Genomic DNA, 144,179 nt, shown 5'->3' with positions numbered 1-144,179 from the left:
CACCTGGGAACCCTAACCCTGTACCGGGGAACCCTAACCCTGCACCTGGGAACCCTAACCTGTACCGGGGAACCCTAACCCTGCACCTGGGAACCCTAACCCTGTACCGGGGAACCCTAACCCTGTACTGGGGAACCCTAACCCTGTACCGGGGAACCCTAACCATGTACCGGGGAACCCTAACCCTGCACCTGGGAACCCTAACCTGTACCGGGGAACCCTAACCCTGCACCTGGGAACCCTAACCCTGTACCGGGGAACCCTAACCCTGTACTGGGGAACCCTAACCCTGCACCGGGGAACCCTAACCCTGCACCTGGGAACCCTAACCCTGCACCTGGGAACCCTAACCCTGTACCTGGGAACCCTAACCCTGCACCTGGGAACCCTAACCCTGTACTGGGGAACCCTAACCCTGCACCGGGGAACCCTAACCCTGCACCTGGGAACCCTAACCCTGCACCTGGGAACCCTAACCCTGTACCTGGGAACCCTAACCCTGCACCTGGGAACCCTAACCCTGCACCTGGGAACCCTAACCCTGCACCTGGGAACCCTAACCCTGCACCTGGGAACCCTAACCCTGCACCTGGGAACCCTAACCCTGCACCTGTGCACCATAAACACACATGAGATTCCTTTTATCCCCTCCTTTTCACTCATCTTTTTACAGTTCAATATGCCATGTTCTATTTCCCCTCTCTCTCTATAAAAAGGCAGGTGTATAGTGAAGTATGGTTAGAGGTTTAGAAGTACATCCAGTAACTGTTGTTGAATGCTCCCACAGTTTTATTGTGCAAGTATGGTGGGTGGGTCAGACAGGAAAGAGTTAATAAAAATGACTATTTCTGGGTCAGGGTTGATGATGTCATTAGCGTATGACTTCATCGTGCCCATGACTTCATCGTACCCATGAGGGTATCATAAGCCAGCTAGCCACCCTGCGGCCAGGACAGTTTTATTTCCGAAAGGGGCATCTGGGCTCGCTTGCTCTCGATTAATCCACAGTGCCCAATTTCAGTTTCATCATGCAGGGTTACCTGGAAAGTGTTTAGTTGGCTTTAACTAGAAACAGTCTGTCTGGAGATGGGGGAGAGGGAGGGAGGGAGATATGGGAAAAGATGGAGGGAGAGGGAGAAACAGAGAGGGAGAAAGAGAGAGGGAGAAACAGAGAGGGAGAAAGAGGGAGAGAGAGGGAGAGAGGGAGAAAGAGAGAGAGGGAGACAGAGGGAGAAAGAGTGTGCCAGATCCTTTCATCCTCTTCACATCTCATCAGAAGGTTTTTATTTGATAGAATCAAGTCAGCCCCCTATGCAATAACAAAAGAGTAGAGAAGAAAGTGGAGAAAATGCAGCTACTTCACCGTAGCACAGGCTTTAATCTCACTGGCCACTTCCCTTCACTCTGTATTATGCCCTGAGTCTATTTCTAACTATTGCCTCTAAGACAGTTACACGTATCAATGGAAGTTTTCATGGTATGCAGAGATGGCTGAGACTCCTTATTGGACTTGGTGGACATACGGTATTAAAAGCTAAAAGTTCTTGGGAAAGAATTGCGGTTATTTTCTGTTCTGTTTTTTTAATGAAATCTTAGTGGACTGAGTGAAACATCTGCCTTCCCTGGGGTGGGAATTTTGCAACATTACTGATAGTGTGGAGACTAGAGATTTATATATAGTAGGCCTACTGTAGTCGCCAGAAATGATGGACATTTGAGGTAAAGTTACAGGTTAGCATGGATCGTTTTCACTCATCGTGCACCTCAGGAGGAGTAACTGCTGCTTCTGCAAAAACGAATGAGGATCCTAATAATAAATAAATAAAAGCTTCCATTAAAAGGGAATAGGAGAGCAACAACCAAAGATGGACTGCAACATTGTATTATGAATTCATGGTTCTCTGTTATTCATTTAAAAAGCAGACCTCATTATCACCATAGTCTTTGTCAAAGTTGTCCCACTAGGACATTGTATTTTAACCCAACAACTTCTGTTCTTCTATCAACAGGCGACGGTAGAGGAGACGCCTGCAAAGACGACTTTGACAACGACAACATCCCAGACATCCTTGATGTGTGTCCTGAGAACAACGCCGTCACCGTCACAAACTTCCAGAAGTTTCAGATGGTGCACCTGGACCCCAAGGGAACCACACAGATCGACCCCAACTGGGTGGTTAGGCATCAGGGCAAGGAGCTGGTGCAGACCGTCAACTCTGACCCGGGCATCGCTGTTGGTGAGTAGGTCATAACATCAATATGTAGTCTCTATACTGCCGTAAAATATATCATTATTAGAGATAAATTAGAGATTTAATTCACTACAGTTTAGAGATGTGCAGACTGTCAACTCTGACCTTGCATCACAGTGAATGAGTAGAGCAGGACAACCTTACCTCAGATACTTTTGTATATATAGTGTACATGAAAGTATGTGGACACCACTTCAATGAGTGGATTCTGCTATTTCAGCCATACCTGTTGCTGACAGATGTATAAAATCAAGCACACAGCCGTGCAATCTCCATAGACAAACATTGGCAGTAGAATAGCCTTACTGAGCTCAGTTACTTTCAACGTGGCACCGTTATAGGATGCCACCTTTCTAACAAGTCAGTTAGTCAAATTTCTGCCCCGGTCAACTGTAAGTGCTGTTATTGTAAGTGGAAATGTCTTGGAGCAACAACAGCTCAGCCGCGAAGTGGTTGGTCACATAAGCCCACAGAACGAGAACGCCGAGTGCTGAAGCGCGAAGCACGTGAAAATCATCTGTCCTCGGTTGCAACACTCACTACCAAGTTCCAAACTGCCGCTGGAAGCAACGTCAGCACAATAACTGTTTGCCTGCACTTAACCCTGACCTCAACCCCATCCAACACCTTTGGGATTAATTAGAATGCCGACTGAGATTCAGGCCTAATCACCAAACATCAGTGCCCAACCTCACTAATGCTCTTGTGGCTGAATGGAAGCAAGTCCCTGCGGCAATGTTCCAACATCTAGTGGAAAGGCTTCCCAGAAGAGTGGAGGCTGTTATAGCAGCAAAGGGAGGACATATTAATGCCCATGATTTTGGAATGAGATGTTCAACGAGCAGGTGTCCACATTCTTTTGGCCATGTAGTGTACAGTATATGCATTTTAATTCTGAATCCCTGATTCATTTTTAATAACCAACCATCCTTAGTATTCACATGTTCTGTCCCACCATCCATCCTTAGTATTCACATGTCTGTCCCACCATCCATCCTTAGCATTCACATATTCTGTCCCACCATCCATCCTTAGTATTCACATGTCCTGTCCCAACATCCATCCTTAGTATTCACATGTTCTGTCCCACCATCCATCCTTAGTATTCACATGTTCTGTCCCACCATCCATCCTTAGTATTCACATGTTCTGTCCCACCATCCATCCTTAGTATTCACATGTTCTGTCCCACCATCCATCCTTAGTATTCACATGTTCTGTCCCACCATCCATCCTTAGTATTCACATGTTCTGTCCCACCATCCATCCTTAGTATTCACATGTTCTGTCCCACCATCCATCCTTAGTATTCACATGTTCTGTCCTACCATCCATCCTTAGTATTCACATGTTCTGTCCCACCATCTATCCTTAGTATTCACATGTTCTGTCCCACCATCCATCCTTAGTATTCACATGTTCTGTCCCACCATCCATCCTTAGTATTCACATGTTCTGTCCCACCATCCATCCTTAGTATTCACATGTTCTGTCCCACCATCCATCCTTAGTATTCACATGTTCTGTCCCACCATCCATCCTTAGCATTCACATGTTCTGTCCTACCATTCTAGGCTTTGATGAGTTCAACGCGGTGGACTTCAGTGGTACGTTCTATGTGAACACGGACCGGGATGACGACTACGCTGGTTTCGTGTTCGGCTACCAGTCGAGCGGCCGCTTCTACGTGGTGATGTGGAAGCAGATCACTCAGACCTACTGGGAAGACAAACCCTCCAAGGCCTTCGGTATCTCTGGTGTCTCCCTGAAGGTGGTCAATTCAACCACAGGCACAGGGGAGAACCTGAGAAACGCCCTGTGGCACACAGGCAACACTAAAGATCAGGTATGCTAAGATCCAAGTTCCATCCAAAGTGGACACTCACCCTGACTCAGCTAAGTCATCCAAAGTGGCACGACACAGCTAAGTCATATAAGCCAACATATCATACCAGTGTCTCTGGTGTGGTCATACCCTCTATTGAGCAATCTTTCAGTCAATCAATCAAATGTATAAAGTAATCATAGATCATAGCTCTTTAGTAATTCATTTTTCTCCTTCTCTGTTGTCCACAGGTGCGCACTCTTTGGCACGATCCCAAAAACATTGGCTGGAAGGATTACACAGCCTACAGGTGGCACCTCATCCACAGACCCAAGACTGGTTTCATCAGGTGATCAAGTCCAGCCTAATACCTAGAATTTAGCTCAGTGGCCTAAAACAGTCTTGTGGCATGTAGGAGACCTGGGATCGAATCCAGTCGATCACACCCATCACTCTTTCCTCAGTAACAGTCTGAAAATTCTTTGTATAGTAGAAGCACAAATGATATACAATAGGCTAAGTTGTTATCCAGGGTGTTTTGTCCACAGTGTGTTTTATCTAAGTGTTCAGCACACCAAGCGATCATTTTCAATCATTCATGTATTGTCTTGTTGCGTTTTGTAGGGTTGTTGTTTATGAAGGGAAACAGATCTTGGCAGACTCAGGACCAGTGTACGACAAGACGTTTGCTGGAGGACGGTTAGGCCTGTTTGTGTTCTCCCAGGAACTGGTCTTCTTCTCCGATCTCAAATACGAGTGCAGAGGTGAGTCCTGTAGATAGCAGCACCATTCTAGCTTGGTCCCAGATCTGTTTGTGCTGTGTTGAATGGTTGGTTGGTGAGAGATCTCGCCTTTTTGGGAGACAAAATGCAGCTGAAGGGGGGGAAAGTGTTGTTAAAACCTTCTAAATCTTTTCCAATACTCAGATGAGCTGGAGTTTCCAACTGTGTTGTCCATCAGGTAACAATCATAAAGAGGTCTCTGTTTTGTGTCTGCTGTAAAAAAGAAATTAAAAAATCATGCTTTGTTAAAAATGAAAACAGCAGTCATGCTTTTGTTTCTGCTTGTCACCTTGCCTGGTTCCAATGACTCAGACTAGTGTGTGTGTGCGTGTGTGTGTGTGTGTGTGTGTGTGTGTGTGTGTGTGTGTGTGTGTGTGTGTGTGTGTGTGTGTGTGTGTGTGTGTGTGTGTGTGTGTGTGTGTGCGACACTGCGGGAGGTCTGGTGTGTGGTCTTAAATGTTTCAGGTGCTACTTTGATCACAAATATGATAATACTGCTTGTTCACTGTCACAATGAAATAGTTGTTGTCTTGCTTTCCGGAATGATACAGCTAATGCTCCACCTTTTGCTTTATTGAGTGTTCTACATTCCCAGAACCATACTGCCATACTGTATAGGTATACAGCTGTATACTGTATATAGACTTAATCTACATACTGTATGACTCTGGATATGCTGTTATTCCTTAGCTTTGTTGTTATAAATAATCATACTTTTTCTTCTTTTTTATCTAGATAACTGAACAGCGTTGGATGTGAAAACTTTAAATGGCTAAAGACACTAAACCTCATAACCTGTTCACCAGCCTATTGCTGAGTCGCTCATCATTTCAACCAAAAAAATGGAGCTTCAACTTCAGCCCTCCAAAGTCTTTTTGCCTCTAACTTTCCATTGAAGGGGCAGCCATGGCCCTTTACAGTTGTTCTGAGTGCCTTATGTGAAAAGACATTTCCTTGAGAAGTGAAAACAGATGACAAGTGGACAAATGAAAAAAACTAAGTAACTGATGTTGACAACATATTATAGGGATTCTTTGAACAACCACTTTTGTGCTTTTCTCCTAACTTTCTACAGCTTTACATTAACAAAAGTAAATATAAAATGATTGTTACTCGATAAATATTGATATTCTTGCTGGAATAGAGAGCAACTTGGTACAGTAAAGGTGTCTAGGTCGCCCAGCAACTAGAGGTCTTTGTATTGACCTCAGCAGTTTCAGCCATACAGTGAAAAATGTGATCAAATGTAATATTAACTGCCAAATATCTGCCTAACTCTTTATTGATACCAAAGCACACTGATGTATGTTGCTGACTTAAACAAAGTTATATTTTGTATTGTTTCTTATGCCATCCTGAACTAAGGGTCTTCAGTTACCCATTTAAAATGTTTGTCAAACTCTAAGAAGGTTGACCTTGAGACCGTTTTATAGCATTTTAAAGTACTTTGGGATGTTTATACTAAGTTTGTACTATACTTTCTTCTGTAAATTATTATCGTGAGTTTATGTCTTGTTTGTTTTGTTTGTTAGAGATTGTAAATAATTTATTTATTTGTTTACACTGACGAAATTTCACAATTGAAGTACAACAGAAAAATCGTTGGATATCAACATCAAAATGTCTCAAACATCAAGATAAAATAGACTATCACAAGCTTTGTGCACTATGCAGTGTTATGTCATGTATTACTTGATTCATATGTTCACTAATTCCCCAAGAGAGGCCCTATCCTCACTCAAAACTATGCAGTGGTTTCAAGAGGAGCAGTTGTAGTAGTTTGGGTTCGTTGTAACGCTCTATTCCAATACCCCTCTAGCATCCCACTTCGAGAGAATCAAGCAATATATTGTACATGCATTCTAAGTAGTATGCTAGTATGGACATTGGAACATAGCCTTAAGTGTTGATGTAAGAGTGCTACATTGATGTAAGGGCAAATGTCATGTTTGGGGTTAGTTGTAGTAGTAGTATGTGTGAGAGAGCAACAATGATTATTATGTTAACGGTTCACAGCATCCTTCACCACGACAGCTGCTGGTCTGAGGTTTGAGTGTGTATGCCTGGTGTGACGGGGCATTTCAGATGGGACACAATGAAAACACTTGACTTTATGTCAATGTAAATGTGTCGTTCATGTGGGAACAGGTGGTCATGAGAACTTTCTGTTTTGAATGAGTGAAACGTTTAACCAGATGAATCTATTCAAACATTTAACCATTCTAGAATCTATTCAAAAATCAAGTAAAAATGTTTCTTGTAACTCTTGGTTGAATTATATGTATCAAGGATATTTGCAATGTATAGCTTTTTAGTTGTCATCAGTCTGCATAGCATTAATTGTTGTCAAATTTAGTTTTCGTTGTTAATAACTAGCTTTGTTATATTTTGTGAGGGATATTGCAATGCACAAATGTAAAAAATAAAAATAAAAATAAAATGTATTTGTTGTTAAATTTACCATTATTAGTTGTGGAGGAGTCGTCATGTATGTGTTCCACTTAAAAGAGATGATCTTATTTCCTAAATAAATTGTTTGTACACCATGTCTTCTTTATTGTGATAATGGAAATGATGGATTGTTATAAATATGTCATAAAATGGAAATAGATTTATATTTAACATTAAACTGATTGATTAATAAATACATCAGATCCTTTAAATATTGTCAAGTGAAGATCAAATCTATAGTCCCTCTATTTGAATCTATCGTATGCAAAGAGAAATATGGATACAATCATTTCAAAGCTATTTTTTTTATTTAACCTTTATTTAACTAGGCAAGTCAGTTAAGAACAAATTCTTATTTTCAATGACAGCCTACCGCGGAACAGTGCCTTGTTCAGTAGCAGAACGACAGATTTTTAACCTTGTCAGCTCGGAGATTCAATATTGCAATCTTTCGGTTACTAGTCCAACACTCTAACCACTCCACTACCTGCTGCTCGGCTACCTGCCGCTCGTCTACCTGCCACTCGTCTACCTGCCACTCGTCTACCTGCCACTCTCCGCCCCTATTATGTAAAGCATTTCCCAAAGTAGCAGTCGGTGTTGATAGAAAGGCGTTTACCCTGGCTAGATGTTAAATAACATGTTGCTAATGTAACATACCTTTACCCTGGCTAGATGGTAAATAACATGTTGCTAATGTAACATACCTTTACCCTGGCTAGATGGTAAATAACATGTTGCTAATGTAACATACCTTTACCCTGGCTAGATGTTAAATAACATGTTGCTAATGTAACATACCTTTACCCTGGCTAGATGGTAAATAACATGTTGCTAATGTAACATACCTTTACCCTGGCTAGATGGTAAATAACATGTTGCTAATGTAACATACCTTTACCCTGGCTAGATGGTAAATAACATGTTGCTAATGTAACATACCTTTACCCTGGCTAGATGGTAAATAACATGTTGCTAATGTAACATACCTTTACCCTGGCTAGATGGTAAATAACATGTTGCTAATGTAACATACCTTTACCCTGGCTAGATGGTAAATAACATGTTGCTAATGTAACATACCTTTACCCTGGCTAGATGGTAAATAACATGTTGCTAATGTAACATACCTTTACCCTGGCTAGATGGTAAATAACATGTTGCTAATGTAACATACCTTTACCCTGGCTAGATGGTAAATAACATGTTGCTAATGTGACATACCTTTACCCTGGCTAGATGGTAAATAACATGTTGCTAATGTAACATACTTTCACATTCCATGAAATTGCATTGACAATAAACAATATATGTGAGGGACAGATTTCTTCTCTGACCTTGCTGTGAGAATCCGAAGATATGTTTGAGAGGTTTTAGCTCTAAGATCACACACACTCACACACACCCACACACACACACACACACACACACAAATCATTGTCAAATTCAACGCTAATGAAAGCCAACGTAACCATTTACAAGATAATTATACAGTCACAAAATGAAACGTACATCCATTTGCACTGGCAATTCTGTTCCATGGAATGCACTGCAGCAAATAGGATTCAGATGGCTTTCCTTGTCACGTTACTGCTCAGTAGCATGGTAGCAGCACAGGAAACACTAAAGGATGGTGCTGAAGATTCTGCACTCTGTACCACCTGTCCATAAGGTATGTAGAGAGCAAGGACACTAAAGGGTTTTAACTACAGTAATAAAGGGGAGGAGACAAAGGGAAGGACAGGATTGATATGAAGGAGTTTGGGAGATTAAAGGCCTACTCTTTGATACTTACACGTTTTCGATGAGAGTAGTTACATTTCTCCAGGCCCATCCCAGGTAATAAGCTGAGCTGTGGTTGTGTGGCTGGGTGGCTGGGCCCTTAAGGCTGAAGCCCAATGAATAAGCTCACGTGGCATTCACCGCAGCCTGGGTATGGGCCCAGAGAGCGGGCCCAGAGAGCGTTCCTGGTGGTTCACGAGGCAACGCTAGAAGATGGAGCCATGTGGCACAGATAGGATACAACTGCTTTTCTGCTAGATCTAATGTGGGTCATTCAGTATAACCACTAGAACTCTCTGAGACGTTCAGTCGAACGTAGAATTGGAATTAGTCATTCTAATTCTACAAGGTTTGCAGTATGCACAATTTGAAGTCACCCAAATCAGTATTTACTTAAGCATTCAGTTTGAAATATGTTCTCATATCTGCTTGTAATTTAGAGCCCTTTAAGCAAAGTCCATTTGCGTACTGTAACCCTAGCTTCGTGCGCACACACGCGTGTGTGTGTGTGTGTGTCCTGTCTGGTTAGGTTGGCTACAATGAGACGGATATGGACCTTGGCACCACAACGTCAGTCTAACTAAGCCCAGGTCAGGGAGACAGACATGGACCTTGGCACCACAACATCAGTCTAACTAAGCCTAGGTCAGGGAGACAGATATGGACCTTGGCACCACAACGTCAGTCTAAATAAGCCCAGGTCAGGGAGACAGACATGGACCTTGGCACCACAACATCAGTCTAACTAAGCCCAGGTCAGGGAGACAGACATGGACCTTGGCACCACAACATCAGTCTAACTAAGCCCAGGTCAGGGAGACAGATATGGACCTTGGCACCACATCGTCAGTGTAAATATGCCCAGGTCAGGGAGACAGACATGGACCTTGGCACCACAACGTCAGTCTAAATAAGCCCAGGTCAGGGAGACAGACATGGACCTTGGCACCACAACATCAGTCTAAATAAGCCCAGGTCAGGGAAACAGACATGGACCTTGGCACCACAACGTCAGTCTAACTAAACCCAGGTCAGGGAGACAGACATGGACCTTGGCACCACAACGTCAGTCTAACTAAGCCCAGGTCAGGGAGACAGACATGGACCTTGGCACCACAACATCAGTCTAACTAAGCCCAGGTCAGGGAGACAGACATGGACCTTGGCACCACAACGTCAGTCTAAATAAGCCCAGGTCAGGGAGACAGACATGGACCTTGGCACCACAACGTCAGTCTAACTAAGCCCAGGTCAGGGAGACAGACATGGACCTTGGCACCACAACGTCAGTCTAAATATGCCCAGGTCATGGAGACAGACATGGACCTTGGCACCACAACATCAGTCTAAATAAGCCCAGGTCAGGGAGACAGACATGGACCTTGGCACCACAACGTCAGTCTAAATATGCCCAGGTCATGGAGACAGACATGGACCTTGGCACCACCAAGTCAGTCTAAATAAGCCCAGGTCAGGGAGACAGACACAACAGTCAGAGAGAGCAGAGAGCCCTGGGCTGTTTCCCAAATAGAACCCTATTACCTACACAGAGGACTACTTTTGACCAGAGTCGTATGGGTCCTTGTCAAAATGACACTGCATAAGGAATAGGGTGCCATTTTGGATGCATAGAGAGCTCTGGACCCGGACTGGGACTCTTATCCAAACAGGTTTAAAGGGAAAACTGCCCTGTGTGCCGCTTATACCCAGGCTCTCTCTCTCGCTCCACCTCTCTCTGACCACCTCCCTCTCTTTCCACCTCTCTCTCTACACTTCCCTCTCTCTCCACCATTCTATCTCCACCTCTCTCTCTTTCCACCTCTCTCTCTCCACTTCCCTCTCTCTCCACCATTCTCTCTCCATCTCTCTCACCACCTCCCTCTCTTTCCACCTCTCTCTCCACTTCCCTCTCTCTCCACCTCTCTCACCACGTCCCTCTCTTTCCACTTCTCTCTCCACTTCCCTCTCTCTCCACCATTCTCTCTCCACCTCTCTCACTGCTTCCCTCTCTTTCCACCTCTCTCTCTCCACTTCCCTCTCTCTCCACCATTCTCTCTCCATCTCCCTCTCTCCACCACTCTCTCCACCTCCCTCTCTCTCCACCATTCTCTCTCCACCTCCCTCTCTCTCTACCTCCCTCTCTCCACATCTCTCCTTTTCTCGCCATCTTTCTCTTAATCTCTCTTTCTTTCTCGCTTTCTCTTACCTTCCATCGCTTCTCTCTCTTCACCACTCTCCACACACGGCTGCTCTCTTCCTCTTCTCCCATTTTCTCCCTGCTCTGTCTCTTATCTGATCCAGTCAAGATATAATACATTTAGGTGGTGGGTGGTTGATGCTTGACAGCATAACAGGGATGAAACAAGAGGATTCTAAATAGAGGAAAAATGTAATAATCTCAACAGGACATGACTCCTCCACAACCATCTGTGCATGACTCCTCCTCCACAACCATCTGTACATGACTCCTCCTCCACAACCCAACCATCTGTGCATGACACCTCCTGCACAACCATCTGTGCATGACTCCTCCTCCACAACCATCTGTGCATGACTCCTCCTCCACAACCATCTGTGCATGACTCCTCCTCCCTAACCATCTGTGCATGATGACTCCTCCACAACCATCTGTGCATGACTCCTCCTCCCTAACCATCTGTGCATGATGACTCCTCCACAACCATCTGTGCATGACTCCTCCTCCACAACCATCTGTGCATGACTCCTCCTCCACAACCATCTGTGCATGACTCCTCCTCCACAACCCAACCATCTGTGCATGACTCCTCCTCCACAACCATCTGTGCATGACTCCTCCTCCCTAACCATCTGTGCATGACTCCTCCTCCACAACCATCTGTGCATGACGACTCCTCCACAACCATCTGTGCATTGGGGATCCCGAGTGGCGCAGTGGTCTAAGGCACTGCATTTCAATACTAGCAGGAGTCACTACAGACCCTGGTTCAATTCCAGGTTGAATCACAACTGGCCGTGATTGGGAGTCCCATAGCGCGGCACACAATTGGTCCAACGATGTCTGGATTTGGCCAGGGTAGGCCGTCATTGTAAATAAGAATTTGTTCTAACTAACTTGCCTAGTTAAATAAAGGTGTGTATATATATATATATATATATATATATATACAAATCAACAACTCCTCCACACAACCATCTGTACAGACTAGCCAGTACCTTTTTGGGGGTCTTTTTCATTTACTTTATGTAAAAAGTCCCAGGTAACATAATACTTACAGAAAATAAAAGTCTGGGTGAATGGAATATGGATGACAGTCATCCAATGTGCTGTAATAGAAATAAGGCCATGCTCATAAAAAAACATCTTTAAACGGCACCGACCGCCACTGACTCTGTTACACCATGCTAACTCTGCTACACCATGCTAACTCTGCTACACCATGCTAACTCTGTTACACCATGCTAAATATGTTACACCATGCTAACTCTGCTACACCATGCTAACTCTGCTACACCATGCTAACTCTGTTACACCATGCTAAATATGTTACACCATGCTAACTCTGCTACACCATGCTAACTCTGCTACACCATGCTAACTCTGTTACACCATGCTAACTCTGCTACACCATGCTAACTCTGTTACACCATGCTAAATATGTTACACCATGCTGACTCTGTTACACTATGCTAACTCTGCTACACCATACTAACTCTGTTACACCATGCTAACTCTGCTACGCCATGCTAACTCTGCTACACCATGCTAATGAACAAAAACTAACTCTGCTACACCATGCTAACTCTGTTACACCATGCTAACTCTGCTATACCATGTTAACTCTGCTACACCATGCTAATGAACAGAAACTAACTCTGTTATACCATGCTAACTTTGCTACACCATGCTAATGAACAGAACCTACCTCTGCTATACCATGCTAATGAACAGAAATGAACTCTGCTACACCATGCTAATGAACAGAACCTACCTCTGCTATACCATGCTAATGAACAGAAATGAACTCTGCTACACCATGCTAATGAACAGAAACTACCTCTGCTATACCATGCTAATGAACAGAAATGAACTCTGCTACACCATGCTAATGAACAGAACCTACCTCTGCTATACCATGCTAATAAACAAACCCTAACATTAATTGCAGACTCATTGTTTGCAGAGAAGGAAGGCAAGAGAGAGCTTGAGAGAGAGAGAGAGAGAGAGAGAGAGAAAGAGAGAGAGAGAGAGGGGGGGGCAGAGAGCAAGAGAGAGCTTGCTAAGCCAGCAACATTAGATCTCTATTATCTCTCAGCCCAGTCAAAACTGTTCGCTGCTCTGGCACCCCAATGGTGGAACAAGCTCCCTCACGACGCCAGGACAGCGGAGTCAATCACCACCTTCCGGAGACACCTGAAACCCCACCTCTTTAAGGAATACCTGGGATAGGATAAAGTAATCCTTCTAACCCCCCCCCCCCCCCCCCCCCCCCAAAAGATTTAGATGCACTATTGTAAAGTGGTTGTTCCACTGGATATCATAAGGTGAATGCACCAATTTGTAAGTCGCTCTGGATAAGAGCGTCTGCTAAATGACTTAAATGTAAATGTAATGTAAATGCTACACTACAGCTACATTAACTCTTCTCTGTGATGCTGGGTTTGATGTTGGGTTTGGGGTGCTGGGGTAGTCTGGCTGCTAGTAGCAGTGCTGCCACAGTCCAGGTTAGTGCTAACATGTCATGGAGTAGGATTGAGGAGCATGGTAGTAAACAAGCATGCTATTGGACTTCAAAATCCGGGTCTTCTGCACATCATCAAGACTGTGTAAGCCCACTGAGCTAAAGCTGCTGTCCTATAAATCAAGTGACTCACTGCCTTGCTGATAGGTTTGTGTTAATTCTGATGCCATTTTTCATACATAGCTTACATACAATCTTTCATTTAACCCAGCATAATATGTACAAATCACAAAAACAGATATTACAGTCTTGTCTCCTCTGAGGGTCTCTGAGTTTGACAGCTTTGGTGTGAAACTGGGAACAGATGCACGAAGTCAGGCTTCACAGCCCCAGTCCTGGAGGGTTGACCTTACCACAACCTTGCACGGAGTAAAACCAGACATCACAGGTATAGCTAGCGATGTGTTCTATAAAAATGGGATTTAGATTTATCTCTCCCACAACAAAGAATGTAGGCCAAATATCGAACATGGACACAATGAGGAGCCTCATATTGTGTTGGCAAGCCAAGTCAAGGCTCTTATCAAAATCACTTCTCTTCCTCTGTTTTCGTTTATAGGCTTTTTATGCCTTTAATCTGTGTGGTATTAGCGAAATATGCAGCCTTCTTTGCACTCGGAAAATATGTATTGGCTGCAGGCTGCCTCAGATGTGGGAGGGGGTGGAGACCTGACAATGGTAGGAGTGTGTCTGTGGTGGCAAAGCAGAGAGTGTGTGTGTGCGGTGGGGAAGTCACAGTCACAAAGCAGAAGTAGGAATCCTCTGTGCAACAGTGACCACGTTTACATGAGCACAGTATTCTGTATAGTAGCTCATATCCCGCTTAAGGTCTTATTCTGGATATGCTGTTTACATGCACTTTTGATATCCCGCTAACAAGTATCCATGAATACACAGTATTCCTCATTTAAGTTAATGTGGGTTAAATGGAATAGTAACTGAAATCTGGACACTGACTGTAGGCGTACAACCTCTCTATAACCTCTATATATCTCTCTATAACTGCTCTATAACCTCTCTCTATAAACTCTCTATAACCTCTCTATAACCTATTTCTATAACCTCTCTATTACCTTTCTATAACCTCCCTATAACCTCTCTATAACCTCTCTCTATTACCTTTCTATTACCTCTCTATAATCTCTCTATTACCTCTCTAAAAATTCTCTATAACCTCCCTCTATAACCACTCTATAACCTCTCTCCATAACCTCTCTATAACCTCTCTCTATAACTTATTTCTATAACCTCTCTCTATTACCTCGCTATAACCTCCTTATAACCTCTCTATTACCTCTCTATAACCTCTTTATTACCTCTCTAAAACCTCTCTATACCCTACCTCTATAACCTCTCTCCATAATCTCTCTATAACCTCTCTCCATAATCTCTCTATAACCTCTCTCTATAATCTCTCTATTATCTCTCACATGCAGCGTCATATAATAGTAACTCCTGCAGAGTTATGTATTTATTGCAGTACGATACAGCAAATGTAAATCTTGTCTCGGGAAAAGGATTGGAGAAATATTATTTATTTCTTTCAGCATCTCTTTTTTTATTTAACCTTTATTAAACTATGCAAGTCAGTAAAGAACAAATTCTTAATAACAATAACAGCCTACCAGGGAACAGTGGGTTAACTGCCTTGTTCAGCATGACAGATTTTTACCTTGTCAGCTCAGGGATTTGACACAGCAACCTTTCGGTTACTGGCCCAATGCTCTAACCACTAGGCTTTCTGCCACCCTGCTCTTAATGTGTTATCTTTGACACTGTTATGTAAGCAGACAGTATTTCAGCTAATTTAAATTATGCAACCAAGATGAACTGAAGTCTTATCAGAAACGTGTTTAATCATTTTCTCAGCTTTTCATTTCCTTAAAACTGGTCAAAGTGCTGCGTTTGGACATTTTGCACGGGAGCAATCTTTCCACTGTTTTGGAGATATTTCATTTTGTCCCCGGCCCGGTCCCTAAACCTCCTTGCTCCGGGAGGTTAGGGCCTAGCTGAAGTGAAACAGACAACTTTACCGGTGTTGACTATACTGAACAAAAATATAAACGCAACATATACAGTTTTGGCCCATTGTTTCATGAGTTGAAATAAAAGATCCCAGAAATGTTCCAGATGCACAAAAATTGTATTTCTCTAAAATGTTGTACACAAATTTGTTTACATCCCTGTTAGTGAGCATTTCTCCTTGGCCAAGATAATCCATCCACCTGACAGGTGTGGAATATCAAGAAGTTGATTAAACAGCATGATCATTACACAGGTGCACCTTGTGCTGAGGACAATTAAAGGCCACTCTAAAATGTGCAGTTTTGTCTCAAGGTTTGAGGGAGCGTGCAATTGGCATGCTGACGGCAGAGCTGTTGCCAGAGCTGTTGCCAGAGAATTGAAAGTTCATTTCGCCATCGAAAGCCGCCTCCAACATAGTTTTAAAGAATTTGGCAGTACGTCCAACCGGCCTCACAATCGCAGACCACGTGTAACCACGCCACCCAGGACCTCCACATCCGGAATCTTCACTTGCGGGATCGTCTGAAACCAGCCACCCGGACAGCTGATGATTATACAAGATTATACAAGCCATTTATCTCTTATGGAACTCTGCAGCAAGCTGTTAGCAGCTTAAGTAAAACCCAGTTAAACCCAGTTACCATATAGTGCTGTAAAACATAGGACAGACTAGACACATTGACCATTCATTTGGCTACCTCTATCCTGTTTCCTAAATGTTTTCCTTTCCTCTTCAACCATGTTAGTCTGTCAGATGGTCATTTCAGATGCCAGAGATGACAGGTGTTTCAGCCTTGGAATCAATGGCACCAAGGAAGCAAGGAAGTGTAGGACACTTGTGTGACTGATCAGTGTGTGCGTGTGTGTGTGTGTGATGGATGAATCAATGTTGGGCCAGACAGATACGAAAAGGCTGTTAAACGTAACTCTCCCTTGAGCAATCCGACACGGATGGATGAGGGACATTGAGAGATTTAGACGTTTGTTCCATTCAGACACACACACACACACACACACACACACACACACACACACACAAACAAACAGCTGGAGAACAGACAATGGTATAATTGCATTGTTAAGTTTCAGATGAAGAAACAGGACTGTCATGTGTTATCTCCATGTATTTGAATTCTCGTAGCTCATATCAGAGAAAATATCATTGAGGCGATGACTTGAAAAAGACTTGAATGAAAATGTTAATCATGGAGGATTTACAAACTCAATTTATATGCAAGAATAATTTTTAGAACTTCATGATGAATATAGTCAATATAATCTAAGTTACCGTAACTTGTGTTAGTCAAGTGATTTCCAGCTCAGTAACTGGACTGGCTCCATTTTAACATTGTGAATATTGAAATTTACAATCAAGAGTTCTAAAAGGCACTGTAAGTGGATTGTTTCAGACATTCATGCAAGTGTTGAGTTGAGAGAGAGAGAATCATATCTTATTCATATCTAAGAAAGTAAGTAAGAAGCCTTGTACCAGCCAAAACAGCCCATATTTGCAGGAGCCTATAACCTGTTTCTGTAGAGTGAGGCAGCTTGATATACGTACAATCCCTGGACATGAGAAAGTACACTCCAAATCACCATAAAAGTCCACAATGAGACAAGAGACTCTTTTTAGTTCACATGAAACCTCCTTTAGTTGGACGTGCACAGTGAAGGAGCAAGAAAAACCACAAACAGTGCATGCGCCAGGCGTGTGTATGTGAGTGTAGTGTCCTAATTGGATTCAGCTGTGGCTCTGAAAACACTTCCACCAATATCGTGTGTGAGTCCAGACACTTGGAACCCAGGCCTGGAAAAATAAAAAACCTGACACGGAAGTCGGCAGGAGGACTAATTTATGCATGCTGAAGTAACACTAGACTTTTCCTCCCCACTGATAAAATAGCTTCTAGTCCACTTCTGATTTATTCATATAGTATACAGTATATTCTACTGGACCTCAACTGATTTATTCATATAGCATACAGTATATTCTACTGGACCTCCACTGGTAGTGAATCTGATATTGGCTAATAGCTACATGTGAGGCCATGGGGGAAGACTCCAATAGGAGAGAACCACACTTCCAGAATCCAGGACCACACTTCCAGAACCCAGGATCACACTTACTTCCAGAACCCAGGACCACACTTCCAGAACCCAGGACCTTCCAGAACCCAGGACCACACTTCCAGAAACCAAGACCACATTTCCAGAACCCAGGATCACACTTCCTTCCAGAACCCAGGACCACACTTCCTTCCAGAACCCAGGACCACACTTCCTTCCAGAACCCAGGACCACACTTCCTTCCAGAACCCAGGACCACACTTCCTTCCAGAACCCAGGACTACACATCCAAAACCCAGGACCATACTTCCATAATCCAGGACCACACTTCCTTCCAGACCACAGGACTTTCTAAAACCCAGGACCACACTTCCAGAATCCAGGACCACATTTCCATCCCTTGTTCCCCTCTTCTCCCCCCTCCATTCCACAGGCATGGTCTTACAAGCTTTACACTACCTGTGATAGTTTCTGGTATATAAAAACCTCCTTTCCTTCACACTGCCTGTATCACTGTCTGTCTGTGTGTCTCACAGGAGCCCAAGCCAAGACAACGGGATATTTATCACAGCAAACTGACACTTGACAAACACAGTCCTGATGCTGGCTGCTCTGCTCTACTACCCAACAAGAAGGATGTATCTACTAACGTTGTGAGGAGGTTCGTGTCCTCGATTAAATTATGTTTCTGATTCGTTTTTGATTAGAGACTGTTGTTAATCATGTATAATTATTACAATGTTTGTGTGGTGAGAAAGAATCATACGGTTACATTCGGTTTTCATTTGTCATGGTTTCAAAACAAACGATTGAATAGATTAATTAAAAAACTTCTTCAGGCTAGGGTCCTTTTTTCTCAATTTCCGCCTGACTGACATGCCCAATGTAAACTGCCTGTTGCTCAGGCCCTTAAGCCAGGATATGCATATAATTGGTACCATTGGAAAGAAGACAATTTGAAGTTTGTAGAAATGTTAAAATAATGTAGGAGACAATAACACAATAGATATGGTAGGAGGAAATCCAAAGAAAAACCAACTGGATTTTTTTGGGGGAGAGCCCATGCTCTTACAATGGAATGTATAGGGAAATAATATAATCTAGCTCCCAGTATGCAATTCCTATGGCTTCCACTGGGTGTCAGTAGTCTTTGTTTATGGTTTCAGGCTTGTTTCTTCCAAAACGAGTAAGAATAATGAGTTTTAGTACAAGGATACCTGCTTGGAAATTCGTGTGTGTGCGCGCCATGAAGACAACGCGCACCTGCTAAAATCGGATTCCTATTGAACATACTTCTTTCCGTATGAAATATAGTTTGATTACATTTTAGATTACATTAAATAGAAACATATTTTGACTTGTTGAAACAAAGTTTAGGGGTAGATTTTCGGATTCCTATCTTGGCATGTTGAACGAGTGGATTACTCAAATCGATGGCGCCAACTAAACAGACTTTTTGGGATATAAAGAAGGATTTTATCTAACAAAACGACACTACATGTTATAGCTGGGACCCTTTGGATGACACATCAGAGGAAGATTTTCAAAAAGTAAGTGAATATTTAATCGTTGTTTGTGAATGTATGAAACCTGTGCCGGTGGAAAAATATTTTGATGTGGAGCGCCGTCCTCAAACAATCGCATGGCATGTTTTCGCTGTAATAGCTACTGTAAATTGGACAGTGCAGTTAGATTAACAATATTTTAAACTTTCAACCGATATAAGACACTTGTATGTACCTAAATGTTTAATATTCATAATTTTTATGATTATTTATTTGAATTGCCGCCCTCCAGTTTCACCGGAAGTTGTCCCGCTAGCGGGACCCCTATCCCAGAGAGGTTTTAATCATAATCTCATTCTCTGACTCAAGAGTCTGCTGCTCTTCACTAAGGAATGTAAACATACTTACAATATCAGTGAGGAGAAGAAGAACAAGACAGGATCCATGGAAACAGAAGCAATTACATATTTTTTCACACAAAAAAAGAGGATATTCACATGTTTTCAGACATGACTGTGTCTATCTAGGGACCATGCCATTCTGGTCCAGATGGGTTTTTTTTGTACAAAATGAAAAAGACCAGGAGTCTTATAATGCTTTCCATACTGTTCGAATTGAGATGCTGCAGGTGAGCTCAGAACAGCCAAGAACCAGAACCATGGGCCTAGGCTACTGCTCACTGACTGACATCAACGAACTACCATTCTCTCTGTAAACATTACCGCACACAAATTAATGCCGATTTTAGACTCCTTCTTGTATTCCAGTATAAACTGAAACATCCAGCCATGTAACCACGGGGATAAATGGACAACAAGAAACTGGACAAGATCAATCAAGCACAGATAAAGCATTTGAAAGACAACACATACAATTTGGACCCAGGGCTGGCAGAAACAGTGGGACTGCTGTATTTCAAGCTCCATGGAAGCAGAAGTATTTACCAAACAGAAAACAGAGAACCGTTTCCAGTCAACCACGCCACTGCTTCGCAATTCATTAGGGCCATATTCAGATGGGCAACAATCTGTTCTCTCATTGGGCAAGTTTAGGTGTTAGACCTTAGTGAAACCTCCCCATTTCACTTTGTTTAAAAACATTTTTATCTCTACTGAACCAAACCCTGGTAGCAATTCTGAGATAGGGGGATAGGATTGGTTGGGTTCCTCTGTTTGACTCACTGTAGAGAAGTTGGTTTGCGGAGTTCAAATGAGGTCGCTGGAAGACAAGGGAAGGGAAGGGAAGAGTGTTTAACAATAAATATGCTGTGGGGGCACGTCACTGCAGGAACTAGCCCCGCTCCTGTTAATGTCAGTTTTCATAAATGAGTTATATGTTTGGATGAACACAGCCCTGCCAAACCAGACCAGAGGACCCAAATGTAATAAAGTCAGCTGACATGCTACTCTGACTTGTGAGAACATTGGCCATCTGAAATGCCACGACACTATACTGCTCCCTTCTTGTCCCAAATCTCTCACCCTGTTGTCAGTGGAGAATGATTAGTGATGTAGGTCTAATCACTGATGGTTGTTCCCATTACATTACCGGTATGTTATTGAGGGGGGTAAAACAGTGGCTGATGTTTCTCGGTCAGGATTAAATTCAGTTGGTAAAGAATGCAGTGCAAAAGCATGTTTGGGCCAAAAACCCATCAATCATGAAAGAACTCGGGACTGTTGGTCAGGTAATACATAGATGATTTGGATGACAACACTATAAATAACATACATTGGATTAATAAGTGTATTACAGAAAATAATAGACCTGTTTGCTTCAACAGACCATGATCGACTTCCACTCCTCAGACACCCCAATTAGATCTTATTCAGCAACTGTTAGAAAAATGACTTGTGTCATGCGAGTTTTAATGACTCCAACCTGTATCACAATTCCAGTGGATCAGAAGTTTACATACACTAAGTTGACTGTGCCTTTAAACAGCTTGGAAAATTCCAGAAAATGATGTCATGGCTTTATAAGCTTCTGATAGGCTAATTGACATCATTTGAGTCAATTGGAGGTGTACCTGTGGATGTATTTCAAGGCCTACCTTCCAACTCAGTGCCTCTTTGCTTGACATCATGGGAACATCAAAAGAAATCAGCCAAGACCTCAGAAAAAAATCTGGTTCATCCTTGGGAGCAATTTCTAAACACCTGAAGGTACTACGTTCATCTGTACAAACAATAGTACGCAAGTGTAAACACCATGGGACCACGCAGCCATCATACTGCTCAGGAAGGAGACAAGTTCTGTCTCCTAGAGATGAACGTACTTTGGTGCGAAAAGGGGCAAATCGATCCCAGAACAACAGCAAAGGCGCTTGTGAAGATACTGGAGGAAACAGGTACAAAATAATCTATATCCACAGTAAAACAAGTCCTACATCGACATAGCCTGAAAGGCCGCTCAGCAAGGAAGAAGCCACTGCTCCAAAACCACCATTAAAAAAAGCCAGACTACGGTTTGCAACTGCACATGGGGACAAAGATTGTACTTTTTGGAGAAATGTCCTCTGGTCTGATGAAACAAAAATAGAACTGTTTGGCCATAATGACCATCGTTATGTTTGGAGTAAAAAGGGGGAGGCTTGCAAGCAGAATAACACCATCCCAACCATGAAGCACAGGGGTGGCAGCATTATGTTGTGGGGGTGCTTTGCTGCAGGAGGGACTGGTGCACTTCACAAAATAGATGGCATCATGAGGAGGGGAAATGATGTGGATATATTGAAGCAACATCTCAAGACATCAGTCTGGAAGTTAAAGCTTGGTCGCAAATGGGTCTTCCAAATGGACAATGATGCCAAGCATACTTCCAAAGTTGTGGAAAAATGGCTTCAGAACAACAAAGTCAAGGTATTGGAGTGGCCATCATAAAGCCGTAACCTCAATCCTATAGAAAATTTGTGGGCAGAACTGAAAAAGCGTGTACGAGCAAGGAGGCCTACAAACCTGACTCAGTTACACCAGCTCTGTCAGGAGGAATGGGCCAAAATTCACCCAACTTATTGTGGGAAGCTTGTGGAAGGCTACCCGAAACCATTGACCGAAGTTAAAAAATTTAAAGGCAATGCTACCAAGTACTAATTGTGTGTATGTAAACTTCTGACCCACTGGGAATGTGATGAAAGAAATACAAGCTGAAATAAATCATTCTCTCTACTATTATTCTGACATTTCACATTCTTAAAATAAAGTGGTGATCCTAACTGACCCAAGACAGGGAATCTTTATTAGGATTAAATGTCAGGAATTGTGAAAAACTGAGTTTAAATGTATTTGGCTAAGGTGAATGTAAACTTCCGACTTCAACTGTATATAGCCTTGTTGTCATTATTTTATTGTTTTACTAATATTTCCTTTATTATTTAGCAAATATTTTTCTTACCTTTAACTTTTTACAGTTTAGTTAGTAAGTAAGCATTTCACAGTAAAGTCTACACCTGTTGTATTCTGCACATGTGACCAATACAATTGAATTTGTTAATTTTTTTATTTGATGCCTGTACATGACCACATGGAAGTGCTGGTGTGGTAAGACAGCCATTGACCAGTCCAGGCCAGTAATGAGAATCTGATGTAAGGCATGTGAATCTGTGTCTGTGACTACATCAGAGGCCTCGTAACCCACCCTGAGCCAGGGGCCCCCTGACACATCCAGTCTGCAGTACAACAGTGGAAGCCACTAATCCAGGGGATATCCCAGAGTGATATACTACGAAGCAAGCTAGAGCTACTCAAGGTTTTCTAAAGCCAGCTTCAGTTAGCTTCACATTGCAGCTCAGGCTTCATCAGTACAGCCGTACTGGATATTGCTCGTCCGCCTGCCGCTAATGCTAGCAGGCTAGTAGCTGCGCATGCATGTCACACAAGGCTAGTCGAATGCCGAACTCTGCATTGAAACAATGCTGAAACATCAATCCATGTGCGAGTCAGAACTCTGCATTGAGACAAGGCTGAAACATCAATCCATGTGCGAGTCAGAACTCTGCATTGAGACAATGCTGAAACATCAATCCATGTGCGAGTCAGAACTCTGCATTGAGACAATGCTGAAACATCAATCCATGTGCGAGTCAGAACTCTGCATTGAGACAAGGCTGAAACATCAATCCATGTGCGAGTCAGAACTCTGCATTGAGACAATGCTGAAACATCAATCCATGGGCGAGTCAGAACTCTGCATTGAGACAATGCTGAAACATCAATCCATGTGCGAGTCAGAACTCTGCATTGAGACAAGGCTGAAACATCAATCCATGTGCGAGTCAGAACTCTGCATTGAGACAAGGCTGAAACATCAATCCATGGGCGAGTCAGAACTCTGCATTGAGACAAGGCTGAAACATCAATCCATGGGCGAGTCAGAACTCTGCATTGAGACAAGGCTGAAACATCAATCCATGTGCGAGTCAGAACTCTGCATTGAGACAAGGCTGAAACATCAATCCATGGGCGAGTCAGAACTCTGCATTGAGACAAGGCTGAAACATCAATCCATGGGCGAGTCAGAACTCTGCATTGAGACAAGGCTGAAACATCAATCCATGGGCGAGTCAGAACTCTGCATTGAGACAATGCTGAAACATCAATCCATGGGCGAGTCAGTGCCACATATTTATGTGTGCCAAAATTAAAATGAAGTAAAAGTTATCTTGCAAATTCAGCAGGCTGTGGTGTGAAGCAAGCTTTTAGAAGTGACGTTTTTATTTGATTACATATCGATAATTACATCTTAGGTGTGCTTATCAATACACAAGCATTTTTTTACAGAGCGTGAAGTTTCAAAAGCATTCGGTCATTACTAAATGTGTAATGTGATAGGTATTTTAACTTTATTTTTTTACAAGCAAAAAACCTTTGATTAAAAAATATTTACTCAGTTGTCTTCCTCAAATGAAAGGGATGATGATGCAATCTTTGTGAGAGGGAGAGAATCTGATTTCCTTGGTCCTCAACCAGGGGTGGCAGGTAGCCTAGTGGTTAGAGTGTTTGACCTGTGGCTGAAAGGTTGCTGGATCAAATCCCTGAACTGGCAAGGTAAAAATGGGTTGTTCTGTCCCTGAACAAGGCAGTTGTTGGTAGGCTGTCATTGTAAATAAATCTTTGCTCTTAACTGACTTGCCTGGTAAAATAAATAAAAAACCCACAGCTCAGACATGTCATTCAGGATAAATGGAGTTAGCCCTTAGGTAGCCTGCCCTGGAGCAGGTTAGTTCTGAAGGATCCACTGTGCTTCTACACCTGCATTACTTGCTGTTTGGGGTTTTAGGCTGGGTTTCTGTACAGCACTTTGAGATATCAGCTGATGTAAGAAGGGCTATTTGATTTGATTGCCATAGAAATGTACCTGGCTAAAAGGTGAGCCACTTGACCAGTTATCTCAAGTTGAACTCAAGAGTTGACCAAAGTTACCTTGCTAACTTCTCAAAGCTCATTGGTAGGATACCCCTCTGGTACTGTAGCCAGTGCTACAACAACATAGTTAACTTGAGTCAAGAGGTCCTGAACAACAACATAGTCCAGAGGGAGATCAATGACCAGACACACACACGTCCAAAGGTTATCTATATACTCTACCTGATTTCATGATTTAACCACTTATCAGCTCGTTGTGGCCCTCACAACATCTATTCAACCTTCTACCAACAACATTTCTACCATGACAACTTTATTCACGTATTTCTAGAAATCGGATCAATCTCAAAGTGGGTGCCTTGACAACCTACAAAGATAGGCAATTAGAACATTTCAAAGCCTTTTCAACATTGAGGAAGCGTTTTGGTGCATGGCACATGTAGCTGTCAGGATGCTGGTGACATGAAGGTTACAAAGACACATGCACATTAGGTGGCACGTGTAGCTGTGGGAGGTGCAGGGGGCATGGAAGGTAATCTCTACCACATGGTAAAGATCTGCTCTTTAAAGGAGGAGTGTGCCAGTTGGATGAGCAGAGCCAACTACATCTGGACTGACTGGATGCAACATATAGCTTTGTTTTGAAATTACAGAATTCACCATGAAACAAAAACATGGACTAGACTTAGCTCCAACAAAAGCCAGTGAACATTCAGACTGATCCAAGGTGTCTGTAGACTGTAGACTGTCTGTAGATGTTATGTTATTATATTTTACAAAGTCACACTTTTAAGTCTTTTTTTTTAACTTTTCACACCAGCAGTTGTCACAAAGTGCTTTACAGATACCCAGCCTAAAACCCTAAAGAGCAACCAATGTGGTAGAGTGGCGATAAATGAGATGGCTGCCGTTTTACGATCCCCTAACCAATTGTGATATTGTGTATGTTTTTTCGTGTTATTTGTAAGTTATGTTGTACATAATGTTTCTGCCACTGTGTCTTATGACCAAAAATAGCTTTGACTGTAGATATCAGGACAACAATTACTCACCCCATACTGGAGGAATACTTTTTCATTAACAAGTGGGACGGGAAGGATTTCCTTCAGACGCCCAACAAGGCCCTCATCCCCGTCATTCACAGGAAAAAGAGACAGAGATATCGGGGACGAAGGTCCGGGTGCCTTGTAAGGATCTGTCGCCGAGAGGGTAATCTACCTTTACCGTTGGTCCTATTAGCCAACGTACAATCAATCGATAATAAAATAGACGAACTATGACCACACATATCCTACCAACGGGACATTAAAAACTGTAGTATCTTATGTGGCTGAACGATGACATGAATAACACACAGCTGGCGGATTTGAAGCTTTTTCGGCAGGATAGAACAGCAGCCTCTGGTAAGACAAGGGGTGACGGTCTATATATATTTGTAAACAACAACTGGTGCACGAAATCTAAGGAAGTCTCAAGGTTTTGCTCGCCTGAGGTAGAGTATCTCATGATAAGCTGTAGACCACACTATTTACCCAGAGAGTTTTCATCTGTATTTTTCATAGCTGTCTATATACCACCACAAAGTGATGCTGGCACTAAGACTGCACTCAATGAGCTGTATACGGCCATAAGCAAACAGGAAAACGCTCATCCAGAGGCGGCGCTCCTAGTGGCCGGGGACTTTAAAGCAGGGAATCTCAAATTCGTTTTACCTAATTTCTACCAGCATGTTAAATGTGCAACCAGAGGGAAAAAAACTCTAGACCACCTTTACTCCACACACAGAGACACATACAAAGCTCTACCTCACCCTCCACTTCGCAAATCTGACCATAATTCTATCCTTCTGATTCCTGCTTACAAGCAAAAACTAAAGCAGAAAGCACCAGTGACTCGGTCAATAAGAAAGTGGTCAGATGAAGCAGATGCTAAGCTACATGACTGTTTCGCTAGCACAGACTGGAATATGTTCCGGGATTCTTCCGATGACATTGAGGAGTACACCACATCAGTCACTGGCTTCATCAATAAGTGCATGGATGACGTCATCCCCACAGTGACCGTACGTACATACCCCAACCAGAAGCCATGGATTACAGGCAACATCTGCACTGAGCTAAAGAGTAGAGCTGCCACTTTCAAGGAGCGGGGCTCTAACACTATGCCCTCCGACAAACCATCAAACAGGCAAAGCATCAATACAGGACTAAGATTGAATCGTACTACACCGGCTCCGACGCTCGTCGGACGTGGCAGGACTTGCAAACTATTACAGACTACAAAGGGAAGCACAGCCGTGAGCTGCCAAGTGACACAAGCCTACCAGATGAGATAAATTACTTCTATGCTCGCTTTGAGGCAAGTAACACTGAAGCATGCATGAGAGCATCAGCTGTTCTGGACGATTGTGTGATCACACTCTCCATAGCCAATGTGAGTAAGACCTTTAAATAGGTCAACATTCACAAGGCCGCAGGGCCAGATGGATTATGAGAACCTGTACTCTGAGCATGCGCTGACCAATTGGCAAGTGTCTTCACTGACATTTTCAACCTGTCCCTGACTGAGTCTGTAATACCAACATGTTTCAAGCAGACCACCATAGTCACTGTGCCCAAGAACACTAAGGTAACCTGCCTAAATTACTACCAACCCGTAGCACTCACGTATGTAGCCATGAAGTGCGTTGAAAGGCTGGTCATGGCTCACATCAACACCATTATCCCAGAAAACCTAGACCCACTCGAATTTGCATACCGCCCCAACAGATCCACAGATGATGCAATCTCCATTGCACTAATCACTGCCCTTTCCCACCTGGACAAAAGGAACACCTATGTGAGAATGCTATTCATTGACTACAGCTCAGCGTTCAACACCATAGTGCCTCAAAACTCATCACTAAGCTTAGGATCCTGGGACTAAACACCTCCCTCTGCAACTGAATTCTGGACTTCCTGACAGGCCACCCCCAGGTGGTAAGGGTAGGTAACAACACATTTGCCTGCTGATCCTCAACACGGGGGCCCCTCAGGGGTGCATGCTCAGTCCCCTCCTGTACTCCCTGTTCACTCTTGACTGCATGGCTAGGCATAACTCCAACACCATCATCAAGTTTGCCGATGACACAACAGTGGTAGGCCTGATCACCAACAACGATGAGAGGAGGAGGGAGGAGACAGAGACCTGGCGTGTGATGCCAGGACAACAACCACTCCGTCAACCTGCTCAAGACAAAGGAGTTAATTGTGGACCACAGGAAAAGGAGGACCGAGCACGCCCCCATTCTCATCGATGGGGCTGTAGTGGAGCGGGTTGAGAGAGGGCACGACACAGCCTATTCCCCCTCAGGAGACTGAAAAGATTTGGCATGGGTCCTCAGATCCTCAAAAGGTTCTACAGCTGCACCATCGAGAGCATCCTGACTGGTTGCATCACTGCCTGGTATTGCAACTGCTCGGATAATTGCCAGATAATTGAATGAGAATTTGGCAGTACATCTCTCTCTCTCTCTCTCTCCCTCTCCCTCTCCCTTCCTCTCTCCCTCTCCCTCCATCCATCCATCTCTCTCTCTCTCTCTCTATCCCTTCCTCCCTCTCCCTCCTCTCTCTACCTCTCTCTCCCTCTCCTTCCTCTCTCTTTCTCCCTCTCCCTCCCTCTACCTCCCTGTCTATCTCTCTCTCCCTATCTCCCTCTCTCTGTTTCTTTCTCCCTTTCCCCCTCTCTCTCCCTCTTCCTGTATCTCTCGCTCCCTCTCCTCCTCCCTCTTTCTCCCTCTCCTCCTCCCCCTCTCTCCCCTCTTGCTCTCTCTCTCTCTGTCTCTCTCTTTCCCCCCCTCCTCCCCCGCTCTCTCTCCCTCCCTCCCTCTCTCTTCTCCCACCCACCCACCCTCCCTCCCTCCCCCTCGCCAGCGCTCTCTCTTTCTCTCTCTCCTTCTCCCCCTCTCTTTCTCTCTCCCTCTCCTTGTATCTCTCTCCTCACACTATCAGAGACACAGACTATCCTGTAATCATTCATCACCATCCACCCAGCGCAAGCCACTCTTAACCCACTCTTGTTTCAGATGCAGGTTCTGTGCAACATGTGGTGCCTGTCTGGACTGTGTTGAGGGTGTTTGTCGGCCAAAAGCTTCCCTCTCTCCCATATCCTACCTTTCACACACAGCTGCTAGGATTATGAGTAAGTTTCCATACTACAGTATCTATATCTGCATCCCAAATGGCGCCCTATTCCCGTCATAGTGTAAGTTCATATACCCCAATAAAGGTATATTATTCTCTATAGAAGTCCATCAGCTTCAATTAGGTCTTCAAGGGTTACCTCTATAGAGGTCCATCAGCTTCATTAAGGTATTTAAGGGCTACCTCTATAGAGGTCCATCAGCTTCATTCAGGTATTTAAGGGCTACCTCTATAGAGGTCCATCAGCTTGAATGAGGTCTTGGAGGGCTGCTTTTTAAATTGGCCTGAGTCAAAATAACACACATACTGTCACGATCTGACCTGAGAGAGAGGGTTTGTTTCTCTATGTGGTTAGGTCAGGGTGTGGGGTGGGGTGGGCATTCTATGTTTTGTTTTTCTTTGTGTTGGGCCGAGTATGGTTCCTAACCAGAGGCAGCTGTCTATCGTTGTCTCTGATTAGGAACCATACTTAGGCAGCCTTTTTTTCACCTGTGTTTGTGGGATCTTGTTTTTGTATTGCTGTGAGTAGCCTGCAAAACTTTTCGTTTGTTGTGTTGTTTATTGTTTTGGTTTTTGCTGGTTCACCGTTAAATAAAATATGATGAGCCCAACCCACGCTGCGCCTTGGTCTACCTTTAATGACGGACGTTACACATACACATGCTTACACGCATGCCCAGTCACACACACACACACACACACACACACACACACACACACACACACACACACACACACACACACACACACACACACACACACACACACACACACACACACACACACACACAGGCATCAAGGTGAAACAGTCACCAGACTCCTTGACCTATTTAAAGAAGCATATTTGGGTCCATATCCATACAGTGTTTTAGAATAGGAATGCTGATCTAGGATCAGGTTATTCATTATGATTCAAAAGGCAAAACTGATCCTAGAATACAGGCCTTAGTCTCCAAGGCGACGGGGAAACAATAACTCCTGAAGTTGACAACATGTATTTTCTGGAAAGGGGCCCCGTTCAACTAGCATGTGTATCTTTGCTTCCTTTCTTCATTGAAGTGATCATGATTGGACAGGTGAAGTAAAGGAAGAAGGAGGGATGCACTTTTAAAGAATTAGAAAAGGGCTGAGGATACCTCTATGAACCTCTGTGAACTGGGGCTGAGGATACCTCGAGGAACCTCTGTGAACTGGGGCTGAGGATATCTCTATGAACCTCTGTGAACTGGGGCTGAGGATACCTCTAGGAACCTCTGTAAACTGGGGCTGAGGATACCTCTAGGAACCTCTGTAAACTGGGGCTGAGGATACCTCTAGGAACCTCTGTAAACTGGGGCTGAGGATACCTCGAGGAACCTCTGTGAACTGGGGCTGAGGATACCTCTAGGAACCTCTGTGAACTGGGGCTGAGGATACCTCTAGGAACCTCTGTGAACTGGGGCTGAGGACACCTCTAGGAACCTCTGTGAACTGGGGCTGAGGACACCTCTAGGAACCTCTGTGAACTGGGGCTGAGGACACCTCTAGGAACCTCTGTGAACTGGGGCTGAGGACACCTCTAGGAACCTCTGTGAACTGGGGCTGAGGACACCTCTAGGAACCTCTGTGAACTGGGGCTGAGGACACCTCTAGGAACCCCTGTGAACTGGGGCTGAGGACACCTCTAGGAACCTCTGTGAACTGGGGCTGAGGACACCTCTAGGAACCTCTGTGAACTGGGGCTGAGGATACCTCTAGGAACTTCTGTTTAATAAATCTCTAGTACCCTCTACTGGCTCTCATGAGGATGTTTTTTGATTCCAAGGCCAGGGCATCTAGCCTTCTCTCTTCATGCTCTCTCAGATGCCACTATTAGATGCCTTGTATGAGACCGTGGCTTCTACTTTTGGAACAATGAGAGAGAAATAACCTAGGTTCACTAAATGTAGATATCTTCATTCAAGGAAATAACTATGGAGGGAGAGGCTGTAGGCATACCATCACTCTGCTGTCAGCCCCTGTTCTAGAAGGTTTTCTAAATAAGTCCAACGGTAATATAACATGTGAATGCTACATAGAGAAGCAGTCAACTAACACACTATTACTAAATTTCATAGGCAGATCAAATACTGTAGAAGCCTAGCCCTAGTACACACAGCTACGTAGGAAACGCTTCATTAATGCAATACACTTAATCAGACAGTAGAGGAAGCTACAGGCCAAATAATGAAATAGAAAGTTGAGACAGAAAGTTCAGCAGTGGCGCTATATTGTTTGGGTTGTCATTCTCTGGGCAAGTGGCAAAGTTATAAACCCTGCCTATTGTTTTCGCACGAGAAGTTTCTTCTTTCTACACTTTTTACACAGCAGCAGCGAGCAAATACAAGAGGGATTTCCTCACATCAGCTGTAATAAACACGTAGGGTAGGCGAACCCAATGCAACCCCCCCGAATGCGGAGAATCATATTGAATTTTCTCGATTACTCGCGTCCTCTCCTCCGTCCTCTCCTCGTCTCCTTTTGAAACCGGAGAGGCGAACTTTGACCAATTGAGAAAACGCCAAATAAAAGTGGCGTGTTGTCAGGTGGGGTTTCTGGCGGCGGGTGTTCCTATAATTAGATTGAAGGAGTTAGTTTGGGGACATAAGGACATCTCTCAAACACTTTTGGTCCGTTCCTCAATGCTCATTCTGATCAAGCTTGCAGACAGACAGTTTGGAGACAACATTTCCGTCAGTGTCTGGACAGCTTTATCGCTGCCAGAAAGGAACCAAAGCCAGGGACAACGGACAAGGTAGGTACTGTAACAAACTTTGATTATTTATTATTATCTAAATGTGTTTTTTTCCCCCCACTCTGTCATATTAGGCTACTCCTGTATTGTTATTATAATACAACTAGACTATTTGGAAGAGTCCTATTTGGAAGAGTCCTTGGTAAGATTATTGATTACAATTAAAGCCATAGTCTGGAAGACTTTGAAGTATATCATTTATGAGATTAATGTTATCATCACCAAAATAACCTGTGGAGGGGATGAATAATTTTGCCTATAGTTTGAAATGAATTTCATTTTTTAAAAGTAATTTTGCTCTAATGAAATGTCATTGCCCTGCAGATAGAAACCAAGAGCTATTTGACATGAAGATGTCATAGGATGCATTTGCTTAGAATCATCTGTAGAAAAAAAACATTGTAGCTTCAGGTTACAAACTTTAGGAACACCTTTGTAATATTAAGTTGCACCCCCCCTCAATTTGTCAGGGCATGGGCTCTACAAGGTTTCAAGTGTTCCACAGGGATGCTGGCCCATGTTGACTCCAATGCTTCCCACAGTTGGCTGGTTGTCCTTTGGGTGGTGGACCATTCTTGACACACACAGGAAACGTGTGTGTGTGTGTGTGTGTGTGTGTTTGTGTGTGTGTGTGTGGAAAACCCAGCAGCGTTGCAGTTCTTGACACACCTACTACTCTACCCTGTTTTAAGGCACTTCAATATTTTGTCATACCCATTCATCCTCTGAATGGCACAGATGCACAATCCATGTCTCAAGGTTTAAAAATCATTTAACCTGTCTCCTCCCCTTCATCTACACTGATTTGAAGTGAATTTAAAAAGTGACATCAATAAGGGATCATAGCTTTCACCTGGTCAGTCTGTCATGGAAAGAGCTGGTGTTCTTAATGTTTTGTACACTCAGTGTATAACTCCATGAGACTGAATTGTAGACATGTATTGTTTATGAGCACGCAAAACTATTTTCCTCTCCCTTCCTGATGCTTCCTAAAAGCATAGGTGAGATTTGCAGTGGTGATTTTAGCATGTAAATCTTGGTGGGCAAAAAAAAATACATGTGGGATGCATGCCAGCAAAGCCACAATACATTAATTGCACTATAACGGTGACAAACCGTGCCCACAAACTGTTAGGGCCTACATAAAGCTGTCCCAACAGCAGTCCCAACAGCAGTCCCAACATCTTACCACTGCTACACCTGGCTATCAGCGGAGCCTTGTCTGGCAGCGAAACAGTTCATTCATCCTCATTTACTGCCTTTAAAAAAAAACAGCTGATATGGCTGACTTGCTTAAACAAATGTGGTTTCTACTGACAATTGAGATGTACAAACTATGGCATAATGGGACGACTAGCGGATAAGAGGCAATCCGTAACTTCGATTAAGACATTAATGAGCGAGCTAGGACGGACGTAGTAATATAATTATTTGTTCAGCACTTTGAAATGTACAGCGACAGAATTCAGAACATGGGCCGTTCTTACAGTGTTCTCCCTGTACACCAAGTCAGAACCGTAGGATAAATAAAGGGGGCCTATAAGCAGACAATGGAAGGCTCTTACAATATTCGCTAATTACATTTCTCAAAAACCGGTTAAAGGCAACATGTGCACTAGTAAGTCGGAACAGTAGGCGAAATTTAAGAGATGAAAATATGGGCTCCCAAGTGGCGCAGCGGTCTAAGGCACTGCATCTCCGTGCTAGAGGCGTCACTACAGACACTCTGGTTCGAATCCAGGCTGTATCACAACCGGCCGTGATTTGGAGTCCCATAGGGCGGCACACAATTGGGCCAGCGTTGTCAAGGTTTGGCCGGTGTAGGCCATCATTTTAAATAAGAATTTGTTCTTAACTGACTTACCTAGTTAAAGGTTAAATAAAAAAATTGACCAAATTATTAAGGTGAGGCACATGTGTAGAAAGCCGTTAGTCGCCCAACATGCACTTAGTGTTACTTTCTTAGCTACAGTGTACACATCTCCCTGGCATATTACATCATTTATGCAGCCGCATACAATACATTTTTGGACTAACCTTGTTGTGATGTGCTCACGTCAACAGGAAGGTCCTTCGTGGGTAAATGTTGTCATCAAAGTCTGGCATTCGCTGGATTTATGGTGCTTTCAAGACAACTGGGAACTCTGGAAAAATAAAGCTTGACTCATGATGACGTCAGTGAGTTTCAGGTTGTCGCTCTAGAAAGAGGCCCGAGTTCCGGATTTACAATTCCGAGTTGGATGAAAGTTCAAAACTTATTTTCCCAGTCGTAGCTCGTTTTTCCCTGAGTTCCCAGTTGTCTTGAACTCACTAAAGTCAGATTTTGCAGTTGCGAGTTAAGTTTTGAGCGCGGCACAAATCCTGCTTCATTGACAGAATGGCCAATGTTGAATGTTTTTTTTTTTATAATTTTAAACTAGGAAAAGAGACCCTTAATCTTAGACTTGGGACCACACAGCCACTCCACTGAATATCAGGCTAATGATTGCTTTGCAATGCTTGCAGTTAGCCAATGATACTTCCAAACCACTCATTGTTGAATTTGCGATTTCCAAATTGTTGTGTAATGTTTGTCCAATGGCAGATAAAATGTATCAGGTTTTGATCGATCTATAATTTCTCTTCATTATTTCTCTTCATATGACAAGGATTTGCCAGTAGATTTCTAGAGACAATATCTCTCTCATCGTCACTCAATGCATAGGTTTACCTCCACTGTATTCACATCCTACCATACCTTTGTTTGTACATTATGCCTTGAATCTATTCTACCGTGCCCAGAAACCTGCTCCTTTTACACTCTGTTCCGAACATACTAGACGACCAGTTCTTATAGCGTTTAGCCGTACCTTTATCCTACTCCTCCTCTGTTCCTCTGGTGATGTAGAGGCTAATCCAGGCCCTGCAGTGCCTAGCGCCACTCCCATTACCCAGGTGCTCTCATTTGTTGACTTCTGTAACCGTAAAACCCTTGGTTTCATGCATGTTAACATTAGAAGCCTCCTCCCTAAGTTTGTTTTATTCACTTGTTTTATAGCACACTCTGCCAACCTGGATGTCCTAGCAGTGTCTGAAACCTGGCTTAGAAAGACCACCAAAAACCCTGAAATGTCCATCCCTATCTATAACATTTTCTGACAAGATAGAACTGCCAGAGGGGGTGGAGTTAGCCTGCAGTGTTCTGTCTTTCTATCCAGGTCTGTGCCCAAACAATTTGAGCTTCTACTTTTAAAAATCCACCTTTCCAGAAACAAGTCTGTCACCGTTGCCGCATGCTATAGACCACCTTCTGCCCCCAGCTGTGCCCTGGACACCATGTGAATTGATTGCCTCCCATCTATCTTCAGAGCTCGTGCTGTTTGGTGACCTAAACTGGGACATGCTTAACACCCCGGCAATCCTACAATCTAAGCTTGATGCCCTCAATCTCACACAAATGATCAATGAACCTACCAGGTACAACCCCAAATCCATAAACTCGGGCACCCTCATAGATGTCATCCTAACCAACCTGCCCTCCAAATACACCTCTGCTGTCTTCAACCTGGATCTCAGCGATCACTGCCTCATTGCCTGCGTTCGTAATTGGTCTGCGGTCAAACGATCACCCCTCATCACTGTCAAACGCTCCCTAAAACACTTCAGTGAGCAGGCCTTTCTAATTGACCTAATCAATCTGATATTGATATAATTCTGTCAGTAGAAGATGCCTGGTTATTCTTTAAAAGTGCTTTCCTCACAATCTTAAATAAGCATGCCCCATTCAAAAAATGTAGAACCAGGAACAGATATAGTCCTTGGTTCACTTCAGACTTGACTGCCCTTGACCAGTACAAAAACATCCGGTGACGTAATGCATTAGCATCAAATAGCCCCCGCAATATGCAACTTTTCAGGGAAGTTAGGAACCAATATACACATGCAGTTAGGAACGCAAAGGTTAACTTTTTCAAAGAGAAATTTGCGTCCTGTAGCACAAACTCCAAAAAGTTCTGGGACACTGTAAAGTCCATGGAGAATAAGAGCACCTCCTCCCAGCTGCCCACTGCACTGAGGCTAGGAAACACCGATAAAATCCATGATAATTAAGCATTCTTCTATGGCATGCCATGCTTTCCACCTGGCTACCCCTACGCCGGTCAACAGCTCTGCACCCCCCACAGCAGCTTGCCCAATCCTCCCCCAGCTTCTCCTTCACCCAAATCCAGATAGCTGATGTTCTGAAAGAGCTGCAAAATCTGGACGCCTACAAATCAGCCAGGCTAGACAATCTGGACCCTATCTTTCTAAAATTGTTGCGACCCCTATTACTAGCCTGTTCAACCTTCCTTTCGTATCGTCTGAGATCCCCAAAGATTGGAAAGCCGCGGTCATCCCCCTCTTCAAAGGGGGAGACACTCTAGACCCAAACTGCTACAGACCTATATCTATCCTACCCTGCCTTTCCAAGGTCTTCGAAAGCCAAGTTAACAAACAGATCACCAACCATTTCAAATCCCACCGTACCTTCTCCTCTATGCAATCTGGTTTCCGAGCTGGTCATGGGTGCACCTCAGCCACGCTCAAGGTTCTAAACAATATCATAACCACCATTGATAAGAGACAATACTGTACAGCTGTATTCATCGAACTGGCCAAGACTTTCGACTCTGTCAATCACCACATTCTTATTGGCTAAACAGCTTTGGTTTCTCAAATGATTGCCTCGCCTGGTTTACCAACTACTTCTCTGATAGAGTTGAGTGTGTCAAATCGGAGGGCCTGTTGTCCGGACCTCTGGTAGTCTCTATGGGGGTGCCACAGGGTTCAATTCTCGGGCCGACTCTTTTCTCTGTATACATCAAGGATGTCGCTCTTGCTGCTGGTGATTCTCTGATCCACCTCTACGCAGACGACAACATTCTGTATACTTCTGGCCCTTCTTTGGACACTGTGTTAACTAACCTCCAGACGAGCTTCAATGCCATAACTCTCTTTCCGTGGCCTCCAACTGCTCTTAAATGCAAGTAAAACTAAATGCATGCTCTTCAACCGATCGCTGCCCACCTGTCCTGCATCACTACTTTGGACGGTTCTGACTTAGAATATGTGGACAAATACCTAGGTGTCTGGTTAGACTGTAAACTCTCCTTCCAGACTCGCATTAAGCATCTCCAATCCAGAATTAAGTCTAGAATCAGCTTCCTATTTCGCAACAAAGCATCCTTCACTCATGCTGCCAAACATGCCCTTGTAAAACGCACTATCCTACCGATCCTTGACTTCGGCGACGTCATTTACAAAATAGCCTCCAACACACTACTCAGACTGCTTCCAATTTGCTATCACAGTGCCATCCATTTTGTCACCAAAGCCCCATATACTACCCACCACTGCAACCTGAATGCTCTCGTTGGCTGGCCCTCGCTTCATATTCGTCGCCAAACCTACTGGCTCCAGGTCATCTACAAGTCTTTGCTAGGTAAAGCCCCGTCTTATCTCCGCTCACTGGTCACCATAGCAGCACCCACCCGTAGCACACACTCCAGCAGGTATATTTCACTGGTCACCCCCAAAGCCAATTCCTCCCTTGGTCGTCTTTCCTTCCAGTTCTCTGCTGCCAATGACTGGAACGAACTGCAAAAATCACTGAAGCTGGAGACTCATATCTCCCTCACTAGCTTTAAGCACCAGCTGTCAGAGCAGCTCACAGATCATTGCACCTGTACATAGCCCATATGTAAATGGCACATCCAACTACCTCATCCCCATACTGTTATTTATTTTGCTCCTTTGCACCCCAGTATCTCTACTTGCACACTCATCTTCTGCACATCTATCACTCCAGTGTTTAATTGCTATATTGTATCTACACTGCTCAAAAAAATAAAGGGAACACTAAAATAACACATCCTAGATCTGAATGAATGAAAATCTTATTAAATACTTTTTTCTTTACATAGTTGAATGTGCTGACAACAAAATCACACAAAAATAATCAATGGAAATCCAATTTATCAACCCATGGAGGTCTGGATTTGGAGTCACACTCAAAATTAAAGTGGAAAACCACACTACAGGCTGATCCAACTTTGATGTAATGTCCTTAAAACAAGTCAAAATGAGCCTCAGTAGTGTGTGTGGCCTCCATGTGCCTGTATGACCTCCCTACAACGCCTGGGCATGCTCCTGATGAGGTGGGCGGATGGTCTCCTGAGGGATCTCCTCCCAGACCTGGACTAAAGCATCCGCCAACTCCTGGACAGTCTGTGGTGCAACGTGGCGTTGGTGGATGGAGCGAGACATGATGTCCCAGATGTGCTCAATTGGATTCAGGTCTGGGGAACGGGCGGGCCAGTCCATAGCATCAATGCCTTCCTCTTGCAGGAACTGCTGACACACTCCAGCCACATGAGGTTTAGCATTGTCTTGCATTAGGAGGAACCCAGGACCAACCGCACCAGCATATGGTCTCACAAGGGGTCTGAGGATCTCATCTCGGTACCTAATGGCAGTCAGGCTACCCCTGGCGAGCACATGGAGGGCTGTGCGGCCCCCCAAAGAAATGCCACCCCACACCATGACTGACCCACCGCCAAACCGGTCATGCTGGAGGATGTTGCAGGCAGCAGAACGTTCTCCACGGCGTCTCCAGACTCTGTCACGTCTGTCACATGTGCTCAGTGTGAACCTGCTTTCATCTGTGAAGAGCACAGGGCGCCAGTGGCGAATTTGCCAATCTTGGTGTTCTCTGGCAAATGCCAAACGTCCTGCACGGTGTTGGGCTGTAAGCACAACCCCCACCTGTGGCTCGTCGGGCCCTCATACCACCCTCATGGAGTCTGTTTCTGACCGTTTGAGCAGACACATGCACATTTGTGGCCTGCTGGAGGTCATTTTGCAGGGCTCTGGCAGTGCTTCTCCTGCTCCTCCTTGCACAAAGGCGGAGGTAGCGGTCCTGCTGCTGGGTTGTTGCCCTCCTACGGCCTCCTCCACGTCTCCTGATGTACTGGCCTGTCTCCTGGTAGCGCCTCCATGCTCTGGACACTACGCTGACAGACACAGCAAACCTTCTTGCCACAGCTCGCATTGATGTGCCATCCTGGATGAGCTGCACTACCTGAGCCACTTGTGTGGGTTGTAGACTCCGTCTCATGCTACCACTAGAGTGAACGCACCGCCAGCATTCAAAAGTGACCAAAACATCAGCCAGGAAGCATAGGAACTGAGAAGTGGTCTGTGGTTACCACCTGCAGAACCACTCCTTTATTGGGGGTGTCTTGCTAATTGCCTATAATTTCCACCTGTTGTCTATTCCATTTGCACAACAGCATGTGAAATTTATTGTCAATCAGTGTTGCTTCCTAAGTGGACAGTTTGATTTCACAGAAGTGTGATTGACTTGGAGTTACATTGTGTTGTTTAAGTGTTCCCTTTATTTTTTTGAGCAGTATATTTTGCCACTATGGCCTATTTATTGCCTTGCCTCCCTTATCCTACCTCATTTGCACACACTGTATATATACTTTTTCTATTCTATTATTGACTGTATGTTTGTTTATTCTATGTGTAACTCTGTCTGTGTCGCTTTGCTTTATCTTGGCCAGGTCGCAGTTGTAAATGAGAACTGGGTCTCAACTAGCTTACCTGGTTAAATAAAGGTGAAATAAATAAAAGATTGTCGACTTGATTCATGATGACTGCTAGCGAAGATTTTGAAAGTATGATCTTGACATCAGTCCAATCAAAGCTACTGTTGACCTAGTGGTTAGAGTGTTGGACTAGTAACCAAAAGGTTGCAAGATCGAATCCCCTTGCTGAGAAGGTACAAATCTGTCGTTCTGCCCCTGAACAAGGCAGTTAACCCACTGTTCCTAGGCTGTCATTGAAAATAAGAATTTGTTCTTAACTGACTTGCCTTGTTAAATAAAGGTAAAAAAATATGTATATTTTTATCTGTGGCCAATGACCTTGAGCTTTCTTTGATAGGGACTTCTAATGTAACTCTATGGCAGCACCCAAGGGGCTTGACTTTTCTAGCTCTAACCTTAGACTTGGTGGTGACGTAGTGTCCCCATGAGTGACAGAACACTGAGCTAGGCTGAAACGCCTGCATTTTGAAGCTGCCTTACTCAATAAAACAAAAGGGACCATGTTTGTATGAGGCTTTATTAACTCAATATATTTTTTACATTATTTGCAAACTGATATGTAACATGTATTAATGCCAAAATAACATGCAAAACAGGCAAGCCCACACCAAAAAAATAAAACATTTTATGTGTATGCTAAAAATGTGGGGCTCTGCCCTGAATGACGGGTCGCCACTGGAGGTTTGATTTGCTACTGTACACAACCACTCCCCTGAGGTAAATTCCTCCATAGTAGATTGTATTGTGGTGTGGTGCAGTAGGGCCAGTCTACTATTGGTATATACTGTAGTAGTTCCCAGAGTGTAACCTAGCAGGGTGTCATCAAATAAAATGGTATTTTTCACATGCCGAGTACAACTTTACAGTGAAATGCTTACTTACAAGCCCTTAACCAACAATGCAGTTTTAAGAAAAAATAAGTTAAGTAATATAAGAGCAGCATAACATTAACGAGGCTAAAGACTAGTTGAGGTAATATGTACACAACTCTGTATAGTCATCAGATAGCAGTCAGACCATGTGTACTTGCAAAAACAGTTGTCTGCCTAGACGTGCCCTGTTGAGCAGCTAGGAGGTGAAACGGAGTGAGTTCTGCGGACTATCAACTATTTCCAATGCTACCATATATTATACAAGGAATTGTTACCTTTCTATAGGAAGATTCCTATTCACAGTTCTTATGCAGTGAACAGGTTTGACACAGTGAGTGCTTGTGATCATTCTACATGAACAAGAAGCTCCTATCAAACATTTACTTTTGGAACCAAGACGGTTTATGTCCTGATTCTAGTAGGAGTATGTCGTCAATCTTTATGGATCGTAGTTAACCTCAATGACTTCTCCTTCGGTCCCGGCTGTATAGAGCGAGAGAAGAAAAAGTGTAATTGAAGAATGGCTGAATTTATTTTTGAACAGCCAGCTCTTTGGCGGGCAGAGAGCGCTTCACTTTGTCAGCCTCGGTCAGGGGGAGGTCAGCCTCGGTCAGGGGGAGGTCAGGAGAGGGAGAGAGATGAGTCATAAGGGTAGTTCCCACTGTTCTGGAGCAAGGGTGGGGTGAACTTTGCCCGACTTTAAATTAGCTTTCGCAATTCACGTCTATAATATATAGCAGTTCAACTATTTGGAAATGTTCCTTTCAGGACCTGTACAAGACAGAATGTTGAATAAAATAATATTTGAACTTACTCCACCACAGTGATCATCAACTAGATTAAGCCGTGGGTTGATTTAAAAAAAATAAAAAATTTAAAAAAAATTATATACTTTTTTTTTTTTCTTGAGCGGATGGTCGGGGGGCCGGCGCATAATTAAAAATCATTTGTAGACTGCAAATTGACTGCGAGAAACCCAAACGGATATAATGTTTGACTATAATATCATTTCAAAGCTTGCTTCATTTGCATATGATCACGTCAAATCTCTCTATACTTGGGAACAGATTTCTTAACTTAATCCCTTGGAGCTGATTTTTCTGGGGGGGGGGGGTTGTCCTATGTCCTATGTTTTGGAACGAACTACAAAAATCTCTAAAACTGGAAACACTTATCTCCCTCACTAGCTTTAAGCACCAGCTGTCAGAGCAGCTCACAGATCTCTGCACCTGTACATAGCCCATCTTTAATTGAGCCCAAACTACTACCTTTTCCCCTACTGTATTTATTTATTTTATTTATTTTGCTCCTTTGCACCATATTATTTATATTTTAACTTTTAACTTTCTTCAAACTACAAATCTACCATTCCAGTGTTTTTTCTTGCCATACTTTATTTACTTTGCCACCATGGCAATTTTTTGCCTTTACCTCCATTATCTCACATCATTTGCTCACATTGTATATAGTCTTATTTTTTTCTACTGCATCATTGATTGTATGTTGTTTTACTCCATGTGTAACTCTGTGTTTTTGTATGTTGTCGAACTGCTTTGCTTTATCTTGGCCAGGTCGCAATTGTAAATGAGAACTTGTTCTCAACTTGCCTACCTGGTTAAATAAAGGTGAAATAAATAAAATAAATAAAAAATGTCCAACAATGAAAATCCCACACACACAATTATTAAATGTTTTTGCTCAGAAAACTTGGGGGGGCCAAATAAAACCATCCGCAGGCCAAATTTGGTCAGCCAGTTGGGGAACCCTGCTCAACTGGTTTTCTGTGTGGTTGGTCCTCATACCCTTTGGGAATTTCAGACAAAATATCCACAGGAAAGTATTATTAATCAGACTTTTCAAAACCCTGGTAGTGTGTTCATATTTCTGTCTCCAGAAGCATGCGCACATGATGTAAATGCATGCAGGCAGAACATAGTAGGCCAGCTCCTGCATGTTTACATTGTTCTGTGCATGCTTCAGGTGATCCTGCTTGTTTAATGAGTAAGACCTGTACTGCTAACTACAAGTTCTCTCATTGATGCGTATTCATCTTTCACACTTGGCTATTGTATGTTGTTCAGGATATTGGATGTTTGTACGAGATTGGATCTGTCTGTGGCAGCGGTTAAGAGTGTTGGGCCAATAACCAAAAGGTCACTGGTTTTAAATCCCAGAGCCAACTAGGTGAAAAATCAGTCTGTGCTTAATCCTAATTGGTCCTGTAAATCGCTCTGGATAAGAGCATCTGCTAAATGACCAAAATGTCTGGCGCTGTCTCAAAGATCTGTCCTCTGATCTGAAAGAACTGGCCAGCTGAATGATGAGCTTATTTTCACCTGTCAAGTCATTTTCCAATCAGCACAGAAGGGAAGGTGTGGTCAGATTTTTAAGCACTAGTCATTTCTGTTGTTTTCATACCAACAGGGTCTAGCTTCCAATGGAAAGATGGGGCTGGTGCAGTGGTTCCTATGTCACCTGCTGTGCATCAACTATATATTTTATGCCTAATAAACTCCTCTCATTTCCTCCCCTGTAGATGGGTCTGGTACAGTGGTTGAAGGGCCAGTTCTTGTGTCACCTGATCATCTGCTATGGGTTCTTGGTCAGCGGTCTCCTGGTCAACCTATTACAGATCTGCACTCTGCCCCTCTGGCCAATCAACAAGCAGCTGGCCCGGCGGATCAACTGTAAACTGGGATACTCCCTCACCAGCCGTGAGTAGGATATCGCTCTCTTTCACTATTGTTTCACTTAACTGATGCTGCAGGGGCTATACTCTCTCTAACGTCGTGCAATAACTGAAATATAAAGTTACTGTAGCTGCTGATAGTGGTCTATTATTTACGCTCTGCTAGGTTATGCTGTGGTATGTTAATGTTATGTTGTGTGTTCCCCAGAGTCTGTGGCTCTCCTAGAGTGGTGGTCTGGCACTGAAGTAACTTTCTACACAGACCCAGCGAACTACCAAATCTACGGCAAAGAGAACGCCATCGTCGTCCTTAACCACAACTTTGAAATAGACTTTCTGTGTGGCTGGACCTTCTGTGACAGATTCGGAGTCCTTGGGGTAAGAGAACAGGGATTTTTCTCAATTCATCTGTCTTAGATTCCTCGCATCCTCTCTCGTTATCTCCTTCTCAAAACGCAGTGGAGAAGAAAGTCCAATGGGAGGGACCTTGGAACTTGTCCTCCAATACCGTCGAGAAGAAGGTGGGAAGCAAGGAATTGCATAAAGACTACGATTTTCAGAAGTTGTTAATGTGTTTGAATAATCTTTCCCTTTCCAGGCCTCCAAATGTTTAGCCAAGAAAGAGTTGTCATACCTGCCTGTGATTGGCTGGATGTGGTACTTCCTGGAGATGGTGTTTATTAAGAGGAAGTGGGAGGAGGATAAGAGGAGCTTTGTCCAGAGCCTTCAGAACCTACGGGATTACCCCGAGAACTTCTGGGTGAGCCTTGAACACAATCAATCAATAATGACAATTAATAGTCAAACGTTGACTGGGCATGTATAGTTCATGAGAGGATGTAACAGGTCTTTTCAAACTCCGTATTCCAAACTTTCTTTGCCCCTATGTAAACATGCGTATGCAGTATGATTGTTCATTTAGAAGAGAATATTGATTGTGTCGATCAATACAATGTCACAAGTCTAGGAAGGATAACGTGAGAATATAATGATACTCACCTTGTAAACCTGAGTATGAAGGTTGGTTGGTCAGTCAAAACACAGCAGTGACACTACAGTGACTCTCTGTGTGCCAGTTCCTGCTCCACTGTGAGGGAACACGCTTCACAGAGGAGAAGCATCAGATCAGTATGGAGGTGGCAGAGAAGAAAGGCCTGCCTAAACTCAAACACCACCTCTTGCCCAGGACCAAGGGCTTCTGGGTAGCCGTCCAGAACCTCAGAGGGACAGGTATGGAACCCTGGGGAGCTCCAGAATGACCAAATGCTACACATGTCATGACTCATGATTGTGTATCTCCGCATTATTTTGGATCAAGACTGATGCCAATAAACTTTTGACAACTTCATGTTTTTGTCTCTGTAACCCCTTCAGTTGCTGCGGTGTACTGTTGTACACTAAATTTCAGAAACAACGAAACACCAACCTTGCTGGGAGTTATCAATGGGAAAAAATATCATCCAGATTTATACATAAGGTATATAATAATTAATTTCAGCCTGCATTTTCTATCGCAAGCTGGGCTGTGAGTGGAACCTGGGACGGCCATTGGTTAGAGGCTAAACTCACTGATCTCAAGGCCCTTATATTGGCTTATTGGACTTATACTGAACAAAAATATAAACGTAACATTCAACAATTTCAAAGATTTTACTGACTTACAGCTTATATGAGGAAATCAGTCAATTGAAATAAATTCATTATGCCCTAATCTATGGATTTCACATGACTGGGAACACAGATATGAAGCTGTTGATCACAGATACCTTAGAGGTAGGGGCATGGTTCAGAAACCCAGTCAGTATTTGGTGTGCCCACCATTTGCCTCATGCAGCCAGACACATCTCCTTTGCATAGAGTTGATCTGGCTGTGCGAAGTTGCTGGATATTGGCGGGAACTGGAAAACGATGTTATACATGCAGATCCAGAGCATCCCAAACATGCTCAATAGGTGACATGTCTGGTGAGTATGCAGGCCATGGAAGAATTGGGACATTTTCAGCTTCCAGGAATTGTGTACAGATACTTGCGACATGGACCCGTGCGTTGGGGCGGCAGGTAGCCTAGTGGTTAGAGTGTTGGTCCAGTAACCGAAAAGTTGCTAGATTGAATCCCTGAGCTGACAAGGTAAAAAATCTGTCGTTCTGCCCCTGAACAAGGCAGTTAACCCACTGTTCCTAGGCTGTCATTGTAAATAAGAATTTGGTCTTAACCGATTTGCCTAGTTAAATAAAGGTAATTAAAAAAAAATAAGTATCGTACTGAAACATGAGGGGATGGCGGCAGATGAATGGCACGACAATGGGCCTCAGGATCTCATCACGGTATCTCTGTGCATTCAAATTGCCATCGATATTAAAAAAAAAATGTGTTCGTTGTCCGTAGCTTATGCCTGTCCATGCCATAACCCCACCGTCACCATGGGGCACTCCGTTCATAACGTTGACATCAGCAAACCACTTGCCCACACGACGCCATACATGTGGTCTGGGGTTGTGAGGCCAGTTGGACGTACTGCCAAATTCTCTAAAACGACATTGCAGTCGGCTTATGGTAGAGAAATAAACATTAAATTCTCTGGCAACAGCTTTGGTGGACATTCCGGCAGTAATCATGCCAATTGCACTCTCCTTCAACTTGAGATCTGTTGAATTGTGTGTGCACATTTTAGTGGACTTTTATTGTCCCCAGCACAAGGTGCACCTATGTAATAATGATGCTGTTAATCAGCTTCTTGATATGCCACACCTGTCAAGTGGATGGATTATCTTTGCAAAGGAGAAATGCTCACTAACAGGGATGTAACCAAATGTGTTCAACATTTTAGAGAAATAAGCTTTTTGTGCTAATTGGAACATTTCTGGGATCTTTTTATTTCAGCTCATGAAACATGGGGACAACACTTGTTGCGTTTATATTTTGTTCAGTGTATTTTAATGGACCATACATTTCTATGGAATTGAATTGGACAGCTGAAAGCCTCCCTGTCTCTTCTGCTCCCTGTCTCTTATGCCTCCCTGTTTCTAGGAGAATCCCTCTGGAGTCCGTACCAGAAGATGAGGCTGAATGTTCTGCCTGGCTTCACAAACTCTACCAGGAGAAGGTAGTGTTATAATTGAGGAGAGGGATCACACTATAGACCAGATTTACTAACTAAGCATTTGCACAAGGTGTAGAGTTTGCAACTATTTGTTCACTATTAAAGGAATAAAAACAAGGACAAAGCTAAAACTCTCCATTTAAATTAGTTTAATGTCAATACCTACTCTTCACATAACTTTGTTCTGTCCCCAATGATTAATTCACAAACATTGCACCAAACTCTTTCTGATAAAATGGCCCCTTTGCCCCTGTTAGTTTGATTCATTTTATTATTATAGTGTCATGCATCTGGCTTAGATTAGATCAACTTTATTTTTTGAACAGCCAGTTCTTTGGAGTGCAGTAAGCACCAAGGGCAAAGCTAAAAGCTCAAACTCGCTTAATTTACACTTTATATTATGTAAATTGCCAGGTCATTCCACAAAAAGTGCCTCTTGCGTCCCTTTGATATTTTAAATGGAAATTGTGCACCAATATTGGATTATAAAAGCATGTTTTCTTAAATTAAGTGCCCTTTAATATAGACTGCATGGCGAAATTCAGTAAATCTGATTTTTAATATTAAAGGCTTGCTAAAGTGCCAAAATTCAGCATTTACATCTGTCCTTCATTTTAAGGTCAACCCTGTTAAGTGAACTGAACTCTTGCTTTAATATGATGAAACTATTCCTTAAAAAAAATAAAGAAATCCAAGTTAATGTTTTCCATTGAACATTGAATAGTGAAATCATAGCGTTAAAGCTGATTCTACTCTTTTTGGCCATTTTGTGGTGGGAAACTGAGCAGGTTGAGCATAACACATCAACCCTGTTACCCATAGACAGGCTTGAAATGTTTTAACAATTAAAACAATTTTGTGAAGCTTGCATTCAATTGCCACTCTGTTGCACAAAAGTTTCCATTCCCCCGTCACGTGGATTTATGGCTGATTTTTAAGAAGAAATCGTCAACCCTGTTACTTTATTCGGCACTTTGGCACACTATATAAAACATTTTATTTAACCTCGAGATGAACTTGTTTTTTTTATGAAGTTGAACATGTGCTCTTGGAGACAATGTTAAAATGGTCAATTTTCAAGAAAATATTATTTAACCAAGTTACGACCCAAACACTTTCATCAATGTATTTTTATTCTATTTAAATAGGCAAGTCAGTTAAGAACACATTATTATTTACACTGACGGCCTGGCAAAAGGCCTCCTGCGGGGACGGGGGCCTGGGATTAAAAATAGAGGACAAAACACGCATCACAACACTACATAAAGGGAGACCTAAAACCACAACATAGCAAGGCAGCAACACCACATGGTAGCAGCACTTGCACTATCTGTAAAATGTACCCTTGGCCCATTAGATTAGTACTAAATTGCACTGCATTAGAGATCCACAAAAAGACATGATATTGACATACTATATCAGATATACAAATTGACAGCTTTAAGGACTTTGAACCCCTCCCTTCCCACTTTCTTGTGGTTATGGCTGTGAAGCCAATGGACTATGCTCCTGTTTGTTAGGTTACTGATGTGCTCATGTATTGTGCTTCTAGGACCAGTTCCAGGAGGATTACAGCCAGACAGGGTGTTTCCCTGGCCCTGTAGTTGCCCTTCCACGTGGGCCCTGGGCCCTGATCAACTGGATAGGCTGGACCTGCCTTCTCCTATACCCTCTGTACCTCCTCCTGGTCCAGCTGGTCAACTCTGGGTCTATTCTCACCCTACTGGCCACAGTGGCCTTCTGCTCTGCAGGTTGGTCTTATTGGTATATATTTCAGAGGTCATCAACTAGTGGCCCCCGAACCAAATTCGGCCCTTGAGACAATTTTAATGGAGCCGGCCAAGATGATTCAAGCTCACTATAGAGGGCTTGCAGTTGCATCACAAATCACCTAGAAAACGCACCAAGCGCCATGTTGGAAGTCCTTCAGTTGTCTACATGGCTAGCTGCGTTTTGCTACCACAAAACTTTGGGAAGATTGCCCTTTATTTCGTTTTTCTAAGGACCCAGAAAAGAGGCAGTAAGTCAATATATTTTGAAAATGATCAAAAACTATTATTAGCTAGCTAGTTTGCTACAGAAACTTAGTGTGCAGGCTAACATTAAATACTTTGTAGCTAGCTGCGTGAATTAAATTTCACCAGTTTGCTAGCTAACAGCCATAGAGGGTGAAAGGATTAGCTAGCTGTTCCAGCTGTCAGAGAAGGCTACTCTGGATAGGGCAAGTACCTTTTGTGGGAGGACCTCATGAAACTATTCTCTAGTTCGAGTCCCGAGCGAGAAACAAAGGACAGAGATATTTCAACATAATATTCAGTGCTGTTGTACAATGAAGCCCGTTTCTTTGATGTTTTCTGTCCTCAGCTACAGAGCGCTATGGATCCGTCTGCAGATGAATGTCCCAAGAGAGTAAGGGTACATCCTTGTATGCCATGGATTATGTGTACCTAGAGTGTTAGCAAAAATAGGTTAAAAGTGACACGATGTATAAACATTTTACAACTGGAGCAGGCCAACCCTGCTGGGGGTGCATATTTCTGTTCCAGTACTAACACACCTGATTCAACGTATCAAACCTAAGTAGTTAATCAAGTGTGCTCCCCACTGTAGATCAGGGAGCAATGGAGGGGCGAACGGCTCATAATGGCTGGAACTGAGCGAATGGAATGGCATCAAACACATGGAAACCATGTGTTTGGTGTACTTGATACCATTAAACTGCAGCCATTACCATGAGCCTGTTCTCCCCAATTAAAGTGCCACCAACCTCCATTGCAGTGGAGGTGGTTTTTTTTTTTTCACCTGGCATTATTTTAGTTAACTTATAACTTACCTGTAAAGGTTTGACATTTTAGTAAGTAATCTTCAAAGAATCAACACTTTCATATAATTTCAAACTGTACAAGTAAGGTAAGTGTTTTAAACTTGTTTTAATTAGCTTAACTATTGTTGATTAATCACAGAACACAATTCTGTTGTATTCTCAATTGAACATTACCTTTTTGTTCAGTCATAAGCTCTCCAATTAGTTATATTTGATTGTCACAATTTCAGGATATCGGCCATGTGACCCATTTTGCAGCTGATAATGGAATGCAACACCAATGCAGCCATAGACCTACAGCAGTGGTTCCCAACTCCAGTCCTCCAGTTCCCCACAACAGCACACATTGTTGTAGCCCAGGATAAACAAACCTGATTCAACTCAGAGGGCCTGATGATTAGTTGACAAGTTGAATCAGGTGTTTGTCTGGGGCTACAATAAAAATGTACTGTTGGGGGTACTCAAGGACCGGAGTTTGGAACCACAGGCCTACAGTATGATGGCATTAGTCTTATGGGCATTTGCTATGCACCCCTTGACATTGCATCTGAAGCAGAGAATAGCTTAACTCACACACTGTTTACATATTGTTCAGCTATATGTTCTCAATTTTAAAAACCATACCAGTAGACAATGGTATGAGGCTAATCATTATACTGGATTTTGTACATGCGTTGGTTCAAATCCAACCCTTGTAGTGAAATGCGATCATTAGCTTAAAACACAACTACCAAGTCCAATGCCAGATACTTTTCTCCCAGAACATCTGAGTGCCACTGATAATGAAGATGGTTAGCCTAAGACTACCACAACGTCTATGTGAAATGTGTTTAAATTGTAAAGAAATAAAAGTTGGGCTATAAGAAATACTTTTATTCAATGGGGCTAGTCTCAGCAGAGAGACAATGTTTCATTTCACCCAGACAATATCCTATTAAACTGTATATATCAACAAGTCTTTTACATGTTGCACATTACAGTTGATATATTCATATGGTTTAAGGAGGCACTTTTGTCATGATGTGAAGGTGCTCTACTCAAATGGCACAACAGACTCATTCAGATTGACCACAGCATATGACAACCCTCAATTATATGAGATGGTTGTCTCCTTTTCATATCTGGAAAATGTAGTAGAAACTGATGCTGCAGCATTTCTCATCTTCAGTGGGAATCCCATCCACATGGGTGTATTGAGGTCAGCTGGTGAACCTACAGTACATAAACATATGAAAAGGACACCTGATGTTAGACTATCACTTCTTCAGGTCACCTATACCATCAGGGCTCTTGATTGTTTGGTTGTGTTTGAATCATTATGACAAACACCTGAATGAATTAATCTATTGTTGGGCTGGAACAGTCAGTCACACAGCAGGTTGTCTTATCACATTGAGGCCTTTGCCCTGTAATGTCCATCCCTCTTATGAATAATCAAAAGCAGAATGTTTTGTGTTTTTTTTTTTAACAACAATGACCTCCAGACTATAGAAGGGATCCAGCTATTGTCAAATTAACGTCATGACATTTCGTAGCAGATTAGAATTTAGGCAGAAGGTTATGGTTGGCTATAAATGCAACAAAAAATAACTTTTGACAAAAGCTGGTTACATGGTTGCATTGAAGACAAGGTCGTTTTTATTCATCTGTTGTCAGTGTTAGAGTAGGCCTAGGCTACCATCGTATTAAAAAATTCTGCTAATTTATCCACCCTTACAAAAAAAGATTACAGCAGTTTCAAAACTGCAACTGCAGTCGGCTGTGGTATTTGACGCAGTATTTACAGCATACTTTTTTTTTTTTTCGTATGGGCAATCATGTGTAGTCGAATTGCATATCAAAGGCCACCTTACCACCTCAACCCATTTGCACATACTGTATACAGATTTTTCTATTGTGTTATTGACTGTACGATTGTTTATCCCATGTGTCGCACTGCTTTGTTTTATCTTGGCCAGGTCGCTGTTGTCAACGAGAACTTGTTCTCAACTGGCCTACCTCGTTAATTAAATAAAATCCCGTACGAAGGAAACGTCTCTGATATGGCCTATAAACCTATGCCACTGTGCGTTTTATTAGCCTAAATGTTCTATCCAATCTACATCACATTAGGAATATTAGGCTTACATTAGTCTGCAAATGCGATGAGGCATGCAATCCTTTGTTATAAAGGTGCATTTTTATGGTGATAAATGGCTTCCCCAAAATGTTAAACTCAGGTGACACGTGCTAACCGCTAGCTTGCACTCTAATTGTTTAATTTAGTGTTAACAGCTAAACTCGAAACTCAGACTTGATTTACCAGTGATGAAATGATCGTACAGTAGCAGACCTGTTACTGACAGCTGTCTGGATTGAGGTCTTGATGGTTTCCTCACTTTTCTGACAGTTCTTGAGACGTCTCTCAACCATGTCACTAACGGTGTTTCATGATTGCGGCGAATCTGTAAAAAAATTTTCCCCCCCCGTTGTCTTTGCTGCCTTGTTACTACAGAAAATGAATGTGGTGATGAATTAACTAGTTTTATGCACTTATGCCGTTTGGGGTAGCCACTCGGCTGTTGTCAGAATAATGAATGCGGTGGTCTTCCAACATGGCCGCCAGGAGGCGTCGTACAACTGCAAGCCCCATGTTATCTTTTTCGTGACTAAACTCGCCTTCAACCAGGGCCGCTTTGTGACTAACTCTTGCTAAAAGGTCTTTGTTAGTATCTTATCCATTGTTTACAAAATATTTTTTAAGTGATCAACAGCAAGAACAGATTGTTCCTTCCTCTTGGAAAGTACTGAATAATATCGCATGAGCATGCCTGTAATGCCATTGGTTGGTATCGCTTACACGATAGTGTTAGCACAAATACTGTTGAAAAAGTTGGTCAAACATTTCCACTGGATACTGTAACCACAGACTTCATAATAAGAGCCTCAGCATACAGTATGTTCATCCCTTTCCTTTCCATTCTCAGTGTCAGTTGGTGTGCGCTGGATGATTGGACAGACTGAGATTAAGAGAAGCTCCAGCTATGGGGTCCCACTTAACTGAGATGGCCTTACAACTGCAAGATCCTTCCAGCTCCCAGGGACCACTCACATTACCAATCTGATCCCTACAGCACAGTTCACCTCCAGCAGATAACTCATTCCAAAGAAAGAATGTTGCTGGTCAGAGATGGCATTGCATTCAACTCAAGTACGACAAGAAGGGTGGAAGGTGCTTCAGCAGTCTTACTCTTGCCAATACATGAAGATACTGCACCTACAAGCATACTGTGCATTCAAAGTATTTAGACCCCTTGACTTTTTCCAGATTGTTACATTACAGCCTTAATCTAAAATTGATTAAATCGTTTTCCCCCTCAATCTACACACAACACCCCATAATGACAAAGCAAAAACAGGTTAAGAATTTTTGGGGAAAAAATAATTACAAATCTTCAGACCCTTTACTCTGTAATTTGTTAACCTTGAGGCGATTAGCCTCGAGTCTTGGGTATGACTCTACAAGCTTGGCACACCTGTATTTGGAGAGTTTCTCCCATTCTTATCTGCAGATCCTCTCAAGCTCTGTCAGGTTGGATGGGGAGCGTCGCTGCGCAGCTGTTTTCAGGTCTCTCCAGAGATGTTCGATCGGGTTCAAGTCTGGGCCACTCAGACTTGTCTCGCAGCCACTCCTGCGTTGTCTTGGTTGTGTGCTTAGGGTCATTGTCCTGTTGGAAGGTGAACCTTCGCCCCAGTCTGAGGTTCTTCGTTAATCTTTCCCTCGATCCTGACTAGTCTTCCAGTCCCTGCCGCTGGAAAAACATCCCAATAGCAAGATGCTGCCACCACCATGCTTCACCGTAGGGATGGTGCCAGGTTTCCTCCAGATGTGACGCTTGGCATTCAGGCCAAAGAGTTATCTTGCTTCTCATGGTCAGTCTTTAGGTGCCTTTTGGCAAACTCTAAGCGGGTTGTCATGTGCCTTTTACTGAGGAGCGGCTTCCGTCTGGCCACTCTACCATAAAGGCCTGATTGGTAGAGTGCTGCAGAGATAGTTAACCTTCCAGAAGGACAACTTTCCCAGAAGGACAACTTTCCCAGAAGGACAACTTTCCCAATCTCCACAGAGGAACTCTGGAGCTCTGTCAGAGTGACCATCGGGTTCTTGGTCACCTCCCTGACCAATGCCCTTCTCCTCCGATTGGTCAGTTTGGCCGGGTGGCCAGCTCTAGGAAGAGTCTTGGTGGTTCCAAACTTCTTCCATTTAAGAATGGAGGCCAATGTGTTCTTGGGGACCTTCAATGCTGCAGTAATGTTTTGGTACCCTTCCCCAGATCTGTGCCTCGACACAATCCTGTCTCGGAGCTCTACAGACAATTCCTTCGACCTCATGACTCGGTTTTTGCACAGTCAACTGTGGGACTTTATATAGACAGGGGTGTGCCTTTCCAAATCATGTCCAACCAATTTAATTTACCACAGGTGGACTTCAATCAAGTTGTGGAAACAGGATGCACCTGAACTCAATTGAGTCTCATGGCAAAAGGTCTGAATCCTTATGTAAATAAGATATGTTTTCAATTTGTCATTATGGGCTATTGTGAGATTTTTTTCTCCATCCAGTTTAGAATAAGGTTAACGTAACAATGTGGAAAAAGTCAAGGCGTCTAAATACTTTCCAAATGCACTGTAGGTTCAGCACATGCATCCCTGTCTTTGTCCTTGCCATACACCAACATGTATGACAAGTGTGTTGTGACGTTAAATGCACTAAAATTGATGAATGGACTCAATTCAAAATGTATAACTTTTTTGCACATATGAGATTCTGTAATAAACTAAAGTACCAGATAAGCCCACTTCACAGGTTGATGCTGGCTTTAGTTTCTGCAGTGTGTACGTGCAATCCCTTCTATTTTAAGATCCTGTGTAAACATTACCATGTTATGTTTGATGAATCTAGGACATGACAAATTAATCTCACAGCATTTCTTAAAAAAAAGATTTAATATTGTTTGTACATAGCAAACACTAAGAGGACCAGAAAGTGTGTGTGCATTCAGCAGCAGGGAGTGAGATCGGACCTTTCTCTCTCCTCGGTTGGATATGCTTCAGTTCCATGGCTCTCCAATCGGAACACACCTGTCTGACTGTCAACCAATCAGTGCTGCCCATATCCTCTACATCCCAAATGGCGCACTATATTAGGGAATAGGGTGCCAGTTGGGACATAAACTTTATCTCCAACTGTAAAAATGGGATCCTAGCCTCAGCAAGGCAAAATCAACTATTTTAAAACAAATCCAACTAATAAACTTTCTTTCCTTCCTAGACTCTTCCCCACAGCCTTTGTTAATTTAATGTATGGGTGGAAATAGTTTCTCATACAGTGTCCTCTGTAATTAGAAGCATTTTTTCTTATGGACTCAAAATCAAACAATGACTGAGGTTAAAGTGCAGACTGTCAGCTTTAATGTGAGGGTATTTTCATCCATATCGGGTGAACCATTTAGAAATACAGCACCTTTTGTACATAGTCCCCGCCCCCCATTTTAGGGAATGAAAAGTATTGGGACAAATTCACTTGTTTATTAAAGTAGTCAGTATTTAGTCCCATATTTATAGCACACAAGGACTACAACAAGCCGGTGTCATTTTGGAGTCACTTTTATTGTAAAAAATACTTTGAACGCTACCATGATTACGGATAATGATGAGTGCGGTCACAGCACAAGCGTCTCACCATCACGAGAGGTTGGTATGATATTTGTGTGGTGAACTTTCACTCATTCAAGATTATCCAATAAGTTTGGTCACACGCTTGATGTAGTGCTATGAATATGGGACCAAAAACTTCATTTATTTTACTATACATAAGTGAATTTGTCCCAATACTTTGGTCCCCTAAAATGGGTGGGACTAATGTCCAGAAAGTGCTGTAATTTGGAAACGGTTCACCTGACATGGATGATAACACCCTCAGTCATTGTTTGATTTAAAATAAAAAGTTTTTGAAGTATAAAGGCAAAAATAAATGTTTTGTCCCTATAATTACAGATGGCACTGTAGGTACAGCATTCCCGGCTTCTGTGCAATGACACTCCACCTCAAACGACTGAAGGCAAGACCACTGCCTCGACCAAACCTGAGGCACATTCGGATATGTTATGTAAAACAAACATTTCTAGCTGCAATGTAACAACATTTGCCTACTGAACAAGGCCCAAATGTCTGCAGTGAACTTAGATCTCAACTGTCCCTAGTACACTCACTGAAAGGAGGGAAACAAATGTATTTATTTAAAGTGCCATAGCTTTTGTTTTTAAATTTCTTCCATCTCATCTTCACCAGTGAGAGAACAAGATGTGGCTATACTTATTACCTAAGCTTTACAATATTGTTTATACAAGGAAGGATCCAATGAACCAATCCTATTATTACAGTATATACAGGACATATGACCTCTACTACAGGGTCATTAGGGCACACTGTAGCAAAACGTTTTTCAACAGGTAGTGTCTCTCCCTGTTGCAGTCAGTTTCCTTCCGCCTGGTTTGTAAGGAACACGATCCAAGTGATCCAGTTTAGTCGTCCATCGGAAATTATGTCTTAATAAAGTTCCTCAGTTTAGCTCTATATGCCTGCAGTCATAATTTCCTGTGTTCACAAGACCCTCGTCTTTCTGTCTCTGGCCAACATGAACAGTAGTGCTATAGTTTGTAAACGTGGGAGCAGCGGTGTCAGTTCCCCCTCACTCTTCATCCGTGCAAACCTGGGATTGAAAGACAGGAGAGGATCTCTCAATTAGACTTGTGATCTTCACATTGAATCTAGTTAGAACACAATATGACTGCCAGCATAAAGTCTACCCTTGCAGTGAACATCTCGCAAAATAGAAAGTGTTAGACCTTGACGAAGGGGTGGTCTAGCAGGGTACTGGCGGTCCAGCGTCGTTTGGGCTCGCTCTCTAGACAGTGACCCAGGAAATCCTTCCCCTCGGTGGACAGCTTCTCTGGGATGGGGGGCTTGTGGCCCATACCCACCTTGTACATGATCTGGAAGTTGTGCTCATACTCGTGCCATGGCCTCTGCATGGTGGGAGAGGGGAGGAGGACAGAAAGGACACAACGATCAGTCTGGAGACCTTTCTAAACACTCAACCTCAGACGTGAACAGGGTTTAGATTACAACACTTCCTCAATCAGTATAGCCTACAAACAAAACAGACATTTAGAGGGTTGGAGAGGGACAGAGAGAGAGGATTGGTGAGGGAGTAGACTCAAATCAGGCTCAAATTTTAAACAACCTTGAATACATTGTACAAACTAATTATACTCTGAAGCATTCACAGTAGGAATAGTGAATAATAACGTTACTGTAGTAACGAGTAGTAGTAGTAAATCATAAGAGTAGTGAATAATAATAATTAGTAGAATAGTAGTAGTGAATTGGTGGTGAAAGTGAATAATACTAGTAGAAAAGTCATAGGTAGTGAATAACTAGTGTTAGGTGGTAGTAGTAGTGAGTAATAACTAGTAGAAAGTAAGTCAGGTGGTGAATGGTAATAAATAAGTAGTAGTAATAAATTAGTGGCAATAGTAAACTAGTAGTAGTAGTAATAATAATACGTAGTAGTAATAATAATACGTAGTAATAAATACGTAGTAGTAGTAGTAAATAAGTAGTAGTAATAAATAAGTAAAATAAATAAGTAATAAATAAATAAGTAATAAATAAGTAGTAGTAATAAATAAATAAGTAATAAATAAGTAGTAGTAGTAATAAATAAATAAGTAATAAATAAGTAGTAGTAGTAGTAATAAATAAGTAAGTAATAAATAAGTAGTAGTAGTAGTAGTAATAAATAAGTAGTAGTAGTAGTAATAAATAAGTAGTAGTAGTAGTAATAAATAAGTAGTAGTAGTAGTAATAAATAAGTAGTAGTAGTAATAAATAAGTAGTAGTAGTAATAAATAAGTAGTAGTAATAAATTAGTAGTAGTAATAAATTAGTAGTAGTATTAATAAATAAGTAGTAAATAAGTAGTAAAGTAGTAGTAGTAATAATAAATAAGTATCAGCAATAATAAATAAGTAGTAGGTGGTGAGTAGTAGTAGTCATAGGTGGTGAAAGTTGTTAGTAGTAGTAGTAGTAGTAGTAGTAGCAGTAGTAGTAGTGAATGAGTAGTAGTGAATGCTAGTAGTCATAGGTGGTGAAAGTAGTAGTGAATAGTAAGTAGCTAGTGTTAGGTGGTAGTGACTAGTCATAGGTGGTGAAAGTAGTGAATAAAAACTAGTAGAAAATAAGTCGTAGGTGGTGAATAGTAGTAGTGAATAATAAGTCGTAGGTGGTGAATAGTAGTAGTGAATAATAAGTCGTAGGTGGTGAAAGTTGTGAATAATAAGTAGCTAGTGTTAGGTGGTGAAAGTAGTGAATAATAATACTAGTAGAAAAGTCGTAGGTGGTTAATAGTAGTAGTGAATAACAGTGGTAGTGGTAGTGAATAATAATTAGTAAAATAGTAGTAGTGGTGAATAATTATAGTAGTGTGAATAATAGTAGTACTGAATAGTGGTAGTTTAGTAGTAGCTAGTGTGGTAATGGTAATGCTAGGTGGTGGTAGTAGTAGCAGCAGTAGAAATGCTAGAACCAGATGAATTGTATGAACACCATTGTGGTTAAATGTCTGCTCAATCCTCCCCTTGAGCGAGCACTTACCTTCCCAGTCACCATCTCGATGAGGACACATCCCAAACTCCAGATGTCAGCTGCTCGCCCGTGACCTTCGCCCTTTGCCCTCGTAATGACCTCAGGTGCCATATATGCTGATGAATAGAGTAGGGAAAGAGCAGGTTAACTCAACTGAATGAGCAATAATCTGAAACATCTCTATTCTTAGATCTTGATAAGTGTATGAATTGTGACAGCAGGGAGATTGATTAGATTTGTTTTATTCATTAGGATCCTCATTAGTCGACAGCTAGTCTTACTGGGGTCCGACCCATAACCAAAAAGACAACAACAATGCCAAAGGAGCACAGCGATGGTTAAAGTTTCACTATGATAACTAATTACCCAGGCTTTTGTAAACTCACATATCGCCTCATTAGTCCTTTTACCAGAAGAGAAGGGGTGACCAATGGGTGGTGACATTAAAAACTAAAGTCCTATAAGATTAGAATACAATTTTCCTCACAGGAGGAAATTATTTTTGGGAATGGTTCAAAAATAAACCTACGTAGTTGTACACAGCAGACATCCAGGTTCCATACTGTGCCTTCAACGTATTCACACTCCTTGACTTTCTCCACATGTTGTTTTACAACGAATTTAAAACGGATTGTGTCACTGGCCTACACACAATACCCGATAATGTCCAAAAGTAAAATGCTGAAATGTCTTGAGTCAAGCCTAAGTAAGTTCAGGAGTGAAAATGTGCTTAACAAGTCACATAAGTTACACGGACTCACTGTGAGCAATAGTGTTTAACAGGATTTTTGATTGACTACCTCATCTCTGTACCCCACACATACAATTAATTATCTGTAAGGTCGAGTAGTGAATTTCAAACACAAAGACCAGGGAGGTTTTCCAATGCCTTGCAAAGAAGGGCACCTATTTGTAGATGGGTAAAAATAAAAAAGAACAGACATCGAATATCCCTTTGATCATGATTAATTACACTTTAGATGGTGTAGCAATACACCCAGTCACTACAAAGATACAGGTGTCCTTCCAAACTCAGTTTCATCATGACTTGGTTCAGTCTGCTTTCCACCAGACACTGACAAATGATTTCACCTTTCAGCAGGACAATAACCTGAAACACAAGGCCAAATCTACACTGGACAGTGAATGTTCTTGAGTGGCTGAGCTACAGTTTTGACTTAAATTAGCTTAAATCTAGGGCAAGACCTGAAAATGGTTGTCTAGAAATGATCAACAACTAATTTGACAGTGCTTGAAGAATTAGAAAAATAATAATTGGGCAAATGTTGCACTATCCAGCGACTCACAGCTGTAATCATTGCCAAATGTGCTTCTACAAAGTATTGACTCAGGGGTGTGAATACTTATGTAAATTTGATATTTATTTAATTATCAATACATTTGCAAAAATTTCTAAAAACCTGCTTTCATATTGTCATTATGGGGTACTGTGTGTAGATAGGTGAGGGGGAATGAATGCTTTCTATAGGGAGCGTATAACAAGGATTAATGTGTCTCATTCACCTGCCGTTCCCATGGTGCTGTTAACCTCTCCAGGCATGGTCTGGGCATTGTTCAGCTTCACAGAACAGCCAAAGTCCCCCAGCTTGATCAGGCCTGACGACGTCAGGAAGATGTTGGCTCCTATGGTAGAGAGAGAGGAGGAACAGTGAGAGAGACACTGGGCTCAGAGAGACATCCATACAGTAAGAACAACTCCTGCTGTGTCAATGACACTGGAGCCACAGGAAGGGATGATAACTCAATCTGAGATTTATGATAGCTTTTCTTTATGGCATAAACCCCCAGCCAATGTCACTATAGCTAAAATGCATTAACCTGTTAGGGCTAGGGGGCAGTATTTACACGGCCGGATAAAAAACGTACCCGATTTAATCTGGTTACTACTCCTGCCCAGTAACTAGAATATGCATTAAATTATTGGCTTTGGATAGAAAACACCCTAAAGTTTCTAAAACTGTTTGAATGGTGTCTGTGAGTATAACAGAACTCATATGGCAGGCAAAAACCTGAGAAGATTTCATGCAGGAAGTGGCCTGTCTGACAAGGTGTTGTTGTTCTTGCCTCTGTTTATTGAAGACTCAGGATCTTAGCTGTAACGTGACACTTCCTACGGCTCCCATAGGCTCTCAGAGCCCGGGAAAAGGCTGAACGATATCGAGGCAGCCTCTGGCTGAAACACATTATCGCCGTGGCCGATCAGAGGACAAAGGGCTTAGGCGCGTGCCCGAGTCGACCCCATGCTGTATTTTCTTTCGTCTGTTTACCTAATTGCAGATTCCCGGTTGGAATATTATCGCTTTTTTACGAGAAAAATTGCATAAAAATTGATTTTAAACAGCGGTTGACATGCTTCGAAGTACGGTAATGAAATATTTAGAAATCTTTTGTCACAAAATGCGCGTGACCCTTATTTACCATTCGGATAGTGTCTTGAACGCACGAACAAAACGCCGCTGTTGGAACATAACTATGGATTATTTGGGACCAAACCAACATTTGTTATTGAAGTAGAAGTCCTGGGAGTGCATTCTGACGAAGAACAGGAAAGGTAATCAAACTTTTCTAATAGTAAATCGGAGTTTGGTGAAGGCTAAACTTGCTGGGTGTCTAAATAGCTAGCCCTGTGATGCCGGGCTATCTACTTAGAATATTGCAAAATGTGCTTTCACCGAAAAGCTATTTTAAAATCGGACATATCGAGTGCATAGAGGAGTTCTGTATCTATAATTCTTAAAATAATTGTTATGCTTTTTGTGAACGTTTATCGTGAGTAATTTAGTAAATTGTTAGTAAATTCGCCGGAAGTTTGCGGGGGGTATGCTAGTTCTGAACGTCACATGCTAATGTAAAAAGCTGGTTTTTGACATAAATATGAACTTGATTGAACAAAACATGCATGTATTGTATAACATAATGTCCTAGGTGTGTCATCTGATGAAGATCATCAAAGGTTAGTGCTGCATTTAGCTGTCTTCTGGGTTTTTGACATTATATGCTAGCTTGAAAAATGGGTGTGATTATTTCTGGCTGGGTACTCTGCTGACATAATCTAATGTTTTGCTTTCGTTGTAAAGCCTTTTTGAAATCGGACAGTGTGGTTATATTAACGAGAGTCTTGTCTTTAAAATGCTGTAAAATAGTCATATGTTTGAGAAATTGAAGTAATAGCATTTCTAAGGTATTTGAATATCGCGCCACAGGATTCAACTGGCTGTTACGTAGGTGGGACGATTTGGTGCCACCTGCCCTAGAGAGGTTAACTGATTCATAACACTGCTACAAGGTGCCTGCATAACCCTGACATTGAATTAAGAGACCAACAGTAAGCTAGAGAGAAAGAGACATCTCCCCCAGAGAGAGGTGCTAACTGACCCTTGATGTCTCGGTGCACGATGCCATGTTCGTGGAGCACGTTGATGGCCGTGGTGGTCTGTTTGCTGTACAGCCTGATGACGTGTTCCTGTAGGCCAAGCCTGGACACCTCCTCCAGAGTCCCCTCATCACAGTACTCCATGAAGATGTACATCTCCTCCTGGTGGGGAGAGGGAGGGACACAGACAGTTAATGCATACATCCAATCTGATGTTATAGCCCGTTCATACATAGTGTCATCTCATTCACACACAGACTGAGTTTGACCTTTCAAACTTTCCCTAAAGTTCCCTGGCTTTTCAGAGATTCCGGTTGGAGGATTCCTTCTTGGTAAGGGAACCTCCAACTAGAATATCTGAAAAGCCAGGGAAAGTTTATAGAACTTTGGAACCCATACATGCATGCTCTTACCCGATGTAGCTCAACACCAAAGTAGCGGACCAGGTTGGGGTGTTTGATGCCCTCAAAGATCTTCAGCTCATCTGCTGTCTCCTTTATCGTCTTATGGTCGTTCGGCTGGAACCGGATCTGATTTGGAAAATAAACTTTTATTGGACAAACATTTTTTTCAAACGTATGAGAAAATAGTATGGGAACTGTTGATAGGAATGGATGTTAACTGGCAGTGAATTAAAATGACCATAAACATCTTTTTCAATTCAGGGCAACATTCTGCTCCCGTGCTACATTGTTGTGGCTACAAAAGCCTATCAGGCCATGGCTACCTACCTCCTTCATAGCCATGAGTTCTCCAGTGTCCACGTTGATGCAGGTGTACACCTTGCCATACTGTCCCTCACCTGTAGCGGGAGACAGATGAAACACCATGGGCATGATAAATGAGACAACAATACTAAAGGACAAACTCCAGGGAAAATCTAAAATGGCAACCTATTCCCTTTACTGTGTACAACTGTTGGCCAGGGCCTCGTGGGCTCTGGAGGAAAGCCCTGTATATAGAGGATAAGGGGGGACACAAGTTCATTTAGGGGGGACACAAGTTCAGTCGAGGCTCTGACCAAAAGTAGTGCACTATAAAGGGAATAGGGTGTACAGTACATACCTATCTTGTTGCCCCTCTGCCACTTGAAGGTGACCTTGCGGAGGCCAACGTGCATGACGTTGTCGTAAGATTTGGGGGTGTCGCACACCTGGCCAATGATGTTCCTTTGCTTCATGACTGCGTAGCGTTTGTCCTCGAAGGAGCGTATGGAGCGACGTACAGCTTCCATGGGGCTCTGCCTGGCTGCCGTGTCTGAGGAGAAAGAGGTGTAGAGGACAGACTCTCAGGAATGAAGAGGAATAGAAAACAGAGCCAGGTACTTTCTCAGTTGTGTAAAGGTGAGAAATGGAAAGGCATAGAACAGACGGACTCTACACACTACTCTGGAGCAGTTTAGAGATTAAGTGCCTTGCACAAGGGCACAACAGCCAGAGATGGCACCTAGGACTTGCACCCCCCCCCCCCCTCGTTATTCTCACCTTTTGATTGGCTGATGAAGGTGCGGAGCTCCCAGCTTCTCCTAGCTGTGCTGCTGGGTTCTCCTCCCTTAGGATAGGAGGGTTCTGATGAGAGAGAGAGAGAGAGAGAACACAGACAGGCAGGAAGATGGGAGCTATGTTAAGGTACAAAAACACAGGTCAAGTGACTACTCCTACTTTCCATTTTATTTCGTTCTTGTTCAAAGCCAAAAGACAGAATTATGCAGAATGCACAGTTCCATTAAGATAATATCATAAACATCTCAACAGGATAATGCAAACAATTAGAAGTGTCTAATACCTTCCCTGTTCTCAGTGGGACTGGAGTGTCGGCTCAGAGACCTGAAATGCATCTCGGCCGCTACAGACCACAGCCTGTCGTTCTCCTGGAGGTTGGTCCCTCTGCACAGGGAGAGGCAGGTATCATACAATCAACTACAATCTACCCAAGTTGTCAGCCAACAGAGGGGTATACTACAAAGCAGGATCAATGAGTTAGCCAGACAACTTTTATTTTGAAATAACTAGATTTTCTGGTTCACTAAAAAAAGCAAAACTTAGATAATGCGTTTGTTTGTATACTTACAAAATTATCAAAATATTTTGCCAAGTTAGCTGGCCAACTCAATGATCCTGCATTGTCCTGTACAGCTCAGATCCCAGACTAGCCCAGCTCCTGTTGCCAACTTCTATGGCTATTGTGATGCCATAACAATGACCGTAGAACACAGCACAAACATATCCGGGACCTGTGGTCAACCAATATCAGTCAAGAGGCTTGTGATTATCGAGATGGCGGAACATAACAAATACGTGATACAATAACTAACTCTCAACCCTACCCCACACCCGTAGAAATATATAGATTCTAGATCTATGCCCATCCCACCAAAGTTCAAAGGTCAAACAGAGAGCTCAGCTAGAGCACATGCTTTCATTTTAAAAGGACAGAAACCAAACAAGCCAAAGATCAAGAAGAGCGCCCCATCAGATGCTTAGAATAAAAGCAAGGCCACACTATTATGGATTAATAGCAGAGTAACTCTGGCATTGTATTTTCCCACAGCATGATGAGGTAACATGGTTGTGTTAACATCTCTCACGCCATGCACAACCACGTGTTGGAGAATGTGTGTTGTGGGACATTGGCCAGGTGGACAAAACGAAAGCATGGATTAAAGTCTCTCCATATCCATAGATGGCATTCAGGGTAATTTGAGTGAACTATTCCTTTAAAAAGACAGTCCTTATAAAACTGTAGTTTTGATAGTGTTATAAAGTGGTCTTTTTAAAATGCACATTTCTGTTAGCGGCAACACATACAAAATGGTTAGAGCGCTGGTCCACTAACCGAAAGATCGCTGGTTCGAATACCCGAGCTGACAATCTGAAAAATCTGTCTATGCCCTTGAGCAAGGCACCTAACCCTAATTTTCACCGTACTACTATGGCTGACCTTGTAAAACACATTTCACTGCACGTGACAATACATACACACACACACACACACACACACACACACACACACATATATATATATATATATATATATATATCTGGATAAGCATGCAGAACATGCTACTCTCTGGGTCCACTCCAAACTGTGAGATAGTATGGCAGGGTAAACCACCAGGGGCATGTCAACCCGACTTCTCTGTCAACTCACCTGGTCAAATAAGGGGAAATAAATATAGATATGAAACCTGAACCACTAGTTGACAAGTTCAGATGGGAGGGGTGGGATATCAGCCTGTGGCTGGGCTGTGGCGCTCTGGGTTGACAGTACAACCCTAGTAGTACTTGGTAGGTACTGGAACTGGGGGGGGGGGGCGCTACCTGACGTCATTTGGGGTGGATCCAGGTGCTTTGGTCGGACCGTGTTCCCCGGGGGCGGGGCCCTGAGGGGCAGGGACTGTGCGGGGGCCTGTAGGTAGACACAGCTGAGTCCGTAGGTCGCAAGGGAGACTCCTAGAGCTGGTGACAAAAACACACTGAGGAACTCTGGAGAGTGCCTTGGAGATGAGGTGTGTGCATGTGTCCCAAGCACCCAAACAGTAACATCCTTTCAAAGGTGTCACCAGTTACACATAAGAACATACACCCACACTCCGTGTTAACTCAGAGTCAGAAAAGCATTAATACAAGTTCAACCACCCAATTTAAAACCCATCAATTACTGCACAAGACCAGAGAACAGGAAGAATATGAGAACATGCAGGAAAACACACATTATAAAAACACAGTATTATAACAGGCCGCAAATGGTTCTTAGTGCCTCATTGTAAGCATGACCTTTGACCTACCTGAAGCCCTCTGCATTGGGGATGAACAGCTGGGGGTTGGGGGGGTCACTATGGCAACGAGGGACCTTGACCGGTCGAGGACTGTTCCTGGAGGCTGAGTGGAGAAGAGAGGAAGGGCCTCAACAAGGCCAAGATATACGACTCCAGCCCTCCTATTTCTACACACTAGTTTCTGGCCCCTTAGGGCCAACAAGATGTTTTTTCATCCAATGTTCATCATGCACATGTGATCCCTGAGGGACTTGAACCCATGACCTTGGCATTGCTGCTAGCACCATGGTCTTGCCAACTGAGCCACACAGGCCCACATATTTGTGCAGGTGAGGTGGGGTCTTACCTATGTACAGGCCACTGACTGGGCTGTGAGGCTTCCCGATCACATGACCAATGCACTCGTTCATCAGAGCTTGCAAATTCTGCAGAGGGAAGGATTTATGTAATTACAATACCATTCTGCAAAATACCCAATCAATTAATCAATAACGTAGTCATTTAATAAATCAGTAGTATGTTTTTACTAGGAAGTCGTCCTCCGGTAAAGCAGAGATGAAGGCAGGTTCGATGGCTTGGAGGAAATCAAAGCCTTGAGTGGCCCAGCGGGGTCTGGTACCCCGGCCACTTTCACACTTAGTGAGGACATAGTTCATCCACTTCCTGGCGAAAGAGATGTAGCGCTCCCCGATCCGCTGACGGAACTCCCCCGACATCAGACGCACCACCTCCTTGTGGTACTAGGGAGAACAAAAGGTACATTTGAAGGTGCTCTTCACTGGAACAGTAGAACCCCTACATCAAACAGAACCACAGCACTCATCCTTGTGCTGCTACTGTGAGGAACTTAACACTGCCTTCACACAGGCAGCCTCAGATCAGCTCGTTTGCCAATAATTGGGCAAAATATCAGAATTGGGCTGTCTGTGTAAACGCAGCCAATAGGAGGGTCAGTTGTACTCTGGTTTAGGGGTCAGACAGGTTAGACAAAAACACAAGGAGGACCAAGCCAATCTTGCCATTATTCAAATGTCTTTATTTCTGTGGCATGTTCAATAGAACCTTTTGTAAAAAACAATGCCGTGTTTCCGTGTCAGCCTTGCTCAGAAAGAGAACAATTGTCCAACCAGACCCAAATAGATATGTTGACAATTACCTTCCGTTAACAGCTCATCAATGTAACATTACCAACACAACCCTCCAATTACCTCCAGCTTACATCTCTACGGCTCATCACTGTACTAACACAACCCTCCAAGGCAATGAGCAGAACATTTTAAATTAGTTGTAACACTGTGTTGAAAGACAGACAGCTTTACACTCATTCCAATACACAGTTTACGTTCCACACTAGGGGTACTGAGGAAATACTCAGGAAGTTTCTAAAGACTCTGACCTAAAGTAACCCACCCTCATGTTGCCACTAGCAGCCCCTGGCTGCATCATAACTAAAATGGCCAGTTAGCCCACTGCTACCGTCCACCACCCGAAGGCAAAGTTGTATCCCTGTAGTACTGGGGTAGTGTTCCAACTATAACACTGATCATTAGCCCTGCCCTGTAGTACTGAGGCAGTGTTCCAACTATAACACTAATCATTAGCCCTGCCCTGTAGTACTGGGGTAGTGTTCCAACTATAAAACACTGATCATTAGCCCTGCCCTGTAGTACTGGGGTAGTGTTCCAACTATAACACTGATCATTAGCCCTGCCCTGTAGTACTGGGGTAGTGTTCCAACTATAAAACACTGATCATTAGCCCTGCCCTGTAGTACTGGGGTAGTGTTCCAACTATAACACTGATCATTAGCCCTGCCCTGTAATACTGGGGTAGTGTTCTACCTATAACACTGATCATTAGCCCTGCACTGTAATACTGGGGTAGTGTTCCAACTATAACACTGACCATTAGCCCTGCCCTGTAGTACTGGGGTAGTGTTCCATTCCAACTATAACACCGATCATTAGCCCTGCCCTGTAATACTGGGGCAGTGTTCCAACTATAACACTGATCATTAGCCCTGCCCTGTAGTACTGTGGTAGTGTTCCACCTATAACACCGATCATTAGCCCTGCCCTGTAGTACTGGGGTAGTGTTCCAACTATAACACTGATCATTAGCCCTGCCCTGTAATACTGGGGTAGTGTTCCAACTATAACACTGATCATTAGCCCTGCCCTGTAGTACTGGGGTAGTGTTCTACCTATAACACTGATCATTAGCCCTGCACTGTAATACTGGGGTAGTGTTCCAACTATAACACTGACCATTAGCCCTGCCCTGTAATACTGGGGTAGTGTTCCAACTATAACACTGATCATTAGCCCTGCCCTGTAGTACTGTGGTAGTGTTCCATTCCAACTATAAAACACTGATCATTAGCCCTGCCCTGTAGTACTGGGGTAGTGTTCCAACTATAACACTGATCATTAGCCCTGCCCTGTAGTACTGGGGTAGTGTTCCAACTATAAAACACTGATCATTAGACCTGCCCTGTAGTACTGGGGTAGTGTTCCAACTATAACACTGATTATTAGCCCTGCCCTGTAGTACTGGGGTAGTGTTCCAACTATAACACTGATCATTAGCCCTGCCCTGTAGTACTGAGGCAGTGTTCCAACTATAACACTGATCATTAGCCCTGCACTGTAGTACTGGGGTAGTGTTCCAACTATAACACTGATCATTAGCCCTGCCCTGTAGTACTGGGGTAGTGTTCCAACTATAACACCGATCATTAGCCCTGCCCTGTAGTACTGTGGTAGTGTTCCACCTATAACACCGATCATTAGCCCTGCCCTGTAGTACTGGGGTAGTGTTCCAACTATAACACTGATCATTAGCCCTGCCCTGTAGTACTGGGGTAGTGTTCCAACTATAACACTGATCATTAGCCCTGCCCTGTAGTACTGAGGCAGTGTTCCAACTATAACACTGATCATTAGCCCTGCCCTGTAGTACTGGGGTAGTGTTCCAACTATAACACTGATCATTAGCCCTGCCCTGTAGTACTGGGGTAGTGTTCCAACTATAACATTGATCATTAGCCCTGCCCTGTAGTACTGAGGCAGTGTTCCAACTATAACACTGATCATTAGCCCTGCCCTGTAGTACTGAGGCAGTGTTCCACCTATAACACCGATCATTAGCCCTGCCCTGTAGTACTGTGGTAGTGTTCCATTCCAACTATAAAACACTGATCATTAGCCCTGCCCTGTAGTACTGGGGTAGTGTTCCAACTATAACACTGATCATTAGCCCTGCCCTGTAGTACTGGGGTAGTGTTCCAACTATAACACCGATCATTAGCCCTGCCCTGTAATACTGGGGCAGTGTTCCAACTATAACACTGATCATTAGCCCTGCCCTGTAATACTGGGGTAGTGTTCCAACTATAACACTGATCATTAGCCCTGCCCTGTAGTACTGGGGTAGTGTTCCAACTATAACACTGATCATTAGCCCTGCCCTGTAGTACTGGGGTAGTGTTCCATTCCAACTATAACACTGATCATTAGCCCTGCCCTGTAATACTGGGGTAGTGTTCCAACTATAACACTGATCATTAGCCCTGCCCTGTAATACTGGGGTAGTGTTCCAACTATAACACTGATCATTAGCCCTGCCCTGTAATACTGGGGTAGTGTTCCAACTATAACACTGATCATTAGCCCTGCCCTGTAATACTGGGGTAGTGTTCCAACTATAACACTGATCATTAGCCCTGCCCTGTAGTACTGGGGTAGTGTTCCAACTATAACACTGATCATTAGCCCTGCCCTGTAGTACTGGGGTAGTGTTCCAACTATAACACCGATCATTAGCCCTGCCCTGTAATACTGGGGCAGTGTTCCAACTATAACACTGATCATTAGCCCTGCCCTGTAATACTGGGGTAGTGTTCCAACTATAACACTGATCATTAGCCCTGCCCTGTAGTACTGGGGTAGTGTTCCAACTATAACACTGATCATTAGCCCTGCCCTGTAGTACTGGGGTAGTGTTCCATTCCAACTATAACACTGATCATTAGCCCTGCCCTGTAGTACTGAGGCAGTGTTCCAACTATAACACTGATCATTAGCCCTGCCCTGTAGTACTGGGGTAGTGTTCCAACTATAACACTGATCATTAGCCCTGCCCTGTAGTACTGGGGTAGTGTTCTACCTATAACACTGATCATTAGCCCTGCCCTGTAGTACTGGGGTAGTGTTCCACCTATAACACTGATCATTAGCCCTGCCCTGTAGTACTGGGGTAGTGTTCCAACTATAACACTGATCATTAGCCCTGCCCTGTAATACTGGGGCAGTGTATACCCTCCCCTACACCACTGGCCTGCGTATACCCTCCCCTACACCACTGGCCTGCGTATACCCTCCCCTACACCACTGGCCTGCGTATACCCTCCCCTACACCACTGGCCTGCGTATACCCTCCCCTACACCAATGGCCTGCGTATACCCTCCCCTACACCACTGGCCTGCGTATACCCTCCCCTACACCACTGGCCTGCGTATACCCTCCACTACACCACTGGCCTGCGTATACCCTCCACTACACCACTGGCCTGCGTATACCCTCCCCTACACCACTGGCCTGCGTATACCCTCCACTACACCACTGGCCTGCGTATACCCTCCACTACACCACTGGCCTGCGTATACCCTCCACTACACCACTGGCCTGCGTATACCCTCCACTACACCACTGGCCTGCGTATACCCTCCACTACACCACTGGCCTGCGTATACCCTCCCCTACACCACTGGCCTGCGTATACCCTCCCCTACACCACTGGCCTGCGTATACCCTCCACTACACCACTGGCCTGCGTATACCCTCCACTACACCACTGGCCTGCGTATACCCTCCACTACACCACTGGCCTGCGTATACCCTCCACTACACCACTGGCCTGCGTATACCCTCCACTACACCACTGGCCTGCGTATACCCTCCACTACACCACTGGCCTGCGTATACCCTCCACTACACCACTGGCCTGCGTATACCGTGTTTGTGTTGTTACAAAAAGTGCACTAGTACTACTGTGTTGCTGTCCTTTTCAGAATCACCAATATGTTACACACTATAGGTTTGCCACTGCACAAACATGGTCTATAATAGCTATAAAGGCTGTTAAGATACTGTATTCATGTTTTAAGAATATGTGGCCTGGCAAAGCAGTTATGCGCTGACTGAATGGAAGCTGATAATTGAGTTATTTACTGCACTGGTCTCCGGAAAAAATTATGAGTCCTCACTGTCCCGAGACAGAGTACAAATGTATCTGACACCGAGACAAGACCGAGACACTGTGTCTGGAGACTGGACTGCTACAACACTGCTTATCATACACCCACCCTCATCAACCCAACCATTATAATATTCTGTATTATTATCTAACCTCGAAGGCAAAGTTGTATCCCTGTATCATGGCTTCTCTGTAGTACTGCTGTAGTGTGGCCGACTCCGACTCCTCCACCTCCACCTCAAACTCTGACGTGAACATGTACTCCACCCGGTCAATGGCTGTGTTGATCTTTATACACAGCTGTAAGGCTTCGTTCTGTGGGAGGAGAAGAAAGAAGCGGGATGGAGAGAAAAAGAGAAATAATGAGTTAGAGAGGGAGTCAAAAACACACTAACTAAAAGGAAAAATACATCACTTCATGAGGGCTGCTTCAACCACAGACACACAGGAATCTAGTCGAGGAGAGAGAAAGCTAACAGATTTTGAAAACAATGTGATGTAGAATAAGACAACAGTGATGTGCATGACTTTTTTCACAGCTCACTGCAGTATAAACATGACATTTGTGCAGTCATTTGTGAATTTACCCAATAGCAGCTCAATAAACTTGGGCTTAATGTGAATATTTATTTACAACAGGGAAATGAAAAGCAGTACATGATCAAGGTAAATAAATACAGTGGATTGTACCTTGAGTTGCTCCAGGGAGCGGGCGATGAGGGGCTGGCTGGAAGTTTGTTCCCTGTGGAGGGTGAGCAGATCATCCATGCTCTGCTGGAAGGCCTTACGCTGGGCCACCAGGTGGGCTGACTGCATCACTATCAGGAGCAGGTTCTCCACCTGATCAATATATTAAGAAAACAATCAATCAAACAATTCCTTTGGGCCACCAGGTGGCCAAGCTGCATCACTTCAGGCAAGTCAGTGTCAATCTCAAGTCTGAGGATGAGTGTGTAGTCTCAAGTCTAACAGAGTCAGAGTCAAGTCTCAATTCCTTGAGGACGAGTCATAGTACAGTCAAGTCTAACAGCTGAGTTTGAGTCAAGTCATCAGTCTCTCTTCTCTTACATCTGTCAGTACAATGTTAGTGCAAAGCAGCTACATATTATGTTATACATAGGGTCCCATTGCAAATCAGGCTTAATAATCTACTTCAGAATGGGAGATGGGATCACACACACCTTGTCATGGCTACACTGCAAATTGATTAATAAACCCTGTTCCCAGAATTCCCACAAACCGACCTTCATGGCCCGTAGCGTGTCCACAGTCTCCATCTGAGGCACCAGTTTGACCAGCTCCCCGTCCCATTGCCACTGCACTGCAGCCTGGCCTGCCTCGCCAGGAGAGTCCCCTGCTCCGTGCTTGCTCATCAGCAGGTAGGCCTCATCCTCTGCCATCATCTCGTCAGGCTCTTTACTGCAGTCCTTACCAGCTGCAGCGTTAAGAAGTTGGAGAATGAGGGCCCGCTGGTCCATCAGGGAACAGGGGACAAACACCTCCAGCTCCTCCAGCCCTGGGATCTGGACCTGCAGACAATCAGACAGACAGGTTAGCATTTTCATCCTTCAAAAAGGGAAGGGACATTCAGGAAGTACATCAAAATGGCAATTTCAATGAAAAAGCAATGATGAATATTTGAATTTCAGTTTAGCTCCGGAATGGAAACTTCCTGAACTGGATTGACCCAGACCCTCTGTAGAACACAGTGTGAATAGCACGGAGGTTGAAAAGGAACAAAAGGGGTGATTTGAGGCACCTTGACATAGTTTCTCTCCTTGAGGGCCTCCAGGAGGCATGGTACCCCGCTGGTAATGCTGAAGTCTGCAGCAATCTCCAGGTCCTGTTGTGGAGAGGGAGTCAGAGCACTCAAAATAATTATTTTATGTTCATACTTCCTAGATTTAACCTGGGAAGTCACATTGAGATCGCTAACCTTTTCCTTTTTTTCGTTCTTTTTTTTTTACAAGTGAGCCATAACCAAAAACGCAGCATACATTTACTTGCATACACAATACATCTGTGCATTTGCCAAGTAAAAATAAGCAGGAAGAAAATGGGGGGAAACAAAAACTGCTGTCTCTCTCACCTTACGGAGCATTTTGGCAAAGCCCAGAGCTTTGGACGCCCTCTCTCTAGCCTCATGGAACAGTTCCTTGAGTGACCGGCTCGTCTCGATTACCGACCGCCTAGTAGGACAACAAACCAGCTCAACATTGGCCTCTTAGAAAATCAAGTTGACTTTATTTACCCAACAGTGAGGAATTTAGTTGGACATATCTAATAGTGACAGGGGGTAATCCATTATTACATATCACAATATTATAGCGATGCTTTGACTCCAAGTATCAATTTGTAAAAAATGTAATAAAAAAATTAAAAAACATGTACAAAAATGTATAATATACACACACACATTCTTATTGGCTGGGCCTGGCTGCCAAGTGGGTGGGCCTATACACTCCAAGGCCCACCCATGGCTGCACCCTGCCCTGTCATGTGAAATCCATATATTAGAACCTGATTCAATTTATTTAAACTGACCGATTTCCTCATATGAACTATAACCCAGTAAAATCTTTGAAATGGTTGCATTTCTATTTTTGTTCAGTACATATTTATGTGATAATGCCCGAGAAGCCGGTGTTTGGAGGATTTAATGGCACGGGTGCTAGGCTCGAGACAAAGTCCAGGAAAACCGTGCCAATATATCCTCCAAACACCAGCTTCCAGGGCATTATCGCTTGTATACAACGGGTTACCTACATATTTAAATAATGATTGACATATTTTCATTAAAAAAAATGTTATTTTGATGACTTTATTCATACTATTTCATCCTTCCACAAGATATAGCCCCGACACAAATCTAGGGTTGCTACCCAAGCAGGCTGGTCGTTCTATAGGTTCGGTTGAACAACACAGTCGTTCAGACTTTTTGTTCTGTATTTATGGACGCGAGCGACCCAGTTGTTCATTCTAAATGTTCCATTGCCATACTGGCTGGCAACGTTCTTATCCTTTGCTTGCTAACTAGCCAACTACGGCTAACTTACAGTTACATCAAACAGTGCAGCCAGAATAACAAATGTAACTGCATTTGTTTAAGCTGTTTTCTAGTCTTTTCTGTTGTTGAGAACTAAATGTTAGTCTAAAAGAAAATGTGAGATAATGTCTAGATGCTTTTTATAGTGGAGATCAAGTTCATAAATTGCCTGGCTGGGCTAATGAGACAGTGGATTGCGCAGTCAGATGGAACAGAGTAAATAGGCATTTTAACGTCATAGATTTAGTCGGTGGTAACTTGTGGAATAGACACCGGCTGGAATGCGATTTTAAACTATCAGCATTCAGGATTTGACCCACCTGTTGTATAAATCTATATATACACCGACTATACCAAACATTAGGAACACCTTCCTAATGGGGCTCCCGAGTGGTGCAGCGGTCTAAGGAACTGCATCTCAGTGCTAGAGGCGGCACTACAGACCCTGGTTCGATTCCAGGCTGTATCACAACCGGCCCTGGATTGGGAGTCCTATAGGGCGGCGCACAATTGGCCCAGCGCCGTCCAGGTTTGGCCGGGGTAGGCCGTCATTGTAAATAAGAATTTGTTCTTAACTGACTTGCCTAGTTAAAAAATGTTAAATAAAAAAATATAAATGACATAATATTGATTTGCACCCCAACCCCTTTGCCCTCAGAACAGCCTCAATTCGTTGGGGCATGGACTCTACAAGGTGTCGAAAGGTTTCCACAGGAATGCTGGCCCATGTTGACTCCAATGCTTCCCACAGTTGTGTCAAGTTGCCTGAATTTCCTTTGGGTGGTGAACCATTCTTAATACACACGGGAAACTGTTGAGCGAGAAAAACCCAGTAGCATTGCAGTTCTTGACACAAACCGGTGCGCCTGGCACCTACTACCATACCCCGTTCAAAGGCACTTAAATATTTTGTCTTGCCCATTCCCCCTCTGAATGGCACACATACACAATCCATGTCTCAGTTGTCTCAAGGCTTAAAACTCCTTCTTTAACCCGTCTCCGCCCCTTCATCTACAATGATGGAAGTGGATTTAACAAGTGACATCAATAAGGGATCATAGCTTTCACCTGGTCAGTCTGTCATGGAAAGAGCAGATGTTAACGTTTTGTATACTCTGTGTATATACTTTTTGCAAAGTTGCGTGAGCTGGTGCTAGTCGGCTGTACCACAAATGCAGATATTTTTCATCATATAGCTTGTTCTTCATCTTCTTTTGAAATAGTGAGCCAACAAGGTTTCAGCACTTTTATTTCCATGACTGATCAAAATCCATTTTCTCATGCACTCTCATCTCTCTGCAGCAGGCCTATACAATGAGCAATACATTTGGAACATAACATTTAATAAAAATTGTGAGAATTGCAATACATACTGTTTTGGCACCTAAGTATGGTGATAATATCATGAGGACCCTGGCAGTTCCTACCATCTAAAACAAGACATACCTGATCTCATCTGAGACTGTACTGTCATCGGCACTTTGCCAGAATTCATCACCACTCCTCTGCAGGCCCGCATCCAGGAAGTCCCCAGTGGACTTGAGCAGCATCCCAGCAATATCACTGCGAGAGAGAAGAGGCAGGGGATCTTCAGCCAAGCGGAGCTAACTAAACACAATGTTAAAAAGAGGAAGCAAGTTGGATGCTTCCAAGGAGCATAGACACTCAACATGAGATACAATAGAACAAGGAAACAAAATCAGTCAAACACCAACCAGAAGAGTTTCCCAGACTGAGCCTCCCCTCCTCTGATGTAAGGGGTGATGACCTTGGTAAAGTCCCACTCCTCCTCTAGAAGGTTCTTCAGGCTGTGGGACGCCTGGGGAAGCTGCTGCAGCATCTGGATCCAGCTGTGCATGTAGTCAAAGTACACCTGCAGACAGAGGGATGAATGTGTGGTGATTATCAGGTAAGTGGATATTTTTGCCTACCTGCAGGAAGGTGTATTTCCAATGTTATTCATTTAAATAAAAGGTGCATGCATCAGTTAGTTTCGTCTCAAGTTTGAGACATTTGATAATCAAATCTAGTTCCTAAATGTATGTTTTCACAATTGCTTTGCATGGTTTCTCCACCGTATGATTCTCTACCGTTTTTATGCCAGTCAAGTCATGCTGTATAAAAAAAGAAAATCACAACAGCTCTGATGGAAACAGAAAGTGTCGTTACAATTTTATAAAATGTCGACAGACAATTTCTTAGTTTGACCTTTTTGTGTTGGTAAAATGTTATTATGCGACGAATTGCAGTGGAAACAATTTATTGCGCAATTGTTGATAGAATAACCATGTGGAGGTAAAGTTGTAGTCCCGCGATGCTATGTTGTGTGGTCCTCCCATTGCTACTTGGAAAAGCATGCAGTTTAGGCTACAGGATGGTGAAAGTGCACAGTGAGACTGATGCTCCTTTCCAATAAAATTCAGGGTCTTCATTTGTATGCTAGTGACATGAAGATCGGTGCTTAGCTGCCAAGTAACAACTATTTTACTTTTATCAATCTCATCATATACCCTAATCTGTCCAGTGTCCACTATATCAGCCAACTGTCTAGAGAAAATGCATGTGCGAAAACCAGAATGGGCAAGTCTGCCATCTATCGCAACAGTTTGTAACAAAACTAAAATTGCTAGAGTGGAAAATGCAATGGAAACCAACTCATGTTTTTTTATTCAGTACATGAAAACTTAAAGACAAAAAAGTGGTTTATATGTGCACTGTCATCCCGTACAGCCTTTTATCCGCAACAACGTCAGTCTGATGAAGACGCATATTTTTTATGCAGATTTTATAATATTCTCATGAAAATCTGTCGCAAATTGGGACAGAAACCTAGCTTGTGATATCGCCACCATTATCCTAACACAAATTCCCCCTATAATGTATACCATCCTCCCTAAGGCATCTGGTGGTGTTGCTCTGTATTCGTCAGCAGATGGCAGAGATACTGGAGAATACATTCATTCTTATTGTATTGGCCCCACCCCATGCTCTGCAGGCCCCACCCCATGCTCTGCTCTGCAGGCCCCACCCCATGCTCTGCAGGCCCCACCCCATGCTCTGCAGGCCCCACCCCATGCTCTGCAGGCCCCACCCCATGCTCTGCAGGCCCCACCCCATGCTCTGCAGGCCCGTGATATTCCTAAAGGAAAGCGTTGAGTGCTGGCAGCAGGCAGTAGACTAGACTAAACTTTTTCCCTGACAGTGCTGTTGTTCTGAGCCTTCTTGGAATTCAGGAACATAGTGTTAAATCAGGCTTTTATCAGACTACTGGCCGGCCGTCTGTTCAGAGAAAAAGACCGACAGCGAGGAAAGAAAACTATGCCGCCTAAATTCCTGAGAAGTAATCAGTGATTGACTAAAGCCAATTCCTGCCACACCCTTACCATGTGCTGCTTCAGCTTTGCAGTGGTTGGTTAAAACACACTCACACCAGAAATCAGCACACAGTGTTCTTAAGCAGATTTACCAGGAGCTATACCTTTGAGCCTCAGTCCTGGGTACTGGCCAGCTATCCAGAGAGACAGCCTCTCATACAGTACACCTCTAATCTGGATGAGTCCCAAACGGCACCCTATTCCCTAGGGGAGATAAAGTCCTAAACCACTGTTATTCTACCAATAAGCAAGCAAGCAAGCAAGGTCCTTCCTTATCCGCCAAATCAGATCATGTACTCCTACTTCCTGTTTACAACCAGAAACTCAAAACAGGAAGTACCTGTGACTCGCTCCGTTGAAGAATTGTCACCAGAATCAGAGCTTATGCTACAGGTCTGCTTTGCTAGCGCTGATTGGAATATGTTTTGAGACTCCGCCAACGAGCTAACCACCCGAGTCACCGGTTGCATTCGAAAATGCATCGGCAACATTGACCCCCAATCAATAGCCCAGGATTAACACAGAGGTTGGCTCTAAACTAAAGAGCAGGGCTACCGCACACAGAGCTATCGTAGACAACCCTGATGCTACGGCTGAGGACAGGAACAAGTACAAGAAGTCCCACTATGACCTCCGCAGAGTCATCAAATGAGCAAAATGACAATATAGGAATAAGGTGGAATGATACTACACAGGCTCCGACGCCCACCGCATGTGGCAAGGGCTACAGTCTACTACGCATTACAAAGGAAGACCCAACCGTGATCTGCCCAATGATGCCGCGCTACCAGACCTGGGACAAACTCTCCTTGTCACAGTCTGTAATCCACACGTTTTAAGATGACCATCATTCCTGTCCTCAAGACCTCTTAACCTCTCTTGGGTAGGGGGCAATATTTTCCCGTCCGGATGAAAAGCGTGCCCAAAGTAAACTGCGCGTTACTCAAAAGGACCATTTGTAATGTAACAGACCGTTTGGAGTGCCAACAGAAGAAAATCTTCAAAGGTAAGGCATTTATTATATCACTATTTCTGACGTTCGTTTCGCACTTGCCTGGTTGAAAAATGTTTTTGTATGCGGGGCGCTGTCCTCAGATAATCGCATGGTGTGCTTTTGCCGTAAAGCCTTTTCGAAATCTGAGACAGTGGCTGGATTAACAAGAAGTTCAGCTTTATTTTGATGTATAATACTTGTATTTTCATGAATGTTAAATATTTATATTTCTGTAATTTGAAATTTACGCTCTGCAATTTCACCGGATGTTGGCCAGGTGGGACGCTACCACTAATCTTCCATCCAGGATTTCTGGAAACCCTAATCCTGACTCAGTAGGTCCGTTTTACCACTAGCATCTTGTGGAGGTCGTCCTCAAACTCGTCTATGTTGGCGTTGGTCTGGAGTCCCTGGGGGTCTGTGACCACCTGCCTCAGCATGTACTGGTAATACTGCTTCATCAGGAGACCACCTTTCAACACCTCCTTACATTCACGCACCAACTACAGGACAGATGGAGACACCGGTTAACATGGGCATCAACATATAGCCTAACCATTTCATTTTACTGAGCCAAACAGAGCAGGCCGAGCTGTACTAGGCTGGCCTGGTTACACATCCACCATAGATGATAGAACTGTGCTTTAAAAAGGACAATATCTGAGGTTCTGGTCAGCCCAATAGCGTTAATCAGTCAATAAAGAAAACAGTGTGCCTGCTGACCTGTTTGATGCTGAGCAGTGAAGGCTCCCCTGCAGGTCTCTGTTCCAGTCTCAGTTTAAGGCACTCGTGTATCACGTTCAGCAGGACCCGGCAAAGGACCAAGAAGGCAGGTCGGAACGAGGGCAGGTCCATGTCCAACAGCTCCTCCCAAGAGACCTGGTCTGCCCCCAGCTCCGGGCCACAGGGGGCGCTACAGGAGGACAGGTGGCGGGACAGTTCTGGTAGGTAGTCACTGTACAGCATGGGGTCTGGGAAGTCTGTGAACTAGGGGTAGACACACGCATACAAAACACATAATACAGACAGGTTAGCATGTCGACAAACTACAGAGAAGGAGAGGATGAGGTAAGGACAGTGGAATGCAGTTTCCAAACCTCTTGAGTATTCAACTGGTCAACTGAGAAGAAAAAAAATCTCAAAATATCCCTAACAAGAGCAGTGTACATTCCTAGCTGAATCTCTTGCTGTTTACAAGTTGAGTGTGTGGTGAACTTTGTTTTTTAAACCAGCACACCGTTGTTGCTTTCACAGATAATTGACCACCTCAGAGAGAAGAGACCAAGCCTTCCCTCCTAGGGCCCCAGGGAAGGGGACTTAGTCATCCTGAATGTTTATGGATAGCTTTTTGTGCACACTGTGATTCTGCACATGGACCAGTCACAGCTGAGAGAGCGCTTAGCTAGTATAACACATGGACCAGTCACAGCTGAGAGAGCACTTAGCTAGTATAACACATGGACCAGTCACAGCTGAGAGAGCACTTAGCTAGTATAACACATGGACCAGTCACAGCTGAGAGAGCACTTAGCTAGTATAACACATGGACCAGTCACAGCTGAGAGAGCACTTAGCTAGTATAACACATGGACCAGTCACAGCTGAGAGAGCACTTAGCTAGTATAACACATGGACCAGTCACAGCTGAGAGAGCACTTAGCTAGTATAACACATGGACCAGTCACAGCTGAGAGAGCACTTAGCTAGTATAACACATGGACCAGTCACAGCTGAGAGAGCACTTAGCTAGTATAACACATGGACCAGTCACAGCTGAGAGAGCACTTACCTAGTATAACACATGGACCAGTCACAGCTGAGAGAGCACTTAGCTAGTATAACACATGGACCAGTCACAGTTGAGAGAGCACTTAGCTAGTATAACACATGGACCAGTCACAGCTGAGAGAGCACTTAGCTAGTATAACACATGGACCAGTCACAGCTGAGAGAGCGCTTAGCTAGTATAACACATGGACCAGTCACAGCTGAGAGAGCGCTTAGCTAGTATAACACATGGACCAGTCACAGCTGAGAGAGCGCTTAGCTAGTATAACACATGGACCAGTCACAGCTGAGAGAGCGCTTAGCTAGTATAACACATGGACCAGTCACAGCTGAGAGAGCGCTTAGCTAGTATAACACATGGACCAGTCACAGCTGAGAGAGCGCTTAGCTAGTATAACACATGGACCAGTCACAGCTGAGAGCGCGCTTAGCTAGTATAACACATGGACCAGTCACAGCTGAGAGCGCGCTTAGCTAGTATAACACATGGACCAGTCACAGCTGAGAGAGCGCTTAGCTAGTATAACACATGGACCAGTCACAGCTGAGAGAGCGCTTAGCTAGTATAACACATGGACCAGTCACAGCTGAGAGAGCGCTTAGCTAGTATAACACATGGACCAGTCACAGCTGAGAGAGCGCTTAGCTAGTATAACACATGGACCAGTCACAGCTGAGAGCACTTAGCTAGTATAACACATGGACCAGTCACAGCTGAGAGAGCACTTAGCTAGTATAACACATGGACCAGTCACAGCTGAGAGAGCACTTAGCTAGTATAACACATGGACCAGTCACAGCTGAGAGAGCACTTAGCTAGTATAACACATGGACCAGTCACAGCTGAGAGAGCACTTAGCTAGTATAACACATGGACCAGTCACAGCTGAGAGAGCACTTAGCTAGTATAACACATGGACCAGTCACAGCTGAGAGAGCACTTAGCTAGTATAACACATGGACCAGTCACAGCTGAGAGAGCACTTAGCTAGTATAACACATGGACCAGTCACAGCTGAGAGAGCACTTAGCTAGTATAACACATGGACCAGTCACAGCTGAGAGAGCACTTAGCTAGTATAACACATGGACCAGTCACAGCTGAGAGAGCACTTAGCTAGTATAACACATGGACCAGTCACAGCTGAGAGAGCGCTTAGCTAGTATAACACATGGACCAGTCACAGCTGAGAGAGCGCTTAGCTAGTATAACACATGGACCAGTCACAGCTGAGAGAGCGCTTAGCTAGTATAACACATGGACCAGTCACAGCTGAGAGAGCGCTTAGCTAGTATAACACATGGACCAGTCACAGCTGAGAGAGCGCTTAGCTAGTATAACACATGGACCAGTCACAGCTGAGAGAGCGCTTAGCTAGTATAACACATGGACCAGTCACAGCTGAGAGAGCGCTTAGCTAGTATAACACATGGACCAGTCACAGCTGAGAGAGCGCTTAGCTAGTATAACACATGGACCAGTCACAGCTGAGAGAGCGCTTAGCTAGTATAACACATGGACCAGTCACAGCTGAGAGAGCGCTTAGCTAGTATAACACATGGACCAGTCACAGCTGAGAGAGCGCTTAGCTAGTATAACACATGGACCAGTCACAGCTGAGAGAGCGCTTAGCTAGTATAACACATGGACCAGTCACAGCTGAGAGAGCGCTTAGCTAGTATAACACATGGACCAGTCACAGCTGAGAGAGCACTTAGCTAGTATAACACATGGACCAGTCACAGCTGAGAGAGCACTTAGCTAGTATAACACATGGACCAGTCACAGCTGAGAGAGCACTTAGCTAGTATAACACATGGACCAGTCACAGCTGAGAGAGCACTTGGCTAGTATAACACATGGACCAGTCACAGCTGAGAGAGCACTTGGCTAGTATAACACATGGACCAGTCACAGCTGAGAGAGCACTTGGCTAGTATAACACATGGACCAGTCACAGCTGAGAGAGCACTTGGCTAGTATAACACATGGACCAGTCACAGCTGAGAGAGCACTTGGCTAGTATAACACATGGACCAGTCACAGCTGAGAGAGCACTTAGCTAGTATAACACATGGACCAGTCACAGCTGAGAGAGCACTTAGCTAGTATAACACATGGACCAGTCACAGCTGAGAGAGCACTTAGCTAGTATAACACATGGACCAGTCACAGCTGAGAGAGCACTTGGCTAGTATAACACATGGACCAGTCACAGCTGAGAGAGCACTTGGCTAGTATAACACATGGACCAGTCACAGCTGAGAGAGCACTTGGTTAGTATAACACATGGACCAGTCACAGCTGAGAGAGCACTTAGCTAGTATAACACATGGACCAGTCACAGCTGAGAGAGCACTTAGCTAGTATAACACATGGACCAGTCACAGCTGAGAGAGCACTTAGCTAGTATAACACATGGACCAGTCACAGCTGAGAGCACTTAGCTAGTATAACACATGGACCAGTCACAGCTGAGAGAGCACTTAGCTAGTATAACACATGGACCAGTCACAGCTGAGAGAGCACTTAGCTAGTATAACACATGGACCAGTCACAGCTGAGAGAGCACTTAGCTAGTATAACACATGGACCAGTCACAGCTGAGAGAGCACTTAGCTAGTATAACACATGGACCAGTCACAGCTGAGAGAGCACTTAGCTAGTATAACACATGGACCAGTCACAGCTGAGAGAGCACTTAGCTAGTATAACACATGGACCAGTCACAGCTGAGAGCACTTAGCTAGTATAACACATGGACCAGTCACAGCTGAGAGCACTTAGCTAGTATAACACATGGACCAGTCACAGCTGAGAGAGCACTTAGCTAGTATAACACATGGACCAGTCACAGCTGAGAGAGCACTTAGCTAGTATAACACATGGACCAGTCACAGCTGAGAGAGCACTTAGCTAGTATAACACATGGACCAGTCACAGCTGAGAGAGCACTTAGCTAGTATAACACATGGACCAGTCACAGCTGAGAGAGCACTTAGCTAGTATAACACATGGACCAGTCACAGCTGAGAGAGCACTTAGCTAGTATAACACATGGACCAGTCACAGCTGAGAGAGCACTTAGCTAGTATAACACATGGACCAGTCACAGCTGAGAGAGCACTTAGCTAGTATAACACATGGACCAGTCACAGCTGAGAGAGCACTTAGCTAGTATAACACATGGACCAGTCACAGCTGAGAGAGCACTTAGCTAGTATAACACATGGACCAGTCACAGCTGAGAGCACTTAGCTAGTATAACACATGGACCAGTCACAGCTGAGAGAGCACTTAGCTAGTATAACATGCATTGTGCATGGTGATAGGCTTGTGTGTGGCTGCTCGGCTATGGAAACCCATTTCATGAAGCTCCCGACGAACAGTTCTTGCGCTGACGTTGCTTCCATAGGCAGTTTGGAACTCGTTAGTAAGCGCTGCAACCGAGGACAGACGATTTGTACGGGCTACCTATTTCAGCACTTGGCAGTCTCGTTCTGTGAGCTTATGTAGCGATGTCCCCAGGATCCTTGGGACATCGCTACCCTAAACCCTAACGCCTCCATCACACCGACAGTATCATTGCATTTCGGTACACCAGAAGTACATTAGTTTCCAATGGAACACTGCGTTTGCCTTGCAGCATTGCATTGCAGAGGCAGTTGCAGTGCGTTCTGTGTGGTGCATATGTTAGATTTATCTAATGTATGTGTCAAACTGTATGCATAGACGGCTTGACAAATGGTAGCAGGAGGTGAATTTTTGACTTTTGTTGTACAAATATCCAGATCATGCTGCGTACCATTTTGCGCAATGACACTATCGGTGTGATCAAGGTTTAACCGAACCCATCTACTTTCTAAGTAAATACCTGAAGTCAACTTGTTCAACGTGTTAGGAGATAAAGATGATTGCATTAAACATTGTGACCGGTGAAATGTTTAATTATGAAACTTACCGGTAGTCCCCAATCACGTGGTGTTTGTTTACAAGCACACAATGACAAGAGACCGGAGCCTTGTGAGTCACTCACTGTTGTACAGCACGCGTCAGGTGATGTAGTTCAAGTATGGAACTCACAACTATACTGAACAAAAATATAAACGCAACATGTAAAGTGTTGGTCCCATGTTTCAGGAGCTGAAATGAAAGATCCTGGACATTTTCCATATTCACAAAAAGCTAATTTCTCTCAAATGATGTGCACAAATTTGTTTATATCCCTGTTGTTGAGCATTCCTCCTAAGCAAGATATTCCATCCACCTGACAGGTGCGGCATATCGAGAAGCTGATTAAAACAGCATGATCATTACACAGGTGCACCTTGTGCTGGGGGCAACAAAAGGCCACTCTAAAATGTGCAGGTTTGTCACAACACAATGCCACAGATGTCTCAAGTTGAGAGAGCGTGCAATTGGCATGCTGACTGCAGGAATGTCCACCAGAGCTGCTGCCAGAGAATTGAATGTTCACCCGGCCTCACAACCGCAGACCACGTGTAAACACGCCAGCCCAGGACCTCCACATCCGGCTTCTTCTCCTGCGGGATTGTCTGAGACCAGCCACCCGGACAGCTGATGAAACTGAAGAGTATCTGTCTGTAATGAAGCCCTTTTGTGGGGAAAAACTCATTCTGATTGGCTGGGCCTGGCTCCCCACCCATGCCTGCGCCCCTTCCCAGTCATGTGAAATGCACAGATTAGGGCCTAATGAATTTATTTCAATTGACTGATTTCCTTATATTTCCTTACTCAGTAAAATCTTTGAAATGGTTGCATGTTGCGTTTATATTTTTGTTCAGTATAAATGTTTGCCAGATAGTTAACTTAATAGTTAAGATGTCTGTCTGAAATGTACTGTGTGTAAAATGTATATAGGTTCAGAACTTTTGTGTTATAGCACAGTTAAAAAATATATGGCAAATAGAAATCAAACTGGATGGACATCAGAAATATATGGGAGAGGTGAAGGTTAGCAGAAGGCCAGGACTAACACCAAACAAAATAAAACTATTGTAAAATGTATATAGTATGTATAAGCTGGAAGTAGAAGCCTAAGTGTTGTCCATTAGTTTGCTAATTTAGTAGCTAGTTAGCGAAGTGCTTAGCTTCTTCCAAAATCAAGCTTCGCTTAGTAAGAGCAGAGAATCCCCTCCTGAATCAAGAGCCTTGCGGTCTAATATTTGTTTTGTGTGCGCAGCAAACTGAGTAGCCGTTTTGAGTTACTTGTATGAGCTGGGATGTCTGTCCTACAAATACTTTAGTTCAGAGACAGTAGAAAATGTTCGCAATGGGCTTGTTAGCATTCTCTATGTGATTTTATATGTACTCGTTAGCACTGCGAACCTTCGGATAACAGAACATCAGTTGGGTTTGAAAAAAGCGCCTCGTGTTCAGTGCCAGTATTACCGAATATCCCGGTTTGGCACAAGGTCAGTATGAAGGTATGACAATCTGGATACCATCAAAGCCTACTCGTATGTAATCTTTTCCTGTATAAAACCACATTAAAACAATATGGCAGCTCTCGCTCTCTTACCTCCTGTGCAGGCATGTGGCTGAGCAGGGCTGCCCGGGACCTCTGGAGGGAGGGGTCCATCAGCTTGTGTAGCCTCAGGATCAGTTTCCTCAGCCCCATCTGTTTCAAGGCCTTATCTACAAAGGGTCTGTAGATGGCTGTGGGACAGTATATCCCCCCTGTCCCCGTTCCCCCTGACACCACCTCTATAGTCCCAGTCCCGGCCGCTGGGAGGAATTTGTCTTTGGATAGTAAGTGGGGGAATTTAGGAGTCAAACAGGGGAAGAGCTCTCCCATCGTCTCGATCCCTTGGGGCTCGTCCGTTCCCCCATCCTCCACCACTAGGTCCCGGTCCTCTCCGTCGCTGTCGCCGGCGATGAAGGTTGCCGTGGAGTCGTTCTCGTCTTTATCCTCGTCGTCATTGCCGTGGGAACAGCGTGGCGAGGGGATCTCGAAGACGGGCCAGCCGATACGGGAGAGGTCCCGGAGGCCAAGGACAGTGGCCATGACACGCAGCTTCTGGTTCAGATCCTAATATAATAACAAATATATGCCACTTACCAGACGCTTTTATACAAAAAAAATTCACACCCATTGGTTACATTTTGACATAATGGTCAAACCCATGATCCTGGTGTTGCAAGCACCCTGCTTTACCAACTGAGCCACCTAGGACCACAGAAGAGAGAAAAAAGGGATTGCTTTGCCATTGAGAGGACAATCCCGTTCCCATTGCCCAGCTCTGGTATACTTTGAATGTGCATAGAGTAAAACCCTCCTCCATCCCTCACCATACCTGTGTGATGTTGAGCCAGAGACAGAGTGCCTGCACCCTGCCCTGGAAGTCCCTGGCCGCATACTTCTCATAGTCCTTCTGGAGGGTCTGCAGGGACGGGTACAAAGCCTCTACTGACTCTAGGAGCTCCATCACCCGTTTGACCTGCTCGAAAGCCAGCCGCTGGCGCTGGAGGTGTTCCCTGTACCCCACCCCGGAACCCAGGGGGGCCGCTGCGTCTACCGCCGAGGAGGGGTTGGCGCTGAAGCCCCACGGGTCAACTGAAACAGCGTGGTTAGTCTCTGGAGCTCCATCAGCAGCAGGCTGGTTAGAGTCTCCTTCCTCCCCAGAAACAGTCTCTGAGCCCTGGGTTGGAGACCTCTGCTTGGGCACCTGGCCTGGACCTCCACAGCCTGACTCTGTGAACAATAGAGTCCTCTGGGCCCCCTGGTCTAGAGATGCCCCTGGTACTCCCACTCCTACCCCCGTCCGCAGGCCAGGTTGCCCAAGGCCTACGGTGCTGGGGCTCAGGCTGTGGTAGTTAACCTTGAAGTGGAGGACCTCGTGGATGATATCTGGGATGGCCTGACGAGCTGTGAACAGGAACAGGTCCTGGTCGTTGACGGAGCGTCTCGCGTGCCACGCCTGGAGCTCCAGCCACACCACCTGGGTGTTGGAGAGAGAGCGAGATAAAAATACACCAGTATGCATAAATAAGTGAATAAACAAACATGTAAATAAGTCAGTGAATAAATACATCATTGTTCTGGGCCATGAAGGCGGTGTTCTCCAGGCCGCGCTGCTCCTTCTCCTTCTTCTTGGACGACATGGATGTCAGCTTCAATAACAACCTCAGCGTCTCAAAGAACTTGAGTCTATCAGCAGGGCAGTCTGTACGGGACGTCTGGCGGTGCGTGCGGTGGGCCATGGAGTGGGGCATAGTGACCAGGAGCTTGCCGCTGCCGCAGCCCAACGACAGGTAGGGTTTCCTGGGGTCCATGTTGAGGGCTGAGCCTCCACCGAAGGGGCTGGAGGTCTTGGTGAGCGGGTCCAGCATGAAGGAACCGTGGAAGGTCTTCTTGTGGTCTCTCTCGCTGGAACGCAGGGTGGCGCGTTGTTTTTGACCCTGTTTGTAGCTGTGTTGTTGATCCTCGCTTTGTTTCTTTACTTGTTTGTTTATTTGGATCCCCTCAGAAGGGTCGGTCTGTTTCTTGCCCAACTTGTAGTTATGTTGCCCGGCCTCCGGGGGCTGGAGGTGGGGGTCTTTGTCTTGGTCTCGCTCGGCCCCTTCTCTGATCCTGTTGGGGTTGGGCTGCCTCTCTCTCTGGAGCTGGGATGGGCTGGAGGGGGACATCTGCTTGTCTGCTGAAATCCAGAGAGAGAGTGGAAAATCAATACTAATTCTAGAACCTTTACTTGTCAAGAAAATCCACGTTATGGTTCTTTTACTCACTGCTACTGGCTCATTCCAAATTCGGGCCACTATGTTGGTTGCAGTTACCCTAACAGGTAGAGTGGGTTTATCTAATGTTTATTTCTCTCTTACCCTTGTTATGAGAGCGTCCAGTTGACTTGCCCTGGCTGTTCCTCTGGCGTTTGCGTGACATGTTTACCACACTACCCCCCTGTCCTCTCTACATCTGACCACATTTTAACCCCCTAACTTACCCTTGTTAGGAGAGCGTCTAGCCGACCTTCCCTGACCTTGGCGGTTCTTCTGGTGTTTCCCCGACATGCGTTTCATCTGCCGGGGGGTGCAGGGGGGAGACGTGCTGTGCAGAGCTTCCTCTTCCTTGCTGCGCTTGTCCCACAACTCTTCCACCTCGCAGTTCTGATGCACCAAACCATATTTTGAGGGATTGGCCTGCCTACGGGACAAGAGTAGAGTTGTTTAGTAGGGATTCTATGAAAACAAATCTAGTGTCTCCAACGGAAAACGTCCTATGGAGGAAATGAGGGGTGTGGTCAGAGAGAAAGAAATCTGAAAGTTGATGATATGTACATTACTACAGTTGGCAATATTTCCTATTTATCCAATCCAGGTGTAGGCCTATCCATGGCAGGCAGCCAGCCAATCTATTCTCATGCAGTGGGTTTGCTCTCCACTTAAAGGGATATGCGAGAGTTTTGGAAATTAGTAGCATGCTAGCTGCTCCCATAGACTTCCAGTCATTGTGCTAATGCTAGCTAGCAATGGCTAGCGAAACTACCTTCAAACTGCACACAGAGACATACAAATGGTATCCATGAGATCATCTGACTCTGGGTAGTAGACAAATGGCTTAATTGACAAAATGTCAAACTATTCCTTTAACTGCAGCCAGACTGACTACCTGCTCTAGGTACATCTGACTGATAATGAGTGGTTTGACTAGGACGTCCGTCTAGTCTGGAGCCTGCCGGGATGCAGCCTCCACTGCCTCCAACAGAACCAAGGCTGTATGACCACAGAGGGCCAGACAGACAGGATAATGGACTGTTGTGGGTGTTCATAGTTTACCTTAGAGATGTAAACATGACGGTGTCTGATATTTCCCCATATTCCTTATTATAGCACTACATCGGGAACGGCACCATATTTGCTATAGCATATCAGATGTCTGTCTGGAGCCTTACTGGCTGGCTGCTTCCTTCAGCTCCCCCAACAGTAGCAATGATGTGTAGGCTATGTACCGCAGACGGCCAGACACCGAAAAATGCAACCATTTGGTTTGGCTGTGAGAGTAAAACATTTTAAAATGGTCACACTGGTGCGAGCTACACATTCTACCTGGTCACCTCAAACGTCCCATTTTTTTTTAAGCGGATAAAATCCTGAATTTGTGAAACAGTATTATCCTCATGATCCGTGTAATAAAAGTGTCTGCTCTGCCAATGTAATGATTAAGACTCACTCTCTCCACCCTCGTGTGCCCCTTGTGATTGTAGAACATCCCAAAAAGCAATTGTGTGTGGGGGGGTGGGGTGCAACTAGTCATCCACATTAAGAGGGTCTCAGCTATATATAGGTATAATGTTTATTTCTCAACAATCATTACTGAGCTCAAAGCATACTTTTTTACAGTCAAGATAGGCCTTATTCAATTGATGCTAATTCACCACCTGAGGAAGTGGAAACTCAAAACACATTAGCTAGATCGCTAACTCTAATTATAAACCAGGTGGTTCAAGCCCTGAATGCTGAAAGACCTGGTATATAAAGACAATATGCCACGGGTATGATGCAAAATTACTTGTTTACTGTTCTAATTATTTCGGTAACCAATTTATAAATGCAATAAGGCACTTCAGGGTTTATGGAATATGTCCCAGGCATTCCACGTTCCACCTTACAACAACTCTTAGCCATATACCACACCCCTCTGGGCCTTGATTAAATGTAATGTCCTAAAAAAAAATGTTTTTAAATCATGTACAATGGAGACCAAGTGCACTTGCAATGGCCAATGCGCAATTTCGCTCGCTCCGTATTTAAAAGCCTTATTAGTGCATATTTTGACAGTAATATAACAAAAACAATTGCCTAATTGTCCAAAATTCATGACAATCACTGGATTAGGATTCATATCAAAATATTTTGAATCATGCATTCCTGCTTGGACATGTTAGATGGTATTCAATAAATGTGTTACATCTTAGTAATCTATATTACACCTCTTAATAAAGCATAGCACATTATAAGATAACTCAAATGTATTAGAATTGTCTGACCCTGAGCAAATATTAGTCTGGAGCCCTGAATAAGTTACGGGGATTCACATTTCACTACTAGGTAAACCTCCCTGCTGGTTTACAGCCTGAAGAGAGCAAATAGTACCCCTCTGTAGGGTTGTCTCCCGACCCTTCTGCTTCCACACTTTCTTGAATGGATTTAACAACTGGGAAATATAACAATCATGGACAAAAATAACTCCCTCCAGCCGATACTTAGAATCCTATGCTGTTAAATCCGTGAAGGAGAGTGAAGTGAACAAGTGCACATTTCAGAAGAAAGGACATAACCACTTAGGCCTGTCACTGGTTACCACAGCCACAAAGTAAAAATTGGCTATATCATAAAACTTCATGAAAAATTGTTTTCCTTTTTGGTCTTATTTAACCTCTTATGGCTAGGGGGCAGTATTTTCACGGCCGGATAAAAAAAACGTACCCGATTTAATCTGATTATTACTCCTGCCCAGAAACTAGAATATGCATATAATTATTAGCTTTGGATAGAAAACACTCCAAAGTTTCTAAAACTGTTTGAATGGTGTCTGTGAGTATAACATAACTCATTTGGCAGGCCAAAACCTGAGAAGATTCCAAACAGGAAGCGCTCTCTCTGACCATTTCATGGCCTTATTGATCATCTCTAACAAAAACAGGGGATCTCTGGCATGACGTGACACTTCCTACGGCTCCCATAGGCTCTCTGAACCCGGGAAAAAGCTGAATGACGTAATTCCAGGCCCTGGCTGAAAAGCATTAGCGCATTTGCTAAGTGGTCTATCAGCGGACAATGGGACTCAGGCTCGTGCACGAGACGACCCCATGTTTTTATTCTTTCGTCTTTGAACGGATACAACGACTCCCGGTCGGAATATTATCGCATTTTTACGAGAAAAATAGCATAAAAATTGATTTTAAACAACGGTTGACATGCTTCGAAGTACGGTAATGCCTTTGGATTAGTGATCTGAACGCGCGAACAAAACGGAGGTATTTGGACATAAATATGGAGTTTATCGAACAAAACAAACATTTCTTGTGGATGTGGGAGTCCTGGGAGTGCATTCCGACAAAGATCAGCAAAGGTAAGTGAAGATTTATAATACTAATTCTGAGTTTAGTTGACTCCAGAACTTGGCGGGTAACTGTATAGCGTGCTTTGATGGGTGAGCTCTGTACTCAGAATATTAAAATGTGCTTTCGCCGTAAAGCTTTTTTAAAATCTGACATAGTGGTTGCATTAAGGAGAAGTGTATCTATAATTCTTTCAATAACTGTTGTAAATTTGATCAACGTTTATGATGAGTATTTTTGTAAATTGGTGGGAATACATTTTCTGAACATCACGCGCCAATGTAAAATGGGGTTTATGGATATAAATATGAACTTTATCGAACCAAACATACATGTATTTTGTAACATTGAGTGCTGGGAGTGTCATCTGATGAAGATCAAAGGTTAGTGATTAATTTTAGCTGCATTTCTGGTTTTTGTGACGCCTCTCCTTGCTTGGAAAATGGCTGTGTGGTTTTTCTTGTCTAGGTGCTGTCCTAACAATCTTATGCTATGCTTTCGCCGTAAAGCCTTTTTGAAATCGGACAATGTGGTTGGATTAATGAGAATATTATCTTCAAAATGGTGTATAATACTTGTATGTCTGAGAAATTTGAATTCTGAGATTTTTGTTGTTTTGAATTTGGCGCTCTGCTATTTCACTGGCTGTTGGCGAGATGGGATGCTACCGTCCCATATATCCTAGAGAGGTTAAAGCTAGTGAGGTAGATATGAGTCTCCAGCTTCAGAGATTTTTGCAGTTCGTTCCAGTCATTGGCAGCAGAGAACTGGAAGGAAAGACGACCAAAGGAGGAATTGGCTTTGGGGGTGACCAGGGAGATATACCTGCTGGAGCGTGTGCTATGGGTGGGTGCTGCTAAGGCGGGGCTTTACCTAGCAGAGACTTGTAGATAACCTGTAGCCAGTGGGTTTGGTGACGAGTATGAAGCAAGGGCCAACCAACGAGAGCGTACAGGTCACAATGGTGGGTAGTGTATGAGGCTTTGGTGACAAAACTGATGGCACTGTGATAGACTGCATCCAATTTGTTGAGTAGAGTGTTTGAGGCTATTTTAAAGATGACATCACCGAAGTCGAGGATCAGTAGGATAGTGCGATTTACGAGGGTAAGTTTGGCAGCATGAGTGAAGGATGCTTTGTTGCGATATAGGAAGCCGATTCTAGATTTCATATTGGATTAGAGATGCTTAATGTGAGTCTGGAAGGAGAGTTTACAGTCTAACCAGACACATAGAATATGTGGACAACTACAAATACCTAAGTCAGAGCCGTCCAGAGTAGTGATGCTGGACGGGCGAGCAGGTGGGGGCAGCGATCGGTTGAAGAGCATGCATTTAGTTTTACTTGTGTTTAAGAGCAGTTAGAGGCCACGGAAGGAGAGTTGTATGGCATTGAAGCTCATCTGGAGGTTAGTTAACGCAGTGTCCAAAGAGGGGCCAGAAGTATACAGAATGGTGTCGTCTGCGTAGAGGTGGATCAGAGAATCACCAGCAGCAAGAGCAACATCATTGATGTATACAGAGAAGAGAGTCGGCCTGAGAATTGAACCCTTTGGCACCCCCATAGAGACTGCCAGAGGTCCGGACAACAGGCCCGCCGATTTGACACACTCAACTCTATCAGAGAAGTAGTTGGTAAACCAGGCGAGGCAATCATTTGAGAAACCAAGGCTGTCGAGTCTGCCAATAAGAATGTGGTGATTGACAGAGTCGAAAGCCTTGGCCAGGTCGATGAATACGGCTGCACAGTAATGTCTCTTATCGATGGCGGTTATGATGTCGTTAAGGACCTTGAGCATGGCTGAGGTGCACCCATGACCAGCTCGGAAACCAGATTGCATAGCGGAGAAGGTACGGTGGGATTCGAAATGATCGGTAATCTGTTTGTTAACTTGGCTTTCGAAGACCTTAGAAAAGACAGGGTAGAATAGATATAGGTCTGTAGCAGTTTGGGTCTAGAGTGTCACCCCCTTTGAAGAGGGGGATAACCGCAGCAGCTTTCCAATCTTTGGGAATCTCAGACGATACGAAAGAGAGATTAAACAGGCTAGTAAATAGGGGTTGCAAAAGTTTCGGCAGATAATTTTAGAATGAGAGGGTCCAGATTGTCTAGCCCGGCTGATTTGTAGGGGTCCAGATTGTGCAGCTCTTTCAGAACATCAGCTATCTGGATTTGGGTGAAGGAGAAATGGTGGGGGCTTTGGCGGGTTGCTGTGTAGGGTGCTGGGCAGTTGACCGGGGTAGGGGTAGCCATGTGGAAAACAAGGCCAGCCGTAGAGAAATGCTTATAAGTGTTTCCTAGCCTCAGAGCAGTGGGCAACTGAGAGGAGGTGCTCTTGTTCTCCATGGACTTTACAGTGTCCCAGAACTTTTTTGAGTAAGTACTACAGGATGCAAATTTCTGTTTGAAAAAGCCAGGCTTAGCTTTTCTAACTGCCTGTGTATATTTGTTCCTAACTTCCATGAAAAGTTGCATATCACGGGGGCTATTTGATGCTAATGCAGAACGCCACAGGATGTTTTTGTGCTGGTCAAAGGCAGACAGGTCTGGAGTGAACCAAGGACTATATCTATTCCTAGTTCAATTTTTTTTTGAATGGGGCATGCTTATTTAAGATGGTGAGGAAGGCACTTTTAAAGAATAGCCAGGCATCATCTACTGACGGGATGAGGTCAATGTCATTCCAGGATACCCCGGCCAGGTCGATTAGAAAGGCCTGCTCGCAGAAGTGCTTTAGGGAGCGTTTGACAGTGATGAGGGGTGGTCGTTTGGTCGCAGACCCATTACGGATACAGGCAATGAGGCAGTGATCGCTGAGATCTTGATTGAAAACAGCAGAGGTGTATTTGGAGGGCGAGTTAGTTAGGATGACATCTATGAGGGTGCCCGTGTTTACGGATTTGGGGTTGTACCTGGTAGGTTCATTGATCATTTGTGTGAGATTGAGGGGATCAAGCTTAGTTTGTAGGATGGCCGGGGTGTTAAGCATGTCCCAGTTTAGGTCACCTAGTAGCACGAGCTCAGAAGATAGATGGGGGGCAATCAATTCACATATGGTATTGAGGGCACAGCTGGGGGCAGAGGGTGGTCTATAGCAAGCGGCAACAGTGAGAGACTTGTTTCTGGAAAGGTGAATTTTTAGAAGTAGAAGCTCGAATTGTTTGGGTACAGACTTGGATAGTAATACAGAACTTTGCAGGCTAACACCGCCCTCTTTGGCAGTTCTATCTTGGAGGAAAATGTTATAGTTAGCGATGGAGATTTCAGGGTTTTTGGTGGTTTTCCTAAGCCAGGATTCAGACACAGCTAAGACATCCGGGTTGGCAGAGTGTGCTAAAGCAGTGAGTAAAACAAACTTAGGGAGTAGGCTTCCAATATTAACATGCATGAAACCAAGGCTTTTACAGTTACAGAAGTCAACAAATGAGAGCACCTGGGGAGTGGGAGTGGAGCTAGGCACTGCAGGACCTGGATTAACCTCCACATCACCAGAGGAACAGAGGAGAAGTAGGATAAGGGTACGGCTAAAGGCAATACAAACTGGCCGTCTAGCACGTTCGGAACAGAGAGCAAAAGGAGCAGGTTTCTGGGCACGATAGCATAGATTCAAGGCATAGTGTACAGACAAAGTTTAAACCAGGTGATGTCATCGCATATGTAGGAGGTGGAACAACATGGTTGGTTAAGGCATATTGAGCAGGGCTAGAGGCTCTACAGTGAAATAAGACAGTAATCACTAACCAGGACAGTAATGGACGAGGCATATTGATATTAGAGAGAGGCATGCATAGCCAAGTGAACATATGGGTCCAGTGAGTGGTTGGGCTGACTGGGGACACTGCGATTCAGACAGTTAATAGGCCGTTGCTAACAAGCTAGCAGTTAGCAGACCGGGGCTAGCAGTTAGCAGACCGGGGCAAGCAAGCTAGCATTTAGCCTTTGGGGGACGTCGCGATGGGGGAAAAGTCTGTTTTTGCCTCTTCGTGCGGTGGCGTCGATACGATGGTGGTCGACCAGTCGTGGAATTAGTAGGGTTCCAAGTAGCTAACAGGTCGCGGTTAGCAGAATGGGCCTTCAGCGGACGTCGCGCCTGAGGGGCCTGTTGGAATCCTCAGGCAGATTATATCGGTATTCCAGTCGTAGAGGATCGGCGGGGTTCCGTGCCCCGTACCGGCAATAGAATGGGTCCGGATATTGTAGCCCAGGAGTGGGCTTCGGTGGAAGCACAGGAGCCCTGGCCGGGCTAGCTTCAGGCTAATTGGTGCTTGCTCCGGGATGGAAACGCTAGCCAGGAGTAGTCACCCGGGATTGCGGTTAGCTAGTTGCAAAGATCAAGATGAAAATGTTCAGAGTTTGCGGTGGGAATCCAGGGATATGGGAAAAAAATATCTTTGTTCTGGTTTGAGTCACGTTGTTCGAACTGGCGAGAGCTTTCCGAGCTAAAGGTTAGCTGATGACCGCTAGCAATGGTTTGCTGACTGATAGCTGGTAGGTAGTTAGCTGGCTAGCTTCAGTTGAGGGATTCCAGATCCGAAGTAAATTGAAATACTTTATAAAAAAATAAATAAACTGATCCACGCCACATTGGGCGAGACGGGTTGCAGGAGAGTATTTTGAAGTTGAGATTTAGGAAAATATTTTTAAAGATATGCGAAGAAAAAGATATATACAAGGGACACGACAGGACAAAGACGTCTGACTGCTACGCCATCTTGGATTTAAATGTTTGTTCAGTTCAAATGCTCTGTGAGGTCCAGACAAAGGATCCGCTTTGGGAAAGTCACATTCCTGGTTGTATTGCTGGTTGTGCTGGTAAGTTGACTTCTCTCTGATATCCAGTAGTTCTTCCCAGCTGTATGTAATAACACTTAAGGTTTTCTGGGCTAGCAATGTAAGAAATAATACATTAAAACATTACTCAGTTCCTAAGGACTTGAAGCGAAGCTGCCATCTCTATCGGCACCATCTTGTCTACTGACGTTGAAGAGGTTGTTGTTCTGGCACCACACTGCCAGGTCACAGACCTCTCTGTATGCTGACTCGTCGTTGCTGGTGATCAGGCCTACCACCTCCGTGACATCAGCAAACTTGATAATGGTGTTGGAGTCGTCTGTGGCCACGCAGTCATGGGTGAATCGGAATGAGTTTATCCCCCACAAGGGTTTTATTACAGACCGAAATACTCCTCCGTTTCATCAGCTGTCCGAGTGGGTGGTCTCAGACGATCCCGCAGGTGAAGAAGCCGGATGTTGATGTCCTGGGCTGGCGTGGTTACACGTGGTCTGTGGTTGTGAGGCCGGTTGGCCGTACTCTAAAACAATGAGACGGCTTATGGTAGAGAAACAGCTCTGGTGGATTTTCCTGCACTCAGCATGCCAATTGCACGCTCCCTCAACTTGAGACATATGTGGCAAAACTGCACGTTTTAGTGGCCTTTTATTGTCCCCAGCACAAGGTGCACCTGTGTAATGATCATGCTGTCTTTTGAGAAAACACCCTTTGAATGTTTTTGTACAGCTACTGGAGAGCTCTTCGTTATCTACACCCATTCAGCATCGTTCACACCCTCTTAAGCTTTAGCCCAGTCCATCTCTTTAAGGCTCATTCAGAGCGCACTCTGGACGCTCTGGGCGAAGAGCAGTGTTGATTCGAGCGTTCTGTCCTAACAGCAGTCAAGCACCCAAGCTAACTGGCTAGCTACTTCCAGATACAAATGAGAACAGCTCATTCTGACTATTTTACTCGCCCTAGTAGAGCTGGTTGGGCTGTTATTTTTTCCAGAGAGTTGGCTACTGCCACTGTACTGCTGGCAACAATTTATTACGCTTTAAATGCCAACATTTGCTGACACCGGCCATATTCAACAGGTATTGAGCATTTGTAAATTTGTCAGTTATTATGCGCTCTGACACACACAGACAAGAGTGCTCTGAAATCGGAGTAGATAGCCAGCGTGAATTAGCCAGCTACGTCTATTGACCGTTGTCTCAGTGACATCCATGAACATTCTATTGAAATGGTTATTTGCATAGTGGAGTGTTTTGTTCAGACATGTAGCTAGCTAAACAATTAACTATAATCCCAACTCATGCCGTTACTACCCTGCATGAATCTGCAGGTAGCGAACCAACCAGGTTCAATGTTAGCTAGCAAAGCAAATGGCTCTGAGATATGAATAACATTACTACACAAATCATACACGTAACATAACGTTAGCTAGCGAGCCAGCCAGCTAACTTTAGCTAGCCAACAGTACACATTAACTTGAAATGAAAACGACTTCCTGACAAAATTAGAAACGTGTAATATCTGAAAATGTAGCTAGCTAGACCATGTATGATAGATGGACGTTTCTCCACCTGTCAAGGATGCCATGGTTGCCCTTAATTTGAAGATGTAATCCGGAGACAGGTGTTTTCACCATCTCCTTAGGGATCATACTCTAATTCCACTGATTTCAAAACTTGGTCCTCCAGAAAGTAGAGAGCAGCACTTATGCAGTTCTACTACATGATATCTTTCCAAGAAAAGCTGCGTTAAAAAGGATTACCTACTACACACGACCAGCTCAAACAGACAGAAGCGTGCTACATGGCAGACCAATCCAAACTCATCTCTCTTGGCTCTCGAGTGGCGCAGCGGTCTAAGGCACTGCATCTGTGCTAGAGGCGTCACTACAGTCCCTGGTTCGATCCTGGGCTGTATCACATCTGGCTGTGATTGGAGTCCCATAGGGCGATGCACAATTGGCCCAGTGTCGCCCGGGTTAAGGTTTGGCTGGGGTACACCGTCATTGTATATAAGAATTTGTCCTTAACTGACTTGCCTAGTTAAATAAAGGTTAAATAAAATGTCCAGCCCACTCATTATCTCAGCCAACCATGGCTAGCGGGAAGGTTGCTGACTTTTTCTGTGGCTATACCAACTCGGCTTATAATTTAACAATTATATTCATATTTACAGATGTCATACAAGTTTGTTGTTAAGGTACATGAAAGTTCACATGTTCCAGAAGGCATTTCTGCCCCAAAAAAACACCTTTTGATAATAAAAAAAATAAAACGTTAATGTTCAAATGGCTCTCCTGTGAAGTAGACGCGCGAAATGCGCCTAGTTTCCAAAAACGAGTCACATTTTCATTATTTCCAGCACAATATCAGTGTCTACATTTGTAAAAACTACATTTCTGTTTTGTAGAAAAAAATATTAAGTTAGTTCTATCTGATAACGTGATCAAAAGTGATTCAGAGACTTGCAGTGAAAATACCCTCCCAATTTTAGAAAATCAGTTTCTTACTTTTAATCCTACCCTGTGCCACAGGAAAAAAGTGTAATTTATATTTTTAACCACGGATTATAGTAACGATCCGTTTTTGCATATGTAGGCACTGGTATGGTGCCGGAGATGAATACAGTATGAGGTTAAAAAGTGGTGAGATTTTCCTTTTAAGGTTACAACAAATATGTTTTGTGCAAAATAGTGTTGCAAAGCTTCAAGAAGGACATTCAAGGAGTTGGTCTGATGTGGTCATCAGCCCCCCCCCCATTGCTTGGGAAAACAATACAGGACAAGAGGAAAGCCCCCCCCCCCCCCCCCCCCCACTTGTGACATGTCATACCTGGACCACCTGTTGAGAGGTGCCTTTTGCTAAGTAAATCGGTGTTAAATGAGGTGGAAAGGAGACTGGAGTAGGACTAATGAAAAATAGCACTATGTCCACAGAGGTCCGATTACTAAGTTCTGAGTTCTGATATGTAATTCTATGACTGTCCTTGTCCTGTTAAAGTTTTAAATGACTAATTCCAGGAATGTGCATCTATGGTAAAAGCCCAGGTGAATCTACTCTCCCAGCCCTCCTATTATTTAACCCATATGCAAACACTGGGTGCATCTGGACTCCTGTCTGGCACAGCCACGTACACACACACTGCTCTGGCACGTTGGAAGCCCAACGTCTTGCAGCAGGTGTCTTGTTTGTAAGTAATTGGTTGCTCCCTGGGGACAGAGTGAAGTGTGTGTATAGAAGAGTCGGTGGGTACAGGGGTGGCCACTTTCTATGGTCTCTGCGTTGAGCCAGCCAGATGGGCAGTAGGGGCCTGTGCTCTCCATGTGGCTCTTTGTGTGTGCTCCCCTCTCCATGTGTCTTTCTCCCTCACTGAAAGGCTTTGGCCAGTATTTCTCCTATTAGTGAAAGCGATCCACCAATGCCCCTCCACCCAATCAAGTGACACACACACACGTGTGGGGGAATGTCTTTGAATCAGTTGATGGATGGAGAGACTGCTGATGTTTAGGGGACCCATTTCTCCCCGATCTCTATTGGCTTTAGTTCTCGGGGTCAATTTCCCCCGCCCGCCCTCCCCTCTCTAACCGTATTAAAATCCCCTCTGAAAAGCTTTAGAGGGACAAAGCTGCGCCAGCCAGGGTGATCTGGGAAGGCATGCCCCCTCCCCGCATCCAGCCAGGGTAATCTGGGACGGCATGCCCCCTCCCCGCATCCAGCCAGGGTAATCTGGGACGGCATGCCCCCTCCCCGCATCCAGCCAGGGTAATCTGGGACGGCATGCCCCCTCTCCGCATCCAGCCAGGGTAATCTACGAAGGCGTGCCCCCTCCCCGCATCCAGCCAGGGTAATCTGCGAAGGCGTGCCCCCTCCCCGCATCCAGCCAGGGTAATCTGGGACGGCGTGCCCCCTCCCGGCATCCAGCCAGGGTAATCTGGGACGGCGTGCCCCCTCCCGGCATCCAGCCAGGGTAATCTGCGAAGGCGTGCCCCCTCCCCGCATCCAGCCAGGGTAATCTGCGAAGGCGTGCCCCCTCCCCGCATCCAGCCAGGGTAATCTGGGACGGCGTGCCCCCTCCCTGAATCCAGCCAGGGTAATCTGCGAAGGCGTGCCCCCTCCCGGCATCCAGCCAGGGTAATCTGGGACGGCATGCCCCCTCCCCGAATCCAGCCAGGGTAATCTGCGAAGGCGTGCCCCCTCCCCGAATCCAGCCAGGGTAATCTGGGACGGCATGCCCCCTCCCCGAATCCAGCCAGGGTAATCTGCGAAGGCGTGCCCCCTCCCCGCATCCAGCCAGGGTAATCTGGGACGGCGTGCCCCCTCCCGGCATCCAGCCAGGGTAATCTGGGACGGCGTGCCCCCTCCCTGAATCCAGCCAGGGTAATCTGCGAAGGCGTGCCCCCTCCCCGCATCCAGCCAGGGTAATCTGGGACGGCGTGCCCCCTCCCTGAATCCAGCCAGGGTAATCTGCGAAGGCGTGCCCCCTCCCCGCATCCAGCCAGGGTAATCTGGGACGGCGTGCCCCCTCCCCGAATCCAGCCAGGGTAATCTACGAAGGCGTGCCCCCTCCCCGCATCCAGCCAGGGTAATCTGCGAAGGCGTGCCCCCTCCCCGCATCCAGCCAGGGTAATCTGGGACGGCATGCCCCCTCCCCGAATCCAGCCAGGGTAATCTGCGAAGGCGTGCCCCCTCCCCGCATCCAGCCAGGGTAATCTGCGAAGGCGTGCCCCCTCCCTGCATTCTTCCTTTGTTTTAATTGTTTGTCTTTGTTTCTTTCACTTAAAAGGAAGTGCGGAAGTGCTTGGTTAGTTTTTAATTCTCTGTGCTAATGGGTTCAGTAATATCACTCTTACTCTGCCGGGCTCGACATTAATGCTGGTATTTTTGTCTGGGAAAAGCATAAAATAGGTGCACAAGAGGAATATACATTTAAATTGTCCAAATGGACAAAATAATTCACACACAAATCACACTATCAAACATTTACTCTTGATAAGAGAGGCCAACAATGGAATAATATTCAAATCTACTTTTCATTTGGCCTACATAAATTAAAAAGCCTACAGGTCAAAGTGAAGGTAATATGCAAGTCCAAACCCATGCTGACATAGAGGTGCCAGAAAATGTAGCCAAACTTTAAATGGAGGCTAAAGGTCAGTCATGTTTGACAAATATAATGAACATTAACGTATAACGAACATTAACCATAACGTATGGTTTGTTTAGATCAAATGGTCACAAGACCTGAGAGTGAAGGACGGTGCCTGTTGCTAACTGCACATCACCCACCTTGAATCTGAGCTGGTCAGCATTTTTAAACTATTTAACCATCAACTTAAAGCTGCGATATTTAACTTTTTTGGGCGAACTGACCAAATTCACATAGAAATGTGATTTATAGATCTGTCATTCTTGTTGAAAGCAAGTCTAAGAAATGGTAGATCTGTTCTGTGTGTGCCATTTCTATGCGTCCCGTGCTTACGTTTTACTTTCGGTTTTGTACACCAGCTGAAACTGCAATATTTTTGGTTATTGAAAAGAGCTTTCATAGCGGTTTTGTCACAAACTGAAACTAGGTGAACTATTCTAATTTTAGCAACCAGGAAATGTCGGAGCAATTTCTGCATAATGCATCTGTAATTGATTAAAACCAGGACTTTTTTTTTATGTCATTTTATGAAGCATACCTTACCTTGTTTCAAAGTAGCCTTGCCAATATTACGACCATAGAAATAAATGTTGAGGGAATTATTTTATAAACTGTTCCGTATTTCACTGAAAGAATAAACATTTTGTTTTCGAAATGATTGTTTCCGGATTTGACCATATTAATGACCTGAGGCTCGTATTTCTGTGTTTATTATATTATAATTATGTCTATGATTTGATAGAGCAGTCTGACTGAGCGGTGGTAGGCAGCAGCAGGCTCGTAAGCATTCATTCAAACAGCACTTTACAGCCTTTGCCAGCAGTTCTTCGCAATGCTTGAAGCACAGCGCTGTTTATGACTTCAAGCCTATCAACTCCCGAGATTAGGCTGGCAACACTAAAGTGCCTATAAGAACATCCAATAGTCAAATGTCAATGAAATACAAATGGTATAGAGAGAAATAGTACTATAATAACTACAACCTAAAACTTATTACCTGGGAATATTGAAGACTCATGTTAAAAGGAACCACCAGCTTTCATATGTTCTGAGCAAGGCACTTAAACGTTAGCTTTCTTACATGGCACATATTGCACTTTTACTTTCTTCTCCAACACTTTGTTTTGCATTATTTAAACCAAATTGAACACATTTCATTATTTATTTGAGGCTAAATTGATTTTGATGTATTATATTAAGTTAAAATAAGTGTTAATTCAGTATTGTTGTAATTGTCATTACAAATAAATAAATATATATAAAAAATAAATAATAATAATGCCGATTAATCGGTATCGGCTTTTTTTGGTCCTCCAATAAAATCGGTATCGGCGTTGAAAAATCATAATCGGTCGACCTCTAGTGTGGAGCTGTGCTATGTCCCTCACAACTAAAACTTCTTAGTGTAACTAGGTCATAGGCTATGATGACTAACTAACCTGAGGTCACACGCACAAGTTCTGTCACACCCCATATCTCCTGCTGGGCGTGCGTGTTCCCCCCCAATACCAACCACCCACAGTTAATATCGGCAAAGTTATCCTACAGGACTTCCAAAAGGAATATGAAGAATTAGGACTTTTTCCTTTGCCATTCAACATAAAAAAAAACTCCACTCACAGGCCAATTAGGTGACAGCTTTCACAGACTCTCCACAATCAGACAACCAACCATTCCACTACTGGAGTATCCCCAGTAGAGCTGACCCCATTTAGTCGACTGGTTGATTGTTTGGTCAATATGCTGTTGGTTGACAGAGATCTCTTTAGTCGAGCTGTCGCAAATTGATTTTCATGGAGTACGAGACACCCGTCTGATAAACGCCTGTTTCCGTGGACTAACCCATTTCAGAGGCCGCGGAAATGGCACTGTTTGCAGTAGTGCACTTGATTCAGCTTCCCTGTGCACCTGGTAGTCAAAATGTTCCATCCAGCCATCTCATGTGTCAGAAGTTATAAACGTCGCCTACCCGGCAGGTCCAGAGAGTAAATCAAGTGCACCTATAGGCCTACCACTGGCCAGAGCTTGTGTCAGCAGCTTTCACAGCTTGATAGGTTACTGAAGGAGATTTCTAAACAATGACGAGAGAGCGACTGTCAACAAATAGAGGAAAGGGCTGCTGTTTTCATGGGTGAGTTCATGTTTAAGATTTTATTCAGAACGGTTCAGCAAATTTACAAACCATAAAAACACCCTCTCCAGCCCAGGCTATCCCCTCACGCTACAAAGTGAATCAATAGGCTTGTGTGTTATTATTGGTGGCTTTTGTCTTTAATATCAAGGAATATTGTGTTCTCTGGTCATAGGAGTAACATGAATTGGTGAATGAGGCAGAAATAATGAAGTGCGACTCGAGTTCCGCCATTAGCTGGAAGATTGTGTCCCCGTCATTCTCAGAGGGAGAGAGAGCAGATGAATGCTGAGGCAGCCTCTTCCCTCCCTCCAGACTGACCATCAGATGCAGATCTTATGGAAAAATACACAAATCGATTAGTTGAAAGAACAGACTACTCTAAGTCATCAGATATTGTTGTTGTTGGGGCCAGCCCTAATCCCTAGCATCATTCAGGCTGGGATAATGTTCCAGTTAGTCAATGGGTCTCTTTGGTATGCAAGTTGCATCTGCTGACTGCTTATACCGAACTGTAGAAATGGAAACTGATCTATAGCCCCAATTCCACTCCAGCCATTTTTAATTCAATGTTTTTATTTCACCTTTATTTAACCAGGTAGGCTAGTTGAGAACAAGTCCTTTATTTAACCAGGTAGGCTAGTTGAGAACAAGTCCTTTATTTAACCAGGTAGGCTAGTTGAGAACAAGTTCTTCATTTAACCAGGTAGGCTAGTTGAGAACAAGTTCTCATTTGCAACTGCGACCTGGCCAAGATAAAGCGACACATACAACAACACTGAGTTACACATGGAATAAACAAACATACAATAATACAGTAGGAAAATCTATACACAGCATGTGCAAATGAGGTAGGATAAGAGAGGTAAGGCAATAAATAGGCCATGGTGGCAAAGTAATTACAATATAGAAATTAAACACTGGAATGGTAGGATGTGCAGAGGATGAATGTGCAAGTAGAGATACTGGGGTGCAAAGGAGCAAGATAAATAAATAAATACAGTATGGGGATGAGGTAGATTGGATGGGCTATTTACAGATGAGCTATGTACAGGTGCAGTGATCTGTGAGCTGCTCTGACAGCTGGTGCTGAAACCTTGTGAGTCATACAGGGAGGATTCTGCCCTTGTCACTGCAGCTTGCCCAGAATGACCAGTTAGCTGTGCAAGCTGGCCAGGCCCCAGAACCGCCGGCTGCTGGCCAGGCCCCAGAACCGCCGGCTGCTGGCCAGGCCCCAGAACCGCCGGCTGCTGGCCAGGCCCCAGAACCGCCGGCTGCTGGCCAGGCCCCAGAACTACCTCCACCACCGGCTTCTTCGTATCTGTCGGAGGACACACCCATGTCCTGGTCGCCTCAAACACTTTGAATCAACCTTGCACTTCATTTTAGTGGGGAAAAGAAGGCTGCACATATACACTACTAGAGTAGCTGACTGTTATATTACGGTTTAAATCCTGTATCTTGGTTATGCTACTGTGTGCTTGTGATGTGAAAGGCTGGTTGTTATACAGTGCATTCTGTAAGTACTCAGACCCCTTGACTTTTTCCACATTTTGTTATAGCCTTATTCCAAAATGGATTAGTTTTCCCCCCCCCTCAATCTACACACAATACCGCATAATGACAAAGCAAAAACAGCTTTTTAGAAATTTTGCAAATGTATTAAACATAAAAAAAATGAAATATCACATTAACGTAAGTATTCAGACCCTTTACCGAGTACTTTGTTGAAGCACCTTTGGCAGCGATTACAGCCTCGAGTCTTGGGTACGACACTACAAGCTTGGCACACCTGCATTTGGGGAAAGAAGTAGAGGTCGACCGATTATGATTTTTCAATCCCGATACCGATTATTGGAGGACCAAAAAAAAGCCTATACCGATTTTTTTTTACAAATTTTTTTAAATAATAATAATTGTATGTAATAATGACAATTACAACAATACTGAATGAACAATGAACACTTATTTTAACTTGATATAATACATAAATAAAATCCATTTAGTCTCAAGTAATTTGGTTAAAAAAAAATTTTTTTTAAAAATGGGGGAAAAAAAACAGTGTTGGAGAAGTAAAAGTGCAATATGTGCCATGTAAAAAAGCTAACTTTAAAGTTCCTTGCTCAGAACATATGAAAGCTGGTGGTTCAATATTCCCAGTTCCTCAATATTCCCAGTTAAGAAGTTTTAGGTTGTAGTTGGATGTTCTTATAGGCACTTTAGTATTGCCAGCCTAATCTTGGGAGTTGATAGGCTTTAAGTCATAAACAGCGCTGTGCTTCAAGCACTGCTAAGAGCTGCTGGCAAAACGCACGAAAGTGCTGTTTGAATGAATGCTTACGAGCCTGCTGCTGCCTACCACCGCTCAGTCAGACTGCTCTATCAAATCATAGACTTAATTATAATAAACATAGAAATACGAGCCTTAGGTCATTAATATGGTCAAATCCAGAAACTATCATTTCAAAAACAAAACGTTTATTCTTTCAGAGAAATACGGAACCATTCCGTACTTTATTGAACGGGTGGCAACCCTAAGTCTAAATATTGCTGTTACATTGTAAAACCTTCAATATTATGTCATGATTATGTAAAATTCTGGCAAATTAATTACAGTCTATGTTAGGGGGAAAAAATGGTCTTTACACAGTTTGCAACGAGGCAGGCGCTCCAAACTGCTGCATATACCCTGACTCTGCTTGCACTGAACACAAGAGAAGTGACACAATTTCCCTAGTTAAAATAAATTAATGTTATCAGACAATTTTAACTAAATATGCAGGTTTAAAAAAATATATACTTGTGTATTGATTTTAAGAAGGCATTGATGTTTATGGTTAGGTACACATTGGTGCAACGATTGTGCTTTATTCACGAATGCGCTTGTTAAATCATCACCCGTTTGGTGAAGTAGGCTGTGATTTGATGATAAATTAACGGGCACCGCATTGATTATTTGCAACGCAGGACACGTTAGATAAACTAGTAATATCATCAACCATGTGTAGTTAACTAGTGATTATGTTAAGATTTATTGTTTTTTATAAGATAAGTTTAATGCTAGCAACTTCCCTTGGCTCCTTGCAGCCACAAGGTCATTTTGATGCTGCACTCGCGTAACAGCCTGCCACGCAGTCTCCTCGTGGATTGCAATGTAATCGGCCATGATCAGCATCCAAAAACGCAAATTGTTATGAAAACTTGAAATCGGCCCTAATTAAAATCAGCCATGTCGATTAAATTGTTCAACCTCTAGTAGGCATGTTGTGTAAATCAAATGATACAAACCTCCAAAAAAAATATATTTTTAATTCCAGGTTGTAAGGCAACAAAATAGGAGAAATGCCAAGGAATACTTTAGCAAGCCACTGTAGGCCCGTTTAAATTTTGTCTGGCCTGCCGTTCCAAATAAAATAGAATATGTTTTGCTCATATAATTAAAAGAAAGTTGCTAGGTGTAGGCAAGGCCATTAACAAATATGTAATGGATAAAGCTGATTTGAGTAAAACACATAGGGTGTGTCTATATGGAAAAAAATAGCTATTGGTCAAAAGAACAGAGGACTTTTGGTTGACCAAGATTGTATTTAGTCGGGGACAGCCCTACACTCGTGTCCCTGTAGCATGCTCTTTCTGCTCCAAGCTACTTCTAGAAGAAAAATCCACTGTGCCCTTTTGTTGCCTAATGGCCTCAGAGTAGCACCCATCTGACACTAGTGAATTACTGCTGCACTGTTTGTGTGTACGTGCGTGGGTGAGTGTGCGTGCGTGCGTATGCACATGCTCGCATTCCATGTGCGTGCCCATCTGACAGCAGTTGTGTTACTGCTGCAGTGCAGATGGTGTCAAGTGTCTGGGTGCCCCAGTCTGAATGGCTCATCTGATAGCCTTTGGTACTGTCGGGACGTAATAAAGGCTGGTGGAATGTTACATGCTCTGGGCAGGGACACAGCGTGCATGACACTGTTAGGAGGGGCCAAAGTGTCTGTGGTGGGGGGTGTCTTGACTCTACTCATAAAGGCACTGCAGCCTGCAGCAGGAGCCAGACTGCAAGGTGATTTAGTGACCTTTGACCCCCCCCTCTCCCCAATAGCACCAGGACTATTGTACCAGGCAGGAGGACTCCATTGTGCGGGGTGACACGTGTCCTGGAAGGCCCATACAGCTAAATAGCCTGAACACAGCGGGCTGGGGAGACAGAGCAGCACACTTGGGTTATGTCCCAAATGGCACACCATTCCCTAAAAAGTGCACTACTTATGGGCCCTGGTCAAAAGTAGTGCCTTACATAGGGAATAGGGTGCCATTTGGAACACTCCCTTGCTCACAATGCCTATTGCCCTCAAAAAACAAATTTTATGATTGTTCAGCTAGGAGGGGGCCAGAGGGGGGGATTGGCTGGATTATTTTTGCAGGAGCAACAAGCTCTCAGCAAAAATGTGTCATTCTTGTACAACTGACAAGGAGGATTTTTATTTTTAGGGAGGAGCATTTCTGAGTCACTTTTACAAGAAAGCATGTGCCTGTCGTCCACTTTTCACTGTAGTGAGGAAGAATGACAGAAAAGCTCCATCGGATGCAGAAGCTCACTATGGTTCACACAACCACACGTGAACGTGATGATGCCACACTCCACTCTGGAAACATTTTAGGTTGCAAAAAAACACAGTAATGGATCTTATCTGAAACCACTATGTCAGAACATAGACTACAGCTTTGGAAAGACTGATCCATTACCATGTCAGAACATAGACTACAGCTTTGGAATTACTGAAAGGTGCAATTGAGTTTCTTTTTAATTCTATGCAAGTGTTATGCAATTACCATTCTTGTGTTGAATGCATCTGTGTCTCTAGCTCCTCAACAACATTCTCTGTAACACCAGTAAGATGACAGCGGAATATCTGCCACTAAACCAGAAGAAAATAGAACAGGCCAAACCGGACCCCAGCCTGTTCAGAAAACAGTGTGAATGTGTGACTGATGCCCAACCCCTCTCTTACTACTCTCTGTTTATCTTATATGCATAGTCACTTTAACTATACGTTCATGTACATATTACCTCCATTGGCCCGACCAACCAGTGCCCCCGCACATTGGCTAACCGGGCTATCTGCATTGTGTCCCGCCACCCACCAACCCCTCTTTTACGCTACTGCTACTCTGTTCATCATATATGCATAGTCACTTTAACCATATCTACATGTACATACTACCTCAATCAGCCTGACTAACCGGTGTCTGTATGTAGCCTCGCTACTGTTATTTTTCACTGTTGTTTTATTTCTTTACTTACCCACACACCTTTTTTTTCACACTATTGGTTAGAGCCTGTAAGTCAGCATTTCACTGTAAGGTCTACACCTGTTGTATCTGCACCTGACAAATAAACTTTGATTTGATATAGCAACATTGGACTAGGGCGGTATACTGTAATTTACTATATAGACCGGTATTTATGCAGGGACCGGTTTGGGTTTTTAACTTTACCTTCTATAACTTTATTTGAATGTTTGGTTTGTTAAATGTGATACGCCGTGTGTATAGTTGATTCTGCTACTTGAGTCACTCTCTCCCACTCCAGGATCACCACTCAAGGAGAGCATGTTGTTGTTGCTCGACCATGAGACGCTTGCGTTCAGTCTGCATGGTCAATGCAACAATGTTGTTTCCACTTTGATCTTAATATAAATCCACAAGCGTTCTATAATTACAATATTAGTTTGTGTTTCTTACATCTGCAAACAGCTAGTTTGTATTTTCTTAGCAAGTTAAGCTAAATTGTGTTAGCCACCAATGCTAATGCCTAGTTAGCTGGCTAGCTAATAAAAGTAGAGTCAGAGCAAATGTAGCTAGCTAATACAGCCTGATACCAGCGCCCTGGAGGCCTAAATCAACATGTTGTTTGTGCAACAGTATCTTCTCAATCAAAGAGGAATAGGCAAAGCATGAATATGTTGGCTACATGAATAAAGATTTAATGTAGCCAAAGATTATAGGGTTCCCTAGGAAACACTGAACATCACTTTGGTTCCTACCCTGTCACAATAACTCGTCCATGGCATTTTCATTTGTTGTCATGTCCAACACTGTATTCAAAGTGCCCACTATTATATTCTAACTATAGAATTAGAATAAACATTCTATTTCCATGATTCCAAAAGTTCACCCAAGTGTTTTGATCTAAATCGCAATTGCAACATCTGGTTAAAAATAAGGCCTAGTATTTTTGCCCATTTCGTGGCAGTGTGGAAATGATCTCAAATTAGTGCAGGAAATGCAGGAACTGATGGAAATGCAATAAGTTATTTTAGGTTGAAGTTGAATTGAACAGTATAAAACAATCTGAATGGAGAAAGACCCATTGAAATCATTTAGAATATATGTGTTGCCACCCTATGGTCACACACTACTCATAAAGCAAATGTAGGGCTTTCATGAATCAAAAACCTAAAATACTGTCAAATACCATCAGAAATGTGAAAAATACCACAGCCCTACATCGGACAGCACCACACATGCACAGCCATGCCCACACAGCCATGCCCACACAGCCATGATTGCATGAAGAATGCGCTTGAACCCTGATCAAAATAATTTTGCAAAAAAATGGAAATCCATCATTTTTGGTGCTGCTTGCTGCACAGTACTTACGACAACAATGAAACATGACATTGCATCCCAAGAGACCAGCTGGTGGCATTTAAAACTGAAATCTAGAACTGTAATGCCTGGATTGGGATGCCCTGCCAATGTTTCAGATCCATGGGAGAACAGAGGGTCTAACCCCGAGAATCACGTCTGACCCCGAGAATCCTCTGATTGCCACATAGAACACAGAAAAGGCAACCACAGCCGTGGCTGACGATATGAGTTGGGATTTTATTAGGATCCCCATTAGCTGTTGCAAAAGCAGCAGCTACTCTTCCTGGGGTCCACACAACACATGGCATAATACACAACAGTGAAAGACAACAGGGACAGGAGAAAAAAAGTGGTGAGAAGCTTGCCCTCCCTGCTAAAGCCATCCAGTACTAGCTAGGGTGCAGTGTTTCCACTGCAGTCAGAGAGATTTGGCACTGTGCCACGACAAAAATCATTGCCACAACACCAGTTTGAAGATGCTAGAACAGTTCACATTGACTTTCTCTGCAAACGAAGAGTAATGACTAGAACAACCAGACAATCCCACAGTAGAGTAGTTTATCTTGTTACCTAGTCGGCTTGTTGTGTGTTCTGTGTGAGAGAAATATTCCTCTCAAGGGGCATTCCAGTTACGTGTGTCATAGGAGTGCCATAGAGAGGGGAACATACATTCTGACATGCATTCAATGCACAACAATTCTTCCAATTACAATTTGCCTAGTGCATAGGGGAGAGTGGGGCTAAATGTAACACAATTCTAGGGTTACTTGGGGTAAAACGCCACCCTACCTCAACATCTTTTTGGGGGATGTGACTTAAGTTGTGATGAGACAGATTATTATCTTTTTTTTTTAGCAAGAGTAGTGGCAAACAGGAAAAGTGTTGGGGGGAAAATTGTGACATTGAAGTGAAAACTACAGGCAGGGAGCGTGTAACTCAAAGTTATTGTAACAGGTAGGCCTACATTATATTCACTGTGTTTATGCACATTTTCTGGGACATAAAATTCATCAATAGGATGCTAACTAGTAGAAGGATCACATTTGAGATCTTGCTAGTGATTAGCCCAATACGGTAAATGCAGATAGGCAACCCCATGCTTCAGCCTATTTTCAGTTGGGCTACAGGTCATAATGCTTATTGCTAATAGCATACCTGATAATATGGACCATGTATAGGATATATGCATGTTCTAATATGTTAAATCATTTTACCAATGTGTTATTGGGCTCATTTCTGGAGGTGGAAATAATATTTTAAACAGCGTCAGCATAATTCTATTTTCAGTCATTTTGGAGTAGAAAGTCCTTTTAAAAACACACCAGAACTGAGCTTCTCAGTACTTCAACAAAAATTCTACAACCTTTCCAGAGGAAACACTGCTAGGGAGTAATGTAATCAGACAATCATGTAATGATTATGGCCTGAATAACCTTAGCACACTTCCTTCCTGAATCACATGGTGTGGCATGATGCGCACCAGTCTTTTCCAAGCGTGCAAATGCAAATGCAGCAGCTGTTTATTAGAGAGAGACGGAGAGAAAAACAAAAATACTAAGTGGCAGACGTCTTTAACAGTGCTATGATGAGAGCTTTGTAGCCTTGTATCGCTGAAGCAGTGATGGAGCCTGAAGGGCAGTGATGGGCTGTAGGCTGGGAATGCTTGGGTGGGTGGGTCCTGAGTGTTCCATCCACAGAGTTGCATTAACGAGTTCTAGCCAAGGGCTCCCTCCTGCTCTGGGCCATGAGATGGCTATCATCTTCTCTACGCAGCACTATCCTGAAATCCACGGAATGCTTGTGGGAGAATGCCTGAATGCTACTGGGCCAGCCAGAATCCCAAACAGCATTGACAAAAGATTTCCATCCTGTCCTTCCCTGCAATGGTTGGCAGCAGCAATGAATAGTTAGTGAGTAAATTGCATATGCATTTCTAACCATGCTTGCAGATGATGTGGTCTTGCACAGTCAGGGACAGGGTAGCTGCAGATTGTAAGGGGCTAATGGGATGTTCCATTAGCAGTTAAAGGTTAGGTCATGTTTGGCGTAGCACAGAGAATTTGACATACCTTAACTTGGTGATACTTCCTCAATTCCTGACTTGGAAGACAACCAATTTCTTTAAAAAAAAAAGTACTTTAAAAAAATGTAACCTTTATTTATTTAACTAGGCAAGTCAGTTGAGAACAAATTCTTAATTACAATGATGGCCTACCGGGGAACAGTGGGTTAACTGCCTTGTTTAGAGGCAGAACAACAGATTTTTATCTTGTCAGCTCGGGGATTCAGATCCAGCAACCTTTCGGTTATTTGTCCAACACTCTAACCACTAGGCTACCTGCCGCCCCTCATGCCCATAGGGGGCACAAAAGACACGTGCCCCCTCAGATAAAAAATAATAATAATAATAATAATTCAGATGTTAAATGAATTACTAAACTTCATTTTTTAGCCCAGCGGTATTTTGCGGAGGGGGCACACTGACTGGACCAGGGTAAGACTACCCCCTCATGATGACACGCACCGGTCTCGATCAATAAGAAAATACTTTAAAATGGACAAGATGGCGGTGTACACATTGTTGGGGAAGTATGGACAAGTTAAGGTTGATCTAAAATTCTCTGTGATACGCCAAACAGTAGCCATCTAATACCATCCATCTGGAACAGAATAATGGTCTGACTAGGCAATATTTTTAATAGCTAGGGACAGGGGTGACCTTAACTCCAGATGACAGACAGTTGCACAACCATGTGCCTTGTTTGTCTCTGTTCAGCATAGGGGCTGTGTCCCACATGGCAGCCTATATAGTGCACTACTTTTGGTAAGGGCCGGTAGGAAATAGAGTGCCATTTCCTCATTTGGGACACAGCTTTGTTGGAACTTGTAACTTTAAGATTGACAGCATGACATCATCGCTCAAATATTCAAGCCCAATGCAATCCCAGTTCCAGCCCAAGGGCCCTGGTCAGAAGTAGTGCAACACTTAGAGAACAGGGTGCCATTGGGTTCTGGTCAGAGGTAGTGTACTAAGGGGAAATAGGGTGCTGTGTGGGACACAGCCTATGAGTTAGGACACAAATAAAATGAGCAGTACACAAACTGATTCCTGGGAGGGGGGAACTTCAAGCTCCCCAGTCCCCACTCATGCTGCATAACTATGCTTAGGTCCCAAATGACACCCTATCCCCTACATAGTGCACAATTTTTTTACTTTACCAGGTCAAAAGTATTGCACTAAATAGGGAGTCATTTGGGACGCATGCTATAGGCAATGATTTCAACAGCCTGTGGCATCCCGCCAGCTACTTAAACTAATGGGCATGCCATTTTCAGCTTGACAACAAGAGCAATGGAGTTGGAAAGAGTGCAAACAAATGTGGGACTAGGCTAGTCTGACACAGCACCAGTACAGTGACTCGACATCAAGACAAGTCTGTGTGCTTGCAAAGAAGACTTGGATTGAAAACACAGCCAGCCGGGATGATCAAAGTGATGACACAGACCATAATCAAGAACCACACTTGAAAGCATTGAACACGATTTAGCAGTCAACAGCATGTGCTATCTGTTCAATTCAGTACGCCATGCAGTGTAGGCCAGGCACTGTTGCATGCTTGTAGATAATTATTTAAATAATTGTAAATAATTATTTGTTCTTAACTGACTTGTCTAGTTAAATAAAGGTCCAATAAAAAATGACATTTAAAATGCTTCAAGGGAGGGAGGAGGGGAAGGAGGAGGGGAGAGAGACATAACATTGGATTCCAGAGAATCTGTCACCGGGAGCAAACAAGCGTGATGACGTCGTGTGGGGTCAGAAAGGACGTACATAGAAGGAAAAACATTCAGCAGCATGCATTCCACTGGCACGAAAAACAGCTAGAAACAATTGGCAATGAAATATCAGTAGTAGTGTGATGCTGCCGCAATCTAAACTAATACACAATCATTGACAAAATCACATGAAAAAACCTGTTCCGTGAGCATTCATTCCAAAATTGCTTTATAGAATCTAGAAATATATGATTTAGCAGATTCTAGAACCATTATAAATTTAACTCGGAGGGCATTTTCCAATGGATTCCAGAGCATACAGAGTACAGTCCCTGACTAATAACAAATGGCATGTGAAAAGCTTCAAAGATGCTCTAGTAGAAAACACGTGAACATTCTCTCCCCGAACAAAGAGCAGGCATCATTGGATATACTGCAATACTAGTTCCATTCGCTCAAGCTGGGAACCAATATTTTCCCTGATGCTTGCACTGTGTACATGATGAATGATCATAGACAACAGCGTGCAGGAAATTCCTGGCTGGGTAAACAGGTAATAAGGCCCGGGGGTGTGGTATATGGCCAATGTAACACTGCTAAGGGCTGTTCCCGAGCACGACACAACGCCGAGTGCCTGGACACAGCCGTTAGTCGTGGTATATTGGCCAAATATCACAAGCCCCCCCCCCCCCCCCCCCAGGTGCCTTATTGCCATTATAAACAGGTTACCAATGTAATTACAGCAGTAAAACAAATGTTTTGTCATACCCGTGGTATATGGTCTGATATACCACGGCTGGCAGCCAATCAACATCCAGGGCTCAAACCACCCAGTATATAATTTAGCATATATTACACATTTGCAATCAATCTAAGCAATCAGTGGGCTATTATATCTAGTAATCCATGTTCCACATTGTAACTTACAAACATTTGGATTTTTGTAATTTAGCAGACGCCATTAGCCGTACTTTTTCGTACTGGTCCCCGGTGGGAATCGAACCCAAATCGAACCCACAACCCTGGCGTTGCAAGCTTCATGCTCTACCAACAGAGCCACACGTCACAGCTACGTGCATTTCTTTCTGAGAACAGCTTCCATTTCTAGGAAAACTAAATCACACATTTCAAAACATGAGTTGTTTCCCCATCAACTTCCTCCGTCCAAGAAGTCCTAGCAAGACAACATATCAGCCCAGCCACTGAATAGTTACTTGAACCGGTCACCAGCAAAGTTGGCTAACTAGTCGTGACGTACAGCCTAGGTAACTGCCTAGCTAACAGGCTAAAGTTAGCTAGCCAACGTTGGTTAACAAATCAAGAAAATGAGTGCAACATTTCAACTCATGTTTCAAATACAGTTCTATTGAGATGTTGTGCATACATCTAGAAAGTGCTACCACAATCCTGGTGAAAACCGATACCAGACGTTGCAAGGATGAAGTAATTTGCCACTTCGACAAAACTGTGAACAATAAACAACGAAGCGCTAAAGCAACGTTAGCCACATAGCTAGTTTTCTAGGCTAGTCAACTAGCTATCTGCCTTTTGATGTTGCAAATCCAATGTGAAGTGAAAATAGTTACCACTTTCAAAAGGCAAGCATTTCCTCCATCCTCCAGGAATTCCACAAAAAATATAAACACTGTGCAAAGTGATATTTCAGAGAACAGATTTATCTCCTAAAAACTTTGCAACTTGAACGCTGCAAAAATGTTGCAACTGTACGCGGCTCACTTTTTGACAGTAGGTGGTTGCCTATAAATGCGCAAGCGCGCCAATTGACCCGCTTGGGTTGTCACGTTCAGCTCACAATGTGGCAGCTAGCTAAACCCCGGCTGTGTAGTTTCTTTATTTTCACGAAATCGCACTGATTATTCGCCTACCTGCTAGGTTCGCTATTATCCGGAGGCTCCATAGTAGGTCGACAAATCCTCAGTTCTAGTGGTGCATGGGACCATCCATGACCATAACAGTTTAAACGCTGTTTGCACGTTTTCTTTTTGCAAGAGCTGGTCGAAAAGGCGTCTTTCTGCGAAGTTTTTTTTATCCCCCTGCAGAGTTGCAGCTCCCCGGTTTGGGTGCTGTCGCCATCTTTCCAGCAGTCCTTGAGGAGAGCTACAGCCAATGAATGTATATACGGCTACGGCAACCCGTACAGTTCATCCGTTCAGCAGCCAAGTAATATAGCCAAATGGTGTGACAAGTATGATGTGGTTATAATGCATTAAATATAACACTTGCCATAAGCATGTATCGAATTCTGTCCCCTTACAATGTAATTATAAAGGATCATGCATGCTTATAACGAGCATCAACGCATTATTTGTTGGCTTTCTCGACTAAAGTGTTACCAGGGCCAGACTACCTCATTTTCTATCTTGTTATAAAATCTATTTTATATCACACAAAAGACAATCGTTTCAACTGTCAGAATTACATAGTTTTTTGAGATTACTGGAAAATACTTACTTCCTTAGATACAATTGTAGCTTACAAAAAGGGGCTAATAGGAATGTTCCCTGCTCTCAGTGCTCTCTAAATGCTCATAAGATTCACTCTTTATAAGGAATTGTCTTTATTTATTGCAACTATTTTACATTATTTCATTGCATTCATTGCATAGAGATTGTTGGCCTCTCCATCGCCTAAAGCACTAGAGTAATTCTGGTTCTATTTAATAAAATAGATCCATAAGAAGGCACAGTGAAGAAGGCACAGTGATACCGAAGCGTTGGTAAATACCCAATAAATTACTGGGAGTTTATATATGGAGCAACATTTCTTCAACATTTCTTCTTCATACAGTGAACAACAAATGTCCCCTTCAAAAGGATGTGGTCTGTTGAGGGTAGCTAGTCATTTTTGTTGATCACAGAAAGGACTGTATAGTTTATATATGGAGCTCATTCATGTGGACATTTTGTCTGTTTGACAGAAAATTGCATAGTTACATAGACTAACTAGAGTACCCTTACACGGTGTTGTTACGTTCGTCTGAAGAAGGAGACCAAGGCGCAGGGTGGCAGGCGAATATTTTCTCTTTATTTAAATGAACACCGTCAAAACAACAAAATACAAAAACAAACGTAAAGTTCTGCAGGCTTCAAAGCAGCTATACAAAAACAAGATCCCACAAAAACCCAGTGGGAAAAGGCTGCCTAAATATGATCCCCAATCAGAGACAACAAAAGACAGCTGCCTCTGATTGGGAACCATATCAGGCCAACATAGAAATTAAAAAAACATAGATATACATAATCTAGACTGCCCACCCAAATCACACCCTGACCTAACCAAATAGAGAAATAAAAAGGCTCTCTTCGGTCAGGGCGTGACAGGTGTGTGTGTGTGTGTGTGTGTGTGTGTGTGTGTAAATTTGCTTCAAGCCTACCATCTAGTTCAATAACAGGGGTAGGCTACATTTCCTTCAACCACAGGTAAGTGTCTCAATGATAAACACGTTATCATAAACTTAATCTCTATACATTCTAGTAAGTATTTAGGAAATTTGAACATTTATATAAATCAATACACACACAATAATAAACATAAGCAAAGTGGACTTCTGCAGTGACATCAAACCAATCAATAACAGTGTGCACCTCTTGCCAAGGACGCCCTTTGACCAAACGGGGGAAAACAGCTGATTGAACCAGGAAGTATACTATGAGTCTGAAATATTAGTTTGTCACAGAAACAGATGCGCTAAAACCTTAGTTTAAAGAATCTTTGGTTGAACAATTAAGTACTTTTAATGAACTTACAATCAATTCCCAATAATTGTTTGTATGTAGGCCTCCTTAACAAGATTTAATGGCATGCCAGATTTAAAAAAACAAAACTCGGAAATTTGGGTACTGCCTGAACAAAACTATATGTGTGTGTGTCTGTGCACTTGGCTACTGTATGTTTGACTGTGTATACTCTATGGTAATGTCTGTCATCGATACAATGGGCATGTGCATTCAAGCAGATAATCATCATCGGTCACCACCTTTCAAAATGTGTTGCATTACGGGAATACAAATTGTCCAACTTGCGCCTACATGAACTTTACAACAACCATGTGATCAAAGTTCATGACATTTCAACTGCAGTTGACTTATATTTTCTGCAGTTGCTCCTCACCAGCAGCCATCATCTGCATTGTGGGAGGCACTATTTCCACTATAATAGGCCATATTTAGACAGGCAGACCAATTTTTTTTAACCCTTATTTTACCATGTAAGTTGACTGAAAACACATTCTCATTTACAGCAATGACCAGGGGAATAGTTACAGGGATGAATGAGCCAATTGGAAGCTGGGGATGATTAGGTGGCTATGATTGTATGAGGGCCAGATTGGGAATTTAGCCAGGACACCAGGGTTAACACCCCTAGTCTTATGATAAGTGCCATGGGATCTTTAGTGACCACAGAGAGTCAGGACACCCGTTTATGTCCCATCCGAAAGACAGCGCCCTACACAGGGAAATGTCCCCAATCACTGCCCTGGCATATTGAGATATTTTATTTATTTTTTGACTAGAGGAAAGGGTGCCTCCTACTGGCCCTCCAACACCACTTTTAACAGCATCTGGTCTCCCATCCAGGGACTGACCCTGCTTAGCTTCAGAGGCAAGCAGCAGTGGGATGCAGGGTAGTATGCTGCTGGCAATTTTTCCACTATTTGGTCTATTGACCAAACACATTAGATCTTTTCACATCAGATCTTTTTCAGAACTGATCTGATTAGTCAAAAGAGCAATCAAGTGAAAAAGATTCCCTTCAGAATTGGGCTGCCTGTGTTGTGGTCTAATGTTCATTTCCTGCAGTTTCCTGACTTGCAGTTCTACTTACAACCACAAGGTGTCAGGACAATATTACTATCCAAAGATAGTTTGCAGTTAGAGAGAGAGAAATTCTTGATTCTTTTTTTTACAAAAGCAGGTGAATAACACCACAAACTACTGAAAATGTACATGGGTGCTTCTCAATAATATCTATTTTTTTCTGAAGCATGCCCTACTTCTCACAAATCTAAAAGCAATTGATTACTGGAGCCATGGGCTAGAGGGAGGTTCCATAATTTCCCTTAAACCAGTGAAGGGAAGTGAAGAAGTCCACACATAGGCAATGAAAAGCTTAATGAAGTTTGCTGGACTGTGAGCAGTATAATTGCTTAACCTGCAAAGTAGATGTATCTGGTATAAAGGGTTAATAGAGTATGTAGTTAGTAGATTAGCATTTGTTGCTATCTCCTTTAAAACCCATGCCACACCTCAGTTCTTTCACACAGTTACAATCGCAGTCAATCTTTCTCACTCACGCCAATCTATCGTCTCTTATCTGAAACTATCGTCACTTTTTCCCCCAATCTCTATGCAGAAATGTTTACGTGAATACACACACACACACACACACACACAAACACACACACACAGCCTTCAGAGCTGTAAAAAAGGGAAATAGAGTTGATGAAAATACATGGCCTCTCATTTACAGGGTTATCTATGGCCCTTGGGCATGAGAGTTCCTGGTGTGCAGTGTCGCTCGTAGTCTAGTTCTGGTCCAGGGATTTAGTGGGTTTCCCGTGATTAACCAGGAAGTCAATCAATGATTGTACAGTTTATGGAAGGGAAGGTCTATCAGATGAAGGTACGTGTGAGGAAGTGAAAATAAGCCATTTACAGTTTCCTTATGGGAACAACACAGGCATTCAACACTCTTGTTCCTTTCATCTTCTTTACCGTTTATTTAACACCTGGATTTAGTGTGAATATTACAGTGCTATACCAATGGCCCGATAAGTCATCCTAAAAGCATTCCTATCTGAAAACATATTGTGAATATTACGGTGCTATAACAACGGTATGATAAGTCATCCTATCTCAACACATATTTCAGCCTTTCAGATGTAGCCTGGTCCCAGATCTGTTTGTGCCGTGTAGCTAACTCCTACTGTATGGTCATTGCCCTGCAGGCTCTTTGGGTCAGTGAACATAATGGGGCTCAAAGAATAATGGAATGACCTCATTATTGTGGAGTGCTATTGTCAGTTGAATAGAACACTGTAACAGTAGATGTTATGCTTTGCATGATGCTAGAGGCATGAATACTGTACACACTTAGGTCCCCAGCACAAGTGTCATCAAACAGTACAACCAGGGACGGACTTGGTCCTGGACCAGAAATCAATCCTGTCATTTTGTCACGTCCTGACCAGTAAAAGGGGTTATTTGTCAGTGTAGTTTGGTCAGGGCGTGGCAGGGGGTGTTTGTTTTGTGTGGTTCGGTGTTTTTGGTTTATGTTCTATATTTTCTATATCTAGTTTTCTATTTCTATGTTGGGTTTTTGGCAATGACCTCCAATTAGAGGCAACTGATTGTTGTTGTCTCTAATTGGAGGCCATATTTAGTTGGGTTTGTTTTCACTTGGGTTTTGTGGGTGGTTGTTTTCCTGTATAGCCTGTGTTGCCTTACGGAACTGTTCCGTCATTTTGTTTAAGTGTCTTCTTTAAATAAATTAAGAAGATGAGCACTATACCCGCTGCGCCTTGGTCCAATCCTTACGACGTCCATGACACATTTCCAACACACTGGTCCATTTATTTCCATGAGGCCCCCACACTGGTCCATTTATTTCCATGAGGCCCCCACACTAGTCCATTTATTTCCTTGATGTAATGATGGGGCGGTTAGTCGGAAGCAGGTGAAACATTTGAATAAAAAAACTAAACCAAGAGCACGTCACTAACATAAGGCAGTACGCCGAGACACAAGAACAATACCAACTGGTGAGTGAACCTGGAAGAGTAACATACAAAAGAGAGGAAATGATGAAGGTAATGGAGTCCAGGTGTGAATCATAATGATCATAATGATTCACAGGTGTGCTCAATGATGAGTGCCTGGTGGGCATAATGACGAATCCTAGGACCGGTGGTTAGTACTCTGGTGACATCGTATGCCGGAGGGGGGAGCAGGAGCAGACGTGACACTTGAGGCCCTCACACTGGTCCATTTATTTCCTTGAGGCCCAAACACTGGTCCATTTATTTCCTTGAGACCCTCACACTGGTCCATTTATTTCCTTGAGGCCCAAACACTGGTCCATTTATTTCCTTGAGGCCCAAACACTGGTCCATTTATTTCCTTGAGGCCCAAACACTGGTCCATTTATTTCCTTGAGGCCCAAACACCGGTCCATGTATTTCCTAGGGGCCCGCACACTGGTCCATGTATTTCCATGAGGTGTGCCCTATGGCCAGTCTGTCCCTGAGTACAACACAGGGGATGGTACCAAAACTGCAGTATATGACTGATTATTCAAATTCTAGCTTCCAGCTTCTTTGTCTGTTTGTCCTTCCAATGTCTTTCACATAAAAGGTAATTCCATTAGTTTCCATTTGAAACATGGTTAGTCCAGGGTTTATGAGATCCCAGTGTCTGTTGGTTTTTTAAATTGGATCAAAATTGCATAACCCCAGTGTGTTGTAATGTGGTTATGTCTGATGAAAAATACAATTTGTGGCCCAGTAACACATTTACCTCACAATTACCACACACCACTCAACTTGAATGGGCTTGAAGGGATCTGAGCTAATTATGAACAGGAAACGTGTATGTTATGAAGAAGACAGTCAGCACTCACAATTAAACTTTCCCTTTGGTTTGTTTGCAATCAGCAGTCACATTGACACGTTTCAGCCAATAAGTCTTCATCAGTCATAGACAGCATGGTTCTTTTGTTTTCTGTGTATTTAACAATTTACAATCTATATGGGTCATAGTCATGGCCGCTTTTTGGCACGCATTCTGTTCTACAGTATTGTTCTTTTAGAACCCTATTCTAGTTTTATAGAATTTGTGGTTCTGTTGTAATCATGCAATGTGGATTCTTCTTCTCTAAACAATAAGGCATCAGTGGGTCAAGTCACTATGACAACAGAGATATCCTTTCACCATCTTGCTAAAAAGAAGGACTTTATTTTTCAATGTCCAGAAATGTCCAACGCACATTTCTTTTTCATTTCAACCCCGCCGAAAATATATACCCACACAGAGGTTGGAGTGGTTGAAGCAGAGGGTCAACCATAGAATGATGCCCCTGGATCAGGTTAGTTGTAAAGAGCCTTGCTCAAGGACACAACAACAGTAGGTAGCACATGAGATTCTGATGATGGCCAGCAACAAGGAGTCAAACTTATATTATAAAACCAATAACTAGCCTTCTGATGTCTTAGGCCTAGCTACACTTTCTATAACCTGACTCATTATGTCTAGGGGTCGTAGGCCCAGCTACACTTTCTATAACCTGACTCATTATATCTAGGGGTCTTAGGCTCAGCTACATGGTCTGTAACCTGACTCATTATATCTAGGGGTCTTAGGCCCAGCTACATGGTCTGTAACCTGACTCATTATGTCTAGGGGTCGTAGGCCCAGCTACATGGTCTGTAACCTGACTCATTATGTCTAGGGGTCGTAGGCCCAGCTACATGGTCTGTAACCTGACTCATTATGTCTAGGGGTCTCAGGCCCAGCTACATGGTCTGTAACCTGACTCATTATGTCTAGGGGTCTCAGGCCCAGCTACATGGTCTGTAACCTGACTCATTATGTCTAGGGGTCGTAGGCCCAGCTACATGGTCTGTAACCTGACTCATTATGTCTAGGGGTCGTAGGCCCAGCTACATGGTCTGTAACCTGACTCATTATGTCTAGGGGTCGTAGGCCCAGCTACATGGTCTGTAACCTGACTCATTATGTCTAGGGGTCTTAGGCCCAGCTACATGGTCTGTAACCTGACTCATTATATCTAGGGGTCTTAGGCCCAGCTAAATGGTCTGTAACCTGACTCATTATGTCTAGGGGTCGTAGGCCCAGCTACATGGTCTGTAACCTGACTCATTATGTCTAGGGGTCTCAGGCCCAGCTACACTTTCTATAACCTGACTCATTATGTCTAGGGGTCGTAGGCCAAGCTACACTTTCTATAACCTGACTCATTATGTCTAGGGGTCGTAGGCCCAGCTACATGGTCTGTAACCTGACTCATTATGTCTAGGGGTCTTAGGCCCAGCTACATGGTCTATAACCTGACTCATTATGTCTAGGGGTCTTAGGCCCAGCTAAATGGTCTGTAACCTGACTCATTATGTCTAGGGGTCTCAGGCCCAGCTACATGGTCTGTAACCTGACTCATTATGTCTAGGGGTCGTAGGCCCAGCTAAATGGTCTGTAACCTAACTCATTATATCTAGGGGTCTTAGGCCCAGCTACACTTTCTATAACCTGACTCATTATGTCTAGGGGTCTTAGGCCCAGCTACACTTTCTATACCCTGACTCATTATGTCTAGGGGTCATAGGCCCAGCTAGACTTTCTATAACCTGACTCATTATATCTAGGGGTCTTAGGCCCAGCTACATGGTCTGTAACCTGACTCATTATGTCTAGGGGTTGTAGGCCCAGCTACACTTTCTATAACCTGACTCATTATATCTAGGGGTCTTAGGCCCAGCTACATGGTCTGTAACCTGACTCATTATGTCTAGGGGTCGTAGGCCCAGCTACATGGTCTGTAACCTGACTCATTATGTCTAGGGGTCGTAGGCCCAGCTACATGGTCTGTAACCTGACTCATTATGTCTAGGGGTCGTAGGCCCAGCTACATGGTCTGTAACCTGACTCATTATATCTAGGGGTCTTAGGCCCAGCTACATGGTCTGTAACCTGACTCATTATGTCTAGGGGTCTTAGGCCCAGCTACACTTTCTATAACCTGACTCATTATGTCTAGGGGTCTTAGGCCCAGCTACACTTTCTATAACCTGACTCATTATGTCTAGGGGTCGTAGGCCAAGCTACACTTTCTATAACCTGACTCATTATGTCTAGGGGTCTTAGGCCCAGCTACATGGTCTGTAACCTGACTCATTATGTCTAGGGGTCTCAGGCCCAGCTACATGGTCTGTAACCTGACTCATTATGTCTAGGGGTCGTAGGCCCAGCTACATGGTCTGTAACCTGTCTATTATGTCTAGGGGTCGTAGGCCCAGCTACACTTTCTATAACCTGACTCATTATGTCTAGGGGTCGTAGGCCCAGCTACATGGTCTGTAACCTGACTCATTATGTCTAGGGGTCTTAGGCCCAGCTACATGGTCTGTAACCTGACTCATTATGTCTAGGGGTCTTAGGCCCAGCTACATGGTCTGTAACCTGACTCATTATGTCTAGGGGTCTTAGGCCCAGCTAAATGGTCTGTAACCTGACTCATTATGTCTAGGGGTCGTAGGCCCAGCTACATGGTCTGTAACCTGACTCATTATGTCTAGGGGTCGTAGGCCCAGCTACATGGTCTGTAACCTGACTCATTATGTCTTGGGGTCGTAGGCAGAGCTACATGGTCTGTAACCTGACTCATTATATCTAGGGGTCTTAGGCCCAGCTACATGGTCTGTAACCTGACTCATTATATCTAGGGGTCTTAGGCCCAGCTACACTTTCTATAACCTGACTCATTATATCTAGGGGTCTTAGGCCCAGCTACATGGTCTGTAACCTGACTCATTATGTCTAGGGGTCTTAGGCCCAGCTACACTTTCTATAACCTGACTCATTATGTCTAGGGGTCTTAGGACCAGCTACACTTTCTATAACCTGACTCATTATGTCTAGGGGTCTTAGGCCCAGCTACACTTTCTATACCCTGACTCATTATGTCTAGGGGTCATAGGCCCAGCTACACTTTCTATAACCTGACTCATTATATCTAGCGGTCTTAGGCCCAGCTACACTTTCTATAACCTGACTCATTATATCTAGGGGTCTTAGGCCCAGCTACATTGTCTGTAACCTGACTCATTATGTCTAGGGGTCTTAGGCCCAGCTACACTTTCTATAACCTGACTCATTATGTCTAGGGGTCTTAGGCCCAGCTACACTTTCTATAACCTGACTCATTATGTCTAGGGGTCTTAGGCCCAGCTACACTTTCTATAACCTGACTCATTATGTCTAGGGGTCTTAGGCCCAGCTACATGGTCTGTAACCTGACTCATTATGTCTAGGGGTCTTAGGCCCAGCTAAATGGTCTGTAACCTGACTCATTATGTCTAGGGGTCTCAGGCCCAGCTACATGGTCTGTAACCTGACTCATTATGTCTAGGGGTCGTAGGCCCAGCTACATGGTCTGTAACCTGATTCATTATGTCTAGGGGTCTTAGGCCCAGCTACATGGTCTATAACCTGACTCATTATATCTAGGGGTCTTAGGCCCAGCTACATGGTCTGTAACCTGACTCATTATGTCTAGGGGTCTTAGGCCCAGCTACACTTTCTATAACCTGACTCATTATGTCTAGGGGTCTTAGGCCCAGCTACACTTTCTATAACCTGACTCATTATGTCTAGGGGTCTTAGGCCCAGCTACACTTTCTATACCCTGACTCATTATGTCTAGGGGTCATAGGCCCAGCTACACTTTCTATAACCTGACTCATATCTAGGGGTCTTAGGCCCAGCTACATGGTCTGTAACCTGACTCATTATGTCTAGGGGTCGTAGGCCCAGCTACACTTTCTATAACCTGACTTATTATATCTAGGGGTCTTAGGCCCAGCTAAATGGTCTGTAACCTGACTCATTATGTCTATGGGTCGTAGGCCCAGCTACATGGTCTGTAGCCTGACTCATTATGTCTAGGGGTCGTAGGCCCAGCTACATGGTCTGTAACCTGACTCATTATGTCTAGGGGTCGTAGGCCCAGCTACATGGTCTGTAACCTGACTCATTATATCTAGGGGTCTTAGGCCCAGCTACATGGTCTGTAACCTGACTCATTATGTCTAGGGGTCTTAGGCCCAGCTACACTTTCTATAACCTGACTCATTATGTCTAGGGGTCTTAGGCCCAGCTACACTTTCTATAACCTGACTCATTATGTCTAGGGGTCGTAGGCCAAGCTACACTTTCTATAACCTGACTCATTATATCTAGCGGTCTTAGGCCCAGCTACATGGTCTGTAACCTGACTCATTATGTCTAGGGGTCGTAGGCCCAGCTACATGGTCTGTAACCTGACTCATTATGTCTAGGGGTCGTAGGCCCAGCTACATGGTCTGTAACCTGACTCATTATGTCTAGGGGTCGTAGGCCCAGCTACATGGTCTGTAACCTCACTCATTATATCTAGGGGTCTTAGGCCCAGCTACATGGTCTGTAACCTGACTCATTATGTCTAGGGGTCTCAGGCCCAGATACATGGTCTGTAGCCTGACTCATTATGTCTAGGGGTCGTAGGCCCAGCTACATGGTCTGTAACCTGACTCATTATGTCTAGGGGTCGTAGGCCCAGCTACATGGTCTGTAACCTGACTCATTATATCTAGGGGTCTTAGGCCCAGCTACATGGTCTGTAACCTGACTCATTATGTCTAGGGGTCTTAGGCCAGGCTACCCTTTCTATAACCTGACTCATTATGTCTAGGGGTCTTAGGCCCAGCTACACTTTCTATAACCTGACTCATTATGTCTAGGGGTCGTAGGCCAAGCTACACTTTCTATAACCTGACTCATTATATCTAGCGGTCTTAGGCCCAGCTACATGGTCTGTAACCTGACTCATTATGTCTAGGGGTCGTAGGCCCAGCTACATGGTCTGTAACCTGACTCATTATGTCTAGGGGTCGTAGGCCCAGCTACATGGTCTGTAACCTGACTCATTATGTCTAGGGGTCGTAGGCCCAGCTACATGGTCTGTAACCTCACTCATTATATCTAGGGGTCTTAGGCCCAGCTACATGGTCTGTAACCTGACTCATTATGTCTAGGGGTCTCAGGCCCAGATACATGGTCTGTAACCTGACTCATTATGTCTAGGGGTCGTAGGCCCAGCTACATGGTCTGTTACCTGTCTATTATGTCTAGGGGTCGTAGGCCCAGCTACACATTCTATAACCTGACTCATTATGTCTAGGGGTCGTAGGCCCAGCTACATGGTCTGTAACCTGACTCATTATGTCTAGGGGTCTTAGGCCCAGCTACATGGTCTGTAACCTGACTCATTATGTCTAGGGGTCTTAGGCCCAGCTACATGGTCTGTAACCTGACTCATTATGTCTAGGGGTCTTAGGCCCAGCTACATGGTCTGTAACCTGACTCATTATGTCTAGGGGTCGTAGGCCCAGCTACATGGTCTGTAACCCGACTCATTATGTCTAGGGGTCGTAGGCCCAGCTACATGGTCTGTAACCTGACTCATTATGTCTTGGGGTCGTAGGCAGAGCTACATGGTCTGTAACCTGACTCATTATATCTAGGGGTCTTAGGCCCAGCTACATGGTCTGTAATCTGACTCATTATGTCTAGGGGTCGTAGGCCCAGCTACATGGTCTGTAACCTGACTCATTATATCTAGGGGTCTTAGGCCCAGCTACACTTTCTATAACCTGACTCATTATATCTAGGGGTCTTAGGCCCAGCTACATGGTCTGTAACCTGACTCATTATGTCTAGGGGTCTTAGGCCCAGCTACACTTTCTATAACCTGACTCATTATGTCTAGGGGTCTTAGGCCCAGCTACACTTTCTATAACCTGACTAATTATGTATAGGGGTCTTAGGCCCAGCTACACTTTCAATAACCTGACTCATTATATCTAGCGGTCTTAGGCCCAGCTACATGGTCTGTAACCTGACTCATTATGTCTAGGGGTCATAGGCCCAGCTACATAGTCTGTAACCTGACTCATTATGTCTAGGGGTCTTAGGCCCAGCTAAATGGTCTGTAACCTGACTCATTATGTCTAGGGGTCTCAGGCCCAGCTACATGGTCTGTAACCTGACTCATTATGTCTAGGGGTCGTAGGCCCAGATACATAGTCTGTAACCTGACTCATTATGTCTAGGGGTCTCAGGCCCAGCTACATGGTCTGTAACCTGACTCATTATATCTAAGGGTCTTAGGCCCAGCTACACTTTCTATAACCTGACTCATTATATCTAGGGGTCTTAGGCCCAGCTACATGGTCTGTAACCTGACTCATTATGTCTAGGGGTCTTAGGCCCAGCTACACTTTCTATAACCTGACTCATTATGTCTAGGGGTCTTAGGCCCAGCTACACTTCCTATAACCTGACTCATTATGTCTAGGGGTCGTAGGCCAAGCTACACTTTCTATAACCTGACTCATTATATCTAGCGGTCTTAGGCCCAGCTACATGGTCTGTAACCTAACTCATTATGTCTAGGGGTCGTAGGCCCAGCTACATGGTCTGTAACCTGACTCATTATGTCTAGGGGTCGTAGGCCCAGCTACATGGTCTGTAACCTGACTCATTATGTCTAGGGGTCTCAGGCCCAGCTACATGGTCTGTAACCTGACTCATTATGTCTAGGGGTCGTAGGCCCAGCTACATGGTCTGTAACCTGTCTATTATGTCTAGGGGTCGTAGGCCCAGCTACACTTTCTATAACCTGACTCATTATGTCTAGGGGTCGTAGGCCCAGCTACATGGTCTGTAACCTGACTCATTATGTCTAGGGGTCTTAGGCCCAGCTACATGGTCTGTAACCTGACTCATTATGTCTAGGGGTCGTAGGCCCAGCTACATGGTCTGTAACCTGACTCATTATGTCTTGGGGTCGTAGGCAGAGCTACATGGTCTGTAACCTGACTCATTATATCTAGGGGTCTTAGGCCCAGCTACATGGTCTGTAACCTGACTCATTATGTCTAGGGGTCGTAGGCCCAGCTACATGGTCTGTAACCTGACTCATTATATCTAGGGGTCTTAGGCCCAGCTACACTTTCTATAACCTGACTCATTATATCTAGGGGTCTTAGGCCCAGCTACATGGTCTGTAACCTGACTCATTATGTCTAGGGGTCTTAGGCCCAGCTACACTTTCTATACCCTGACTCATTATGTCTAGGGGTCATAGGCCCAGCTACACTTTCTATAACCTGACTCATTATATCTAGCGGTCTTAGGCCCAGCTACACTTTCTATAACCTGACTCATTATATCTAGGGGTCTTAGGCCCAGCTACATGGTCTGTAACCTGACTCATTATGTCTAGGGGTCTTAGGCCCAGCTACACTTTCTATAACCTGACTCATTATGTCTAGGGGTCTTAGGCCCAGCTACACTTTCTATAACCTGACTCATTATGTCTAGGGGTCTTAGGCCCAGCTACACTTTCTATAACCTGACTCATTATGTCTAGGGGTCTTAGGCCCAGCTACATGGTCTGTAACCTGACTCATTATGTCTAGGGGTCTTAGGCCCAGCTAAATGGTCTGTAACCTGACTCATTATGTCTAGGGGTCTCAGGCCCAGCTACATGGTCTGTAACCTGACTCATTATGTCTAGGGGTCGTAGGCCCAGCTACATGGTCTGTAACCTGACTCATTATGTCTAGGGGTCTTAGGCCCAGCTACATGGTCTGTAACCTGACTCATTATATCTAGGGGTCTTAGGCCCAGCTACACTTTCTATAACCTGACTCATTATATCTAGGGGTCTTAGGCCCAGCTACATGGTCTGTAACCTGACTCATTATGTCTAGGGGTCTTAGGCCCAGCTACACTTTCTATAACCTGACTCATTATGTCTAGGGGTCTTAGGCCCAGCTACACTTTCTATAACCTGACTCATTATGTCTAGGGGTCTTAGGCCCAGCTACACTTTCTATACCCTGACTCATTATGTCTAGGGGTCATAGGCCCAGCTACATTTTCTATAACCTGACTCATTATATCTAGGGGTCTTAGGCCCAGCTACATGGTCTGTAACCTGACTCATTATGTCTAGGGGTCGTAGGCCCAGCTACACTTTCTATAACCTGACTCATTATGTCTAGGGGTCGTAGGCCCAGCTACATGGTCTGTAGCCTGACTCATTATGTCTAGGGGTCGTAGGCCCAGCTACATGGTCTGTAACCTGACTCATTATGTCTAGGGGTCGTAGGCCCAGCTAAATGGTCTGTAACCTGACTCATTATATCTAGGGGTCTTAGGCCCAGCTACATGGTCTGTAACCTGACTCATTATGTCTAGGGGTCTTAGGCCCAGCTACACTTTCTATAACCTGACTCATTATGTCTAGGGGTCGTAGGCCAAGCTACACTTTCTATAACCTGACTCATTATATCTAGCGGTCTTAGGCCCAGCTACATGGTCTGTAACCTGACTCATTATGTCTAGGGGTCGTAGGCCCAGCTACATGGTCTGTAACCTGACTCATTATGTCTAGGGGTCGTAGGCCCAGCTACATGGTCTGTAACCTGACTCATTATGTCTAGGGGTCGTAGGCCCAGCTACATGGTCTGTAACCTCACTCATTATATCTAGGGGTCTTAGGCCCAGCTACATGGTCTGTAACCTGACTCATTATGTCTAGGGGTCTCAGGCCCAGCTACATGGTCTGTAACCTGACTCATTATGTCTAGGGGTCGTAGGCCCAGATACATGGTCTGTAACCTGACTCATTATGTCTAGTGGTCTCAGGCCCAGCTACATGGTCTGTAACCTGACTCATTATATCTAGGGGTCTTAGGCCCAGCTACACTTTCTATAACCTGACTCATTATATCTAGGGGTCTTAGGCCCAGCTACATGGTCTGTAACCTGACTCATTATGTCTAGGGGTCTTAGGCCCAGCTACACTTTCTATAACCTGACTCATTATGTCTAGGGGTCTTAGGCCCAGCTACACTTTCTATAACCTGACTCATTATGTCTAGGGGTCGTAGGCCAAGCTACACTTTCTATAACCTGACTCATTATATCTAGCGGTCTTAGGCCCAGCTACATGGTCTGTAACCTGACTCATTATGTCTAGGGGTCGTAGGCCCAGCTACATGGTCTGTAACCTGACTCATTATGTCTAGGGGTCGTAGGCCCAGCTACATGGTCTGTAACCTGACTCATTATGTCTAGGGGTCTCAGGCCCAGCTACATGGTCTGTAACCTGACTCATTATGTCTAGGGGTCGTAGGCCCAGCTACATGGTCTGTAACCTGTCTATTATGTCTAGGGGTCGTAGACCCAGCTACACTTTCTATAACCTGACTCATTATGTCTAGGGGTCGTAGGCCCAGCTACATGGTCTGTAACCTGACTCATTATATCTAGGGGTCTTAGGCCCAGCTACATGGTCTGTCACCTGACTCATTATGTCTAGGGGTCTTAGGCCCAGCTACATGGTCTGTAACCTGACTCATTATGTCTAGGGGTCGTAGGCCCAGCTATATGGTCTGTAACCTGACTCATTATGTCTAGGGGTCGTAGGCCCAGCTACATGGTCTGTAACCTGACTCATTATGTCTAGGGGTCGTAGGCCCAGCTACATGGTCTGTAACCTGACTCATTATATCTAGGGGTCTTAGGCCCAGCTACATGGTCTGTAACCTGACTCATTATGTCTAGGGGTCGTAGGCCCAGCTACATGGTCTGTAACCTGACTCATTATATCTAGGGGTCTTAGGCCCAGCTACACTTTCTATAACCTGACTCATTATATCTAGGGGTCTTAGGCCCAGCTACATGGTCTGTAACCTGACTCATTATGTCTAGGGGTCTTAGGCCCAGCTACACTTTCTATAACCTGACTCATTATATCTAGGGGTCTTAGGCCCAGCTACACTTTCTATAACCTGACTCATTATGTCTAGGGGTCTTAGGCCCAGCTACACTTTCTATACCCTGACTCATTATGTCTAGGGTTCATAGGCCCAGCTACACTTTCTATAACCTGACTCATTATGTCTAGGGGTCGTAGGCCAAGCTACACTTTCTATAACCTGACTCATTATATCTAGCGGTCTTAGGCCCAGCTACACTTTCTATAACCTGACTCATTATATCTAGGGGTCTCAGGCCCAGCTACATGGTCTGTAACCTGACTCATTATGTCTAGGGGTCGTAGGCCCAGCTACATGGTCTGTAACCTGACTCATTATGTCTAGGGGTCGTAGGCCCAGCTACATGGTCTGTAACCTGTCTATTATGTCTAGGGGTCGTAGGCCCAGCTACACATTCTATAACCTGACTCATTATGTCTAGGGGTCGTAGGCCCAGCTACATGGTCTGTAACCTGACTCATTATGTCTAGGGGTCTTAGGCCCAGCTACATGGTCTGTAACCTGACTCATTATGTCTAGGGGTCTTAGGCCCAGCTACATGGTCTGTAACCTGACTCATTATGTCTAGGGGTCTTAGGCCCAGCTACATGGTCTGTAACCTGACTCATTATGTCTAGGGGTCGTAGGCCCAGCTACATGGTCTGTAACCCGACTCATTATGTCTAGGGGTCGTAGGCCCAGCTACATGGTCTGTAACCTGACTCATTATGTCTTGGGGTCGTAGGCAGAGCTACATGGTCTGTAACCTGACTCATTATATCTAGGGGTCTTAGGCCCAGCTACATGGTCTGTAACCTGACTCATTATGTCTAGGGGTCGTAGGCCCAGCTACACTTTCTATAACCTGACTCATTATATCTAGGGGTCTTAGGCCCAGCTACATGGTCTGTAACCTGACTCATTATGTCTAGGGGTCTTAGGCCCAGCTACACTTTCTATAACCTGACTCATTATGTCTAGGGGTCTTAGGCCCAGCTACACTTTCTATAACCTGACTAATTATGTCTAGGGGTCTTAGGCCCAGCTACACTTTCAATAACCTGACTCATTATATCTAGCGGTCTTAGGCCCAGCTACATGGTCTGTAACCTGACTCATTATGTCTAGGGGTCATAGGCCCAGCTACATGGTCTGTAACCTGACTCATTATGTCTAGGGGTCTTAGGCCCAGCTAAATGGTCTGTAACCTGACTCATTATGTCTAGGGGTCTCAGGCCCAGCTACATGGTCTGTAACCTGACTCATTATGTCTAGGGGTCGTAGGCCCAGATACATGGTCTGTAACCTGACTCATTATGTCTAGGGGTCTCAGGCCCAGCTACATGGTCTGTAACCTGACTCATTATATCTAAGGGTCTTAGGCCCAGCTACACTTTCTATAACCTGACTCATTATATCTAGGGGTCTTAGGCCCAGCTACATGGTCTGTAACCTGACTCATTATGTCTAGGGGTCTTAGGCCCAGCTACACTTTCTATAACCTGACTCATTATGTCTAGGGGTCTTAGGCCCAGCTACACTTCCTATAACCTGACTCATTATGTCTAGGGGTCGTAGGCCAAGCTACACTTTCTATAACCTGACTCATTATATCTAGCGGTCTTAGGCCCAGCTACATGGTCTGTAACCTAACTCATTATGTCTAGGGGTCGTAGGCCCAGCTACATGGTCTGTAACCTGACTCATTATGTCTAGGGGTCGTACGCCCAGCTACATGGTCTGTAACCTGACTCATTATGTCTAGGGGTCTCAGGCCCAGCTACATGGTCTGTAACCTGACTCATTATGTCTAGGGGTCGTAGGCCCAGCTACATGGTCTGTAACCTGTCTATTATGTCTAGGGGTCGTAGGCCCAGCTACACTTTCTATAACCTGACTCATTATGTCTAGGGGTCGTAGGCCCAGCTACATGGTCTGTAACCTGACTCATTATGTCTAGGGGTCTTAGGCCCAGCTACATGGTCTGTAACCTGACTCATTATGTCTAGGGGTCGTAGGCCCAGCTACATGGTCTGTAACCTGACTCATTATGTCTTGGGGTCGTAGGCAGAGCTACATGGTCTGTAACCTGACTCATTATATCTAGGGGTCTTAGGCCCAGCTACATGGTCTGTAACCTGACTCATTATGTCTAGGGGTCGTAGGCCCAGCTACATGGTCTGTAACCTGACTCATTATATCTAGGGGTCTTAGGCCCAGCTACACTTTCTATAACCTGACTCATTATATCTAGGGGTCTTAGGCCCAGCTACATGGTCTGTAACCTGACTCATTATGTCTAGGGGTCTTAGGCCCAGCTACACTTTCTATAACCTGACTCATTATGTCTAGGGGTCTTAGGACCAGCTACACTTTCTATAACCTGACTCATTATGTCTAGGGGTCTTAGGCCCAGCTACACTTTCTATACCCTGACTCATTATGTCTAGGGGTCATAGGCCCAGCTACACTTTCTATAACCTGACTCATTATATCTAGCGGTCTTAGGCCCAGCTACACTTTCTATAACCTGACTCATTATATCTAGGGGTCTTAGGCCCAGCTACATGGTCTGTAACCTGACTCATTATGTCTAGGGGTCTTAGGCCCAGCTACACTTTCTATAACCTGACTCATTATGTCTAGGGGTCTTAGGCCCAGCTACACTTTCTATAACCTGACTCATTATGTCTAGGGGTCTTAGGCCCAGCTACACTTTCTATAACCTGACTCATTATGTCTAGGGGTCTTAGGCCCAGCTACATGGTCTGTAACCTGACTCATTATGTCTAGGGGTCTTAGGCCCAGCTAAATGGTCTGTAACCTGACTCATTATGTCTAGGGGTCTCAGGCCCAGCTACATGGTCTGTAACCTGACTCATTATGTCTAGGGGTCGTAGGCCCAGCTACATGGTCTGTAACCTGACTCATTATGTCTAGGGGTCTTAGGCCCAGCTACATGGTCTGTAACCTGACTCATTATATCTAGGGGTCTTAGGCCCAGCTACACTTTCTATAACCTGACTCATTATATCTAGGGGTCTTAGGCCCAGCTACATGGTCTGTAACCTGACTCATTATGTCTAGGGGTCTTAGGCCCAGCTACACTTTCTATAACCTGACTCATTATATCTAAGGGTCTTAGGCCCAGCTACACTTTCTATAACCTGACTCATTATATCTAGGGGTCTTAGGCCCAGCTACATGGTCTGTAACCTGACTCATTATGTCTAGGGGTCTTAGGCCCAGCTACACTTTCTATAACCTGACTCATTATGTCTAGGGGTCTTAGGCCCAGCTACACTTCCTATAACCTGACTCATTATGTCTAGGGGTCGTAGGCCAAGCTACACTTTCTATAACCTGACTCATTATATCTAGCGGTCTTAGGCCCAGCTACATGGTCTGTAACCTAACTCATTATGTCTAGGGGTCGTAGGCCCAGCTACATGGTCTGTAACCTGACTCATTATGTCTAGGGGTCGTACGCCCAGCTACATGGTCTGTAACCTGACTCATTATGTCTAGGGGTCTCAGGCCCAGCTACATGGTCTGTAACCTGACTCATTATGTCTAGGGGTCGTAGGCCCAGCTACATGGTCTGTAACCTGTCTATTATGTCTAGGGGTCGTAGGCCCAGCTACACTTTCTATAACCTGACTCATTATGTCTAGGGGTCGTAGGCCCAGCTACATGGTCTGTAACCTGACTCATTATGTCTAGGGGTCTTAGGCCCAGCTACATGGTCTGTAACCTGACTCATTATGTCTAGGGGTCGTAGGCCCAGCTACATGGTCTGTAACCTGACTCATTATGTCTTGGGGTCGTAGGCAGAGCTACATGGTCTGTAACCTGACTCATTATATCTAGGGGTCTTAGGCCCAGCTACATGGTCTGTAACCTGACTCATTATGTCTAGGGGTCGTAGGCCCAGCTACATGGTCTGTAACCTGACTCATTATATCTAGGGGTCTTAGGCCCAGCTACACTTTCTATAACCTGACTCATTATATCTAGGGGTCTTAGGCCCAGCTACATGGTCTGTAACCTGACTCATTATGTCTAGGGGTCTTAGGCCCAGCTACACTTTCTATAACCTGACTCATTATGTCTAGGGGTCTTAGGACCAGCTACACTTTCTATAACCTGACTCATTATGTCTAGGGGTCTTAGGCCCAGCTACACTTTCTATACCCTGACTCATTATGTCTAGGGGTCATAGGCCCAGCTACACTTTCTATAACCTGACTCATTATATCTAGCGGTCTTAGGCCCAGCTACACTTTCTATAACCTGACTCATTATATCTAGGGGTCTTAGGCCCAGCTACATGGTCTGTAACCTGACTCATTATGTCTAGGGGTCTTAGGCCCAGCTACACTTTCTATAACCTGACTCATTATGTCTAGGGGTCTTAGGCCCAGCTACACTTTCTATAACCTGACTCATTATGTCTAGGGGTCTTAGGCCCAGCTACACTTTCTATAACCTGACTCATTATGTCTAGGGGTCTTAGGCCCAGCTACATGGTCTGTAACCTGACTCATTATGTCTAGGGGTCTTAGGCCCAGCTAAATGGTCTGTAACCTGACTCATTATGTCTAGGGGTCTCAGGCCCAGCTACATGGTCTGTAACCTGACTCATTATGTCTAGGGGTCGTAGGCCCAGCTACATGGTCTGTAACCTGACTCATTATGTCTAGGGGTCTTAGGCCCAGCTACATGGTCTGTAACCTGACTCATTATATCTAGGGGTCTTAGGCCCAGCTACACTTTCTATAACCTGACTCATTATATCTAGGGGTCTTAGGCCCAGCTACATGGTCTGTAACCTGACTCATTATGTCTAGGGGTCTTAGGCCCAGCTACACTTTCTATAACCTGACTCATTATGTCTAGGGGTCTTAGGCCCAGCTACACTTTCTATAACCTGACTCATTATGTCTAGGGATCTTAGGCCCAGCTACACTTTCTATACCCTGACTCATTATGTCTAGGGGTCATAGGCCCAGCTACATTTTCTATAACCTGACTCATTATATCTAGGGGTCTTAGGCCCAGCTACATGGTCTGTAACCTGACTCATTATGTCTAGGGGTCGTAGGCCCAGCTACACTTTCTATAACCTGACTCATTATGTCTAGGGGTCGTAGGCCCAGCTACATGGTCTGTAGCCTGACTCATTATGTCTAGGGGTCGTAGGCCCAGCTACATGGTCTGTAACCTGACTCATTATGTCTAGGGGTCGTAGGCCCAGCTACATGGTCTGTAACCTGACTCATTATATCTAGGGGTCTTAGGCCCAGCTACATGGTCTGTAACCTGACTCATTATGTCTAGGGGTCTTAGGCCCAGCTACACTTTCTATAACCTGACTCATTATGTCTAGGGGTCGTAGGCCAAGCTACACTTTCTATAACCTGACTCATTATATCTAGCGGTCTTAGGCCCAGCTACATGGTCTGTAACCTGACTCATTATGTCTAGGGGTCGTAGGCCCAGCTACATGGTCTGTAACCTGACTCATTATGTCTAGGGGTCGTAGGCCCAGCTACATGGTGTGTAACCTGACTCATTATGTCTAGGGGTCGTAGGCCCAGCTACATGGTCTGTAACCTCACTCATTATATCTAGGGGTCTTAGGCCCAGCTACATGGTCTGTAACCTGACTCATTATGTCTAGGGGTCTCAGGCCCAGATACATGGTCTGTAGCCTGACTCATTATGTCTAGGGGTCGTAGGCCCAGCTACATGGTCTGTAACCTGACTCATTATGTCTAGGGGTCTTAGGCCCAGCTAAATGGTCTGTAACCTGACTCATTATGTCTAGGGGTCTCAGGCCCAGCTACATGGTCTGTAACCTGACTCATTATGTCTAGGGGTCGTAGGCCCAGATACATGGTCTGTAACCTGACTCATTATGTCTAGGGGTCTCAGGCCCAGCTACATGGTCTGTAACCTGACTCATTATATCTAGGGGTCTTAGGCCCAGCTACACTTTCTATAACCTGACTCATTATATCTAGGGGTCTTAGGCCCAGCTACATGGTCTGTAACCTGACTCATTATGTCTAGGGGTCTTAGGCCCAGCTACACTTTCTATAACCTGACTCATTATGTCTAGGGGTCTTAGGCCCAGCTACACTTTCTATAACCTGACTCATTATGTCTAGGGGTCGTAGGCCAAGCTACACTTTCTATAACCTGACTCATTATATCTAGCGGTCTTAGGCCCAGCTACATGGTCTGTAACCTGACTCATTATGTCTAGGGGTCGTAGGCCCAGCTACATGGTCTGTAACCTGACTCATTATGTCTAGGGGTCGTAGGCCCAGCTACATGGTCTGTAACCTGTCTATTATGTCTAGGGGTCGTAGACCCAGCTACACTTTCTATAACCTGACTCATTATGTCTAGGGGTCGTAGGCCCAGCTACATGGTCTGTAACCTGACTCATTATATCTAGGGGTCTTAGGCCCAGCTACATGGTCTGTCACCTGACTCATTATGTCTAGGGGTCTTAGGCCCAGCTACATGGTCTGTAACCTGACTCATTATGTCTAGGGGTCGTAGGCCCAGCTATATGGTCTGTAACCTGACTCATTATGTCTAGGGGTCGTAGGCCCAGCTACATGGTCTGTAACCTGACTCATTATGTCTAGGGGTCGTAGGCCCAGCTACATGGTCTGTAACCTGACTCATTATATCTAGGGGTCTTAGGCCCAGCTACATGGTCTGTAACCTCACTCATATCTAGGGGTCTTAGGCCCAGCTACATGGTCTGTAACCTGACTCATTATGTCTAGGGGTCTCAGGCCCAGATACATGGTCTGTAGCCTGACTCATTATGTCTAGGGGTCGTAGGCCCAGCTACATGGTCTGTAACCTGACTCATTATGTCTAGGGGTCTTAGGCCCAGCTAAATGGTCTGTAACCTGACTCATTATGTCTAGGGGTCTCAGGCCCAGCTACATGGTCTGTAACCTGACTCATTATGTCTAGGGGTCGTAGGCCCAGATACATGGTCTGTAACCTGACTCATTATGTCTAGGGGTCTCAGGCCCAGCTACATGGTCTGTAACCTGACTCATTATATCTAGGGGTCTTAGGCCCAGCTACACTTTCTATAACCTGACTCATTATATCTAGGGGTCTTAGGCCCAGCTACATGGTCTGTAACCTGACTCATTATGTCTAGGGGTCTTAGGCCCAGCTACACTTTCTATAACCTGACTCATTATGTCTAGGGGTCTTAGGCCCAGCTACACTTTCTATAACCTGACTCATTATGTCTAGGGGTCGTAGGCCAAGCTACACTTTCTATAACCTGACTCATTATATCTAGCGGTCTTAGGCCCAGCTACATGGTCTGTAACCTGACTCATTATGTCTAGGGGTCGTAGGCCCAGCTACATGGTCTGTAACCTGACTCATTATGTCTAGGGGTCGTAGGCCCAGCTACATGGTCTGTAACCTGTCTATTATGTCTAGGGGTCGTAGACCCAGCTACACTTTCTATAACCTGACTCATTATGTCTAGGGGTCGTAGGCCCAGCTACATGGTCTGTAACCTGACTCATTATATCTAGGGGTCTTAGGCCCAGCTACATGGTCTGTCACCTGACTCATTATGTCTAGGGGTCTTAGGCCCAGCTACATGGTCTGTAACCTGACTCATTATGTCTAGGGGTCGTAGGCCCAGCTATATGGTCTGTAACCTGACTCATTATGTCTAGGGGTCGTAGGCCCAGCTACATGGTCTGTAACCTGACTCATTATGTCTAGGGGTCGTAGGCCCAGCTACATGGTCTGTAACCTGACTCATTATATCTAGGGGTCTTAGGCCCAGCTACATGGTCTGTAACCTGACTCATTATGTCTAGGGGTCGTAGGCCCAGCTACATGGTCTGTAACCTGACTCATTATATCTAGGGGTCTTAGGCCCAGCTACACTTTCTATAACCTGACTCATTATATCTAGGGGTCTTAGGCCCAGCTACATGGTCTGTAACCTGACTCATTATGTCTAGGGGTCTTAGGCCCAGCTACACTTTCTATAACCTGACTCATTATATCTAGGGGTCTTAGGCCCAGCTACACTTTCTATAACCTGACTCATTATGTCTAGGGGTCTTAGGCCCAGCTACACTTTCTATACCCTGACTCATTATGTCTAGGGTTCATAGGCCCAGCTACACTTTCTATAACCTGACTCATTATGTCTAGGGGTCGTAGGCCAAGCTACACTTTCTATAACCTGACTCATTATATCTAGCGGTCTTAGGCCCAGCTACACTTTCTATAACCTGACTCATTATATCTAGGGGTCTCAGGCCCAGCTACATGGTCTGTAACCTGACTCATTATGTCTAGGGGTCGTAGGCCCAGCTACATGGTCTGTAACCTGTCTATTATGTCTAGGGGTCGTAGGCCCAGCTACACTTTCTATAACCTGACTCATTATGTCTAGGGGTCGTAGGCCCAGCTACATGGTCTGTAACCTGACTCATTATGTCTAGGGGTCTTAGGCCCAGCTACATGGTCTGTAACCTGACTCATTATGTCTAGGGGTCTTAGGCCCAGCTACATGGTCTGTAACCTGACTCATTATGTCTAGGGGTCTTAGGCCCAGCTACATGGCCTGTAACCTGACTCATTATGTCTAGGGGTCGTAGGCCCAGCTACATGGTCTGTAACCTGACTCATTATGTCTAGGGGTCGTAGGCCCAGCTACATCGTCTGTAACCTGACTCATTATGTCTAGGGGTCGTAGGCCCAGCTACATGGTCTGTAACCTGACTCATTATATCTAGGGGTCTTAGGCCCAGCTACATGGTCTGTAACCTGACTCATTATGTCTAGGGGTCGTAGGCCCAGCTACATGGTCTGTAACCTGACTCATTATGTCTAGGGGTCTCAGGCCCAGCTACATGGTCTGTAACCTGACTCATTATGTCTAGGGGTCTCAGGCCCAGCTACATGGTCTGTAACCTGACTCATTATGTCTAGGGGTCATAGGCCCAGCTACATGGTCTGTAACCTGACTCATTATGTCTAGGGGTCGTAGGCCCAGCTACATGGTCTGTAACCTGACTCATTATGTCTAGGGGTCGTAGGCCCAGCTACATGGTCTGTAACCTGACTCATTATGTCTAGGGGTCGTAGGCCCAGCTACACTTTCTATAACCTGACTCATTATGTCTAGGGGTAGTAGGCCCAGCTACATGGTCTGTAACCTGACTCATTATGTCTAGGGGTCTTAGGCCCAGCTACATGGTCTGTAACCTGACTCATTATGTCTAGGGGTCGTAGGCCCAGCTACATGGTCTGTAACCTGACTCATTATGTCTAGGGGTCTCAGGCCCAGCTACATGGTCTGTAACCTGACTCATTATGTCTAGGGGTCGTAGGCCCAGCTACATGGTCTGTAACCTGACTCATTATGTCTAGGGGTCTCAGGCCCAGCTACATGGTCTGTAACCTGACTCATTATGTCTAGGGGTCGTAGGCCCAGCTACACTTTCTATAACCTGACTCATTATGTCTAGGGGTCTTAGGCCCAGCTACACTTTCTATGACCTGACTCATTATGTCTAGGGGTCGTAGGCCCAGCTACATGGTCTGTAACCTGACTCATTATGTCTAGGGGTCGTAGGCCCAGCTACATGGTCTGTAACCTGACTCATTATATCTAGGGGTCTCAGGCCCAGCTACATGGTCTGTAACCTGACTCATTATGTCTAGGGGTCGTAGGCCCAGCTACATGGTCTGTAACCTGACTCATTATATCTAGGGGTCGTAGGCCCAGCTACATGGTCTGTAACCTGACTCATTCTGTCTAGGGGTCGTAGGCCCAGCTACATGGTCTGTAACCTTACTCATTATGTCTAGGGGTCGTAGGCCCAGCTACATGGTCTGCAACCTGATTTGATGTGTGCATAAATGTAAGAAATCAGTGTATGTTGTATTTACATGTGTGCCCAGGAGACAGCGAACTTACCGAGTTCAGGGCCAGCTCCATCTTGACCTCTAAGTTGGCCCGGGCAAGCAAATTATTCATATGTTCATGGGAACAAAATATATATGCACAAAAAACTAACTACAAAATGGCATGCCCAACTAGAGAGGTTAACTAACAACAACGAAACAAACAAATACCGGCTGAGAGGCTTCTGGCCTCCTCTCTCTTTCCCGGACTGGCTTCTGAACTCTCTCTTTCCCAGACTGACAATCATCTAAGGAATTACCAAGGCTTTCTGTCAGAACACAGCCATGACCCGGTTGGTGTTGCCACCTGGGGATGGAGTGTGAAAGTGTATCATGGTAGTGTGTAGCCTAACTGTGTGCTAACGCTACACTACCCCCCATATGATACTACTTAGTATACAACCTTGGATTGACTTCTGATTACTTCAAGCTCTGCTAGGAATCTCAAATTCCCAATACTGGGGCCTTGAATTAACAGCACACCGCAGAACACAGTTTATTTTGGGCCACTGCTCTAACTGGCACAGAACCAACACACAGAGATCCTGTTGAAATTGTAGCTTGCCTAAGCACAACACAACACTGTTCTTTTTTTAAAGAGCCCTCAACAGTCAGTAGTGGATTCAAAACATACTTGTAATTGCTATAGCCGAAAACAATATGATAACATATTTGCAAGTGTTGTAGCCTATAGAAATATTATAATTCCAGTCACACTATTTTAGTAATATGAAAATCTTGCCTCAATATTAAAATTATGCATGGAAATGAGAAGTGCCAGTGATTTTCTTTCTACAAAACTAGAGAAGACTTGATGTGGCTTAGTGTGACCATCCACCACCACTCAACTAGGACTGACGTCCTTGTAGCTAAAGTCATAGTCCAAAGGTGAACTGATTTGAGTTTAGACATCGATGACCTTTTACTCACAAAGACCTTTTTCTGTATAGGTTATACTTCATGTCTGTATAGGTTATACTTCATGTCTGTATAGGTTATACTTCATGTCTGTATAGGTTATACTTCATGTCTGTATAGGTTATACTTCATGTCTGTATAGGTTATACTTCATGTCTGTATAGGTTATACTTCATATCTGTATAGGTTATACTTCATGTCTGTATAGGTTATACTTCATATCTGTATAGGTTATACTTCATATCTGTATAGGTTATACTTCATGTCTGTATAGGTTATACTTCATATCTGTATAGGTTATACTTCATGTCTGTATAGGTTATACTTCATGTCTGTATAGGTTATACTTCATGTCTGTATAGGTTGTCTACCTTGTATTCAGCACAGAAAAAAGTGCTGAAACAAGGAATTATGTAATTATATCGATACAGGAGAACTTTGCTCCTCCCCTTCAACTCCCCCATTATTTTGGTAAATTATCTTGGTCATACATCATATAGTTACAGGAAGTGATTCACTCTAGTCAACTCTTTGTTTCTAGATACTTCCTCAAACAACAGCTCTACATAAACTACTGTATCTTGGTCATACTAGACAACCACTTACAGAAAATGGTTGACTCTTTGTTTTCAAGTACTTCCTCATAATGAAACATTTTCATAACCTGCAACGGTTGAGTAAATGTTACATAGCTGACAAAAATATCCAACCACTCTCTGCCTCCCAAATGGCACCTTGTTCTCTATATACATATATACGGGCCCTGGTCAAAAGTAGTGCACTAGTGAATAGGATTCCATTTTGGACTTAGAGACTGTCTCAGAAACTGGTTCCTCTTGTTGCTGTGAGAAAACCCTGATGATGGCTTATAGGTGTGTTTAAACTGAGATGGATAACAATGTGCAAGATATAGCCTGAAGAGAAGCAGTTCAGGTTTATCTACATTGTTAGAAGAAATGGTGCTATATAGAACCAGGAAATGGAAAACCCGTACTCACTGAAACAATTTTCCACACCAAAAAATACTTTTCATTATGAACTATTGAGTCTTGCAAGCCAATTCTTTGTGCTTTATAGAACCGAAAAATGGTTTAATGGCTTGCATTTTATGTGATCCTAAAAAGCAGAGGCGTCATTTTTAAATTTAACCAGGCAAGTCAGTTAAGAACAAATTCTTAATTACAATGACAACCTACCGGGGAACAGTGGGTTAACTGCCTTGTTCAGGGGCAGAACAACAGATTTTTCCCTCGGCAGCTCAGGGATTAAGATCCAGCAACCTTTCGGTTATTTGTCCAACACTAACCACTAGGCTACCTGCCGCCCCTCATGCCCATAGGGGGCACAAAAGACACGTGCCCCCTCAGATAAAAAAATAAAAATAATAATTCAGATGTTAAATTAATTACTAAACTTCATTTAAGCCCAGCGGTATTTTGCGGAGGGGGCACACTGACTGGAACAGGGTAAAACTACCCCCTCCCCCCTATTCTCCCTGGAAAGTGGTTCCATCAAAAGTGCACCACAGAGCAAATTAGAGGTTGACCGATTAATCGGAATGGCCGATTAATTAGGGCCGATTTCAAGTTTTCATAACAATCGGTAATCGGTATTTTTGGCCACCGATTAGCGTTTATTTTGTATTTTTTACACCTTTATTTAACTAGGCAAGTCAGATTAAGAACGCATTCTTATTTTCAATGACGGCCTAGGAACGGGGGTTAACTGCCTTGTTCAGGGGGGATTCGGTTTTGCAACCTTCTGGTCCAACGCTCTAACCACCTGCCTTACATTGCACTCCATGAGGAGCCTGCATGGCAGGCTGACTACCTGTTACGCGAGGGCAGCAAGAAGCCAAGGTAAGTTGCTAGCTAGCATTAAACTTATCTTATAAAAACCAATCAATCTTAACATAATCACTAGTTAACTACACATGGTTGATGATATTACTAGTTTATCTAACGTGTCCTGCGTTGCATATAATTGATGTGGTGCCTGTTAATTTCTCATTGAATCACAGCCTACTTCGACAAACGGGTGATGATTGTCACGGCTGTCGAAGTGTAGAGACCAAGGCGCAGCAGGTTGCGTGCTCATAATTATATTTATTTTATAGCGAACACGGAAAAACAATAAACAAAGAACGACAGATAACAGATTTGCAGGCTAAACAAACAGCAGTGCAAATACAACTACCCACAAACAACCAGGTGAAAACAAGCTCCCTATATATGACTCTCAGTCAGGAAAAACGATGTACAGCTGTTCCTGATCGAGAGCCACACAGACTAACAAAGAAATATACAAACTAGAAAAACCTAGAATACCAAAACAAGAACATACACCAAAATCCCGGAACACATAAATAAAACACCCCTCTACATACACAACCCCCGAACCACATAAAACAAATACCCCCTGTCACGTCCTGACAAAACTACAATAACAAATAACCCCTATTACTGGTCAGGACGTGACAGTACCCCCCCCCCCCCCCCCCCAAAGGTGCAGACCCCATATGCACCTCAACAAAAAAATAAACCCCTAACTAAAGGGAGGGAAGGGAGGGTGGCTGCCGTCACCGACGGCTCCTGTGCTACACCCCCCCCCCTCCCCAAACCTCCTACAGTGGAGGTGGCTTAGGCTCGGGCCTAAGACCACCCCCTGACCAGTCTACTCCTCCCAAATACCTAGGCCTGACTCATGTCACTGTAGACCCTGGACTGTAGGGCGACTCACTCGGTTCCGGACTGGACACTGTTGCCGTATACTCTGGACTGGACACTGTCGCCGGACACTCTGGACTGGACACTGTCGCCGGAAGCTCGAGATTGAGCTGACGCACTGGAAGCCTAATGCGTGGGGCTGGTAGTGGAGCTACCAGACTGGAGACACGCACTTTAAGGCTAGTGCGAGGAGTGGG

At 44.2% G+C, this 144,179-nt stretch overlaps 3 protein-coding genes across 10 annotated transcripts in view; 2 read left to right on the top strand and 1 right to left on the bottom strand.

Moving 5' to 3' along the window:
• Positions 1-7,405, top strand: part of LOC115152800 (thrombospondin-2) — a 44,601-nt gene extending 37,196 nt beyond the window's left edge. For 3 of the 4 annotated variants that reach the window (XM_029697610.1, XM_029697611.1, XM_029697609.1), the window contains exons 18-23: positions 2,010-2,237; positions 3,827-4,098; positions 4,329-4,426; positions 4,702-4,841; positions 5,004-5,037; positions 5,595-7,405. In XM_029697610.1, the coding sequence (XP_029553470.1) occupies positions 2,010-2,237; positions 3,827-4,098; positions 4,329-4,426; positions 4,702-4,841; positions 5,004-5,037; positions 5,595-5,598 (776 nt within the window). In that variant the 3' untranslated portion in view covers positions 5,599-7,405. The remainder of the gene's footprint in view (positions 1-2,009; positions 2,238-3,826; positions 4,099-4,328; positions 4,427-4,701; positions 4,842-5,003; positions 5,038-5,594) is intronic. The other variant, XM_029697612.1, reaches the window with a different exon arrangement.
• A 24,088-nt stretch (positions 7,406-31,493) lies between these two features.
• Positions 31,494-52,424, top strand: LOC115152799 (1-acyl-sn-glycerol-3-phosphate acyltransferase delta). Of its 2 annotated transcripts, none has more exons than XM_029697607.1 (9): positions 31,494-31,727; positions 42,767-42,944; positions 43,128-43,297; positions 43,518-43,679; positions 43,996-44,149; positions 44,294-44,396; positions 45,948-46,023; positions 47,573-47,771; positions 51,811-52,424. In XM_029697607.1, the coding sequence occupies exons 2-9, from the start codon at positions 42,767-42,769 to the stop codon at positions 51,885-51,887; spliced, it is 1,119 nt and encodes a 372-aa protein (XP_029553467.1). In that variant the 5' UTR covers positions 31,494-31,727; the 3' UTR covers positions 51,888-52,424. The 2 variants fall into 2 exon arrangements, with proteins under 2 accessions (XP_029553467.1, XP_029553468.1); XM_029697608.1 differs by having other exon boundaries at positions 31,494-31,731.
• A 1,387-nt stretch (positions 52,425-53,811) lies between these two features.
• On the bottom strand, positions 53,812-114,860 carry LOC115152798 (mitogen-activated protein kinase kinase kinase 4). 4 transcript variants are annotated; one of them, XM_029697603.1, is made up of 28 exons: positions 114,618-114,860; positions 87,129-87,328; positions 86,218-86,825; positions 85,482-86,126; positions 84,707-85,216; positions 78,099-78,362; positions 77,726-77,878; positions 74,723-74,880; positions 74,454-74,570; positions 72,051-72,150; positions 71,721-71,804; positions 71,206-71,490; positions 70,652-70,801; positions 70,115-70,276; positions 65,232-65,444; positions 65,051-65,129; positions 64,714-64,807; positions 64,247-64,384; positions 62,712-62,812; positions 62,411-62,494; positions 61,992-62,183; positions 61,658-61,728; positions 61,340-61,456; positions 60,929-61,088; positions 59,057-59,176; positions 57,542-57,648; positions 55,732-55,911; positions 53,812-55,595 (listed from the first exon to the last, which is right to left on the bottom strand). In XM_029697603.1, exons 1-28 carry the CDS (start codon positions 114,647-114,649, stop codon positions 55,575-55,577), a joined length of 5,145 nt encoding a protein of 1,714 aa, XP_029553463.1. In that variant the 5' UTR covers positions 114,650-114,860; the 3' UTR covers positions 53,812-55,574. The 4 variants fall into 4 exon arrangements, with proteins under 4 accessions (XP_029553463.1, XP_029553464.1, XP_029553466.1 ...); XM_029697604.1 differs by having other exon boundaries at positions 86,218-86,822; XM_029697606.1 differs by lacking the exon at positions 114,618-114,860 and adding an exon at positions 114,318-114,485.
• Positions 114,861-144,179: the final 29,319 nt, after the last annotated feature.

The sequence above is a fragment of the Salmo trutta genome, chromosome 18 (assembly GCF_901001165.1).
Source record: "Salmo trutta chromosome 18, fSalTru1.1, whole genome shotgun sequence".
Classification (NCBI taxonomy): domain Eukaryota; kingdom Metazoa; phylum Chordata; class Actinopteri; order Salmoniformes; family Salmonidae; genus Salmo; species Salmo trutta.
The sequence above is the reverse complement of the archived record's forward strand: the minus strand, read 5'-3'. Positions and strand labels throughout refer to the sequence as shown.

Coding starts and splice junctions, on each gene's coding strand:
- LOC115152799 (XM_029697607.1), top strand. CDS start 42,767: ATGGGTCTGGTACAGTGGTTGAAGGGCCAGTTCTTGTGTCACCTGATC. Junction 43,680..43,995: donor ATTACCCCGAGAACTTCTGG/GTGAGCCTTGAA, acceptor TCTGTGTGCCAG/TTCCTGCTCCACTGTGAGGG. Junction 44,397..45,947: donor CATCCAGATTTATACATAAG/GTATATAATAAT, acceptor CCCTGTTTCTAG/GAGAATCCCTCTGGAGTCCG.
- LOC115152798 (XM_029697603.1), bottom strand. CDS start 114,649: ATGGAGCCTCCGGATAATAGCGAACCTAGCAG. Junction 65,445..70,114: donor GATACAACTTTGCCTTCGAG/GTTAGATAATAA, acceptor TGTTCTCCCTAG/TACCACAAGGAGGTGGTGCG. Junction 59,177..60,928: donor CGTGCACCGAGACATCAAGG/GTCAGTTAGCAC, acceptor TCTCTACCATAG/GAGCCAACATCTTCCTGACG.